The sequence below is a fragment of the Terrapene carolina genome, unplaced genomic scaffold (genome assembly GCF_002925995.2).
Source record: "Terrapene carolina triunguis isolate 2854851 unplaced genomic scaffold, T_m_triunguis-2.0 Scaffold84, whole genome shotgun sequence".
In the NCBI taxonomy this organism is placed as follows: domain Eukaryota; kingdom Metazoa; phylum Chordata; order Testudines; family Emydidae; genus Terrapene; species Terrapene triunguis.
The window spans coordinates 29,554,823-29,699,001 of record NW_020664435.1 but is presented as its reverse complement, the minus strand read 5'-3'; the positions used below and the strand labels follow the sequence as shown (position 1 = coordinate 29,699,001).

The 144,179-nt window shown below is 41.3% G+C and overlaps 2 protein-coding genes and 1 long non-coding RNA gene across 3 annotated transcripts; 2 read left to right on the top strand and 1 right to left on the bottom strand.

Moving 5' to 3' along the window:
• Positions 1-7,664: 7,664 nt before the first annotated feature.
• LOC112115708 lies at positions 7,665-12,008 on the bottom strand. Its single transcript, XR_003899784.1, has 3 exons — positions 11,747-12,008; positions 9,404-9,557; positions 7,665-7,812 (listed from the first exon to the last, which is right to left on the bottom strand). It is a non-coding gene; the product is annotated as an uncharacterized LOC112115708 (long non-coding RNA).
• On the top strand, positions 8,729-59,479 carry COL1A2 (collagen type I alpha 2 chain). The gene is made up of 52 exons (XM_026649450.2): positions 8,729-8,942; positions 11,653-11,660; positions 12,301-12,318; positions 13,026-13,061; positions 14,916-14,999; positions 16,656-16,712; positions 20,258-20,302; positions 20,412-20,465; positions 20,777-20,830; positions 21,210-21,263; positions 21,878-21,931; positions 22,232-22,285; positions 24,173-24,217; positions 24,530-24,583; positions 24,700-24,744; positions 26,935-26,988; positions 29,187-29,285; positions 29,388-29,432; positions 29,538-29,636; positions 30,237-30,290; positions 30,389-30,496; positions 31,451-31,504; positions 31,640-31,738; positions 33,113-33,166; positions 33,928-34,026; positions 34,862-34,915; positions 35,641-35,694; positions 35,835-35,888; positions 36,387-36,440; positions 37,185-37,229; positions 38,582-38,680; positions 39,729-39,836; positions 41,624-41,677; positions 43,609-43,662; positions 44,352-44,405; positions 44,516-44,569; positions 44,675-44,782; positions 46,253-46,306; positions 46,418-46,471; positions 47,588-47,749; positions 49,500-49,607; positions 50,747-50,854; positions 52,870-52,923; positions 53,030-53,137; positions 53,308-53,361; positions 53,731-53,838; positions 54,537-54,590; positions 54,737-54,844; positions 55,786-56,032; positions 56,655-56,845; positions 57,495-57,737; positions 58,533-59,479. The coding sequence occupies exons 1-52, from the start codon at positions 8,873-8,875 to the stop codon at positions 58,677-58,679; spliced, it is 4,089 nt and encodes a 1,362-aa protein (XP_026505235.1). The 5' UTR covers positions 8,729-8,872; the 3' UTR covers positions 58,680-59,479.
• A 24,757-nt stretch (positions 59,480-84,236) lies between these two features.
• CASD1 (CAS1 domain containing 1) lies at positions 84,237-143,566 on the top strand. The gene is made up of 18 exons (XM_024212881.2): positions 84,237-84,594; positions 103,489-103,585; positions 104,489-104,609; positions 108,983-109,027; positions 110,603-110,665; positions 112,098-112,142; positions 116,633-116,756; positions 119,960-120,174; positions 121,435-121,860; positions 122,336-122,425; positions 123,199-123,318; positions 127,089-127,245; positions 134,413-134,492; positions 136,957-137,058; positions 138,347-138,487; positions 139,063-139,140; positions 140,108-140,200; positions 142,165-143,566. Exons 1-18 carry the CDS (start codon positions 84,462-84,464, stop codon positions 142,429-142,431), a joined length of 2,397 nt encoding a protein of 798 aa, XP_024068649.1. The 5' UTR covers positions 84,237-84,461; the 3' UTR covers positions 142,432-143,566.
• The last annotated feature ends 613 nt before the right edge of the window (positions 143,567-144,179 follow it).

The following is a 144,179-nucleotide window of genomic DNA, read 5'->3' as shown; positions in this document are numbered from 1 at the left end:
GATGCTCTAACACTAAACTGAATGAATGAATAGTCTCATCTCAGTGTTTCCCCTCCACCTTCCAGCCTGAAAAACAGTTTCAGATTACAAGTAATGCACAAAACCCCAGTTTCACATTACAAGTAAGGGAGGGAGGGGCACAACAAATCCTGTGAATGGTAAGGGGGAGCACAATTGGAAAAGTTCTAATAGAAACTGCTTATTATTTCACACACTTGCCTGCCTTCTAAAGGACAGTTTGGGCCAGAATCTTATATGGATATTCAGTGCAGGGGAGAGTGGAAAGAGCCTTCACTTTGTGAGTGAAAGGGCCAGGCTAGCAGGAACAATTACAGTTCCTGTGTGCAAGGGCACATAAGCACTAGTCTTACGGTACTCCTACAGGCCCCCAGGGGCCCAAAGGGGTGGAGAGGAGATGTGTTCATGGCCCACACCAGTGCATAGAGCAGGATCAGTGCATAGGGAGAGTCTGCTGTATGCTGCAAAGGGACTCTCCCAGTGAATGCTGGAGTCTACATCCTGCTTTTGAGCTGGATTAATTCCTGGTGCTCCTCTGCGGGTAGGGTAGCTCTGCACCAACCACATCACAAAAGGCACATCTGCGCCTTAAATGGGAGTGATCTCCATTTCAGCAATCTGCTTATTGAAAGTGTTCACCAAGCAGACTGCACCAAAACAGACTGTAATATTAGAGACTTGTCAGTGCATTTAGCATTCAGCACTCATCATTACTGTGTGTCTTCTCACTGTCTTCATAAGTATAAAAGCGAGTACGCTCATCAGGATTGTTTGTGAGATGCAGTACACTACCTTCTTTCCTTCATAAAAGCACCTATATAAAACTTCAGTAGTAAAGGTGTAAAGCATTTTAAAAGAGCCATTGCCAACCTACTAAATGAAATCCGAAGAAGCATATTCTTCCCTGGTGTAACTCTATTGGCGTCTGATGTGCTATCATTTAACCTGGTTTTTCGACCAATTGTTTTTATTGTGGTTGTTTTGTTTTGTTTTTTGAAGTTGAGGATCCTTTTAAAAGTACTTTCTTAGTTTTTATGTCCTTTTTGCTTCTACTATAGATCATAATCCTGTCAATACTAAATTTGTCAGCCTGGTAAATAGAAAGGGCGAACAAAACTAACTTTATGTGGTGCTTAAAGTAGACAGAGAAGTAACTCTAAAATTCTGTCATGTGGCTTTTTCAAAAGAACTCTACATCAGCCTGTCTCCGCTACTATTGAAGTCAATGGGATTTCCCATTCAATTACTTCATTGGGAACAGAGTCAGACTAATGGTGAGAGCTCTTTTTAAATTCCAGTTGATGGTTTACAGCTAGAAAATGGTCTAGAGGTGAGGTGCATAGGGTTCCAAAAAACAGCTTGCTTCCTAATTTGCTGTTAGAAAAGTGAACCTTAAAAATTGCCACAAAAAAATTATCTGTCTCTGTATTAAAGTATGACCGTTGACCTAAACTAGAAACATTGGTTGATAGGGATCTTAAAAGTAGACAGCAGATGTTAGGACTGATGCATCTAGCAAAGGAATGACAAAATGGTTTAGTTAAAATAAGAACCAATCAGAGCCTTCAGTCAGGATTTGAACCAAACCTTGATTTTATTGGCATTCCAGGAAGCCTCTTGGCCCCTACACAATGTAGAGCATTTGAAGGATTAAGAGAAGATGGGAAATACTGTACGTACATTAACTAACAGCTACTACCATCCAGAAACCTGTTGATTGACTGTCATTGCTAGAATTTGTGTCACATTTCAGTAGGATGGCCAGTTTTAGTGGGGCAGTCCTGAACTATTCCATTGAAACTAAGATTTTGTCCTCGCTTCAGTATAATAATGGGAAGTTCTCCTTTTCGTCTGGTCCTTTTGTCCATACAATAGTCCTTTTCCCTGGGCTATCAGGTTGCAGCTGTCACCAACCTCCCCACTTTGTCATCTGTTCTCACTGGAACCAGCGGTGATACTTGCTCCTCCTGAGTACAAATGAATTCAGCACAATTATTATTTATTTATTTTTAAGTGCCAACACCCCATGATATTGGAGGGATGGAAGCCTTAAGACAGCAGTGACTGTAGCTCTGTTCTTTGTGCTAGTGGAGAACCTGTTAAGAAGGACCTCATTGGGCAACTTCTCCAAAGAAATTTGGGAGGAGAGAGACTAAGCTCAAAGCAACAACTTCCTAATAAAGGAACATATATATCCATTGTTGTTTCTTATCAAGAACATCAGACTGATTGGCCTTGTGTCCTCTTTTACCACTACCAGTTTTTTTACAGTTCTCCACAGAGTATCTTCCAGGAAGTGAAATAGGATCCAGCAATAAGAGGTGCAAGAAACAGTGCACACAGTTGAGGTGGGAAAAGGAAATAGACAGCACTGAATTCTTTCAATTAAAAAAAAATTCTCACACTCCTGCACTGCACTTAGTTTTAGTAGCATATGTGCTTTAGTTGAGAAAGGCATAAAACATAGTATAATTTAGGCATTGCCATCCATATTGTGGCAGGATACAATAAATATAGCAATCCACATTTATACTGGCTAAATTCTGAAGGTTTACCAAACTGTACTTTGCCTTAAAATTAACTATCGAAAAATGTGGCTGCATAGTGAAAAATAACTGCTGATTACTGATAAAGAACCAACCAGTAATTTCTAAAGTAAAATGGATACTGCCATCTAAATCCTAAATTATTAAAATATTAACAATTGCAGTTTTCCATATCTCTGTACAAAATCCTCTTTGCAAACACAAAACAATTTCTAGTCATAATAAAGAGAAAATAACTGGCTATTTAGAAAAAAATCTGCCCTATGTCATCTAGTGAGCACCTTCCCTTGGATATGGAGCCTTCATATTTGGATCCTGTTTGGCATGCACATCTACAGTCTAACATAGCCACCTGTACAGGTAAAGACATGTTGCATACTGCACATGTCATCTAAAACAAGACAGAGGTTTTTTTTATAGAAAGCAAATTAAAGTGAATTGAGCTTCTGAAGTGACTGAATTCCTGCAGGCAATGGGTAAAATTTTCAGAAGTGCTTAAGTCTCATGTTTAAAAGAGACGTAGGCACTCAAATCTCACCAGTGAGAATTAGGCTCCTACATTACTTTGACACTTCTGAAAATTTTACCCAATGAGAAAGTTCTTTCCTTCTGGGGCTGCTTTAATAAAAATTCCATGGCTACTGAATGAATAAGGCCTTTTCTTGCTCCTCTCTTCACTGTGAAACTAATGGAGGGAGATGTCTCTGTTATTAATATCTTCACTGTTTCAAAGCAGGAGAAATAGAAAGAATTGAGGAAATTAAATTACAAAGTAAAATACATAAAATGATGTAGGAAAGCTGAAATATAGCACCTAGATGACTTGTCAGTGACAATCTCATCATGTAGTGGGCCACGTTGATCTCTGATGTAACTTCATTGAAGTTATACTAAGAATGAATTTGACCTGATCTCCCTTGAGAAATATGCAATGTTTATAAAGGATAAAGTTGTTCATGGATGCCCTTGCATGGATGCACAGTGAGGAGGAAAGGCCCTTCATTTTGCATGCCCCATACAAGATCTAGGCAATTGCAGTCCTCACTACTCTCCCCGGGGCAGGGAGGGAGGGACTGGGAAAAGACCAGGCCTTGGCTCTTGCAGCACAATTATTTACAGAATGAGACCAGTGAAGCACAGGAATTCAGTTGCACCCCACCAAAAGGCTGCAATAGTGGTCTTGCCAACTGTTTCCTCCCCCCAACTCAAGTGCTGGAGATCATGTCCCTACTACTTCCGACACTCTGATATTAAATCCACTGCTGATTAATTAAGCTAGCAACCAATAGCAATCAGTCCCCAGCTAGCTCAGGAAATAAATGTGTTTTTGTATTGATCCTAAAGGACCAATTTTGACTTTTCCATTGCGAATGAGTACTAGAGATGAATTGTCCTCCTCCAAGAAGGTCTTGTTGTCCCCAAATAGCTCAATCCTGGCGACAGACAGCAAGGACCTCCTATTGACTTCAGTGAGCATTCTCCAAGAGCATTCCAACCAGTCATAAAGTCCATCTCTGTATACAGGGGTTGTGGTTTCAGAGATGTAGACTCTTTCTTCTCAGTATACAATAGCTCTGTAATGGTATATTTTCTAGGAACAAAGGATTTGCCATCCTGGATTAAACTACTGGACTGGACTGCTATTTCAGATTGAAGTAGAAATTCAGTAATGGCCTGTGGATTAGTTTATAGTTCTTTGAAGAAATAAGTAGGGAAAAATTACTCTTTCCATGAGTGAATCCTCCCACTGGAACTTATTGCAAAGAACTCTATCTTTCTGACCATTTACATGAGCTTTTTTAATAGATATGCTACAGGATAGAAAATTGTAAGAAATAAATCTCATTTGGCTTCCTCTGGAAGCTCCTATCTTTCTAAGATTGCTTTTGTAGCAGAGTTGTCACAGGATATTTTGTATTATTAGCAATTTCAGTTTGAATTTTGCCTAGGGCATTGCTGGCTACAGTGTGTTTAGACAAGATAATTTCTTCAAATGCTGAATAAGATGTAATGCAAAAATGAATCCCAAGAGTGGAATGGCTGATACTATATTTTTCTCCGTTTTCTCTTTTTTTGGTTAGGGCTGGTTGGTCAAGACATTTCTGTTATACTAAAGGCTGCAAGGGATGTCATGTTACTCTTTCCAATGAATTTCAATGTGCCTGTGCTAGCAAAAGTGTTTACAAAATAAGAACTTTGCTATAGCCATTATTTTCTGCCAGAAATGCATATAATTTTCCACTTCACAGTGTGGTTCCAAAATGAGAGAGAATTCACTGAAGACCCAGTGTTCTTTAGAAACACTTTGATCTTTCCAAGCATCCGAGTTGGTCTTAGCATTCTTAAATAGATTTGCTAAGCGACATTGGCCATCTTCTCCTGAGCATACCCAACTGCTGTATCCCATGATCACACCACTATGAATGAAACCAGCCTGAAGATTTTGGGGGAGGAGGATCAGATTCTCCTTTAAGGAGAATAAGAATGATGATTCTTTTGGACACACCCCAAAATGAATGAATTTTGCTTAACTTAGAATGTGTGTGTGGTGGAAGAGAAGAAGAGATTTCTCTAACCCTTCTCCCCTTTCACCAGCCCAAGAAAGAAAAAAGCTGGAGATTCACTTTAGTAAAAAACAGAAAGCTGAGCTTCTCCCTTACATGTCTACCTCCCCCAAATCAGGATGGCCCAAGGCTTCATAGGCGCCAAAGGCCACCTCTGAGTCATGAAAAATCCCAAAGTCACCAAAGCAAGGGCAGGCTGGTGTAGATGTTTTTTGAATGGTGGTGGAAATGGACAGGCCAACCTTCTCCCACACCATGGAGGAGCCCTACAAATCAGACAATAATTTATGTAAATATAGATTCTGCTTTTTTTTTTTACTCCACAAGATGCTGGCTGATATGGAATTTGGCATTTTAATCCCAGTCCTGCAAGCTGCTCCATGTGACTGGACTTCTGCACCAGCACAGAACCCCATGTTGGATGTGTTCTCCTAGGCCTTTAATACACTAAACTAGACAGGCCACCTTTATCTGAAATAATTCAGATGGATTAGAAATTACTTTATTTGAACAGATTCAGCCCACCTGTTCGGTGTATAGTGATTTATGCTCCCACTGAAGTCATTTAGAGTCAAAATTATATTTTTAATGCAGCAAAGAGACACTACCAGGGCACAGAGTCAGATAATTGATTTCAGTGGGACTATCCCAAGCATAAAGTACTATTTATTGTTAATAATAGTGTCAGGAATATCCTTATTATTTTCTTTCTTGACATGAGCCTCACTGAATGAGTTTGATACAGCTTAAGAAATTTAAATATAATGGAATGAAATATGTTAGCTAGGTTCTCTTTTTTGTCATATTGTATTTCAGTCACTATCACACATGAAATACACAGACTGCAGATAGTATTTAAGGTTTTATGCTAAGTGTCATTGTTTTATTACTGTATTATATTCTGTTTGTCTGGTATAAGTGCTGGAACTAGGAGTGTTGGGGGCCTGAAGTCTATTCCATCATCTAGGGTTTACACTTAAGTTAAATAGCACTCAGCACCTCCTCTGGACTAATTGTTCCAGCACCCCTGCTGTTGTGTGGTAGGGTGTATTTTGTCAAATGAATACATGATTTAAAGCTATCCTTTAGCCAGAATAGGTATAATTAGATGTTTTAGGTAAGAGTATGAAGGTTTGTTTGTGATGCATATTTTTAGCGTCAGTGTTCTTGTTTGTTAGAGCAAGTCCCATGCCATGACTGAGTATTGGTCTGGATATAAAGACACTTCCACAGCGATGAGCGAGGGGTCACTAATTTCTCCTTTGACCGGTTCTGGTAACACTACTGGCATAGAGCATTTCAAATAAAACAACGTGGCATTAGCTGCTGAGTCAATGTGGCGTGCCGGTTAAACTTCCGATGCTGCTGGATCCAGTACAAAGTGAGGTGCTTTCTGCCAATGTCCAGTGGCTGCAGCAGCTCCCATTTTCCCACTTCCCAGCAGCACCTGGCCGAACACAGTGGCGCTTCAGGGTACACCTAAAATCTGACCGGAAACATTTCAGCAAGGGAAGGAAAACAAGAGCTCAAAGAGCAGAGGTGCATCTCCAGTGCGCAGAGTTAGCATCTCCAAAGAACAGCTGCTTTCCTCTGCCATGGGCTCCTCTGAGCCGCCCTGCCCCATGTACACGGCAGCCTTTTGGAAAAGCGGGGACCTGTTGCTGCTAGTTCGTGTGTCTGAGCAGGAATGTCTCTGCCTTGGAACAACAACAACAAAAAAGGGGGGGGGGGGGAGTTATGAGCAACTGCAGCCCGCAGGCCCCTTTCTCGCCCCTTCCGCTGCTGAGAGCTGGGGCAGGCTTGGATCCCAGCCCCCGGAGGCTAGTTGCCTTTGCAATTAACCGCGTCTGTTCGGCTCTTGGCTCCTTTTAATGAAGCTTCGGGTTTTGAGGAAGGGAAGCAATTTACTGGAGGGGGGTTGGGAACTGCTCCGCGGGAGGCAGATCGGGCTGCACCTGAGCTACCTACAGCTGTCTCGGGCCAGGGCAAAGGGGGCAGGCAGACCTGAGCTGTTGGAAACCCAATCTTGGCACTTGGGAATGACCACGTCAGCTTCGCTTTCAGCCACCGCAGATCACAGCGAGCGAGGCCGCCTGCTGCAGGGGAAGAGGCAAGCGAGCCGTGAGATGCTGATGCTGGAGACAGATTTAACCCCAAGTGCCTCTGGCTGAGGCCATGGCATAGAAAATCTGGCACTGTAAGAGACTGGGAAAAGCTCATCTCCTAGCGTCCCGCGCCCTGCTTGTGTTGCACTGGGAGCCAGCCAGAGCCCGAAAGCTGGCAGAGGTGGAAAGGAACGGGGGGGACTAGGAGGTGAGGGAGCAAGGATGTCCGGGACCCAGACTCAGGGCGCTTAATTGTAACGGGACGTAAATATGTGGCATCTTTGATCAGTTGGATTTCTGTTCCAGATGAAAGGGGGCACACGGGGGTGGGGAGGAAGGGGGAGACCAGGTAGCACAGACAGGGATGATGGAGCACTATATATATATATATATATCATCTGTTAATATCGTTAGCGTCTATATAGCTCACTGCAGAGGACGTTAAAAGAGCTGCATTTTGCTGGCTAGGCGCTGCTAACGAACAGCTGGGACCATTGCTCGGAGTGTGTTTCTTCTTTGGTAACCGCTCAGACTGTGCACCCACACAAACTCCCACTCCTCTCCGTGCTCTCCGTGGGGCTGAGGGTGGCAGAGACATTGTCAGTGGGGTGGGAATTTGGCAGGACCCGTTACTGAACCCCAGCGCCCCTGCCTGTCCCGCTGCAAAACCCATTGCAAAAACCGAGGGAGGAGAACACACTGGAAGCCCGAGTCCTGGCTGGCGTTACTGCCTGAGACAGAAGCAGGCTCATCTGGAAACGAATTCTGCTTTGAACAGATGCAGGCGAGGTGCTGCTGGGGCTGGTTGCCAGCCTGTGCCAGGCGGCGGGAAGCAGGGCACCTACCCCAGTGGTTTATTGGTGGGGGGGCTGGGCTGGCTGCCGGTGGCGGATCAGGGGTCTGAGGTGCGGTAGTGCGGGCACGCATGGGGATCTGGATCTGATGGGGTCGGTAGGAGCGTCCGGCTTGTGCTGCTACAGTGTGGGATCCTGGGGAGCAAACCCACACCAGGCTCCAGGCCGATCCAGCTCTTCCCTGTCGCACTCGCTGCTTCCCCTTCCCCACCCACCGTGAGCCGGGCAGGGCACGAGGTATCGCAGGACCTGGACAGCTCCTGCTTTGAAAGCAGCTTCCCGGCGGCAGCTCGAAAGCTCCCGAGCAGGTTGGCAGCTCCCCGCACCCCCCACCCCAACGTGGAAGCCAAACCAGACAGCGAGTCAGATTTTCCTTTTTAAAGCCTCAAAGTGGCCACGTCCTCACGAAGAATGGAACCAATTTGCCCCCCCCCCCCCCCCCCCCAGCCCTCTGCCCCGCCCTCGCTCCAGCCCGCCAGCTGCTGCCAAAGCTGCCGGGGCAGGTCGGAGATAAGGAGCACGTGACGGCCTGGGAGCCTCGCGGGGCCCCCAGGGCTGCTGCTCCGCCATTGGCTGCGAGGCGTTCGGGGACCCGCCAGCCCAGGGAACCTCCTGCCGTATAAATACGGCCGAGCGGGGCTTTATTATTTTAGCATCCCGGGCAGCAGGTTTCTGCTAAGTTTGGAGTTACTCGCCACGACTGTATGCCTGCGTCCCATAGGTAATATCTAACCACCGACCAGGGGCTCTGCAACACAAGGAGTCTGCATGTCTAGCAACTAGACATGCTCAGCTTTGTGGATACACGGATTTTGTTGCTGCTCGCAGTAACTTCATACCTAGCAACATGTCAATGTAAGTGCTTTCAGCTTGTTTGCGGTGTGGGGAGGTCTGTTTGGGGGGAGGGGTGTCCTAGACTCCCCACTCGCCCTAGACTTCTTGTCCTTTGAGGGTGAGGAGGGGGTCGGGGGTCTGTCAGTGTGGAGCTATACAGCCAGCATCTAATGTCATTGCCACTGAGCCAGTTCGGATTTTAACTTTTTTTAAAAGCCCCCCCCAAAAAAACCCCGCTCTTTTTCTGTCTGAGGATGGCAGGAGGCCAAGGAGCTCCCCCTTTCTTCCTAAAGAGGATGGGTTGTTTTCCATGGAGAATTGAAAGTCTTCATTTGTGAGCAGATGCTTCAACTCCTAGCAGGGGGATATTTATAGGAGGCAGAGCTATCTTCCTAGCTGCAGTATAATTATACTTGTGTAGCACTTCAGACTAACTTTTTAAAAGGTCCGTGAGGGGGAGGGATTGGAAAGCAACAGCTTACCCTCTCCTTGCAAGAACAGTAACGTTTAGGGCGTTGTACATCTTTGTCTGGGCTGCTGCTGCTGGCTTCTGTCCAAGTGGCGCCCTCTGGAGGGAGGAAACGAGTAGTGCAGGGCACCCCGTCTCAAAGTCTGTGGAGTGGGGATGGATTTACTCTGGAAAAGAATGGAGAATGTCTCGGTTGATTAGATACAGCCCCAAAAGGAGAAGTTATTAAAGTTCAGATCTCTCGGGGGTTGGCTGGTTGTTTTCTAGAAAAGTTAAAATCATACATTTGGAGAGAGAAAGAAAACAATTGTTTGGAAAAAAAAATCTGACAATGTGAAAAAATGTTTCTTGAGCTCATCTGTAAAAAGTGAACTAATATTCCTAGTATTGCCTTATGGAGACGCTGAGCTCTTCTCTTGCACACTCACTTAGCTCAGGAATAGTGACCCCTTCCGGTAAACTTTCAAACCAGACGTTAGAGGTCTTCACAAGTCTTGTCTCTTAACTGAATGAGAAATTCAAGAGTCCCTTTGCTTTAATGCAACATTTGAAATTCATTTGCACACCTAACACTTGTTTCTTTAAATGACTTTCTATAAAAATGAGCTGCGCATAGAGCCCATGTGGAAGCATCTCTAGACAAGTGATCTAACTGGCTAAATACATCTGTGCCAGCTGTATTCCTTCAAATGGCACATGGGTGCCATAAGTAAGCTTTTGAACACAATATTCCCATAAATTTCCCCTAAAATATCCAATATGTTACACACAAGCAAACTCTGTTCTACAGATGATGCTTTTACTCAATGACATCCTTTCTGACAGATGGTTGATCTGTCAAGATCATTAAGTCAGCAATGACTTTGCGATGATGACCAGTGTTGAATAACTGATTGTCCAGAGCACAGAAAGGGATCTAAAGATGTAAAAAGTTATCATTGTAGTATCTTTATGACCATACTGGCTTCCTCTCTTCCACTATCTACTTATTATCAATTTGACCCTTCCAATTCCCTGGTTGAGGCTAAACATAGACATTTTTCTCCCTCTGGTGGTAAGAAGAAATAGCAACACATTTTGCAAATCCAGTAACATTTTAAGAGAGAAAGAGACCTTCCAAAAACAAAGGGGATTCATGGGGGGATCCCGTTATGTCAGTCAACCCTAAACTTAAGAACATATGACCTTTTCCAAAAGGATAATAAGGAGAGAATTTATCTTGAAATAATTATCATTTAACACCCAAAATTTTACATTTTTAGAATTCAGTTTGGTATTTGGGAGCACACCAAACTGATGTTTTAGTAATATGTTTTACATATCAATATTCTGTATATTGGATTATACCAGTCATCTTTCTGTTAAACTGTATCAACCACTGGCATTGGTCTTGATCCTAATAAATTGCCAAACTGAAAATTTAAGAGATGCAAACCCAATTTTTAAACATATCAATTCAGTGCTGTCAAAATATAGTGTAAAATACAGATTAACGTGCTCAATTTTGAGCCAGAATAGACACTTTTTGACTGAATTGCTTGCAGATTGTAAAAATTAAATAAAATGAGAAAAACATAATTTTCTAGATTTTTTTATTTTGGGGATTTAAAGCACTAAAAAGCAGTGAGAACCCTTTGAACAATTTGTTATGTAGTACTAAATATCAAAAGTGTCCATAAAGAGAGTTATTTATCATTTAATGGCTAATCTAATTACTTTCCTATACAATGTATCTGTAGTCATTGTGCTTAGAATTCTCATATCAGAAATATTGGTGAGTTGAAGTAGCCCCCTCCCCCAACTTCATAAAAATGAGCTTGGAGCCATTTACAAGAAAATGGAAAATTATTCCTTTCAATCAAGATCTTTGCATGCATCAGTGTTGCTGGATTTGTCCCTCTGTCTGTCTCTATGTCTCTCTCACACACACAGAGACTTGCTCTCCTCTCCTTCTCCTCCTCTCCCCCTCACCGCCCTCCCCTAGGCCCAATCGTTATTTTGATGGGAGATTTTCCTGAGAAAGCGCTGCAGGATCAGGTCTACATAGTACATCCAAGTCTTACAATATAAAATATAGCTCTGTATTTAATTTCCTTAGTCAATCTGTTTCTCCACATAAAATCTCAATAATTACTACTGTAAACTAACATTTTAATAATATTAATTAAATGTTGGGGTATTTTACAAGCATTGAAATGTAAGCTTTTTAAAGTTATTGTAACCTACAATCGATTTTTTTCTTCTTTTTCCTTCTTTTTCCAGCAAATGAGGTCAGTATAATTTCATTCAATATACGATATTCACCCTTAACTAACTAGCTAGGCACCTTTTTTCTTCAGAATTGGCATTCACTTACCTTAATTCCCAAGATGATCATGGAAAAGCTAGCAATCATTAAGTGCTATAGGGACTGTCTAGAAATGTGCCCACCCCAATTTCCAAATGGGCAGGGCTTTTTTAAGAGACTGCCTTCGTAGGTGAAAATAATATAAAGAGGAAATAACATAGCGGTGACATTTGGATATTATACATGGCCCTTGGGTTGGAGATTATTATACTTTAAAGCTTAAGTATCTCTATAAACGTCATTTCATCAAAAGGATTATGAATGAATTCAGGTGTGCTTTTATTTATACCTTATTTGCATGCTGTGGTAAATATAAACTAGCCAATTTTATATGTAAGTTTTTAACAGATAGCTGTATGCATTAATAATCTAACATAATGTGTACTATATACATAATTCCTCCTAGACTTTAGAGCAATTTCACAAATATAGTCATTTATTTATATATATATATAACTTGATTTAAGAGGCTGAATCTCTGTGTTTGTACATTATAGTAATTTAATAGGATTTGGGATGGAACTGTTATTAATTTCAGTTTTGTTATAATTCATTCCTTTTAGGCAACTACACGGCGGAGGGTAAGCATTGTTATTATTATTTATTAATGTTTGTTTAAGTATTTTGATAACATGACATTTTCACAGGCAAACTAACATTTTGTTGGACATAGGTTGAAAGGAAACATATTTAAGCTGTTTTTCAGACACTTGACCAATTTAGCACTTAAATTATTAGACAGTAAAAAGACGAAAACAGCAGTTGGGCTATATTTACACCAGTGTAAACATGGATTCTGGATTTACACTGGTTTACCTGAGAGCAGAATTGTGCACACAGAGAACTAAGTTATATTTAGGAAAGCATTCTTGAGAACATTTCAAAAAGCAATTGATGACAAATACACATTTTACACAACAGTGATGCCTATTCAGGTCTATAATGACAGAGAAAATACATGTTGTTTTTAGAAATAAATAACATATTAGTGTTAATTATTCAGTGTGGAGTAAAACAAAAATCAACTTTACATGGATGTGTTTCCACAGACTAGTCTGTGCTTATCTAACTAAAATATTGTTGTAGTCTACTCCTCCTTCTCAATAATTTATAGTTACTTTGATAGATATAACTGATCTTTTCCCTACAAGTGACATATATAATATAGTAGTTTTGTCACACTTTCACAAATTGATTATTCTAAGCAATACAATTTGTTTATATGTGTTCATATATTTTGCTGGAGGACTGCACAGCAAATTGCATTGTTTTCTTTTTCTTCCTGCAGGGTCCCAGAGGAGACAAAGGGCCACCAGGAGAAAGGGTAAGGAACCACAATTGTTGTTCAACTATTTTTGTTATAACAATTGTCTTTGGAGGAACAATAGGAAAGAACCAACCATATTAAAGCACAAGTAATGAAATAAATTCACTTCTGAGAGTTTTGTGTACACACTTTTATAAAAAGATATACTGCATGGCAGACCAAATTTTGCCCTGGGTGACACTTGTGCAGCCTGGTTAAGGTGCCTCGGGCTGCCCAGGTGTGAGTTCAGAACTTGGCCTAGTACCTTTAGTCAATAGTCTGAAGAATAATTTCCAACTGTACACAGTGGAGGCAGGTGACATGAAAATGGAGAAGAAAAGCTGACATGGAAAGGTGCAGACTCAGAGCTGGTTCAAAGCATTGGATAAAGATAAAACTATGTAGAACACTAAGCAGAATAGACAAAGCCTGCCCTGAGAAGCTTTCACTTATTGTAAATCAAATATATATGGCTTGAAAAAACTTGTAGGCAAATGTATGCTGTGTATATTCTACTGGTCTACTGAGAAGGAGGTGTTCATTAGTGGATTTTGTTTATGTAACTGTAAATGAAGATAGTTACATATCTAATTACAACTTTCACATACTCATATTATTTACATTCATTTTCTTTTTCTGGCTTGCTTTGGTGTCACACAGCAGTTTTTTTGGGAGGCATATTTTTTATCTTCACAAGGTGCAGTAGTGATGGCTGTGATTTTGCATCATTTTATATCATGGAAATGCCATGATATGGTGTATATTTTGTGTAACGATCACTTACAAGCTTTAAAGCCTACACTGTAAACCATCAAGAAGAATACATATACTTGGGGCTGTATATTTGCTTTTCACTACTTATTTCTACCTAAATCCATTTAAAAATTATTTTCCCTATTGTAACAATATATAGATTGTGTGTGTGTACGGTGGTCCCAATCTTGCTCCAGCTGAAGTCAATGGGAGTTTTACCGCTGATTTCATTTGGAGAACGATTTGGGCCCAAAATACAGAGTAAGCTAAATGCTGTCCTCAATCACACCTGTGACTGAAGGCACAGTGTAGCGAGGTTGCATGGGTGTAACTGAGGACAGATTTGGCTCACAGTTTGGTTGTGTATATGCAGTTTCAAGCAATTATAGCAAATGAAGAGTATCATCAATTGCGGTAGAGGGACAGAACAGAAAATCTTTATAGCACTCTGTTTTGCTTCTGTTATCAGATTTGTTACTATATTGGGCCAGATCCACAGCTCATGTAAATTGGCCTCATTGCGTTGAGTGTAATGAAGCTATGCTGATTTACACTAGTGGAGGGTTCTGCCCAGCGAGCATCTGCTGACTTCCCCCCAGTTTTCAGAGGCAATTTTGTACACCCAGTCATTTGTGTCCACAGTTGTTGCATTCCCAGTTATTTGTACCTGCAGAAGACTTAATTTGTGACATTTGGGCACAAATGATTATGCCAGTATCTGCTGCCCATACTCACTTTGAATATCCCCTTAGTGCTACTTAGTATGAATAAGGATGGCAGAATCTGGCCTCGTGTGTGCAAATTGTGGGTACAAGATTTGACAGTACTTCAAAATTGAACACCCCAATTTAGCAGCCACTTTTGAGAGCATGGATCTAATAAAATCTCCAAAGAGCCTCAATGCTCTAAAACATAGTAAATGTACTGTTAGGGTGAAATAACATGGCAGTGGAAGTTCAGACTGTGCTAACTTTTTAGAAGTTAACAGTCAGCTGAAGTTGCATATATGGGAATGTTGGAGCGTACGTCCTAGCTTCTTTCTTACTTATGATTTCACAAGTTCAGAGTCTTCTTCAACTACTCCTAACATTCACTTCATTTTCATCTTTTTGACTCTAGGGTCTACCAGGTGTACCCGGCATAGATGGTGAAGATGGTCCACCAGGGCCACCAGGCCTCCCTGGTCCTCCAGGTCTTGGCGGAGTAAGACATCCAAATTTTCATTACTGAAACTGATCATCCATGCATTGTAGCATCTGATGATTAAATATACATATATCAGAAAATAAAGGCATTTCACTTTAGAATAGGATAAAACATTCTGTTGGGCTTGGAATGGGATGGGATTCTTCATTCCATTTCACTGAAATGTTCTTCAAGGGGTATATTTGGGATGATGAATTTGGGACCCATATAAATGTCAGTTGGGTGCTTAGCACATGCATGAAGGGGAGAATTAACTCCTTGATTCCCTAATGCTATTTTTTTTTCTTGTCTGAACATCTCAGAACTGTGCACCCATAACATATTTTTGTTATTCAGGAATTAACTAAATGAAATCCATACTGATTAAGCTCATGGGCAAACAAGACAGCACTTTTTGCTGTTGGCTTCAGATGAGGGGAAGTTAGTATTGAAACCAAGTGTAGTAATAATATAAAATATATAAAATATAAATAAAATAAAAATGTAGTAAACATACTGTTATGGTGAAACAACATGGCAATGGAAGTTCAGACTGTGCTAACTTTTTAGATGTTAACAGTCAGTGCTGAAGTTGCATATATGGGAATGTTGGAGAGTATGTCCTAGCTTCTTTCTTACTTACTAGCAAATAAACTACATCTTTCTTCCCTCTGAATTTTTCAGTATGAACAATATTACTGTCTCAGAGCTTAAATGGATCGTGTCTCCTCTAGCCTTCTTGCAGAAACAATGTGTGCTTCGCTTGTTCTCAGAAGGCCTTGATATGCCTGTTTAACCCTTTGAGTACCCTACATTAACGTCATGAGAGGCATAAGGTCTTAGAGATGACGTGTTAATGGGCAGGCACTGTAAATCCCTGGGGCACCAGGGAGATTAACCCACTTTCATCTTCACTGGAAAAAGAAATGGGTTTTTTTGTTTGTTGTTTTTTGTTTTTTCCCTTTTAGCAGACATAAAACTGAAATAAAAAGATTAAATTAAAATAATAGGAATTTAAAAGGAATCCAAAGCATGAAAGGAATATTTTCTACTTCATCTTGGTTTAAGAGTTGGACAGAGCATTTTCTCTCTAAAGATTTCAGTAAGGAAAACCTCTCCTTCTATAAAAATCTGCAAGGCTCATGTTGATGGAAATGCATAAAGTCCACTATAGTTTTCTTGAGAATGTAGGCACTTCAGATATTCTGAAAAGCTGCAGAGCCCTAGCTCACTTGCAGGCTCAAAGGGGTGGAACATTAAGTCCAGCTGGTTGGTGCAAGGATAAATGTACATAGCGTCTCAAATTGAGACTTGTCCAAAATGATTTAGGTGATTTAAGAATATTTACCTCTTCTAAATGGGCGTAAGTTTTATGTTCTGAATTTTCAACTCACATTATCAGTTTCTCTCAGCTACTGTTGAATAAATGTTGCTGAGAGAGTTGTGTGAAATGGCATAATTATTACTAAGGAAAATTTATTTTTTTGAATAAACACAAATGCACTCAATAAATGTTGCCATTATTATAGATTTTAAGGAAATTAAAATAAACCATTATCCAGAAAATATAACAAAAATCAGATAATCTGAGCATATAAAATAAATCTAAAAGCCTGATAGTATTAATGAAGTTCTTATGTGTAATATGAATTTCAAACATTTTCTCTCCTACAGAACTTCGCTGCTCAGTATGATCCATCTAAAGCAGCTGATTACGGCCATGGACCCATGGTAGGCAAACATTCTCCGTCATTCAACAACTTACATAGATATGTTTATTAAATGTTTCATTTGGATCCTTACTACATATCTTACATGTATCATAACTGACAACATAGTTTAAAATGTATGTGATGATCATATCAGAGTCTGAGTCAATATAAAGATTTTGCTGCCCTTTTGATGTAGGGCAATTGAAAATGTTTGCAGTACATTCTTAGATCTAGACCCTCTGCTGGTGTATCTCAGTGTAGTTCCTTTGACATCAGTGGAGCTATGCCGATATAGACCAGCTGACGATCCAACCCTTATTTTGTCAGGGAAGCTCATGTTCTGATCTTAGGTAATAATTTCGTTTTATTCACTATCCCTTTCCCCATAATGAGACATAAGAAAATTGTGTTTTGGGAATGAAGAAAGTTGACAGTGAAATTAATCTCAGTCATACCAAGATGGACCTGGTAAGAGCTACCTCAGCTAATTCATCTCAGCACCATTGATATGATGAACTTGTGGAAGCAAGTTCTGCCCCCATGACTGTACAACTCCGTTGACTTCATTGGGGTTGCATGGGTTTAATAAGGGCATAATTTGGTCCCTGGATTCTGTGTTGAGTCATTTACTCCCAATGCTTATCACATCTAAGAGTACTTAGGCAAAACAGACATATAAAATACGTCTCCCAATACAGAGTGAGTTGAGTAAAGATCAAATTGTATTTGATAAAAAACATATAGGCAAAACCCATTCTGAGGGAGAGCCTTTTCTACCTACTGCTGCTAAATCTGTAGAAAGGGACGTTTTAGAAGTATATTTGCTTCTCCATTTGGATCATGTTGCCTGTGTATGTGGATAGCAGAATATGGGCTAAATTCTGCCTTCAGTTACATCTGTGTAACCCTATTGTAGTCAGAGGTGTAAATTAAGGTAGAATTTGTCACTTGTCTCCAGGAACAGTGACTACACACAATATTAGTGTTGCCAATGTACCTAAAATGTAATCAGTGAGTTAAATTCTGCCCTATTTTACAGCTGTGCAACCCCCTATTCAAGTTACTAGTGGATGTATGGTTGTAATTCAGTGTAGAATTTGTCCCCAACATGTTCAGCTAAACTGTTCAGCATTGGGGCTGATCAATTAGTGTTTCCATTCCTGAAAACAGCTTAGATATGAAACTTTCATAAAAAGATGTTGGCACACCTGCGTGTCATAGCATTAGTCACACTCATTCCCTCAATAACCAATATGTATCATTTGTTCATATATATATGAACTCTGTTAATAGATCATAAAATTGTATTTGTACTTTGGCAATGTATAGCAAAACAAATAGCAGGGTGTCTCATAATGCTTCAGTGACAACTCTGGGGAAGGATAAAACAATTTACAACTGAGCATCTAGATGGAGGCTGTCTCTGTCCCTGGGAGGACGTGAGAAAATGTAGATGAGGATTCATTCACCTGTGACTGTCACTGTAGCAAAGTGCTAACTAAAGAATTTTCCACCACGAGTGAACAAATAGAGTATATCATCCCCCTACCAGCAACACCAATGGTGCTACATGCAGAAAGGTGAGCCTACGGCCCCTTGTTATTTAATACTTTTTTCTCCTGTGACAGCCCTAAATAAAAACGTAGTGCAGTGAAAATCAGTCTGCATTCAAAGCTTTCCTTATCTTCAATGGGAGTTTTGAGCGCAGAAGCACTGAAAGATTGGACAGAATGGAATTTATACATATTCAAAATGAATCTGAGCTATGCCCATGTTTACTGTACTCCTACCTCCCCCACATACCAATAATGTATATAACCAATCATGTGAGAGTAAATAACTATGGTCGCCATGAAAAAGTTAAGATTAGGATATTATTATGAGGTAACTATGGGTAAATGATTCATTTTCAATGGAAACTACTATATCTACAGGTACTGTATGAGTAAATTCTGTTAGCATGAATGCGAATAATGCACCCATATGGCAAGAAGAATGGACTCCTTAATCATATCCAAAACTTGTGTGATTTCATAGTGAGAAATCTCTTAGATCTTGAATTTTAGCAAAATCTGCTTGTAGGAAATATTTTATTCTTTATTTCTAAATGCCACAGAAAAAAAACATAGGGAAAAATATGGGTGTGGAATTCACCTTCATGCAGAGAGCCAGTGCAAGGCCTATGTATCACTCCAGTCCTACTTAGACCCTATTTGAGGGTTTAAGTGAGACAAGTAGTCCACAGGCCTTGTGCAGGGAGTCCACATAGCGGGAATTTTACTCCAAATCATTACATATTTTGGTAACCATATCATGTATTGTAAAATACAGGTTGCGCAGTCTCACCACCTACTAAGATTTCTCTTGATCCCATAGGGAAATGTCCTTCTTTCAATAGGCATATGTTGCTTTCATTAGTTTTAATGAGGACTGTTCACATTTTTAAGAGACCCTAATGTTACATAATCTAATGTATGTATTTTAGATTATTATAATCTGTTAATACTTAATTATTTCAGTTATGACATCAAGCACTCTAGATCCCATAAAATATGAATTTGTATGATGGAAGTTTAGATAGATGAGTTTGGGGTGGCTTATTTGTTTGTTTCTGTGTTTGCTCTGTAATATATAAAACAATTGTTAACAGATTGTGTGCTAGTCTATTAACAATCCTCTTTAAGGACATAATTTGGGTTCATAATATCCGTTTAGCAAAATAAACTTGTAACACTTTATGGATTGCTCTATGAAGTTCAAAAAAATGCAAAGTGGAGAATTTAAATGAAAATAATTTCTCTAGATCTGGCAAAGTATTACATATGCAATGTATACACAGAGTCACTTTCCAAAGTAGTACACTGACAGGGATTTTGCAGCATATAGTAATAGTAGCATATATAATCATTCATTATCGAGATTTTTTTTTCTCTTATTGCCCTGCCATGATATCAGTTTTCATTTTTCAATATCTCTTCCTTTCCTTTGAAGAGCCACTGACACAGTCGAGAGACCCTAAAATGTAACATTCTTTAACAATGGCTTTTTTGTTGTTTGTTTATGACTGTGGGGATGTGCATAGTTGTGACATCATCCTTTCACACTGCCTGTTTGCTCACAAGAATAGTGCAGGCAAGCCAAGAGGAGGAATGACCGTGTGCAAGGGCACTTGTATCATATCCTCACCTACAAGCCAAAAAGAAAGTAGGAAGTCTAATGACTTGTCAGCATTGGCAGTGTGTCTTTAATAGTTTCATTATATCCCATATATACTGGGGTGAGTTGGTGGTAAGCTAGTAGGCGAAGCAGAGTCAGGGAACTCCTAGGTTCTATTCCCAGCTCTGCCTTTGACTGGCTGTATGCTTGAGACAGATCACTTTAACCTCCTGTGCTTCAACTATTACACAATGGCAGCTATAATCCCTTCCTACCCCTCGGGAATGTTGTCAGACTTAATGAATTAATGTTTGTAACATATTTTGTGCTCCTCAAATGAAAGGTGCTAGATAATGGCCAAGTATTATTATTATTATGCTAACGGGTTTATTATATATTTTTTTCTAGGGTATAATGGGACCCAGAGGCCCACCTGGAACAAGTGGACCCCCTGTAAGTGTATTCATATTGCAGTCATTGGGGTGGGGAGAAGGAGTATATGCGTATAGAATATGAATGGTTTATTCTATAAGATGATATTAAGAAAACTTATTTCTTCTAGGGTGCTCAAGGTTTCCAAGGACCTGCTGGTGAGCCTGGTGAACCTGGTCAAACAGTAAGTAGATTTTCCTCCCCTTACTGTTAAATTGAAGTGGATCTGAACTCCGAATGTTTTATTTATGTGCATGTCCAGGGATATTTGAATTTGTTGTTTCTGTTTGCTCCTGTCACAGAGATAGGCCTGAGCAGTGAGGCTCAGACTTCCACAAGTCTAAAGTCAACTGGCTTCCACAAAACTTGGGATGGAAGGACTCAGAACCAGGGTCCCATGTCAGGCCCATCTCTAATTCAAATTGAACATCAAAGCAACTGAGCAGTCTCACTTCAATTGTCCGACTTCACATAATCCTTGTGCTTTTTTTATAGGGTCCCGTTGGTTCCCGTGGTCCAGCTGGTCCTCCTGGAAAGGCTGGTGAAGATGTAAGTAGTTATTAAACACCATTCATCTTCATTAGAGTCAGATGTTCCTGATTAAAATCTCTAAATTAAACTAATATTATTTAAATGGCACCCCTAGGTGCTCTGGTGACAATTACTTGAAAGTGTAAAACACACACCAAAAAATAAACCATAACTCCCCAAACCATTGATTTTATAGAAATGTTGCATTTTGCAAACATAATGTAAAACAGACAAATTTTAAATCTTTCCATATGTGACTTCAAGCCTCAAAAATAAAGGAAAAGTGAAATTAAAGCAAATGTAGCATCCATGTACTTAAGATAACCTCCATCAATTTTTAAAAAGTGGTTCCATTTCCTTAGTTACACAGCTAGTTTTCTTTTCTGTCACTTTTTAGGGTCACCCTGGAAAACCTGGAAGATCTGGTGAGAGGGGCGTTTCTGGTCCTCAGGTGAGAAATCACCTATCATATTTTAAACAGAATAATTGTCTTGTAGTTGATAAAACCTGGGGACATTTAGGAAAAGGAACATATTAGCAGACTAGTAATACTGGCCTGAATGGGCTACTCTGCTATTCTGCTGCCATTCCATACCCTAAGGGATTCTTCTGTATGTATATTCTTGTGTACGGAGCTAGAGATTCTGTGTATCAGAAACGTTTAGGGGCTCATATTAATTTTTTTTTTTGGTGGGGGGAGGATATTGCACAGGAAAAGGAGAGTAGATCCTTTAGTGTAGAAGACTACACTAGTATAGAACATATTTGATGTCCTAACAACAGCTATGATCTACACCCTATGCATCCCACACAAGAACTTGGCAATTGGCTGCTTATTGTTAATAATTTTGCTTAGTAGTTAAGGGCCTGACCCTGTGAAGGATGGAAATTGACAATGCTGAGTATTTCACAGGTTCAGGCTCCCAGCCTATAGCTAAAAGCTTTTTCCTAATTTATTAATCTGGTCAATACATGAGTATATTTTGTGAAAGTTATCGTTTTTCCCTTTAGCTATAATTGCTAATGTGAGAGACAGTCCTTCACTCTCCCTCTGTTTCCTTTAAGGGTGCTCGTGGTTTCCCTGGAACTCCTGGTCTGCCCGGCTTTAAAGGAATTAGGGTGAGCATATTTCTTACCTATGTGGTCAAGTCTGAAAATATCTCAGGATATTGAAGTCCCCATAAATCTTTCACAGATTAATGTATGTGAGAGACATTGTAAATATATGGACTAGCAAAATGAGTCTTATTAAACCCTTGAGTGTGTCCGTGATATAACAAAATGGAAGAAAAAACAACCATATGATTAGCATTGAGGGATAGTGGAAAGATGGACCTTCCACATGTGAATGACAGTTTGTAGGCATGAATAAAGATTTGCAACAAGATACATTTTAATGATTATTTTTATCCAATATAGGGACACAACGGTCTGGATGGTCAAAGGGGACAAGCCGGTGCTCCAGGTGTCAAGGTAAAAACTAAATCAGAATAATGGCGTTTAAAACATAGGGCACTTACAACTTCTTCCAGCAAAATACACATGCTATTATCTCCAATTCCTCTCCTACATTGTCACCTAAACATTTCTCAGGATGAAATAATTCCAACATCAGTTGACCCATGTAACAGAAACACATGTCATTTCTTAACAAGAGGGATCATGTCTGGGGCCTTGAGCTGTTACTCATGAGAGTAGTTCTACTGAGTAAGAGCTGCAGGATTGGACCCCTAATGATTAGCTTTCCAGCAGTATTAAAACAATCATGATTCTCCTGCCCCTACATCCTAAGTCCCACACAAGAACTTGGCAATTGGCTGCTGTAAGTCCATTACAATGAAAATCTCTCCCCTTCCTGAAAAATTTTGTTGCTTAGCCAGGTATTGTGGTGCTGCCTTCTGTTAGAACATTGACAGTTAGTGAAGTTGCTTTAGTTTAGATTGAGTTGGCCTTTCTGAGCTTTTTTCTTCACAGTGCCACACTTTAGCAACAGATTTAAAGAGCAGCCTTGCAAAACTGAATTTAAACATGGCAGAGAAATGCAGAATCACATAAACATAGACATTTTTAACAACTTATTAGGTTTCCCATCTAGTCATTCTTTCTTTCCTTCATACTTTTCCTTCCTTTTCATTTCAGTCCTTCATAGCAATGTTGATAGAAACAACCAATTGGGAGCAGGGATGCTTCTGCTTATTTCATACTAGAGGTTGGATTTTGACAGTTATTAAATCAGCAAACCACAAATTTCACACAAAATTCCTTTCTTCACTTTTTTCTGGGAGCCTGGTAATAAATGCTGTTGATTATAGTACAGAATTCTCATATCTCTATGCAGCATGCTATCTGATTGCTGACTTCTTTAATGGCAAGCTATTAGGCTATCAACATTTCTGTTAAATACTTGTAGGTGAAAATGAGACAAAAATAGTGAAATGAATGAGAGAGCAATTATTAACACATAATGACTGGAAATAGATTAAGCCAAATTCACTAATGGTGTATCTGTGCTGATTACAGGGAAGTTACACCAGGGTTAAATCTGGCCTTTTCACTTCTTTGCAGGACCCATGATTCGGGGAGAACAGATATATTCACAGGGACTAATTTACATGAATCCATGACATATAGAGTGCAAATTATAACACTGATTCATAAGGCTAAATGAGCCACTATTTAGGGAATTTTAGCTCTGCTACACATTATACCTATTTATACCTTTTTATTGTCACAAACCAAATACATCATATGGTATCACTGCATACAAATATATGTTACACTGTCAACCAGCAAAATTTATTTGTTCTCAAATTAGATTGCAACAGTTCTTGCAAAACCATATTGTAGCTTCATAATACTTCTACAGAACAAAATATTAGTGCTCTGGCACAGTGATTTATTCACCTATGGGACAGCATCCAGGGCAACATCTAGTGGTCAAAGGATAGAAAAAGGTGTGTTTAGTTGGATGACTCCCACACATATCTCTGATCACTTGCCTCAAGATACGAGGCACTGGGGGAATGACTTACTTCTGGCCATTAGATGGAGTGGGCTGACCCAACATTTGTAATCATGACCTAAGGCAAAAATAAGGGGGCGGGGGGGCAAAAAAAAACCTACTGAAAAATACTGATCAAATCTGGTCTTTTACTCACTGTATGAGTATGTTCTACATGTTAGATATGTAAAGTTAGGGACTTTAGGGGCAGATATACTCTTACTGAGGACAGTGGTATGATTCCCATTGAGATCAGTAAGAGTAAGATCAGGCCCTTAAAATCTCTGTAGGGCCATTGAGCAGTCCATTAGAAATGTAATGTAGGCCTAACTGATGAACGATTTTTTTATTGTTAATAGGGTGAACCTGGTGCCCATGGTGAAAATGGTAGCCCAGGACAAGCTGTGAGTATTTGTTATTGTTCATAATGTAGAAAATTACTAAATCTGTAGGATATTTCTCAGCTAACTCTTCTAATGCTTGCCAATCACTGTGATCAATTTTGTTAAAGTCAGTCATCCTAATATAACAGTGCATGTTTAACTGGAATGACATTCTTTGCCTGATCAGAATTAAAATCTGAAACCTATTCCTCTGAAGGATGTTAATACAGTGATGGAGGCAAAACTTGCTCAGTCAAAACTTGAAGTCATGTCTTGCTCAGTGAATGTTTTGCCACACATGTACAAAATAACTAATTAAATGTATTCTTCCAGGGTGCTCGTGGCCTCCCCGGTGAAAGAGGAAGAGTAGGTTCTCCTGGACCCACTGTAAGTGACTTCATATCTGTATATTTTACTTGCCATAAGTCATATTTACTGTGCCTTTTCAGTAGATATTCTTTAATCCTGTGTCAGAAGTTAATTCTCATATTTTTCTCCTGTAGGGTGCTCGTGGAAGTGATGGCAGCGCTGGCCCCACCGGTCCTGCTGTAAGTTACAACTTTGGTCATTTGGGGCAGAGGGGTGGTGTTATTTTAGGTCTTGTAGCCATCTCCTGAATTATGCAGAATTTTCTGTTTATGATTGTCTGTGAACCAGCAGGGAGTCAGTAAAATATGAAGTATAATGTCATTTTCAGTCACCACTTGCTGAGATTCTCAGACATTAACATTGGTAGAACATACCTGACATTTGAAAGGATCAAATTGTACTCTCATTTACTCATTTATATACCAAATGGACCAGGCAGCTGGGATTTTATTTTACTTTTCAAGGGCAAAACCAGACCATTTTAATTGTTTCAAAGGCAATTTTCTCACACTGAAACAAATTCAGACGAGTTACTACTGATGTAAAATCCTAATTGGTGGCTGACTTAAGTGAAATCACTCTGGATTTACACTGATGTACAATCCAAATCAGACCTCTGTGTGTGCAGAATTACTAACTTTGGCATACCAAATTTCAACGTGTAGGTGATTTAATGTCTGATCCTCCTCGAGACTTACTTTAAAAAAAACCCAAGTGCTTTTCCGCTTCCATTCTCCATGCTTCTCAGAATTAAAAACATTCCAAACATCAAGATGATGGAAGTTCAGCAAATGGCTACTTTTCATGCATATTACTTCTGATATGGATTTTTAGCATACATTTATTGCATATGTATCGTACAGGGTTTTTTTAATGTTAGCAGATACAACCATTGTGGTTATTACCTCTGGGTTAAAAATCATAGAAAAGCAGGATCACGGTGGTTCCTTCAGTTATATAGTACATTGGATAGAAATAATCTACCAAATTCTCCTCTCAGTTACACTGGGAAACCCCATTGACTTCATTTGGATCAATGGGGGTAGTTCCTGTTGATGAATTACCCCAGTGTAATTGAGAGAAGGTCTTAGCCCAATAGAAACAGAATGAGATGATGACAGTACCAATAATTGGTGAATCATAGTTATGCTTTCCCTTAATAATTTAAGAAAAAATAACACTTTTTTGTGTCGTTAAGAAGAGCAAAATAAATGAAGGCTATAAATCCACCAAAACAAAGAGATTTAGTGCTATCCCTAACTCATCCTGTTGTGTCTAGGTTCTGTCTGCCAGAATATTTGTCCCATAATAATTCCAAGCATCAAGTCTCACAGCAGCATCTAGATATGACAGGGCCAGTGGAACGGCAGGTTAATGCTGAAATATCTTTGCTTTTTCCATTTTTAAAAACAGAGCCACTTTAGTTGAATAAAGATGTTTATGTTAATATCATCCTGAGAGTCTACGTCACAAATATAATACAATTTGCCACCCGTAGGTCATACCCCAGTTCTGTATTGTACTTAGTGAAGTAGAGATTGAAACAGTTGAATGGCTAAGGTGCTGCATAACTGTTTAAGTAAGGCAACCCACAGTGACTAGTGCTTACTGTGGATTGCCACAGTTACAGAGCATAAGTTGTCTCCTATTCATCACAATGGAAGTGAAGTCGCCTTTTGTCTCATCCACCCACAAATCCTGGTTTCCTTTTGGAGGTAATCATGGTAACTATTGTACAATCCATTCACATCTTAGGGTCAAATCCTGCCCTTTGCTGCCCTATGGCCAGGTCCATCACCTATTGAAGTCAATGGAAGGACTCACATTGACTTCAGTGGGAGTTGCTTCAGGCACTAGAGTGCAAGGTAATGCAAAGAGTTGAGGGAACCTTTCCCTCTCCCATGCAAGCAGCTGGCCAGTTGCCCTACATAACACACATGCCTAGTGCAGTGGGATGTACAATTGATAAGCATCAGCAGCAAGGAGTAGCTGGTGCACTGCTCCTGGCCAGAATAACATGCTCCCCCTTTGTTTGTTGTGGTAGTTTGCTGTGAGTCATCCTGCCTGGCACTAGCAGATGGCTGCCTCTGCCCATCCTGTACTTTCCTGCCCTGGTCATGTGTTTTGGTTCTTAGACAGGAGTCTTCCCTCATTTATAAAGTCTTAACCCACAATGCAAATATTATTCAGCATCAATCCTATTTCTGATTGTTTATAGAAAGCTGATCTTGTCACTTCTGAGATTCAGAAGATGTATTGATAAGTAATTGATCAGATACATTCGTATTTTGCCATATATTTATTTCAGCAACTAAGGTGCCTGTGTTTTCAGTAATCTCTCTAAACACTTTGTCTCTTTCATTTTGTAGGGCCCCATTGGTACTGCTGGTCCTCCAGGTTTTCCAGGTGCTCCTGGTGCCAAGGTATGAATATCTTCTTTTAGAGGAAGGTGAAATGTACCATCTAATTCTTATGCACAGCAAAATGTGCACTCACATTTGACACTGCAGTGCTTTCAAACCAAACATTATTGTTACAGATCAGAATGAGGAAAAACCCTTACAATCTTTTGGAAATATTATTACATATATACATAAGTAACAATATTTTGAAATATGCCAGCTTTTCCGCACAGCTAGACTATTTTAATTTATTTTTTCCTAAAGAATCACAGGGAATGTTTGCCCCAAATGATCATAGGGAGCATGTGCCCAAAAGGATTACATAAAACATGTCAATTGCATACAGGATTGTAAAGTCCAGCTGAGGGCTCTTTGGTACAGATCTGTTCCTTATTCAGCACTCAAACTGATTGCCGCATTGGCATTGATATAAACTGAACTTCTCGGAGCAGAATGAATGCAGAATAATCTATAGAAGAAATGCCAGTAAGAGACTCATACTCTGGACCTGAGAGCAAGATTTCCTCTATAGTTAATAATAGATTAGATTAAATCTGAATCTAAGAAATGAACAGATAAAGACACTTATGGAGATATAGAGCCTGGTTCATCACTACTTCACACCTTGTGCAGTTATGTATACCTGTGACAAGTGGAGGTGAAACATGCCAAATCAGCATGGTAGCATTTTACACCCACTTGTCACAGGTATCAAAAACTACACAAGGTCCAGGTTGGTGGAGAATCAGGCTCCTTATTTCCTGAGTTCCAAAAATTACTATGAAGAATCTACAATTAAAAATAATTATAGCTTCACTTTAACCCTCAAGTAAATAACTTGTCCCCATTGCAGATTATAGGTTAGATAATCCATTTGCTGTAGGTCAGATCTTGGAGTTCTTATTGAGTTAAAACTCCCATTAAATAAAATGGGATTTTTTGATGGAGAAAGAATGGCAGGATTTAGGCCAGTAAGTCAAGTTATGCCCCATTTGGGAGCTGTATTGACAACTTGCCAAGAGGCCAAGGGCTACACTGATTTTGAATAAGCTAGAGTAGTTTGCTGGTGCTACCCTCCTCCTTAATACAGATGTGCTTCCCACAAAGATTACATGTGCCAGCAGACAAATCTATCTTGATTCATATTTAGATCAGAATGATGGAGAATTGTTTGCTGGGATCCTTAGTCTTTACAAACTGAAACTCTGTATTGAAGATGAGGACGCACGCAGGCAATAGCTTTAGAAACCAAAGAAAACCTTACCCAGAGTGTATCCAGTAACACCAGAGAGTTTGTGCAGTCAGTTTATGAATACATAAGTAATCAGAACAATTATGGGTCCAAGGGCTGAGTTTTAAAGATTCTGTCTCAGCTAAGATAGCCTCTAATTCTGATGTACCGTTGGAAAAAAAAAAAGGTAAGATCCCATAAAAAGGTGTAATTGATACCCTGCCAGTAGCTTATTATAAGTTCAGATGCAAAAAAATTAAATTGGCCATCCCTTGCTTGGAGGCACTTTGAGACCGATTCACGGTTGCCCTGCACCTTGTGTCATTATTTGCAGCCATGCAGAATGGTTCCATAATTGACTTGCTGTGTGATCTTGGATAATAATATATGGTCTCATTTTTCAGGGGTGCTGGGGACCCACAGCTCCCATGAAAGCCACTGACTTCCATGGGAACTACATAGGCTTCCAAGGCTCAGTGCCTCTGAAAACAGGTAAAAAGGCTATGTCTACACCATGACCTCAGAGTGTGATTCCCTGGATCGTGTACGTACACTCATGTTACTTCTCGTTGAGCTAGCACAAGTATAAATAGCAGTGTAGCTGCGGTAGCATGGGTAGAGGCAATGGAGGCACAGCTGAGCAGTACCAAGTGCACACCCACCCACCTAACACCAGTGGGTATGTATTTTGCACAGCTCAGCCATGCCTCTGCTGCCACTACTCGTGCTACCATGGCTACAGTGCTAGTTATACTCACGGTAGCTTTCATCGAGTACATGTACACGACTTGGGGAATCACACCACAGCTCATAGTGTAGACATAGCCTCAGTTTCTTCATATCTCACACAGCAATAACAAATGCTGACATTTATTATTAATCTCAGGTTGCAGTGGTATTAATAGTGTATACTGAAAGATACCATGCTGTGGTATATCTACTGCACTGTTCTTGTAAATGAAAGGTCTGATACCATTTTCTCAAATAGGGGGATATTGGAGCTGCTGGTGCTGTCGGTCCCAGTGGTCCTGCTGGTCCAAGAGGTGAGCCTGGACTTCCTGGTGCTTCTGGCCCCGTTGGCCCTGCAGTAAGTTAGCTTCAATCTTGCTATCAGCAAATGTGAATTCTTGGAGCTCGGGGGAGTAAGCAGAAGATTATATTAACCAATACCTTTTGTCTTCCTTATTAGGGCAACCCTGGTGCTAATGGCATTGCTGGTGCTAAAGGTGCAGCTGTAAGTATCTCTAAATTCAAGCTGAGTTGCTTCAGAAAGCATGTTTCAATTAAAGTGACAAAGAAGATAATGAGATTGTTACGTTCTTTCTTTTTTGCTTAACAGGGTCTTCCTGGTGTTGCTGGTGCTCCTGGTTTGCCTGGTCCTCGTGGTATTCCTGGACCTGCTGGCCCAGCTGGTGCAGCTGGTGCTAGAGGACTTGCTGTAAGTGGCATAGTCTATAGTATATCTCTATTTTATAATGGCCAAAGTATCCACACTTGTAAAACCTGCTGGATATATTTTATCTTTAATGACAAATGTTTTAGTTTTTCTTTCCAAGGCATTTCAAGTTACACATAGCAGCTCACTTCCATGTTTTGCCACCTCTTGGCTTGTTGTGACTTAAGAATTCATATGTTGCACATCCTTACGGTGTGATGACCATAAAGCTCAGTAGTTCTTGCACACTAATGCTATCCAAACTTGTGTAAGGCAGAAAGATCCAACAACCGTCTTAGTGCCAGGCCCTCGGCTGGTATAATGCCAACTGAGCAGCAGGCCCTGAATGCTTTAGGTCAATTGAGGTTATTTTAAATGATCTTTTAACATATTGTTTTCTATGAATTGTTCCATGTGTGTTAAACCAAAAACATCCATCAGACACATACCAGGAATGGCCCCTGATTGTCTATCAAAATAGAACGATGCAGGATACCCCCATTACATTATTGAATAGTTCTTTGCTGCATAGAAAGCTTGCACGGGTGGAAGAAAGTATTTTTTTAGGGTGTTTAATTCTGTGACCTCTTTGCTTGACTCTAGGGTGAGCCTGGCCCTGCTGGATCCAAGGGAGAAACTGGTAACAAGGGTGAACCTGTGAGTATGGTAGCACGTGAAACGTGTTTCAGTGAATGGATTTTACTGTAGCCTGTCGCGTAAGATTCTGATCTTTTTCTCTATTCACATTAAAACAGGGTGCTGCTGGTGCACCGGGTCCCGCTGGTCCAAATGGTGAGGAAGGCAAGAGAGGCTCTACTGGTGAAGCTGGTGCTACCGGTGCTCCTGGTCCAGCAGGTCTAAGAGTAGGTTCTCCTTGCACATTTCTGCCATAAGCAAAAAAGAAGGGAAATGACACAGCAAAGCTAGAACGACAAATACAAATAAAGAAATGAAGAGTCATTAATGCTGCTATCCGTACTATTCCGGCTAAGTCTAGCCCCCTTGGAATGTGCCCATTGAACAGATATTGTATCCAGTGATCTGAGCCATTTCCGCATAGTACATATTAATGCTGCAAATTATGCTTGTCCTCAAAGTATATGTTTATGGTTGGTTTAAATTATTGTTGTTTGTTAAATATTTATTGTTTTTAGAGGCCCATAAATGCACTTAGCCCTTTAAAAACACATTGATACACATAAATGTAATCGAAAGCAAGAGACTCGATCCTGCCAGGCTGGGAGTATCTCTGACAAGGTGCTGATAGCACCTCCAGCTGAAGGGGAGCAAGACCAGCTTCCTGCAGGAGGCACTCAGCCCCTCATAGGATCTGGTGCTCACCCGGAGAGGAAAGAAAAGGGAATGCTAATCCCACATGTGTTTCAGATGAAGATTAGTGATTAGCTATAGACAGAAAGGCCCCGATATTGCAATCTGAGCTGCATGGGCAGTTCCTTGTACTCATGTGGAATGTGCCAGGAGTCAGTAAGGCTCTGCATGGGTGCAAGGGCCCACCTGCATGGATCAGATTAGAGGATCATCCCCAAAATCTGGCCCCAGATCCAGAGTTGAATTTTACCAAACACTGAGGGTGCTCAGACCAAAAGTCCTGGTTCAACCCATTAGAGCTCTGGGAAAACACAAAGTTTGGATCTCTCTTGGGATCCAGATTTCCCCACAATTGAGGGTGCTCAGATTCAGACTCATCTGAGATACCAGCAGTTCTGGTTTGTATTCTGAGCTTTAGCAAACTCTGCCTTAGCAAGTGACTTAATCTCTTTTCCATTCTTAATCTGTTTTGTGTTTGTTATTCGTAGGGCGTTCCTGGGTCTCGTGGTCTCCCTGGATCTGATGGCAGAGCTGGTGGTATGGTGAGTTTTTATACAATTTGCTTCTAGTCAAGCAGTGTAATGCAGGATTTCTTTAGTTATATATATGGATGATGGCTAATTATCTCTGCCTTGGTTTTAATTTTTTTTTTTAATTTTTTTTTTTTTTTTTGGTAGGGACCTGCTGGAAGTCGCGGTGCTCCTGGTCCCGCTGGTGCTAGGGGTCCTAGCGGTGATTCTGGTCGCCCTGGTGAGCCTGGCCTCCTCGGTCCAAGAGTAAGTCTGAACTCAGTAGCTTTGCTGGAGAATTGCAAGAAGGGAAATGACTTACATTTTGTGGGAGAAAACTATTCAAAAATGAGAGGATATTTTTGTCCATTATCACAGAGGATAACTGGCAAATTTCCATCAGCCTGTCATTATACAGATCTCTTGGTATTATGAGTGCTTTCTTCAACAAAATGATTAAACAACATCAAAACATTTAATGAAATTAATTATTATTATATAGTGCTATCTTGGTAGCAACTAAGGGCCCCAATCATGGACCAGGACCCCATTGTGCTAGGCACGGTACAAACACAGAACAAAGGTGATTCCACTGATTATTACTAAGGCTACGTTTATGTCATGGAATACGGAATCCGTGACTTCCAGAGACCTCAGTGACATTTTCTGCTTCAGCCTCTGAGGCCATGGGACTGGAGCTGGCAGCCAGAGTGGCCCCGGCAGGGTTCCAGCGATGGGTGATAGCCTCCTCAGAGTCCCCGACAACCTCTTCAGGGGGCCTTCCTCAGGGTTCCAGTGACAGACAACAGCCTCATGCGCATGGGAGGGAGGGAGGGAAGAGAGGGAACCCTGCAGTTCTCAGCCACCATGGTGGCAGGAGACACTATGGAGCTCCAGCAGCAAAAGTCACAGACAGGTCACGGCTTCCGTCAATTTTTGTTTATTGCCCATGACTTATACTGTACGTGATTTATACTAAAAATAACCATGACAAAATCTTAGCCTTAATTATTACTTATACAATGTGGTAATTATGATCATAGTTCAAATGTGTGTGTCTGTTACAGTTTTCTCTAAGCCACATTGGCCCATATTGTTAGTCATGTTAACTGAAAAAACAATAAATCTTGTCCATAAATTCACATGAGTTGATAGGTTATCTAGAACTCTATACTGCTCCCATTAAAGTCAGTAGCAAAACTCCCATTGAGTTCAGTGGTGCAGGATCTGGCCCTAGTCTGTCACTGCCTTCATGGCATTGGTTTTATTCTCTCTAATTCACCCTCTGTAAAATTTGTCTCCATCAGCTTTCTAATGAATGTATAAACCATTAGCCCCCAATTCTTCAAACACTTATGCACATACTTACCTTTAAATTTGTGAATGTTTGCAGGATTAGGGCCTAAATGATTTTAACCAAGTGGCACACATATTATAAAATACAGTATACGGAATTAAAATGACTGTTTTCAATCTGTGTGGGAATATATTATTGAGTTCTGCTTTAATGTGTTTTTGGTGCAAACAATAGAAAATAAAGACTTATTTACTGCAACTTATTTAGATAGTATATAGAAAAAGCTGGGGGGGGGGGGTTATGATCTGAATGAATTTCATGACAATAAAACCTTTCTGTTTTAGGGTCTTCCAGGTCAACCTGGTAACCCAGGCCCTGCTGGCAAGGAAGGTCCCGTTGTAAGTATTCTTTTCTTTTCATTATATTTTCCAAATATATATTAAAACACCACTAATAGCTATATTTAGGAAGCTGAAATCACATTGCTCAGCTTTAGCACAACTATGTTTAAAGTCAATGAGATCTATTTTAAAGTATCCATTACAGTTATGTATTTTATTGCTCAAGAGACTGATCCAAAATCCATGGAGGTCAATGGGAGTCTTTCCATGGGCTTTGGATCAGGCCCATAATGCCAAAAAGTGAAGTAACAATAAAAATATGATTACCATTATCACAGAAAGGAGAAAACGTGTACTGAGAGTGACTGTATATTCAGATATGCTCTCCAATTTTTAAAAGTAAACCATATACACTAGGGCTAGGTCTACACTAAGGGGGGGGGTCGATTTAAGATACGCAAATTCAGCTACGCGAATAGCATCGCTGAATTCGGCGTATCCTATTCGACTTACCCCGCTGTGAGGACAGCGGCAAATGGACCGCCGCGGCTCCCCCGTCGACGGCGCTTACTCCTCCTGATGAGGTGGGAGTAAGCGCGTTGATTCGGGGATCGATTTATCCATCTAGATGAGACACGATAAATCGATCCCCGAGAGATTGATTTCTACCCGCCAATCCGGGCGGGTAGTGTAGACTAGCCCTGGGTGTTTGCTGTTTCCCCATACAAGTAACTCTTTTCTTTACGTCACAGAAAGAAACTGAACCATGGGCCAGCGATTAAAAAATAGGCATTCAAAAGTCTGATTGATTTTTCTAGGGTTTCCCTGGTGCCGATGGTAGAGTTGGCCCAACTGGTCCAGCTGGTGCAAGAGGCGAGCCTGGCAACATTGGATTCCCTGGACCAAAAGGTCCCAATGTAAGTACAATAGAGCAGAGCTTTATATAACTGTGAGCCTACTTCTTGGTAGAGAGTTATCTTCATAATAATTATAGTTAAGCACTTGAATCTGCTTGCATGCCATTTACATTGTTATTTATTGAGCATATTTATTGAGTATAGTATACTTAATGCTATCAGGACATTTTTGTCTCTCTAGTAATTTGTGCAGTAACCCAAAATAGAAACAATATTTTTTCAACCAACCAGTAGAAAATGTTTAAGGCTGTTATCAGATTAAGTGCATATTACAATATATGTTCATTTTAGTGCTGATCTCTATATTTAATTGTTCTACAAACATTGGTCCTCTGTATGCATTTCAACTATAGAGGAACTTCAGGGTCTGGCCCTTCAAAAGCTTTCTGAATATGTCTGAATATATACAGTCTGATCTAAAGCCCATTGAAGCCAGCAGAAATACTCCCATTGACTTTAGTGAGTTTTGGATCAATCCCGTAGGTGTGATAGGTAATTTTTACACTCAAACCCCTGGATTTATGGTGTTGTCTAGTGAAAGCCACCATGTACAGCATCTCAGAGAGCAGAACTGAGCCCTGCCAATATAGATGAATGGGGATTTGAAAAAAAGGATGAGGTAATTATTTCTATTGTATAGATGTTTTCTCCTACCTCTTCAACTATCCAGTGAAAAGGTTTGAAAATATAGGGATAAAGGAACATGATAATAGATTTTGTGGCATGGAAAATAACAATCTTTGATTGGCATTTTAACTGTTTCCAAAATGATGACTTGCTTAATTTGTTTGTGTTTCTCCCTCCCTTCCCCCACCCCACCCCCCATTTACTATAGGGTGAACCTGGCAAACCTGGTGACAGAGGCAATGTTGGTGTTGCTGGCTCACGGGTATGTGTATATTTTATCTAGTAACATATAGATAGGAGGTAGGAGAGCAATAACATATATTCAAGGCCCCCGCAAAGAGAAGATAGCATTAGTTTGTGCAAGTGAACCAAAGAATAACTGATGAAATAGGAGAACACTCTGTAAACATGTGTCTAACCTTCTATCAGTACACATTGGACTAATGTTAAATTTTAAATGTGAATTACTCTGCTTGGTTTGCCCCATACATCAGATCCCTTCCTATATAAATCAATTCTGAAAAGGAAAGCTTATTCATTTCCAATTTATCCCTCAAATCCTGTTTTCTTCATATTATTTATGAGATTTACTAAATCTCCAGTGGAAGGTATTGCTTATCATCCACATCCTGCCATCAAGAACTCTTTTCTTTTTCTAAGGCTGATGGATCAAATTCATTCATATAACTTCACTGAAGGAAGTTTCACCAGGGATGAATTTGACCCCATGACTTCAAGTTAGTTCTAGAACCATAGCCATCCCACAATGCAATTGTGAGCACTGTTGCTATCTTCTTACAATGCATCTATTAAGCACAAATGGATAGAAATCTGAGCAGGATAAAGACTTTTATTAACTAGACCAGTTGCAGGTACAAAATAAGCTATTATGGCCCTATACTTTCAGAGCAGGTGTGTAATTCAGAAAGACAGGAAAGCTGGTATTTATAAATGAGTCATCAAATCTTTCTCCAATACTGTGTTTAGGGTGCTCCTGGTCCTGATGGCAACAATGGTGCACAAGGTCCCCCTGGCATTGCTGTAAGTAACAGCTTCTACATCATAAACCTAGTTGCAGAACGTTCTTGGTTTAATGTTAAATTACAGGGCTTCCAATATGAAAAACCTTCTCTTGTATTTCCAGGTCCTAGTTAAGCATTTTTCTTTTTAATTCCTTCTAGGGCAATCCTGGTGCAAAAGGTGAACAAGGTCCAGCTGGCCCCCCTGGCTTCCAAGTAAGTAAATATTCACTTGCCAAATATTATCCCATATATTTTATCATTCATAGTAGCAAACACTATAGTGAATATTTAACTCTCCCGTTCTTTGTGAGCTCACCTTCGCCCATTCAGAACTTTCTTAGTAGATCTCTATATAGCCAGCTGAAATCTCAAATATTTAGACTTCTTCAGTGTAACTGTGTCAAAACACTCAATGTATGAATAAATGTCAAAAATATTTGGGCCCAGATATTTACTCCCATGCAGTAGGACTACATAATTGTTCTTATAGCTTAGGACCTGATCAAAAGCCCACTGAAATCATCTGAAGTCTTTCAGTGTGCTTTAAGTCAGGCCCTGAAAGCAAAACATGTCCCTTGTTCTTTCACGTTCTAAACTTGGCCTCTTACTGCTGCTTTACTGTAAGATGTGTAGGCTCTTCCGTAACAGTCTGAAATGCATTCAGTATTTCAGGTAATAACTTTATTCATATGTGTATTTCTTTTCATTTAGGGTCTCCCAGGCCCCTCAGGCCCTGCTGGTGAAGCTGGTAAACCAGGCGACAGAGTGAGTAACACAAGCAGTAGTTTGCAAGTAGTGGCGGTTGATGTGCTGTGATTAAACTCATACATAAGGTGAAGAAAAACGAAGTCTAGTTTAGATCCTCCATTTACCAAAATGAAAAGTGTTCCATATTGTATGCAAAGTTTCTATCTAATTCATTATTAAAGGCGGCAACAAATCAAGAGGCTCACTTAGCAATTGAGGAGTATTTCTTATTTCAGAGTTCTAGTATGAACAAAGCCAAACCCTGCTATGACATTTCAAGCCTGATCTGATTTACACTATGTATTCCAGGTTGAATATCTTTAAAAATAGACTGACAATAAATGGAAATTATTTGACAGAAAATTTCCATTCCAAAACTTCAGTGTCTGCTGTTCCTCCGGCATTTTTCTAGTTTTATGCCAGTGTAATTCCATTAAAATCTACTGAATTACATGGGCATAAAATTGGGGTAACTCAGTGGTGAAGCAGGCCTCCAGAGTCTGCATAAGTTTGAAAGCTAGACCTGCCAGTGCCATGGGATACTGTTTGACTGCATGTTTGGGGAGGAAAGGGTCTCTGCGCCCTTTCATCCTCACCCACCTTTGTGCACCAAAGACCAGGTGGTGGTGTGCCATATTTGTCATATGTTGTTGCACTGAAAAGTATTTCTAACTAGTATTTAAAAAAACAAATGTAAGACCACAGCAATCATGACAAGCCTGCTTTAGAAATCAGCTTAACCCATGTTTCTCTTTTGTCTAGGGTATTCAAGGTGAATTTGGCCTCCCCGGTCCTGCTGGCCTAAGAGTAAGTTACTCTTCATAGTACATTTTCAAACTCTGTCTTGATAAAGTTTTCTTTATTTATGTACATTTCTAATAAGACTCGATAAACTCATGAGGAATGAGAATTCTCAGCCCCAGAGCATGCATCAGGGCCTGCTAATCCTCCCATGTAGTGGGAAAATAATGGGAATGGCCTGCTGCTCCCTCCCATGTCATGTTTGACCTCTGCATATGCATAGAAGGTCTGGTCCAAAGCACAGTGAAAACAATAGATTTCTTTGTGCTATGGATTAGGTATGTTGTGCACTAAACTACAAGCCATGACCCCCCCCAACACACCTAGTCACTTCCAAACCTACCTTACCTCCAACCCCAGCATGATAGTGTAAAGAGATGCTGCAGAGGCTTCTCTGCATTGCACAAAGTAATGCAGAATCCCCCTGCTCATGCTCAGAAGTAGACAAAACACTATACTTCTGTGGTGGGCATAGACGGGTGCTCTGGCTTTGGACATTGGTTCTTTAAAACACCTGTTTAACTAGTTGCTTTTCAAAATTTGACCATATGGCTACTAGCAGAAGCAAAGAGTTCATGGCAGTTATGTTCTCCTGCCATGCAGGAAAAGCTCTGATTGGGAGACATAATTTACATTTTATTTATGTTGTCCGTAAACTGCTTATCAGAAAACTATCCGGTTGGCTTCAAAACACTTAGAAACTGGGAGATGCCTTTTTTCCTTTTAAAAACTGTATATATAAACACTTAATGTTCTTAGGGCTGATAATGAGCATTACTGAATTAAAACAGACAATAAAGATGGTTGTTTGATAATTGCAATGGCCCTAATCCTGAGAGCTGCTCCATATGGGTGGACCCCCATTAGAATCCTAATCCTGCCCCCAAATTGCCTGTGGGGCATCAGTTCACAATTGTGCACATGGATATTGTTAAGAGAAGTTGTGTGCACCCTGTCCAAAGGCAGAATTTGGTGCTTAGAAAATATTTGTATTTTAACTGGCAATCTCTCTCGATTAAAAGCTTTTGGGGTTTTATATTGGTAGGTATGTGTCAAAAACTATGGACCAGATTCTCTAATGCCTAGTGAAGTCATTTATACCAGTACAAAGTGGGTGTAAAACTGCCATTCTGGTGTGTTTGCATTTTGCACCCAGTTTGCACAGGTATAAGTGACTGCACAAGGTGCAAGGTCTTGGAAAACCAGGCCCTTTAGAAAGGGTACATGGAATATATTTTACACAATGTGAATGCCAATGTAATTTTTTTTCACATCAAATAAAGAGTTTGGTGCAATCAACCAACCCTTTAATGGCTCTGGTTTATAAAGGACAACTCAAACCAACCTGTCTCTTTCAGGGTGAACGTGGCGCTCCAGGTGAAAGCGGCGCTGCTGGTCCTGTAGGTTCCATAGGAAGCCGTGGTGCAACTGGCCCACCAGGCCCTGATGGTAACAAGGTAAGCCTTTGCAAACTGCTACTGCTATGACTACTGAAACCTTGATGATCAAGTGCATAACTCCACTTGATGCTGATGACAATTGCCTACATATATCCCTGAGACAATGGGCCAGATCCTCAGGTGGTGTCAAATGGCAAAGCTCCATTGAGGCCTAGTATGTACTAGTTTGTTATGCACTGAACATTTTCCCTTCACAGAGGATGGGAGTGAGATTCCAGCTAGTAATCACTGATACAATTTATGTTAGCTAAGTGTTCCATTCGCCTCTTTTGAACTGGATTTATACTGTGCCTGACTCTTTGTGCCAAACTTTCATCAATGCAAACATTAGCACCTACATTTCTATATCTTAATTACTGATATCTGTGACAACGTGTGAGCCCAATGATGAGCTGACACAAAACTGCCCCCACAAAAACAAAAGCCTGGTTGAAGCCCGGGTGAATCTGGTGCTTAAGTTTCACTTGACCCACAGATCAAGTTGCAAAAACTGGAAGCAAGAGCATCATTTAGTGACTGGGGATCACGGCTAAAGTCACAGAGAAACAAGGAAAGCCAGGCATTGTCTTATCTTTGCAAAATCTCATCAGTAAAGTTGAGTTTGGAATCCAACCTCCATTCTGTCAAGACCTCCAGATTCTAAAGAGTCAGGGAAATGGTTCTGATTTGGGCCTTTTCTCTAGTAGAAAATTGGGGTGACGCGGGAGAGGGGGGCAGGTTCCTGGGCAAAATGGAAGATTACTGTTGTTTTGGAAGATCAGGCTGTTCACCTGAAGCAAAATTCAGCCGTGGAGTGAACAAGCACTACTCCACTGCCTTCAGGGAACTCTATTGAAAGCAATGAAGTTGCACCCATTTACCACAGAGATAAATTTTAAAAAATCTTCTAAAATTTGAGGTGGACTATTTGAAGATAAGAATGATTTATTGAGTCAGTCCTTTCAAAAATTAGAAGAAAGATGGGGAATTCAATGCTAAGATAATTTTGCTGAGACCCTTACAGAACAAATCATTCCTTTCTTACATGTTCCCTTGTTACTGCTAGGGTGAACCTGGCAATGCTGGTGCCCCTGGTGGTCCAGGCCCAGCCGGCTCTGGTGGAATCCCAGGTGAGAGGGGTATTGCTGGTGTCCCAGGAGGCAAAGGTGAAAAGGTAAGTCACCAGTTTCAACCAGTTTCATTACAACTGAAACACATGTGCACAGGTTGCAGGGGAGAGGGGGGGGCTGTTTTAAAACAATTGAACATAGAGGTCACCTGAATATAACTTTCACCAAAGCTGAAAAGTTATGTGAAACTGTATTTCAGAGAAACCCACCACTAGCACATGAGTAAATGGGCTATTTTCTCAACAAAGTCATGATCTTGTGAGGTTCTGAAAGCCTCCTCTCTGATGCCGGCACCCTTGACTACCCTTGGGAATCAGTAGGAGTAGTGGTCACTTATCACTTTTCAGGACTGGGCCCCATGAGTTTACTGAGAGATATATTAAACTTGTCTTCAGTGAGTACTAATTACAGTCAGAATGGAGCTATGTAAAAAGGGCTCCGCCTACTTTGCTACAACTCGTTGAGGGCTGAGCACTAGTTACAGGACCTGTAATATTTATGACATGTAGTTAGCAAATGTAGAACGAATACACGTTGGCAGTTTCATACTTACGGCACGGTATTTTCCTTCATCTGGCTGATCCATTCACAATTTTATTCTTGGGAAATGGATTAAGAAACTCTGGTTTTAATTTTGGAATTAGGAATGCCCTTCAGTTTGCCTGAGCAACTCACCCCATTCATATTACTACTGTGTATAAAACTCAACAAAGAATTGCAAAATCTAGTATCATTTTGTCAGATACTCCCAATGTGAAGTGCCTAAGTTTTTGAGTAATCTGGGTATCCAAGGGGAATCAGAGAAATATCTCAGCAACCAAAGCCTTTCTCGGGGTGTGAGAGTATGAAATCTAGTGAATGACCTCTAAGCCTGAGGTTGGCAATATTGCTTCATTTGTTTTGACTAAAGGAATCAAAAGGCATTCAGCTAAAGATGCAGTCAAAAAGGGATGAGGCCTGGAATTGCCTGACACTCTTTATAAGATACAGTATCTAGGTAGCTGCCATGTGGATCAATGCAAAGCAATAGTACATATTTGAGAAGAACAATTAGGGCTGAATCGTATTCTGATTCCTTGAGGCTACAGAGATGGCCAATGACTATCCTTCTTGTGACCCTCGTTCACTATGTAACCATTTATATGCTCCCATTGTGTTCAACAATTATTTTTCCTGCTCTAAGCATAAAGTATAATGCGGATTCCCAGGAGAATTTGTACATACTGCTTTTATGGGCCAAAGGAAAAGGGGGAGGGAGCAGCCTGATTCATATCTCACATTGGTGCAAGCCAGATTGAGATCAGTAGCAAGCCCCTCAACTTTTTCACAGATTGTAATTTGTAATCGAATCCTTAATCCCATTCAAACATGCTGTGACCTGGGAGGAAGGTCTATGGCTATGGAGCAGGATTTCCACGTTGGGAGAAGGGGAACTGAGCTTGCAACTCTTTTAACCTTTCTTTTGTGCTTTTTGGGGTGGCCCTATGTCATTCCTCTTCCTCTGCAACTTCACTCCACAACTCACTGCTTAGCACAAGCAATGGCACACTGAGCAATGCATTTGCTATTAAACTCTCATTCAGGAGAGTCAGATTTCAGTCTGCATGTTAAAAAGAGAATGTGCCCCAAAATGAAGATTTCCTTCTGCACTCAAGATACACATACAATAACTGCACATAAAGAAGGAAGGAATTATGTCTCCATGTATGAATAAGAATTGAATGGGCACCATGATGATGCAGTTAGAATAGGGAGTTTAGATCTCTTTTTGTCTCTGGCCTTCATTAACAATATAACATGGTGGGGTTTGTTTGTTTTTTCCTGTTTCCAGGGTTTACCAGGCCTCAGAGGCGAAGCTGGGGCAACAGGAAGAGATGGCTCTCGGGTGAGTATATCAAGTCATTCTATTGTCACTGAATTTAGCTCCAGACACTTCAGAAATGCTTCTGTTGAAGGGGAATGAACAAGATTTACAGGAGCATGTTCAAGCCTTTCCCAGAGTCTAAGATCTGTTCAGGTCTTTTGCACAGTCAACAACAGGGCCGGCTCCAGGCACCAGCTAAGGAAGCAGGCCAATACAAAGGGGGGGCACTCCATCCGCTGTTGGGGCAGCCCGTCTGTGTCTTCGGCGGGAATTCGGCGACGGGTCCCTCAGTCCCTCTCTTTCTGTTTGAGCTGCCGCCGAACTGCCGCCAAAGAGGAAGAGAGGGAGTGAAGGATCCGCCACCGAACTGCCACTGAAGAATGGAGCGGCGCGATTGAGCTGCCGCCGAAGTGCCGCCGATCGGCTTTTTTTTTTTTTTCCGCCGCTTGGGGCGGCAGAAAACCTGGAGCCAGCCCTGGTCAACTACAAAATGGTGTTTAGACTTCATCTCTCCATATTTTAAAGAAAAGCTTTAAAATACACCAGCAAAGTAAAATAATTACTTTATTGAGTAGTACTAAGAAGGATTAATCCGGAGTCTCAGCTTTCTCTAGTGGAAGGGAAACAGAGATGTCTCAAGACACTAAATGTTTTGCATTAATGAACTCGAGGATCTCACACTTCATTGCTTCCATAGGCTGAGCTCCTTGAACACCCCAGGGACTCCTTGCATCCCTCCATTCCAACCTCCCACAAGCTCCCTGTGTGCCACCCTCCCATCCCCCTCTATTTCAAGACTCCCTGCAATTCTACCACTCCTTTCCCCCATGCCTGGGATCTGTGTGCCCTCCCATTCTTCCCTTCCCCCCCCATACCAGGGTTCCCCATTCTCCCCCCATGCCTGGGCTCTGTGTGCCCGCCATTCCTCCTTTCCCCCATCACCAGCACCATTAGTATTTCTTTTCTTTCTGCCTGGTGATAAGTCATTCAGGGTGTTTAAACTGTATTGGGAACATGGACAGGGCTGAGACGGTGTTGGAAAGTGTTGATGGCTGCCATCAACTGGTTTTTTGTTGTTGTTTTTTTATTGATCTATAGACAATTACAGACCTGACTGAAGCAGATGGTTCTGTTAACCAGATACCAGGGGCTTTGTGTGCCCCCCATCCGCTTTTCTGATTTTCACAAAAATCAATAGCGTTCTGCCCACTGATGTCTAGAACACTCCCTAAACTTTCGAAATTGATTGGATGCTGTGTTTTTGAGTTATCCCGTTGCATGCAGACAAATGCCATCGAGCTGAGTATAGGGCCTTGCTTTACTCAGACAGTTATGCAATGTGATATTACCCTTTAGTTACAAATATTCACACTATATGGGCCCGAAACTGCAAACCCATGAATCACAGGAGTAAAACTCATGTGAGCCAAGTAAGTCTTTCATTGAAGTCAATGGGTCTACTCAAGTAAGGTTCCAGGATCAGACCCTATATATCCTTTATACATTAGATGAAGTGGAAAAGGGGTATACAAATTAAGGGGCCAGCCCTGCAATTGTTCGGTGTGTGGACTCCAACAAAAGTCAATGACAGTTATGAGTGTAGATCAATGGCAGAAACAGTGAGGTAACAGTGAGCTCGTTTTTCATTTGTTCTAATTGAAGATCTCTTGTACCGCAAAGGCACATTAGTTTTTTAAAGAAGGCGCTCATTTTAATGCAAATGCTCAAAGAGGCTTTGGGAACTTGTACTCTGGGAGGAAGGGAGTAATGAAGCATTTTTTCCTCCCAATTTTGCATCATATAAATTCAAGCTAATAAAATAACATTGTCACACTGCTGTCTCCAGAAGGAAGAACAGAAAGGAAAGGCAGTGGAGCAGAGAGAATGGCCACTCTTGCTTGAGGGAATGTATGTAACCAGAAATCATGCCATGTTTCTGTCTTGCTCTTTAGGGTATTCCTGGTGCTGTTGGATCCCCTGGCCCTGCTGGTGGCCCTGGTGATCGGGTATGTCTCCGTTTGCTTTTTTGTTACCAATGTAACTTTTGCATGAACATTTAAAGGTTGCATGGGAAAACATAACCAGTCTCTGTTTAGAATAAAAAGAAATTCCATTCTAGCTAGCGTTGTAAATAGACGTTCTAAATCTTTCATATACTGCCCATATTGGGAGAGCTACCAGAGGCTATAAAACCTCCTTGGCAAGTGAAGAAGGATTGCCACAGCACTGCTCTGTCCTAGGCAAACGGGTCGGGGTGGGAAGAGTTGTAGGAGTATAGTGGGCCCAAACATAAAGAAGGTTCTGGATTGGGCCCTGCCTTTCTGATTGCACACTTAGCATTCTGGTGGGGTGGGGAGGGGAGAAGGCAGGGGTGATGGAGGAACACATATCAGCTCATCATTGTTTTGAAATACACCGGCATTTAATCCTTGGTGATAATTTCAGGAAATGTCCAAAAAACATGCGAAAAATGCAACTCAGTAGCATTAAATAGGTGAAAACTGGAGTATTTCTGATGAAGAGTAATATGTAGTGGTGATCTCTTCTCACTTGCAGGCATAGGGGAGATGAGTACATAATTCCCCCATTAATCAAAGAGAAGGCCATATTATCTAAAGTACATCCCCATTCTGATTATAGTCAGTGTGATTGCCAATGGCACATCATAGTGAAAATGTTCTTTGGTATATTTTAGGGTGAATCTGGTCCTGCTGGCTCTGCTGGCCCTGCTGGTGCTCGTGGTGCTCCTGTAAGTAGCAACTTAGAGAACATTTCCAGATGCAAAAATGATACATTCAGAAAACAACTACTCTTGAGTGCTGACAGCTTTATTCCTGGGTATTTCTTATCTCACTCTAGGGTGAACGTGGTGAGAGTGGTCCTGCTGGCCCTAACGGATTTGCTGGACCTCCGGTAAGTACCAAGTGTATGATTCACTGTCAAACGCTGCAACATTCTGTTGTTGTGTTCCTTTAAAATATATTTTAAACATTTTTTTATTCTTCTCTGTGTTTTTAGGGTGCCGCTGGCCAAACTGGTGCTAAAGGCGAGCGGGGTCAGAAAGGACCTAAGGGTGAACTTGGTCCACAGGGTGCTATTGGCCCAGCTGGCAATAGTGGACCAGCAGTAAGTAAACTGAATTTACTATTAAAATACACTGACCCTTGATTAAACTATGCAGCCAGTACAGCTAGCAAGTAGGCTTTGAACTTTAAACAGTTTTGTTTTGTTTGTTTTTCTCCAAGTTTCACAACTAAAGTTTTAAGCTGTGAGAAAGGTGGCGATTTTGGTTTGCAAGGGTTTGTGAGAACTTTGTCATCAGTTTATTTGGGAAACTCAAATGAATTCCCTTGCCTCCAATGACTCTGATCTTGATTCAAAACACTGAAACTTTGAGTTAAAAGCAAAACCATAAATGTGTCCAGGTTACTAAGAAGACCTGAGATCATCAATACACCTGCAGTCAAGTTTCTTGTTAACAAATTTTAATAATTGTGATAAAGGTTTTTATTCATTTCTCTTAACAAAAACTGTTATAATTTACACCGTCTGTTTATTTCCCATTTATAAAAATGCACCTAGCCAAGACTGTAGGCTCAAGTGTACAATTTAATTTTTTAGAAGTACATAGAACAAATTCAGGTTCAGACAGGATCAGTATTAAATTCCTCCTAACACAAGAACCAAAAATCCCCTTCACTTTGTTCATGTCCACTCAACTGACTCCTTCAGACAGAGGTTAGGAAAATAAATAAGTTTTGCAACATGCTATGAAGGTCAATATATCGAGGCTGTGTTGAGCCAAACAAAGAGATGTCTGTAGGTAAATTCCAAAGTTGAGGATCCCTCACTAATGGCATCCTATCAAAGATAAATATGTTCCTTAGGGTCTGGACTTTCAGACACATACTCCTTTTGTACATGTGCACCTACACATGTGGTTTTGATGGAACTGTCGTCACATCTAAGTGACGTAATGTAAGACGTGGGAACTATGTTGAAAAGATGCTGAAAGTCAGGACCTAGATCTTTAACTATTCCTATTTTGAAACTTTACAAGAGGAAATTTCTTTACGGGATTGTTTAGGGCTTTTACCCTTCTCCATATGCTTCCAGCTAGAGCAGTATCCTGCCTTGCCCTTATTCAATCTATATAGAGTTGTTGTAATATCCATACCACACATATGTAAGTGGTTTCTTCATGCCCTTTGCCAACTAAGCCATTGCTATTTTGTTTTGTTTCTGAGTTTGTGGGTGTGCATGTAACATTTGGAAGCCAGTTTAAATTGAAAAATCTTTCACTTAAAGCCTGAAGCCCTTGCTCAGTTTGTACCAAGTCCTTGGTATGCTGACTTCCATGAGTTCACCTGCATAAGGTTTGAGTGAAAGCTAAGCAAAGGAACTCATGATTTGTTCCCAGTATTCGAATATGTACTCTGATATTGGAGGGGGTGGAGCAATCCTGCTTCCATTAAAGTTGATGGCAAAACTCCCATTAACTTTAGTCAGAGTAGGATTGGGACCTTTTTCTATATCTGGAACTTTGGAAGTTTTTTGTTTGGTTCATCGTTTTCCGTTTCTCCTCCTCGCATGTAGGGTCCCGTTGGTGCTGCAGGTCCCGCTGGTGGTCGCGGTGACGGTGGTCCTCCTGTAAGTCTTTAAGCTTCTTACACATCCATTTTCTCTTGACTTTGAATCATTGTTCAATGATTCACCTTCCAATGATTCAGCCCTCACCTTCCCCTTGATTTTTATTTGTAGGGCATCACTGGTTTCCCTGGAGCAGCTGGCAGAACTGGTCCTCCCGGCCCTGCGGTAAGTAATTGGTGAAAGTACTTTGTCAGATGACAGACAGGCTGAGCCACATTATGGACAAATCCCAATATCAGTTCCATCTATATAAATCATTGACGTGAGAGGAGTTAATCCTGAATTACACAGGTGTAACTAAGATCAGAGACAGGCCCTTAAATACTTAGCACCAGGTGTTTAAACGTGCTCACGTTCATAGAGTTGCAGATGGGTGCCTAGTGGGAATTTCAAAACCTCCCCCATTGGGAGTTAGGTGCCTAGGCACTTTTGAAAATCCCACTAGGCATCTGTCTGCATTTCTAGGTGCCTAAATACCTTTGTAAATTGTGTCTTTTGTGCTAGTTTCTGCCACCTGTCTTCACACTGAGTAGCAACTTACTCTGGGAGCAGTTCCATTAACTTCAGTGGGAGTGTTCCTAGGGTAAGGCTTGGGAAAGAGTGGCAGAAAGTCACTTTTTGCCCACATTTTCAAAACTGAAATTCTGCCCTCTTTAAAGTTCCCTAAATTGAGCACCCAAAATGAAGGGACCCAAAATCACTAGTTCCTTTTGAAAATGTGGACCCTTAAACTTTGGGTGGGAAAAAAATTTCTTTAAGATCCAGTATGTAATCTAATGACACATGCAAAGGCTGGCACATTCACCATGAAGGTGCTTCCATTCATTTGAAAAAGACCTTTTTTTTCCTTATCTGACATTCCTGTATTTAATTATGTTGGATATCACCGCATGTCTGACAAAGCTAAAAGCTGCTATAAAGGGTCCAGCCAGACTGGAAGAAGAAAATACCCTGTTATAAAATTGATTACAATAATGTTAATAATTACAGCCAGTAGGCACAGAACCAAGACTATAGTTTATTCTGGGCCAAATTGTACCACTCTTATTCACACTGCTCCTTGGGTAGTTCCATTGATTTCAGATATACATGGTGAGTAAGGGAGGGAGAGGTTGGAACTTCTAACTTTCTAATGGAAGTTAGACCCCACTAAATACCTTTGAGGATCTAGGCCTAAATCTCTAATAAACTGTTGCTGAGTGCCTTTTTTGTTTCATTGAGAAATGATGAATAATCTCTGTCTCTGCAGGATAGTGAACTAATGTTTATATTTAATCCTAGGGTATCACTGGTCCCCCTGGTCCTCCTGGCCAATCTGGCAAAGATGGTCCTAGAGGCCCACGTGGTGATACTGGTCCAGTTGGTCGTCCTGGTGAACAAGGTACCGTTGGCCCAGCTGGCTTCACTGGTGAGAAAGGTCCATCTGGAGAGCCTGGTGCAGCTGTAAGTCATACAACATCTCTTCTCATTCCTAAATGTTGCTTTTAATGTAAATATTACAAATTCCAGTACAGGTCTTGTGCTTCGGCAGCTTTCTCTTTTAGCCCCATCTGGCAAAGTATGTAAACTCATGCTTCCCTCTGAGTATGTCCCTAAATCCCACTGAAGTCAATGAGATTTAAGCACGTGCTTGAAGTGAAGTACATGCTTAAGTGCTCAGTTGAATTGGGGCTGTGAAGGGCAAAGTGTGTTCTAAGCTCTCTGAGTCACCTTCTGCTGCCTTTACTCCTGCTGAGTAGCATATTAGTCTGAGAACACTCTTCTGAGACCAGTGGGGCTATTTGCAGAGGAACATACTATTCGGTCTGAGTAAGGGTGGCAGAATTTGGCTTTCTGCCATTAAACTGTGGGGCAAGCATGCTGCTTTTCCACACAATAAAAGACCAAATATGATGCTAAGGAAGGAATTTGTAAGTGTATGTTTTAGACAATTTCAGGTCACTTATGCATCAGAATCCCTAATAAGTGGATGGAGGGCTAAGTGATCTAAACTGTAGGTTTAAAATTGTGCAACAACAACAAAATTGATCAGCGCTCTTCAACTTGCACTCTCAGAATTACTAGCCCTGCTAAGGCCAAAATGATATTTTGAGGTCCTAGAGTATAGGCTATCTTGGGTTATCACTGTCTACTTCTCTATCAGTTATTCTTTCCATGATCTATTTTATTTATAGCAAACAGTTAATTCTGTTGTGCCACACAAATGATTTGTGCATGCAACTGACAATAATGCTAATGAAAGCTGTGCAGTTAAATCTTTATGCATCACACTTAAAAATTTCCCCCTAATATCCAGTGTAAACCTTTGTAGAACATTTCTGAACAAGAAAATCTAATTCTGTATTGGAAATATTGGATAATGGAGTTAATAGGCCTGATTCCCCACTACTTTACACCCAGCATAGTCATTTGCACCTGACTTAATAACATTTTACACTCACATTGCATAGGCATAAATGAATATGGACCCTAGCTGGCTATTCTTGGACCAAACTAGCTCACCCCTTCACAATTTCAGCAAAATAGAAGAGTACAGCAAAGGACCCTCAACAGCAGAGTGTATGTTCACATTCAGAGGGGTAGCCGTGTTAGTCTGAATTTGTAAAAAGCAACAGAGGGTCCTGTGCACCTTTAAGACTAACAGAAGTATTGGGAGCGAAAGCTTATGCCACAGGACCCTCTGTTGCTATGTTCACATTGGTATCTTTAAATCCTTCCAAAGATTAGAGGATCAGTTTTTGTACTATAGCATCTAATTAAATAGGATAAAACTATCACTGTACTAAAAAATACCACATTCTTTATGCACAGCCCTCCCTCTATGGCATGCCAAAGGCATGGGATATTACAAGGGCTCAGCAGAACATGGAGAAAAATAAATTTTTCACCAACAAAACTTTTCATTGGAAAATATTTTTGTTGGAAGAGTTTTGAGCAACTATATTTATTAGAGACTTTAACTTTGAAATGTAATGCAAAATACAGAATGTCTAACATCTCTTGTATGGGAATTATTGCTGAAAACTATGTAGTGAGATTCCTCTGAAAGCACTTGGTGCAATTATGGGATCAAATCAAATTGCAAAAATTTAGTGTTGGTAAAAAATCCATTCAGATTTGCAATGCCACTGCAAAGCTCCTTTTTCTGTTCACGAGGACCATAACATTCGATGTTCTCTTCCTCCTTCCTCAGGGTCCTCCTGGTACCTCAGGACCTCAGGGTATTCTTGGTGCTCCTGGTATCCTTGGTCTGCCTGGCTCTCGGGGAGAACGTGGTCTTCCTGGTATTTCTGGAGGAAATGTGAGTCCATGACATCCGTTATATTACTTTTATCAGCCAACTTCAGAGATAAAATTGACATTTTCTTTAACATTTAATCTAGGATATATAGAACCAGATTCTGATCAGTGGAGTCAGAACAATTTAAAATTGGTGTGAGATCAAAGAGTGGCTCACTATATTTAATGCTTGCTTCAAAGACACAGTAAGACTGCTTCTGAGATTTGAGATTTAAAGTATAGTAGAACCTCACTAATTCTGACTAATATGCTAATCTGTACATCCCATCCCTTAATTTGCACCCCAAAAAAAATCCCTTCTTACATTTTGGTATGCCTTATCCCCTGTTCTTTTTAATTTTGTGTGTTTACTTTCCCACTAATTGCAATGCACAGTAATTGGTAATGGATCTCTCCGTCATTAAAGTCAATTAATGAGGTTCTCTTTTACTTTGTATCCCATGGGCTAAATCAAGTCAGTTATACACTTATGAATTAAAATGTTCTTTAGATGACACACAGATGCTCATGTCACAAATTTGCCTTCATCGAGATCTTAGAGAGACAAGGTGGGTGAGGTAATATCTTTTATTGGACCAGCTTCTGTTTGGGGGAGAGACAGGTTTTCAAGCATATGCCACGATTTTCCAAATGGCAGCAGTCTAGGACTGCATGCAAAAATCCAGTTGCAACTTTGTGTCTAACTCGCATGTCAAATTACCACAATCACACACACACACTCACGGATATTGTGCATGTCCTGTTGGGCATTTCAACAGCCATTTTCAACTGTAACCACCTTATTTGTGTCTGGAAATGAGGACATCGATTAGGCATGCATTTATAGCTAACCCTCAGCACTTCCCCTTTTGAAAACCTGTTCCAGGATGTGTAATATTAATCTTTCACTATAAAGCTTTTGTTTCCCACATTGGCTGGGGGAGGGAGAAGGCACAAAGCACCAAGTAAAGAAGATTGCTTTTTTGTAATCAGATGCATATGTTAGTTTCTCCAAATTCTGTTTTACTTCTGGAACTCCTTAAAGAGATATTTCTTCTATGGGTGCAGTTCATGGGCAGAAATAAATATTCAGAAAAGTGTTGCTCGATAAAGCCAGTATGTGAAATGCAATACCATGTCCTACTCTTTTTCCCTTGCTAGGGTGAGACAGGACCTGCTGGTATTGCCGGTCCTCCCGGTTCACGTGGTCCCTCTGGACCCTCGGGTGCTCCTGGTATGAACGGTTCCCCTGGTGAAGCTGGCCGTGATGTAAGCTACATTTTATATCGTTTTGGGGAAGGGAGGTAGTTGAGAATAATGGGAAACATGTGAAAAAACAGGACATTGCTGGAGAAAGTTCTGCTAGCAAAATTACATCCTACAGAGTTTTAGGGGAAGATTAAAGCAGGATCCTTGGGAATCCAGGCCCCACATCAGTGGGGTGCTAGATGGAGCAGTGAGTCCAAGTCATAGTGGGAAGGCAGTCAGCTTCCCTCACTTCCTATGCTGCAAGCTCTTCCGGGCAGGAATGGTATCAGAATAGGGCCTCGAACGTGATTGGGGCTTCTGGGCACTATGGCAATATAAGTCAAATCAAGGACTCAGGAGTGGGAGGAAGATAAGAGTCCATTAGAGGAGCTGAGAAAGATAATCTATCCTGGGGGTAGAGGACTGGGCTAGAAGGAAGAATTTATCTGGGAGGCTGGTTATCCCATAATTTTTAAAGTACTCAAAGCCAAACATCATTTAGACATAATTCACCTCTGCAGCGTTTGTATCTCTTGTAGTGAGTTAGTGAAATGTAAAAATAACATTGAATGAGGAATGCAATACACATAATCCTAGAAACAAAGTCTTACCTTTGAATTCAAAGCCAATGTTAAGGGACAGAAATTAAGCACATACCTCGAGCCTTCAGAATGTAAGCTGTTAATGATCGCACAACACCTAGCATATTTTAAGCACTACCAGAGAAACAATGGGAGTTAACTGCATAATATCTCCCTGTGTGCTTGAATTGATGGGAAAGAGCCCAGAAAAGGTAAGGGTTTCAAAATCTGAAAAGACATATGCAGTCTAAAAACATTAAGGAGCAGATTATGGCTTTTAAGCCACACTTCTATGCAGTGGATAACATGAAGCCATCTGTCCAGGAGGAGCACCAGAGAGGCACAATCAGTGCTGAAGCTGCTTCTTGTGCATTAGAAAGAGAGCGGGGGAGCCATCTGCTCCCCCTGATGTACTAGCCTTGCTCTGCAAGCTGGAAGGGAGGGCTATTGTTCCACCTCCTCTCTGCCCTCTTCCCCTTCCCTGGGGGGGAAACGAATACTTGAGAGAGGAAACCCTTTGCCCAACCATGCTGTGAGGAAGGCATCTTGCCCAGCCATACAGCAGCCATGCATAATCTAATCCTCTGGGGAGTAAAAATAAAGTATAAATAAATTATTCTTCCCCATATAACTGTAGAATAATCCCCTCGATTGGTACACATTGGTTAAACTTAATTGATAAGTTTAAGCGATGCCTCAGATTATTAGATGCTCACAGGATCACAGTATGATCAGAGAACATTCACTTTATTTCATGAATTTCTTAAAACATAAATAACTTCCATGCTCTGTGATGTTCACATCAAGAGAACACTAGTTAAACGTCCATAACATCAGGGAAGCAGCTGAAATCAACCAAATGGTCACAGAGGAAGAAATTTATGCTTTCTAACATGAGTTGGCACTAATGAAGTACCACAAATAGAGTAATTGGGCCATGAATCTACTGTTTGAAGTCTGTGTAATGCATTACATTGATTTCACCACTCCCTTGCCAGCCCCCACCACTGGCACTTTTTTCAAGTAAGCAGAGTGCCCTTTGCTAGGATGCCTGTTAAGTGAAGGCTACTGCTGTATTGATATAAAGATCATTTTAAAGGATGGAGGTGAAAAACAATTTTCTTCTTCTACTGAATCTGGCCCCTGCCTTCTAAAATATTTGAATTCCATCCGGTCTTTTATACGACTTGAACAGATTTGAAATGTTTGAGGATGGCCTTTATACGGCACATAAAATTGTACAACCTGTCAGTATCCATCCAGAAAGTAGGTAGTAAATATAATATGTGAAGTTTGGCTTTGGTTGGTTGATTGGTTGTTTTTGTTTGTCAAGATTTGTGCTGTCTTTTTTTTTTTTTAAATGTCTGATAAGTTTCATATTCACAAGGAACTGCAATGGGATGCACAGCTCTCTGTTGATATTAGGGTGACTGGTTTCTTATGCTGTTTTAACAGGGCAATCCTGGTAATGATGGTCCTCCAGGCCGTGATGGCGCTCCTGGTTTCAAGGTAAGCTTTCTTCTTTGTTTCATACTTGTGACAGATATGTGTCGATCCTTATAAGAAGCCAGTCTTGATACACTGTCTGCTTCCTCTCACCTTCCCTTGTCTTTAGGGTGAGCGTGGTTATCCTGGCAGCAATGGTCCTGCTGGTGCCGCTGGTGCTCCTGGTCCTCATGGTTCAGTTGGTCCTTCTGGAAAGCCTGGAAATCGTGGTGAACATGTAAGATAAGACTTTAATTTCTCATATTACTTAAAACACTTGCTAGACCATAAAACAGATCTTAACCATGGAACACTTACTGCTCACATGTCCTTGTAGATACACAGGGCACTGAGCTTTTCCATTAATATGATGTTATAGCTTACATGTATTTTATGTGCGTGTTTCAGGGTCCCGTTGGTGTTACTGGTCCTGTTGGTCCTGCTGGTGCAAGAGGTCTTGCTGTATGTAATTTTTTTTTAATCTCTCAGCAAAAATGTTTAAGTAAGAAATGAAAATGTATGCTTCATTGCTCATTAAGGACCCAATCTTTTGCGATAGAGTCCTGAGAGGAGTATTAGGATTTGAAAATATTTATATACCTAGAATTGTTCAAATCTAGATCTGTATCTCCCTCCCCTGGGACTGATCCACACTCCCTTGAGCAGATTCCATGTGTTAACAGAATCTGTGTGCAAGTTTCACAACGAGAATATGACATACTGTAGACTACTTATGATTCATTTTCATGTTGGCTAACTATGTCTAGAAAATGTTTCAAAACATTTCATTTTATGTTTCTTTTTTTCTTTTGATGTGTTTTTCTTCTCCAGGGCCCACAAGGCCCACGTGGTGAGAAAGGTGTACCAGGTGATAAAGGACCTAGAGGCATGCCTGGTTTTAAGGGACACAATGGATTGCAGGGTCTGCCCGGTCTTGCTGTGAGTAAACATTTGTAATCATTTAGAATGGGGAGCACAACGGAAATAAATAAAATTACCACAATGTATAAAGATTCATATGTGCAACTCTGTAGGCTGACACCACCCCGCAAATCTTTCAAAGGCTGTGAAATATGCCTAGATAGTTTAGTGTTTGTTGCCATCCACATAAAATATCAATTTTTTAAAAGGCCTCTAAAACTATTCGTATGAATGTTATACGGCCCACTTGAAACATAGAGACACAATTTTAGAGATTGGTTTTGAAATGTGGCCATTATATTTAAAACCATATTCATTTATTATAATACAATATTTTGCCATTTCTGTTATAATGTTGTAATACTTTAGCACAGAAAAATGCAAGATCCTCGTATAGATTGTATTCTCTTTAAAAATGTGACATTCTTTTTAAAAATTTTGACCTTTAAATAAAAACCTCTTTTATTTATATAGAGGAATGTTATTGTCTTAAAACATCTTCCTTAGATTCCAGTTGATTGTATGGTGCCTTTCCCTCCCCATGGCCCCAAGAACAGCTACTTTAACTCTGACTGTACTTCACCAAGGAGGCAGGGTCAACACCAGCTTCCCATTCTCAGAGCTCCAAGCCTTGGGGCATGGCTGACCAGTGTCATATTAATACAACTGTGTATCAGTGTTTTTAATCCTGGTGTGATTTTTCTTTTTTCCAATAGGGCCACCACGGAGATCAAGGTGCTCCTGGTTCCACTGGCCCTGCTGGTCCAAGGGTATGGGAATTTAAGTGAATACTCTCTATTCATTTGGAATATGGAAAGGGCAAGTAACCCTTTCCAATGCCTCTGACTTTTGAAAAATATATTCCTATTTCTCTTGTATTGTTTACGTTCATTAAGAAGTTGTTGTTCTGTTGTAGGGTCCTGCTGGTCCTACTGGTCCTCATGGTAAAGATGGTCGCAATGGACATCCTGGTGCTATTGGACCTGCTGGTGTGCGTGGTTCTCAGGGTAGCCAAGGTCCTAGTGTAAGTTTGATTTTTTTTTGGTGATAAATTAAGGGCACAAGCTGAAACCATCACTTAATAGCCCCAGTGGTTGGGGGGGGGGCAGTGGGAGTTAAGAAGAGGAAATGGAAGCGATTTCTACGTTACTTTTTTCTCAAACAGGAGCAGACTTTTTATTTCACATTCTAACATGTTTCCCTACAAAATTAAGATTTGTTGCAGGATAGCATTAAAGACAGCTACAGTACAACTACTTATGGGGGCCTATGGATGAAAGCACAGAACTAGGATTCTGGAGAGCTGAGTCCTAGTCTTGGTTCTGCCATTGACATGTTTTGTGACTTTGGGCAAGTCACTTAATCTTTTTGTGCCTCGGTTTCCCCAGCTGTAAAATAGGGATAACTATATTGGTCTTAATTTGGAAAGCACTTTGAAACCCTCAGATTAAGAGCACTGTATACATGAAAAGTGATATCACGATTATTATTATTATTATTATTCCTATTCCATAGTCTGACTATATGACTGATCCTGGCCCTAACATTTCTGGTGTGCCATTCAAACATTTAAAGTAAATACGCATGTAAATTAAATATGGGCCTAAGATGGGAAGACTGAACCAGCTGTTCATTTAAGTTCTCTCTCTTTATACAAGAATACCAACCTTAGACCTAATTGCAGAGTCCTTATTGAAGTTGATGAGCGCTTACTGCTTGTAGCCAGTGAGTACATACACAAAGAAGATGCAATGGCCCTAAATCTTGCATCTGTTACCCTTTTACCCAGCAATACCCATCACAAAGCAGCTCCCTACCAGCTATTTGAGACTAGAGCTGCGGATCCTGTGCCTTAGAGTAGGGCTATTCATGCAAGTAAGTAATTGGGTGTAGTGTGCATATCAATGCAGTGCCCAGACTTATATAATGAGATAGTCTTTGTCTTCTGACATTGAACCTCTTTAGGGTCCACCCGGTCCACCTGGTCACCCTGGCCCACCTGGCCCCAATGGTGGTGGATATGAGTTTGGCTATGAAGCTGAATACTACCGAGCTGATCAGCCATCTCTCAGACCTAAGGACTATGAAGTTGATGCCACTCTGAAATCATTGAACAACCAAATTGAGACCCTCCTGACCCCAGAAGGCTCCAGGAAGAACCCAGCCCGCACCTGTCGTGACTTAAGACTCAGCCACCCAGAATGGACCAGTGGTAGGTTAATGCTACATGGATGCCTCTTCTGGTTCGCTGGTTGTATTCAGCTTAGTAGCATTCTTTCAGTGTGGTTTCCTGATTGACTATGGCCTGATGTCAGCAGTTTTATTCTTTAAGGGTGAAATTTACCCCTGTGCTGAGAGCCAGCACAAGGCATATACACTTTAAGTCTTCTTAAGCCCAATTAGTGGTATTGAAGTGGTGTATAGTACTTGTGCTGGCCATTGGCCAGAGGGTAAATTTAACTCTTAACATTCTGGACAGGCAGTAGATATTATTAAACTAATAAATCACCAATGAAACAATAACTCCTACCTCTACTGACAGCACAATTACACAAGCTCACCCTGAAGAGTTTCCCTTCATTTTCACTGTGGTGCAATCCTCACCACAAAATCAATATGATAATGATGTATGCTCAGCATTCGAAAGTAATGCAGTGGCACACATTAGCAATATTCAAATACAGATTTCTTGCGGTTTGCAGGTTGCCACTGTAGTATCTATGATATCCCTCTGGGTATTTATGCCATGTCCATTACCATAATAGCTGAGTGCCTGCATGAGGCTGAATGCATTATTAGTGACCAGTTTTTTTTGTTTTGTTTTTTTATGACAGGTTTCTACTGGATTGATCCCAACCAGGGGTGCATCATGGATGCCATCAGAGTGTACTGTGACTTCTCCACTGGTGAGACTTGCATCAATGCTAATCCAGAAACCATCCCCACTAAGAACTGGTATGTCAACAAGAACCCCAGGGACAAGAAGCATGTGTGGTTTGGCGAAACTATCAATGGTGGTACACAGGTGAGTGGCCAAACAGTGCAAACTCGAGTGAATTTGTTTCCTACAGAGCTGTCTAAAGGGTTGCCTGCACAGTAACCCTTTGCAAAAGCACAGACTAATGAAAACTCTCTCCTAGTGGAGGGACAGGAGGGAATGCACTAGCCTTTCATCTTTGGAGAGCAGAATTCAAAGTTTGGTTTTGGTCACAATTGCAAAATGGGTTTGTTGGAATCATCCTAGTTTCCCTTTGAGAACATTATAGAATCAGAACACAGTTTATCACAACTTAACATGTTTACTAGTCACTGCTCAAAGGAAGCCTGGGATTGCCATAATTAAAAGAAGAGAGATGCCCACCAGCGTGTGGATGTTTACATTTGTAATTTCCAGTAATATAATGGAAAAAAACAGACACACAACCCCCAACTGTAAATAATTCCGTTTGTTCAGTTACATAGATCTAATTAGGTTATTTTTTTAACTGAGTAGTTTTGGTCTTGTGGTGAAATCACAAAGTGCTCAAGATCACAACCCCCTGAATTCCATGATTTTCACATTCATGTAGCATCCCTGTTCACTTCAGACACATGCACACACATCCTGTGAGCATATTATATCCCATTACAGTTCAACAAATATTTGATTTAGAGTTCTTCCCTCCTGTTTTTAGTTTGAATACAACGAGGAAGGCGTGACCTCCAAGGACATGGCCACCCAACTTGCCTTCATGCGTCTGCTGGCCAACCATGCCTCCCAGAACATCACCTACCACTGCAAGAACAGCATTGCATACGTGGATGAGGAAACTGGCAACCTTAAGAAGGCTGTTATACTGCAGGGATCCAATGATGTTGAACTACGAGCTGAAGGCAACAGCAGGTTCACTTTCAGTGTTCTTGAGGATGGCTGCTCTGTAAGTACTACTGGAAGCATGGTTTCCTGTTTACTGTAGTGGTAGAGTTGGATATTGATATAGAGCTAGATTACCAATCTCCTGTGCAGGACATTAGTCATTAAAGTTCATATTGTGTCAAAGATAGTTAGTCTCTAGTGTTGAATCCTACCGCCCTCTCAATAGGTGTGCACAGGCCAAAACACCAAAATATCCCACTTTCACCGTACAGGGGAGCCGGAAGGTGGAGAGCACATTATAGGCATTTCACTCCTCTACATACCAAAGAGAAAGCTGCATGCAGCTGTCTAACCCAGAGCACAGAGGGAATGATGTGCAAACGGGAGAAGTGGTAAAAGTCCACACATGCAGCATATCCAGTAGTCCAAAATCCTACACCTGCTACTCCTCCATATCCTGCCTAGCCACTGGAAAGCATCTCCATACTATCTGCTTCAGGCAGAAGCTGAGAATCCTGTTCTTCAGCCCTGCATTCAGTTCTTGGAGCTCAATGACCAATGACTGTGGCAGTGTCCTCTCTCTGAGGATTTGATCTCTAGTGCATATATTACTATATTAAAGACAGAACACAGAATCTGCTACTCTGGGTGATCAGATAGCTGATACATTAAGTTAAAAGATTAAAATAAATATGTTTCTTTATATGAAAGATCTGTAGTTCGGCATCTAACTGATGAGTTGTGCTAGCAAAATTAGTTGTAACAGATTTCAGAAGAGATTAAATTCACTGGAAGAAATGTTGGTACCATAAACAGCACAATAACTCTTCTAACTATCACTATTATTATCTTACAGAGAAAGACCAATGAATGGGGCAAAACAATCATTGAATACAGAACGAATAAGCCATCTCGCTTGCCCATCCTTGACATTGCACCTTTGGACATTGGTGGCGCTGACCAAGAATTCGGTTTGGACATTGGCCCAGTCTGTTTCAAATGAATGAACTCAAACTAACTTAAAACCAAAAAAAAAAAAAATCTCTCTTTGCCATTTCTTTTTTTATACTGAAAGCTGACTCCTTCCATTTCTTCTGTTCATCTACTTGCTTAAACTCTGGGCAAAAGAGAAGGAGAAGGATTGATTGGAGCGTTGTGCAATGCAATTTAATACAGCCCCAAAAGGACTCAGAAGTCTTTCAAGATTTTAACACCTTGTTTTGGGAAATGTCAGCCTTTGTAAAAAAACAAAATAAAAAATCATGAAAGTTTGCACCACTTGTGGCCTTTGAATATCTTCCACAGAGGAAGTTTAAAACCACAACTTCCAAAGGTTTAAACTACCTCATACACTTAAAGCCAAGTGTGATCCACATCCACAGTAGGTACTTCTCCATATGATCTGAGGTGCTTTTAGTCCCATTCGTAATACAAAGGTGCTAATTTCAGTATGATAGAGGATCTTTCCAATACTTGAACTTTGATGGTGCTAGCAGCATTTGAAATACCACTTTTCTGTATTAAGTTGTATTGTTTCTTTGAAATCTGTCTCAAAATTTTAGTCAGAATGTCCCATCTCACCCCCAGATTAAGCATGTGGATCATTTCTCTCCCCCTGCCCCATCTTCATCCTCTCCTCCAAATTCAGGTGCTCATGCTTTTAAATCTCATATTCATCCTCTACGATGGGTAAAAAGAAAGCATCATTTCTCAAAAAAAATTGTACCTATTTTGTATATGTGAGATGTTTAAATAAGTTGTGAAAAAATTGAAATAAAGCATGTCCAGTGTTCCAAAAGAAAACATTGAATGAGTAAAGTTCCTTGCTTAAGTGCATCAATAGATATTTGTACCCAGTATATGCATTGTTAATTACCTGGCTTCTTAAAGCAAAAAAATAAAAATTAAAAAAAAAATAGCAAGATACAGCACTTCTGCTAAAATATCTGGCTACATCCAGGCCCATATTTGGTTGTTCTGAATTATCTATTTGCTAAATACACTAAAACATTCATTGAAAGCCTGCTTGAGTACAGTTAATGGTGTAGCAATAACACAATGTAATGCATTAAGCGTCAATTAATGCTCACCTTTTTCTATAAACTATAAATGTGATATAACCCAGGGTCTGTCCTTCTTTGCTAATTCTTGGATTAAATTAGTTATACAAGAATGGGAATATGCAATCAGATCCAACATTAGATCTAGAAAAAAAATCTTATTTTCTTTACTCCATATAGCAAAATACGTAATTGTTTGATCATGCATACCCCACCCAACTGTGAAATGAAATGGCATTTTAAATTATCTTATTTTATCTCTGCGCGTGCACACACACACACACACACACACACGGTCTTTTCTGCTCTTTCTGGCATTTAGTCTAAGCAGTGAAGAAGTTGTCTTTCTCTTTCTGAACTAAGCATGCAATACATTTGCATAGTTTCATTTGTCTGTCTTTGCCTGTTTGTTGCAATGAGATATTTATTTGCTGTATTCCAAGACCATAGGGAAATAGCTTATTGATACGTTTGCCTATTCAACTCTTCAGTTCAACATCTCTGTTTTGTAAAGTCTACAGACAATTCGGCAGCACTAGGCATCCTGGTGTGACACTATTGATAACAAGCAATAATCGATTGTTGCTTTTTGTTAAAATATTAAAGCGATTCATGGCCAAATGCCACCTGGGGTAGAGTGAGTGCACAAAGTAGGGAGGGAGCACAAGGATCTGCATCTCGCCCACTCTCTGTATCCAACAGCAGCAGCAAGATAGGATTCTTGCTTAGCACTGATGAAGGAAAAAGACAGAGGACCCAGTTTCCCTGGTTTCAAAGGGCCATTGTTTCCTGGCTGGTGACAAGCTGTTGAATCTGTTATTGGTAGGAGCTTTGACTTTCTTGAATACATATGCAGAAGTCAAACCAGGGAACTATTTAAAAAAATGTTCTCTAGATTATTAGGAGGAGGATGTTTTGGTAAGCACTAACAGTACCCTCAGCACCATATAAGACACAGGAGATGCTACAGTCCCTACTAGGGTGACCAGACAGCAAATGTGAAAAATCGGGACGGGGGTGGAGGGTAATAGGAGCCTATATAAGAAAAAGACTCAAAAATTGGGACTGTCCCTATAAAATCAGGACATCTGGTCACCCTAGTCCCTACCCCAAGGAATTTACTGTCTTTGGTGGATGGCGATACTTTCCTGACATAGCTGGACTGAAATTCTGATTGGATTAGCATTTCTGGGTGTCTGAGATTAGGACGGAGTTTCAGAGACAGACAGCAGCATAGAACACATAAGGACAACCAGAGGAGACAAAGCAAGAGATGGGCTTTGCTAACAGATACTGTGTGAAGGTAGATTTGCAGAAGGTTTACAGAACAAAGCTCTCTGTAACTAGAGTGGAAGTACTATTGGAGAGGTGAGACCTCTCTGAACAATGTGGAATCCAAAGAGAGAGATCAAACTAGAGTGGGGTGAGGAGGGAGAAGGGTGGAGGGGTGTAACCCCACAGTCTGATACCAAAAAAATGAACCCCTTTCCAGCCTTGTTTCTGGAAAGCTGAATAAGACTAAAGGCCCAAGTTTCAAAATGTGTTCTTTATTTGTCCATATGGACCTTTTACATGTCAACAAATGGAGTCCAAGTTCAGGCTGCTGAAATTATGGCCCTTTGAGTCTAAGGATCTGAATAAACTGACTAAAGGGTCATTGCCAGCTTAAACGCTAATCAGTTTTAAAAATAAGTGAGAAGTAGTTTCAGGTACTAATCCCGCCCCACAACCCACCAACCATTTTCTTATTTTAGTTCTACAATCATATTTTCCTATTTTAAAAAATATCCCCCTCCCGCCCCTCGCTGCTGTATGAAATACAGTGTTTAAAACTGCAAATGTTTTGGTGCTCACCTGGATCAGCTAGAGGCCAATTAGTTTCTACAAAGCTAGACATGAAAGGATCTCAATAGGGTATAAAAATTTCCCCATGTTCGAGTGCCCCTAGGTGCATCTAAGTACCTCTAGCATATCTGCAGACTTTAGGATGGCTGCAAAGGTGTCTGGTAGAATTGGGCACTGGCCCTATTCATCTCATTAGTGTTTTGGGGAAGAGACAGACACTAGCTCAGCCATCATTTATGTGCTTAAAATATAAGTGATTAAGGCTTGGATTTTCAAAGTGGCCTAAGGGAGTTGGGCACCCAATTCATATCTGTGAAATTATATTCTAGGCATATAATTGTTGAGCTGGTTCAGGACGGGATTAGTTTCTTGCTACTCCCCAGACATTAAGGAGCTGGATCGCATTAGTGCCTACCCCTACCAGGGGTCCTTGCAGACTCCCTAAAGTGGAGTTTCTAAAACCTAATCTAGTTATTTCTTAGCTACTCAGACAGCTCCTGTAGTGTGGGTGAGAGCGCCTCACCCACATCCATGTTCCTGTAGTCTTATAAAGTAAAACCTTGAATGCACCCATAATGCAACCCTTTAGCACCTTTGCACTTCTCCTTGTCACGGACTTTTGCAGAAGTGAAATGTGACGTTGGCAGGGGATTCTGCCGCAGATAACCTCAGACAAAAAAAAATTAGAAAACTAAAGGAAGAGGGAAATGGTGACCCCTATATATTTTAGACTCCGGATTGGGGCCATGAGTGGGGGAGTAGTCTTATAGGGGAGTTGGACAGGGTTGAGGCAAGAATCAGGATGAGGGTGGGCTGAAGAGGGTTGGTAGGGAGTCTGGGTTATTCCTGGGTTGAGGAAGTGTTGTGACTAGGTGTAGGCTGGAAACAGGAAGGGTAAAGGAAAGTCTCAGGCCCTGGGCAAATTGGGGAAGGTTTGCACGAGTTGGTGCCATTAGGTTGGTGAGAGATGATTAGAGATCATGGGAGGGAATCTTAGGTGCAATCCAGGGTAGGGGAGAGGCAGGACAATGGAGGCATCCAGGAGCAAGAAGACAGTGCTTAGCCCTGTTTAAGATAAGGAACTGAAGATACCACCAGAGGCTGAGAGAGCTAATGGTTAGAGTGACTGGCTATCCCTCTTCTCCTCCCATGGAGCTCAATGCTCCGTAGGAGAAAGCTGGAAAAGGAAGATGTGTTTAGTTTTCTTCATCTGGCTTTTCTGGCTTATATAACCCAGTACTTTTATGTTGATTAGGTGGAGACCTCAACTTCCTCCCCTCTTCCCCAAAAGAGAATTTAAAGCCCTTCTTCATTCCATGCTCAGTGAATCCAAACATTTCATGCAGATGACAGAAGAAGAGAAAAGAAGGCCCTTTTCCCCTTTATTTCTGTTTGAAATAGCTCACATAACTTGCAGAGTAGGAAAGGAACTACAAAAGACAGCTGCTACCCACTCAGCTGCCTTCTGGCTTCTCGCCTATTCCAAGTAACCTATCACATTGCACCCTCTGCTGCTTGTATGCTAGAACACATAAAACTTTCATTTAGCCCATCCTGTGATGCACCAATGGTAACCTCTAAACTAAAAACTTATTTTGAGATTGTGTGCATTACACATGGAAATAGCGTTAGGGAACATATTTACAAAACAGACTCTATGAGGTATAGCCCCATCCCCTTCCCTGAGGCCCCGCCCCTGCCCTGGCCACTTCCTTGAGGCCACATCCCCATTCTCTCCATCCCCCCTCCCTCCGTCGCTCGCTCTCCCCCACCCTCACTCACTTTCACCGGGCTGGGGCAGGGGATTGGGGTGCAGGAGGGGGTGCTGGCTCTGGGTGTGGGTGTGGGTGTGGGTGCAGAGGGATGTGCTGGCAGCTTCTGGGAACTGCGCAGACCCAGGGTCCCCGCTCCTACCCTTCCCTCCCAGTGCCTCCTTCATGCCGGGGAATAGCTGTTCCCCAGCATGAAGGAGGCACTGGGAGGGATGGGTGAGGAGTTGATCAGTGGGGCCTGCAGACCCCCTGGACTACTCTTGGAGATTCCCAGGGGTCTGCGGACCCCAGTTTGAGAAACACTGAGTTAGGGGATCAAATTCTGCTATTGTTACCAAGCATGGCATCCAAGTTATTGGCCCAATGGCAGGGGCCTTTCAAAGGTGCTGTGAAGTGTAGGCCCCATCAATTATGAGGTATGACATCCCGAGAAGAGAAAGGGCACCCAAATCTACCATGACAACTAAAGGCCTGGTGTGACAGGGAAGCCTTCCTGATCACTTCTCTTGCCACCAACTCTGAACTAGGACTCGAGATTTCGACGGCACAGATGGATAACACTGCCAAGTTGAGGGAGATGTTTGGGGTTGAACAAAAGGCCCGAATGGAGCAGCTGATACAAATGTTCCCTCAAATATTCTCCCATCCTTCCTGGGCATACATACCTAACATACTCCACATTGAGGCCAACCCTGGGCAGATGGTGAAAGAGAGCCTTTGGCCCCTACCCAAGAAGATGTTGAACACTGTCAGGACCGAACTAAGCCATGATGGACCTGGATGTGGTGGTGGAGTCCCACGGTGAATGGCAAAGCCTCATCCCAAAGCACAATGGCACAACAAGGTTTTGCAATGACGTCCTCAAGGTCAATGAGATCTCCAAGTTTGATGCATACCCCACACCACAGGTGGACAAGTTACTGTAACGGCTTGGGACAGCCAGTACCCGTCTACAATTGACCTTACAAAAGGGTATTGGCAGATCCCCTCAAGTCCAGAAACCAAGGAAAAGACCACATTTTCCACACCCTTTAGACTGTACCATTTTCTAACAATGCCATCTGTGCTGCATGTGGGGAATGGCAACCTTTCAATGGATTGGGTGCGCCTTCCACTTGGACACTATGCCACGGCTTATTTGTATGATATAGTCATATATAGCCCAGACTGGGGCAGTCACATCACCATGATGCTACAGTCAATTGGGGAAGCCGGCCTGACTGCCAACCCAGCCAAGTTTAGATCTGGAAATATTGAAACCATGTACCTAGGATATACGGTGGGAGGTGGGCGTATACACCCACTTGTGAACAAACTATAAGCCCTGACCAACTACCCCTGGCCAAAAAAAGTGAGACAATTTTGGGAGCTGGCTGGATACTACAGATGCTTCGTGCCTAACTTCATCATCCTTGCAGCCCCCCTTACGAACTTGACAAGAGATGAGAAAACTCGGAAAGTTCAGTGGTCGGATGAGTATGATGCGGTCTTTAAAATGCTGAAAGTGCCGTAACCCGGTGCTCTTCAACCTAGAATTCTCAAAGGCGTTTGTACTTCAGACAGATGCATCAGACATGGGAGGTGGGGCAGGGCTCTCCCAGACCTTTAAGGGAGAGGAACACCTCATACAGTACTTAAGTTGACAGTTATTCCTGCATGCAAGAGCCTAATCCATAATAGAAAAAAAAAGCCATGGCTGTGAAATGGACCATAGACGCCTTGTACTACTACCTGCTAGGGAGCCCCTTTTCTCTCATTACTGACCAGGCATCCCTCAGATGGCTACACACATGAAGGACATGAGCGTAAGGATCATGCATTGGTACCTGGCCCTCCAGCCATACCAATTCCAGGTGCTTCTTTGGGCGGGCCAGGCTCATGCTAATGCCGATTTCTTTTCTCAGAGTACGGAGCTATAACGGATGAAGAGAACAGGCACACCTTGGATAAATGAGCAGCAACTATATTATGCTTCTTGTATGGAATCATTTCTTCTAAAATTAAGTAGTTGGATCTTATTGTATTAGACAGCCATAGATAATCCACAAAACAGGCCACATCTCCCAAACAGATACAATTTACAATTATGATAAACATTTAATAAAATAATGCTTATGTATATGAGGTCTTACATCGGAAGCCTCCAATTTAAGACATCATATAACTAAGCACTACAGTAATTCATTAGTTAAAATGCATTGCACCTTTCTGAAGTAGGAAAGAAATGTGTTTCCTCATTTTATAAATAAGGAAACTAAGTCACAGAGAAGTTAATGCAATGCCTAAAGATAGGCAGGCATCCAAATTCATATTGAGGCAAATAAGTGAGGTGCAGAGGTGAAAGTAAGAGCCGGTGCACCGTAATAGGACGGCCCAGCTTCCCCAGGTGGCAATTTAAAGGGCCTGGGGCTCCCAGCAGCGGCTGGAGCCCCAGGCCCTTTAAATTGCCACTAGAGCCCCGCTGCTGGAGCCCTGGGGTAGCGGCAGCGGGGCTCCGGGGGTTATTTAAAGGGCCCAGGACTCCCCTGCTTCTTCCGCCCTGGGCCCTTTAAATAGCCGCCGGAGCCCCGCCGCCACTACCCCAGGGCTCTGGGGGCTATTTAAAGGGCCGGGGCAGTAGAAGCAGGGGAATCCTGGGCCCTTTAAATAGCCCCCAGAGCCCAGGGGTAGCAGTGGCAGCTGGGGGCTCTGGCAGCAGTTTAAAGGGCCCGGGGCGGTAGCGGCAGCTGGTTGGAACATATTTAACGAAGCTGAAATTTTTTCATGGAAACATGTCAGTTCAGATGAAAAATTGTGCTTGATTCAGAGTGACCTGGGATGAAAAACTGTGAGAGCAAGGACTAAACCTGGATCTCCTCCACTCCAGGTGAGGACCTTAACTATTGGGGGGGTCAGGAGGGGGAAAGAACGGACAGACTGACACATGTGTGCACACACACACAAACACAACCCTCCATCTCTCCCTGATTCAAAAACGGAAACAGACATTTTGACATAATTCTGTTTTTGTGAAAATGTTCTAAGAGTTTTGTTTTCACTCCAGTGTGGAAAAACTACAAATATAAAAACCTCGGAAGTTGCCGCAAAATGGAATTACCATCTTCTAGTGAAAAGTAAGTCACAATCCCCTCACAATTACTTTAAATGTATGTAATTGTCCATTTAAAAACAAACTTTCAGAGACCATTGATTGGCAAATTTTCCTTTCATTCAGATAGTGGAGAAAGCAACAGTCCTGGCAATACAAACACACTTCCACATAGTGCACTGAAAAGTACTATTATTATTTTTAAATTTTGCTTTGCTGTAGAGCTTAGCCGTCAGGATCCTATAGAAGTCATTTTTCATAGCAGCTATCTAATCCAATTTACATTATTAAGGGCTGACATTTGAAATGAAATTGTAAGGACTGTATACAGAATTAGGACAATGAAATAGAAATAAATATCCTCTTAATATAGAATAAACTAGTTCCCCTGGAAATGTTTAATGATCAAAAGTGAGCCATAAGTCACATCTTGAATTTTAATAGAAACATAGAATTCATTTTGAACTTAGATGACTGATACTTGTGCCAGCAAATGACCATAGATTTTATGTAATATTCCTTCATAAATCACAAATACAATCTATGTTGCAATCTCATGCAGAAAAATCCTCCACAGAAACAGGATTAAGTAAACTTTGTATAGGGTTGTCATAAATTACTCCTGTTGCTAGGAAATTGCTAATTTTAGGCAATCAGTCACTATAGTGGCAATAGAAAAAAAAAAATCCTGTACACTACTCCTGGTTTCAAACTCTACAATTAAATTCTTAATAAGATAGATCTTATTAGCCAACACACAATCACAGAAATGCAACAATATAACAAATGTTAACATCTAAATTCACTTCCAGATACAAGGGTTTGCATTCCCACAGTTACTCTAGGGTCCTTATGTTAACTTTTAAACATATATGTTACTCATCCCACCACACTCCTGTTATTTTTCAGGCTATAGAAATTGTTTTCTTGGCTTGAAATGAAACATATAAATCTTGTATATAGCTTATTTTGCATAATTAGTAAAACAGAGCTGCTTTATTACATCACTGTAGATCAGTGGCTCTCAACCTGCAGCCCAATTAGCACAGAGCTGTGGCCCAGCTGCGTGCTAAAAAAAAATAGAGTTTTGCCAGGATACTGCAGCACACCCAGGTTTTAGATGGAGCTCCACTCCTGGGGTCAGGTCCGGCTGCCCGGCCCCACACGGTGGGGTCCAGGTCCGGCTGCCTGGCTCTGCGCAGCTGGGTCCCGGGGTCCAGCATCTAGCCCCACACTGCAGGGTCCAGGATCCGGCCGCCCGGATCCGCACGGGGGAGTTTGGGGTCCAGCATCTGGCCCTGCTGCAGGGTCAGGATCCCGGCTGCTCGGCCCAGCATCCAGGGCTCTGCTCCTGGCCCCCTTGTGGGCGAGGACGCTGGGCATAGGGGACTGTGGGGGGTTTTCGGGGGGCACTGGTTCTCAATCTGCAGCCCAATGTAACACATTGTGGGCTACCGCCCTGTACGGGGCCAGGCGGCTGGACCCTGGACCGTGCAGCACAGGACCAGGCAGCCGGCAGCTAGACCCCTGGACCCCGCCATGTGGGGCCGGGCAGCCAGACCCGACCCTAGCAGCAGAGCCCCACTTAAAATCAGGGGGTGCTGCAACACCATGGCAAAACTCTAGTTCCCAGTGCCCTCCACTCCCTCACTGCCCAGAGCTAATGCTAATTGGGCCACAGGCTGAGAACCACTGCTGCAGATGAATAGCTACAGTGCACCACCTATTGGCTTAAAAAGTAATTACTGGGCATTGGAGATTATGTAGCTTTGCTTGAATTCAGATGAACCATTTTTCACTGTCATGACTACTAGATGCCTGACTGTATCCTCAGCCTTCTGAGTTACTTGTGGCCAAGAATACCACAAATACTAATTCTGCAGTAGGTCAGCTCTTTTAGAAGAAATGGTTTGCTGCAGGTACTGTAAACATCTATTCAGCTAACATGTAGGATGCTGCTATGTAACAACCCCCATCTTATTTTAAGTTGACAACACATGCTGTAATCAGTGTTGTGGAGCAGGTAACAGCACAAGTATTAGAAACTCTCTTCAAACTAGAGTTATGGCAAACGGGTGTTTTTTATTTACAAACATTCAAGCAAATCATTTTGAGTCTGATCCAGCAAACCCTGATATGTATAACGAGGGGATACCTGTTAACAGTCTTCAGATATCTGAAGAGCTGTTATAAAGAGAACAGTGATCAATTGTTCCCCGTGTCCACTCAAGGTAGGATGAGAAGCAACTGGCTCAATCTGCAGCAAGGGAGATTTAGGTTAGTGTGACGGGGCATGCAAACCCCACACTGGAAGACAAGGAGTTAAGGAGTAGCTCTGGGCTCTACCAGCCACACCTGCAAAACCTGCACAAGCTGTAGACAGTTTAAAAAGGGAAGCAGAGCTGCTTAGAGGAAGGGGGGAAGTAGGCCTCTGTTCTGGGAAAGTGCTGTGTAAGTGCTCTTGTTGCCTGAGACTTGTCAACACAGATAAAGCCTGCAAAGGAGAGACTGGTGACTGATTGTGATGGTCAGAAACTTTATTTGTGGTTCTTTAATTTACCCCATGGGAGAAAAAGGGGACTTAGGTAGGAAGTGATCCAGGGAGGCAGTTGCTTACCACCCTGAAATGCAGGACTTAGCTGCCCACTACTGGGCTCTGGATTGGAGCCTGGAGCTAGGCTCCCCTGCCAACTCCAGAAGGTGTGATAACAATGGGAGCCTTTGCTGGGGGAGACCCAGAGTGTATGTCTATGCAGCAAAGAAAAACCCACGGCTGGCCCCTGCCAGCTGACTCGGGCTCAGGCTGTGGGGCTGTTTCAGTGCTGTGTAGACTTCTGGGCTCTAGGACCTTATGAGGTGGGAGGGTCCTAGAGCCTGGACTCCAGCGCAAGGCTGAGCCCCATGAACCCACGTTTGGGTTTTCCTTTGCTGTGTAGATATACCCTGAATGTTCAAGGACCCAGACCAAAGTCCCCTAACTTAAGGTGAAAGCCCTGAAGCCCTTGGAGGTGCTGAAAGACTTCTATGTGATAGTACCAAGTTAGCAAGGGACTTCAGCCAACCAAGTTTTTCCCTACTAGACATGGCTTTATTTACTTCCTGTTCTAAACTGTTGTGTAGAGTTGGTATATGCCACAAGGGGTGGACTGGAACATTTGTCCTGGCTGGAGGGCTGAGTCACAAAAGAAGGGACCAGAATTGTAACTGATAAGGGGGGATGTTAGGGAGGGAGACAACCTGCTGCACCCCTGTTCACTAGGTAGCATTGGAGGTGTGTTCCCTTTTACAGTTAGATATTAAAAAACCCTTTCTGACTATAAAGATAGTTAAACCCTAGAATAGCTTATAAGGGAGGTTGTGGGATCTCTATCTTTGGAGGTTTAAGTTTAGGTATACTTGGTCCTGCCTCAGCACAGGGGGCTGAACCCAGTGATCTCATGAGGACCATTCCAGCCTTGCATTTCTATGATTCTATATGAATCTCACATTGATGTTAATGGCAGTTCCAAGCACAGTAACAGTGGGCTTCCAGGCTCAGGCCTTTTCTCTATTTCACATCTCATGGATTCCCAGACCTTGTGATTCACTTGAAGTTCCAGGTATGAACAAATTCAAACTCTGCTGAAACCACTATATTTTACCCAATTTTTGGTGAACCCCACTGATTTCTCATGTTTACCATGCTAACATATATGCTCCACTGAGGTCTATTCTCAAACCTCTGTGAACCTTTCCATGACCCTGGCCTGATTTGGTAACAACTCAGTTAAAAACTGACCAATTAAAAATTTCTCTCTCCACCAGGGGGTGGCAGCTTTTACAAGTGCTTGCTGACTTTTTATCAAACTCAGCTGAGTTGGATATTTGTGTTGAAAGTAGTCCAGATCCTGGCTTTCTGGACCGGTTTGGAAAAGTCCTATACAATACTTTATGAAACTATAGATTCTAATGATATCCCAGCTATAGAAGTCTATAGCCTGGCTAAATCAACCCTCTAAAAAGACTAATTTATATTAAATTTTGTGAAGCAGAGCCTTGGCCCTACTAGGATACACAAATGAGCTGCAAAGCTAACTTCACTGGTTATGTGGGGTTTCTTTTGTGTAAGGGGAATCCCAAAGTGAAAAAGAGCGGCTCTCTACTAACCCCATCCAAGTCTAATAACCCCAACTGTTAGGAGCTATAGTGGGAAGTAAGCTGTATGGACAAAGCATCCCTATGCTCCAGTAGTCTTCATTCATCAAAATGGTCATCTGGGAGTCACAGAACAGCCCTAAACTGCATTGGCTTCAAGACTGGAGAGCCCTAAAAGTAGCAGAGGATTCAGGGGGCCTGGGGCAAAGCAATTTCGGGGGCCCCTTCCATAAAAAAAAGTTGCAATACTATAGTAACATGTATTTGGAAATGTAAAAAATAACCAGTGAAATACATTCAAAAATTAATTTTTAATAATTTGAAAATACGTGAAATACATTATTTAAAAACATTAAATGCTTTAATGGTATATATACATTTGCAATTACATAATGAGCTGTCGCTGGGTGATGGTGATGGTTGGTGCCAATGGGCTGTCGCTGCCTGGGGGTGGCGCTACTGTTGCCCAGGGCTGGGTGGGGAGCTGGGCTCTGGGTCAGGGGGTGCCCGGCTCAGAGGGGGTGGGCTCGGAGATGGGGGTCAGGGCTGGGGGGGGGATGGGGTCGGGGGGTGTCTGACTCAGAGGGGCTGGGCTCACAGCTAGGGGTCAGGGCTGTGGGGGGATGGGGTCAGGGGGTGCCCGGTTCACAGGGGCTGGGCTCGGAGCTGGGGGTCAGGGCTGTGGGGGGGATGGGGTCGGGGGGTGTCCGGCTCAGAAGGGCTGGGCTCGGAGCTGGGGGTCGGGGGGTGCCCGGCTCAGAGGGGCTTACCATGCTGCTTACCCCCGCCTCTCCCAGACCTCAGCGAGCCGCGTCCAGGAGCTCCTGCCGCTTGGCCCGCCGGAGCTCGCAGCCCCACCCCCTTACCATGCGGCTCCGAGTGGGAAGACCTCAGGCCCCGCCTGAGCCACGCCACTGCAGCGCTGTCCAGGGCTGCTCCTGGACGCGGCACGCTGAGGCGCCGGGGGATGGGGGAAGGCGAAGGCGGGCGGGGGAGCCTATGACATTCTTGGAGGGGTCCCTGTGGGGCCCAGGGCCTGGGGCAAATTGCCCCACTTGCCCCCCCCGGGCGGCCGTGGCAAAGCCACCTTTGCTCCCATCCTCTCCTCTTCCCCCACAAAAGTCATTCAGATTCAAGTATCCAACCCAAAAGGATTTGATTAATTTTTGTAGAATCCCTTTGCTTTCATCCCTATTAGAGGACTTTTCCATAAAGAACTAGGAACATAATATGGACACTTGGATCCATAAAATAAAGATGTGAATTGTTGTGCCAAACTACATTTGAATGTTATTTATCAGATATCTAAACAGTAAATGAAGTTATTCTGATGTGCAAACAAAAAAAAGTTAGGTTAGCTCTAACTAAACAAGAAGCAGCTATTTTACAGAGCTGCACAAAGCTTATATGCTTTACCTACTAGGCCTGTAGTACATTGATTCTGTTTCTTAAAATTCCACAAACTCAAGAGCTTCATGTGTTGTGCAGCCAGTGTTGCCAACTACCATGTCTTACCATGTTTGGTGGTTTTTGTTAATGATCCAGCTCCTGGAGTCATGTGATTATATTAAAATCTCACTTTTCATTTAAAAAAGAAGTATCTAGCCCTGAAATGAAAAAGTGAACCCTTAAAGCTCAAAAAACCAGAAAAATAAAAAGAACCCCCAATTTATTATTTTTTAAAAATGTCAGGATTTAAGTCGATCTCATGATTTTTGACAGCCTGAGTCCTCTTTTTTTGTTGTTGTTGTTGAATGCTTGGGATTGGCAATACTGAGTCAAAGTGTCCACTCTAATAACAATATTAATAAAAGCATAGATATTACAGTGGCATTATCTTACAAAGGATGAGACCCACTTACTGTTCCATTAAAACATGTATTTAAAATGTACAATATGTAGCAGATTGAGTGATGGAAAACAACAATAACCACTGCCCTGCAAAGTCCACTTACCATGCTTTTTAACAAATCTAGGCAAATCCATAGCTGTACAACCATCCATGAATGCGAGAGTGACAGATCTTGGCAAGGCTTGAGAGATGCTTGAAAGGCCTAAAATCTTTTTAAAAGATCATCACAAGGCCTAGCTTCATCAGCACTTACAGCAATCCAAAGCAGTACCACATTGTCACAGTGACAGATCAATATCAACCCTAGTGATTGATGTGTGAATACTAAATGAAATGATTACAAGTCTAATCTATAATAATTGATGCAAAGAAATATTTTGGATTATTATTCACTGATGGTGTTGGAGGAGAATAATGCTTAAATGAGTTTGTGGTTAACATGCCACGATACAAGACTCCTTATATAAACAAGAAAAAAAGTTCAATAACTCCAACTTTATCCTACAGAACAAAGCTTTCTATCAAGCAGCCCCATCCCTTATAGCAGTTCTGTAGTGAGTGCTGACTCTCTGGTATCCATACTTGTGGTCTTGCACCAAGTATTATGGAGTATCTTTCCTGCATTGTATCCTACCTAATTCTCTATTTTAGTAACAAAATATAAATTACACTTTGTATTTAATGTGCCGTAGTGCTTTCTGCATAAGAAAGTGCAAATAAAACAAAGTTATGAACGCTCCATCAATAATTTTGTACTTTATATAGCACCTTTCATACTGAAGGATGCCAAAGCACTTTAGAAAAGGATATACATATTGCACACAGAAATCTCTTCACACACTGCTGCAATGCATATGCCTATAGGATTAAATGCAGTAGCTGTTCAGCAGTATGCAGCAACTCAACACAAAAATTTAGAACAGGAAATAAATAAAGCCATCTTTAGTAGGGAAAAACTTGGTTGGCTGAAGTCCCTTGCTAATTTGGTACTATCTCTGTAAAGGCCACGTCCTGCACCTTTGGAGTCAATGGGTGTTTTCCTACTGACTTCAATAAGAGTTCAGAACCAAGCCCTAAACAAGTTAAACAAGGAAGAGTTAGTTCTAACCTGCCCTACCTCACCAGATTCCAAAGCTCATATAAAGTTCCAGGAAGTTGGCCATAACTCTAAATTGACCCTCTGTAGATAGCATATCTTTATAATGTTGACTTCTTCCACTTCTGACTTAGCTATGTTTTTCTACATGTTTTCATTAGATATAATTATACAATGAATCATAAGTCCAAGTGCATAAACATCACTTGGGCGGAAAAATCTGTGATGACAAGAAATGTTATAAAGATATGTGTGCCTTCAGTCATAAATAAACCATCTTACAATTCTTTTTGTTTTTTCCATTCTGGTTTTTGTCCCATATGTTTGCCCTGCTTTGTCATTTTGATCTTTATGTTTGAATGACAAGTTCTGCATTGAATAGGAGTCAATTTTACAAAAGCACAATTTCACTGCCTGAAATATTGTCAAAACAAATCAGTAGCATTTGAGGATGGCAAAGGAAAAGATTGTAAATAGAATACTGCTAGAAAGCTGCAATGCGAAACTGGAGTGTTCTGAGCTGCCAGTCCAGGCGCTTTTGTATGCCGTTTTCCCCTGCAGTATTTGTGGTGTTTCTAAAGCATTAAAATGTATACAAATGGGAAGATTCAACTGAAATTAAAAAAACCTGTGATCAGTGTTGGCCTTAAACTCTTGTTGAAAATTCTATCTGGTGGTCATCTGCAGTAGATGTTGCCACTTGAATCAACAGTGCCCTCAAGAGTGCTGCTAGGCAAGTGTCATTTGTGACATTGTGACAGGGATCTGGGCACGAACTGCTGCGCCAGCCCTCTGTCACACCAGCTCCAATTAAGGGAGGCAGACAGAAAGGGGGAAACCAGAGAGTGGAAGGAGAGTGGGAGCTCTTTTTTCTCCTGGCTGCAGAGGCTGGGAAGTCCTTCAAACTGAACCCCCCATTCTGTATATGGTGAGAAGGTGGTGGAATTGCACCCTGTAAATAAACTGAACCAGTGATTGCTGAACCTGAAGGTCTCTGAGTGGTTTTTGGAGCAGAGCAGAGGCAGGACCAAGGGGGGCCCTGCTATGCCCTGTGACAGACTTTGAAGCTTGTTTGCATAAAGCAAAAATAATTGGAGGGAAAATGGTTTTTGAGGCCAGTGATGCAGATTGTGCATGAATAAGTTCTGGCTGAAAACCTCAGAGCATTGCCTCTCTTCTTGTGGAATGCTGCGGTAGCTAAAATCAACAAAGTTTATGGAGCTAATAACCAATCACTTTAAAAGGGAGGGTGCTGGGTGCTAGACAACTCACCCCTTGGTATGACAGCCTGAAGATGTTGGTCTTTAGGGTATATCTCAAGGCAGGTTCTATTCTCAGGGTTTTTTAAGGTTGGAAGCAGAATAGGTGTGTGTGCAGTGGGTTGTGGAGAAAGGCAGTTCAGATCTAGTGCATTCAGAGGGTTGACATAGATTCTGATAAATCTGTCTATTTATAAAAATGAAACTGGTACAGGTGCTTGCTACATTTTTATAAACTGAATGAAAACAGAAAATATTAATAAATAAAAACTGTTATTTTGGGGAAGTGCTACGGCCTGTTATTCGGGAGGTCAGATTAGATGATCACAGTGAACCCTTCTGGCCTTGGAATCTATGAATCTATGTGCTCATTACCAACTGACTGCTGTATTATATTTATACACTGTGAGAAATACTACTATCAAATTCTAGAATAATATTTTTGGCTTTTACCATCAAAGACCACAGATGCTCCAACAGGCTTTTCTGAAAATGAGTTGAGTTAAGTAAAAATTATTCTTTTTTCTTTTTAAAATAGAAATGAGAAGCCGTATTTTTAGGGTTACATTCTTATTCATAGTCACTGTAATAGAAACTAATTTGAAGTGCACTTTTTTTATACCAATTTTACTAACATTTACCAGCTGTGACACTATATTTATGTTAAATCTCCCCAAAACTAATTGCAGCTTCATGAAAGCACATAATCCCACAGACAAGAGGGCAAACAATCTTGGCTGGGATTTCCAAAGGGGCCTAAAAGGAATCAAGTACTCAACCCCCATTCCCTTAAGGTCCTCTGAAAATCCAAGCCCTTATGCACATGACTCAAGATAAAGATATTCAACATTCCAGCCTGATATCAACTAGTATGTCTTTAAATGGTTTCATTTTTTTAAGATTCCTAGAGAGACTATTGCAAGAAAGTTTTCTGCGGGGTGTTGCAGAACCTGAAAAGAGGTTCTCACAGTCTTTCCAAAGCAACACGTGACTACTATGAATCATTCCTTTTGCTGAGTAACCATCTCAGATGGCTGATTTAAAGCTGGGCACCAATGGCACCAAATGCAAGGTGTGTTCTTACTGGGAGTGAGTTTGAGGAAGAGCTGGAATGGCCTGAAGAGCTTTAGGAAAAGTTGAAGTTTTAATCAATACATCACCTTCCTAAAACTACTTGTCAACAACAAAAAAGTGAGCTTTGTGATTTCCCTAACATCATCCAAGCAGACACCCAAACAATATGAGAGACCGTGTTAAAGTTTTTTTTTATAGAAACATGTTCAGCTCAGGACCATTACACACCTTTTGTATATGAGCTCTTTTAAAATGACTTTCCTGTATGTAAATATTTTTCCTTTTGTTAAAAAACACCAACTACTATATAGTTCTACTCCTATTTAATTACTCCCTAGTGGTCTTTTTAATTGTCTAATCTTGTTAAGTATTAGAAATAAGAATAAATGTCTTCTAAATTCTCTAATTTGACTGCTGTTTATAAATTTAGGTCTTGTTTGCATGAGCAAGTTGCACCAGTTTAACTAGAGGCTTGATTTTAAACCAGTGGAGTTAAATTGATTCAAACCCTTGTGGAGAAATTCTTAGTTCAGTTTAACAGTGATTATTTCAGTTGTCTAAATTCAATTAAGAATAGACTTAAACTAAATAGAAATGAGCCACATCTTCTCTGAAATAAGAGTGTCTAAAGAAGAATCTTATTGTTTTCACTAAATAAGTTTTAAAATTATTTAAGTTAAACTGGTGCAACTTTCTCATATAGGCAAGACTTGAGGAACAGGAAAATGTGGACTGAAGGAGCCAACATGAATATCCACCTATGCTGAGGGTTCAAAGTACACATCACATAGCCCAAAATAAGGAGGGTTTTCTAGTATTGTGCACAAAATCAAATGTGTCCTTTAAAAGAAACCACCTATACTTGAAATCAAAGGAAATCTTGTTATAGACTTAATTGGGGGGTGAGATCAGGCCCTCAAGGAATAGGAGGAGCTAGCTGTGACATAGGACATAGGTGCTGAAGAATCCGAGGTGCAAGCTAAAATACTGACATATCTGTCTAATCTAGCATGTATTTTATCCATTTTGAAGAAAATTAATCATACTGTCTCTCTTTGCTCTGCCATTCATTCTGATCTTGGCCATTCCCCTGTTTATCTTTCTGCTACCTGGTGACTTTCTCTTATTGTACATATTTTACTGACGCTGAGTTCTCTTCTTCCTTGCTGCCCTTGATGTGCCACTTGATTCCCTTCTGCCTGCGATTGACCTCTCCTATTGACAACTCCTAACAGTGCCTCCTGTTCAATGAGATTACTCCTCCTCCCTTTTTTTTGTATATATGTGTGTGTGTGTGTGTGTGTGTGTGGTAGTATTAATTTAATGTGGAGGCAGGGAGACTGTTTTATCTGTCTTGTTTCCAGATCCTTTTATAAGGATCTTCTTTGAAAGCCTGGTGTCTGTAGAAACAGGTGGAGACAAGAGGGAGGAGCCAGAATTACATAACTTAGCTCTGTACTGACCAAAAAGTGCTTCATGGCCCACACTTTGGCAACTGCTTATCTAAAAGAACAGTCTGAGATGCCATGTTAACAGTCAGAGCAAGAGTAACATTTTGTTTAAAGTAGACCTGTATAGTATTGATGATCCCGAAAGCTTGTTGAGGCTGAACATATTACTTGGTCAGACAATTAATATATTGTCAGAATAATGGTTCTTTGACAGACCTGGACAAAGACAATCTGTAAAGTCTTTGAGTTCAAGGAAGTGTAGGGGGCCTCAGAAAATCAATAATTGCCTGCAGTGTTTTTCACCACTTTCATCTAGTTAGTAGAGGAGAAGCAATGCTAAGAACAAGCATTTACAAACCAAAAGCTCAGTTTTGATTTACTAGAGGGTCTGTCATACTCCTCAGTATTGGTAAGTTTACTAGCAAATAGAGAAATAAGGTACTAAGCTTATAGAAATTGCAGTGTTTCTTCTAATCAATAGTAATTCACTTCTGGAGTCAGTCTCTTGGTGTATCTGGCAGATAGTTTCCATCCTGCTTGATATGAGTTATAACTTTTTATATCATGTTTGTGACTCTAATTCTTAGGTGTGGTATAGTGATGCTACATGACAGTAAGACTGGCTGCAACAAAGAGCTACCTGTTGTAAATGAGATGTTATGCAAACTTACAACTACTCACTGGTGGCAGCTCTTAGATCAAAAGTATAAGATGGAAGCAGTGGAAACTTTCTTTTATAAAATGCCAACCAGTATCCCTATAAAAACAGGAACAGATATTTTTCTTCAATCCATATAATATTTCAATCCTAGACATACAAATTATCCTAATGAAGTTACTTAGACTGTAAGATCTTCTGCTCAGAAACTACCATTTTGTTCTGTGTTTGTACAATGCTTAGCTAGTCTGTGACTGAGTCCCCTAGGCACTACTACAGGACAAATAATAAATAACTGGTTTGCGTGACAGGAAGACAACAATTGTATATTGCCTCAATAAATAAGTCACCCCAAAATGATATACTGAGCTGGGTAAACCCCTCATCTGCACATGAACAGACAGAAGAACACTTAAAGATTTTCCTCTGAATACTCATGCATGGTTTCCTGGGGGACTTCCAGGATGGCCTGCTGAGACAGTGAACTGAAACAGCCCTTGATCTGTGAGATAAATAAGCGCTTTCTGCTATGCCAGAATTACAATGTATAGCAATAATAACTTCATATTCTTATTGTCCACCCAGTGATATTTAGTAAGAAGGTGTAACTCTGTTTAGCTATCTCTTTATTTTGGACTACAAGCCGTCAGGAACAGTATCCCCGATAATGTGACGGCAAACCTGGTGGCTGAACTTTGTGACTCTGTCCTCACCCACAACTATTTCACATTTGGGGACAATGTATACCTTCAAGTCAGCGGCACTGCTATGGGTACCCGCATGGCCCCACAGTATGCCAACATTTTTATGGCTGACTTAGAACAACACTTCCTCAGCTCTCATCCCCTAACGCCCCTACTCTACTTGCGCTACATTGATGACATCTTCATCATCTGGACCCACGGGAAGGAGGCCTTTGAGGAATTCCACCATGATTTCCACAATTTCCATCCCACCATCAACCTCAGCCTGGACCAGTCCACACAAGAGATCCACTTCCTGGACACTACAGTGCTAATAAGCGATGGTCACATAAACACCGCCCTATATCGGAAACCTACTGACCGCTATACTTACCTACATGCCTCCAGCTTTCATCCAGACCACATCACACAATCCATTGTCTACAGCCAAGCTCTAAGATACAACCGCATTTGCTCCAATCCCTCAGACAGAGACAAACACCTACAAGATCTCTATCAAGCGTTCTTAAAACTACCATACCCACCTGCTGAATTGAAGAAACAGATTGACAGAGCCAGAAGAATACCCAGAAGTCACCTACTCCAGGACAGGCCCAACAAAGAAAGTAACAGAACGCCACTAGCCGTCACCTTCAGCCCCCAACTAAAACCTCTCCAGCGCATCATCAAGGATCTACAACCTATCCTGAAGGACGATCCCTCACTCCCACAGATCTTGGGAGACAGGCCAGTCCTCGCTTACAGACAGCCCCCAAATCTGAAGCAAATACTCACCAGCAACCACACACCATACAACAAAAACACTAACCCAGGAACCTATCGTTGCAACAAAGCCCGTTGCCAACTGTCCACATATCTATTCAAGGGACACCATCATAGAACCTAATCACATCGGCCACACCATCAGAGGCTCGTTCACCTGCACATCTACTAATGTGATATATGCCATCATGTGCCAGCAATGCCCCTCTACCATGTACATTGGCCAAACCGGACAGTCTCTATGCAAAAGAATAAATGGACACAAATCAGACGTCAAGAATTATAACATTCAAAAGCCAGTCGGAGAACACTTCAACCTCCCTGGTCACTCAATTACAGACCTAAAAGTCGCAATTCTCCAACAAAAAAACTTCAAAAACAGACTCCAACGAAAAACTGCAGAATTGGAATTAATTTGCAAACTGGACACCATTAAATTAAGCTTGAATAAAAACTAGGAGTGGATGGGTCATTACACGAAGTAAAAACTATTTCCACATGCTAATTTTCCCCCTCCTGTTACAATGGGCCATCCTGATTATCACTACAAAAGTTTTTTTTCTCCTGCTGATAATAGCCCACCTTAATTGATTAGTCTCATTATAGTTGGTAAGGCAACACCGAATTTTTCATGTTCTCTGTGTATATGTATCTTCCTAATGTATTTTCCACTGCATGCATCCCATTAAGTGGGTTTTAGCCCACGAAAGCTTATGCCTAAATAAATTTGTTAGTCTCTAAGGCCTGGTCTACACTGGGGGGGGATCGATCTAAGATACGTCGATTTCAGCTACGCTATTCTCGTAGCTGAAGTTGCGTATCTTAGATCGACTTAGAATCACTTACTTTGCATCCTCGCGGTGCGGGATCAATGGCCGCTGCTCCCCGTCGACTTTGCTTCCGCGTCTCGCCGAGCTGGAGTTCAGCAGTCGATGGGAGAGTGATCAGAAATCAATCCCCAATAGATCGATTGCTACCCGCCGATCCGGTACCCTAAGGTGCCACAAGTACTCCTTGTTCTTTTTGCTGATACAGACTAACAGGGCTACCACTCTAAAATCTTTATTTTCTGCCTTTCTCTCTGTTATCTACAGCATGACAGTGTTATCTGATTTCATTTAAGATAACTGGAATTAGCTGTTGAGACTGTTAAGCAGGGTAGTTGCTACTGGGACATATCAGAGAAAAGGACTGTGATCTCTTTTTATTTCAGAGGAGTTACGAGTAGAGTAATTGCTTCAGTATCTGGATCTCAAGCCAACTCCCACTGAAGCCCATGGAAATATTCCCATTCAGCGGGAGTTAGACTGGCTCTCTGGTAGGGACACAGGGATTTCAATTCCTCCCTTTTCCCAAACCCAAAGAGTGCCTAACAGGGGCTGGTGATTGCCAATGGGGGGACAGAGAGCCAAGTGCCCAGAATATTGCTAAGTCTTGTTAGAGTGTGAGTGATTAGAGTCTGAAGAGTATGCATCAATGGCCTTCGGAACAAGGTTTATAATGGCCTACTATTGTTACTGATGCTTAGCAATACTGAACAGGTAAGCTCTCTAAAATATTCCAAAACACATTGACCAGATCCTCAGCCTGTGTAAATCACTGTAGCACTATTGAAGTCAATGGAAGTAGGTATATTTACACCAGAGGAGGATCTAACCCCCTCTCCAGAGTTAAGCAAATAGAGGAAGCTGCTACTGAGGAAGGCACTTGTTTCTGTTTTAACAAATGTGAAGAATGTCCGATTCCTGAGAACTGCTGTTTAGTAATGAAATAGCTGCTCCCCTTTGAGCTTTGTAACCATCTCACACTGCAACAGGCAATTTACTGAAAAACAACTATCCTTGACTTTATACATAATGACACTTACCTTCTCAGAGGGAAATGTTTCAGCTGTCTTAGGCTACGTCCTCACTATGGGGGAGGAGGAAAGGGGGAGTTAAGATACGCAAATTCAGCTACGCGAATAGCGTAGCTGAATTCGACGTATCGGAGCCGACTTATCCCGCTGTGAGGATGGCGGCAAATCGACCTCGGCAGCTCCCCCGTCGACGGCGCTTACTCCTACCTCCGCTGGTGGAGTACAAGCGTCGATTCGGGGATCGAATGTCGCGTCCCGACGAGACGCGGTAATTCGATCCCCGAGAGATCGATTTCTACCCGCCGATTCAGGCGGGTAGTGTAGACGTAGCCTTAGCTATAGACTTTGATCCAGCATAACTACAAGCCATTATTCTTTCACATTATTCAACATTGCCTATCCCTTTCCACTGAATTCATACCCAACACACAAGTCAAGATAGTTAAACTGCATGACACCGTTCTGCATTTTCTAGTAATAAGATTTTGATTTCTGGGATCCCAGAAACATAAATTTTCCTGGAGACCTTTTTAAGAGAGAGAAGTTAGGTTTTTCCAAAACTAAGCAACGCTTTCAGGCTTGTAGTTAATTTCTAATTGCATGCCTTGGGTATGTGTGAAAGCCCATATTGTTATTGATGATGACTAAGGCTGCGAGTCTGTCTCGGAGGTCACGGATTCCATGACTTTCCAGGACTTCTGCATCAGCCGCTGCTGGGGCAGTCTCGGACCACCGTGCCCCTCCCCTGCAGAAGCAGCAGGAGTTTGGGTGTTGGAAGGGGCTCAGGGCTGAGGCAGAGGATCGGGGTGCAGGAGGGGATGGGGGCTCTGGGCAGTACAGTGTTTGTAGGACTGGAGCCTTGGATTGTAAACTCTTTGGGACAGAGTGTTTTCCTATATGCAGTGCTTAGCACAATGGGCACCTGATGCTGACAAGAGAGTCTCATAATACAAATTAAACAGGTTTAGCAGAATTTAATTTTTTTTATAACTTTCAGGGATAATAGTGATGGGGTTTAAAGCTGTTTTTTAGATTTTTATCCATTTAATTTTTCACAGTACAAAATTATGGGGGAGTGTCAGACAATAATTAGTGTGACTCAAAAAGTTAAAGCTTTATAACCAAACACAAATTGTCAACATCCTATGTCACAAGATACAAAGTAAATATCTTTAAATCAGACTCTGAGTTCTCAAGCAGCATTTTTCTTATTGTGCCTATCTGTAAATTTTGATTGTTATCGATGAATTTTTTTTTTTTTTTGGTCAGTTTGTGTGCGTAGGATGAAAGCAACACTTACTGACAAAAATCTAATCTGCCAAACCTAAAATTAACCAATACACTTAGGCCACACACACCTCTTAGTTTCACTGCACAAGGTCTTTTTTTCAGCTATCTGTGCCTCTAGATCTCTTTATGAATTTCAGCAAAATGCATTGACAGGAGGTGAGGAAAGGGTTCTTGCTCTGTTTATTGAGTGTGCGTGACTGAATGCACCCCTGTATTCACATCCTACACAATATTCTAATAAGTTTTGTACAAAATATGCTTTTTTTTTTAAAGTTTATGAAGTATCATTTGAAAACTAATAACTCACTGGTCGATAGTATCATGGTGAAATGTTTGTAGCAACATTATATGTAAAGGTATAAACATAAGCTAAAATTAGATCTGAAATGTGTTTACCAGACAAGTCTGGATAAACCAGTTTCTGAAAGACAAAGGACAAGCTGATTCCTCTAACCAGCTGTCATCAAAGTTAGATGAACAATCACCTGTCAAATGGCCATTCTTTGGCAAGGAAGTGGGGCAAGAACAAACATCAGTATTTTAGCAAGAAACATGGAAACTCTTCCACCAGGAGACTCCTTGTTTACTCCCCAGGAAAATGTATTTGAAAGGGAGACTAGTTTATAAAGCGAGGGGCAAAAACACCCCAAGGTATCCTCCCCTAAGAAAACAAAGGAAGCAGCTACTTGATTTTGGGAGAGAGACTGACCTGAAATGTGGTCAGCCCTATTGCTGGGAGCATGTGGTAGGAATTTTATCTTGAACCAAGTTTAGTTTAAGTGATAGGACTAGAAAGCGTTTGATCTTTTTCTCTCATAATCATTTTTTACTTTAATGCCTTGTACTTGTACTGACTTAAGTTAAATAAACTTATTTTAGTCTTTAATCAAACTATGCCATTCAACTTTGGGTAACTTCAATTAAAGCAGCAAACAGCTGAATATTGTTCCCTTACAGGGGCAATGGACCTAAACTACATGAACTGCCCAGGAGAGGGCTGCACACTGCAGAACACACGGTTTTTGGGGGGGAAATGTAGGACTGAGAGTGTGTTGGGAGCACCCTGCACCTGGTAACCAGGAGTGGTGGAAGCCACCTCTGGCTGCAGCTATCTGCAGACACTCAGAGTGTGATGGGCATGCTGTTTGGGAGGGGCCCAGGCCTAGCCCAGGTTAGGTGCTCCAGCGTGAGGAACCCGACGTTGCAGGGAAGAAGGTGGTGACACAACCCCTCACTGGCCCCACTTGCACGAGGGGATGTCCTAGTGTGTGTACATGACTAATATGAGCGACTCCCCAGGGTTCCCGAAGGGCTTCAGTAGCTGCGCCCCAGCGTGCCTGCCACAGGGCAGAGGATGTTAGCGCCCCCCAATCCCAGGTGCGGTGCCTGCCTCGCTGCTGGGCAGGTGTCGAGGGCAGGAAGGGCCGCTTGGCCACCACCGAGCCCCGGGGAAGGGGTCGGGTTATAACATCAGCCCAGGAAAACTGTCCCCAGCCGCCAGCAGCAGCCACACGCCTGCCCGACGCGAGCCCCGGGCCCCGCCCCTGGCCTATGCTCCGGAGCAGCTGCAGGGCCCCGCGGCCAGGGCGGAGGCGCGCTGGGGGAGGCAACAGGCGGCGCAGCGCGGGGCGGGGAAGGAAGGGACGGCCCACTGCTGGCGGCTGAAGTGAAGCGGCGCTGCCAGGGGCAGAGGGCTGCGCCGCTGGGCTGGGCGGGGGGCGTCCTCTCGCCGTCCGCGGGGGTGTCGGGCACCGCTCCGCGGCGCTACTGGCGCCGGCGGCAGCAGCGGAGACTCCTTTCCCCTTCGCCGCCGCCGGAGACCCAGTGCTGCCCCGCTGCGCCCGCCCGCTCCATCGCACGCTGTTGTCATGGAGGAGCCAAGATGGCGGCCCTGGCCTACACCCTAGGCAAGCGGGAGATCAACCACTACTTCAGCGTGAGGAGCGCCAAGGCGCTGGCGCTGGGCGCCGTCCTGCTGCTCGCCGCCTGCCACGCCGCCTTCCGCCGCTACCGAGGTGAGGGGAGGACACGGCGCTAGGAGCCCCGCGGGGGAGGAGCCCCGGGACACTGGGGAGCCGGGCTAAGGTCCGCGGGGGGAGCCGGCACCCGCCGCAGCGCCGGGGGAGGCATCCTGTGGGTCGCTCTTCCCCCGCGCCTCCTGCCTTGCAGGGGCACCTGGGTGCTGTCCCCGGCGTAAGGCGCTGCGGCTCCCGGCACCCGCCGCGGGACGGACCCGAGCCCCCCTGCGCAGAACGGGCGCTCCAGGGTCCGGGCAGGGTGGCTGGGTGCCCCGCGGCTGATGCCCGCAAGCTGGTGTCGCACGGAGGGGCCGCACCGCTTTGAGGGATGGGGACGGGGGTGGCTCCTAAACTTCGCCATAGTTGAGCATCATCTTCCTCCCCCCGTTACTTGTTATCGGAGCCGAGCTGTTCGCACGGACTGTACCTACTAGGGCAGCGCACGACGGGGACACCTTTTGCCTGGGGAGGGGCTGGCAGGAGGTAATTGAAATTGGCTGGTGTGTTTAGTCAGGGCCCCGCCCTGAGGACCTGGCAGTCTAGGACGCTCCAGTGCAAACAGTTAAGAGGTGGGGGAGTGAAAATAGAAAGCCCTAGCTGAGCCGGCACTGGGAGGCGTGGGGAGGAGAGGAACGAGTTTTGGAGGACAGGGAATGAATCCTAACTCCCATGGATGCTATTTAAAATGGTGGATGGCACCAGCGTGCTATACACCAGCCCCTGGCTTTGTTCAGATTGGACTAGACAGTCAACAGAAATGTGCCTTGGTCTCAAACACCTTGCAGATTTCTTCTCCTCTCCCCCCCGCCCTCCCTTACAAAACCTGCATAGGTTGCTAGGGTTGCAAGGGATTTACAGTTATGTGTGGTGGTGTTCACCTCTAGGCCGCTGGTTGGGACCCAAAGTCAACAACTTTGAGTAAGCACACAAGTTGTACTTTTTTAACTACACTGGTATAGTTTAAGTGGTACAGTCCCCCTTCCAGTGGATGCAGTTGTCCATCGGTAAAAATACATTACTTATACCAATATTGTTTGTTCCCATACTGGAAGGGGAATAGCCTATACTGTATAACTACTTTCAGACCTGTATATGTGCATCCATAATATCCATATAATTATTTTGGCTTGGAAAAAAATCAGGTCCTTGATTGAAATAGTAATAATGGTGTAAAATCTTAATTGTTTGATATATGCCCTTGTTCCATGTGAACAATTGACCTAAACCCCAAAATCACTGTCATAAATGCCCAATTTGATGAAAGCAAATAACGTACTAGTGTCACTGTGTCTCTGTGGGTCACAATTGAGAATACCAAATTCAGGACAAGCTGATGGAAAAAGGGCAGATGCCCCAAAACCGGTGGTTATTCTTCCATGAGATATACCAATCCAGCAACAAAAGTAAACTTCTGTCTCACCATACTGGCTAACAAGAAGTCAGAAATGCAGCCTCCTTAGGTATTCCAGTCATGGATTCAACACCCAGGCCTGGTCTACACTAACCCCCCCACTTCGGACTAAGGTACGCAAATTCAGCTATGTTAATAACGTAGCTGAATTCGAAGTACCTTAGTCCGAAGTTACCGCGGTCCAGACGCGGCAGGAAGGCTCCCCCGTCGATGCTGCGTACTCCGCTCGCCGAGCTGGAGTACCAGCGTCGACGGCGAGCACTTCCGGGATCGATCCGGGGCACTTCCGGGATCGATTTATCGCGTCTTAACCAGACGCGATAAATCGAACTCAGAAAACCGATTGCTTACATCCGGACCCGGATGTAAGTGAAGACGTACCCCCAGACACCTAGACTTAATGATGAGTGGTTCTTTAAAACCAATTTCATCAAACAAAAGGGTTCTTCTGATCCCAAAGGACCAGCCGCATACCCAGGTCAATATATAACTCAGATCTTTACCCAATAATCATACTGTTGCCAATCCTTTAGTATCTAGTATCTAAAGGTTTATTTATAAAAAAGAAAAGTGAGAGTTAAAATTGGTTAAAGGAATCAAATACATATAATAAATGCAAAGTTCTTGGATCAGGCTTGTAGCAGTGATGAAATAAACTGCTGAGTTGTCTCTGGTTGCTTCCAAATCATTGGAAGGTCCTCAGTCCCTTGGTTAGAATGCTCCCATTAGTACAAGTCCAGAGTTTTGAGGAGGACAAAATGGAGATGTTTCCAGGGCCTTTTATAACTTCTGCCAAGTGAAGGGGAACCCATTGTTCTACTTTGTGGACAATTACAGGTAACAAGATGGTGTTTGGAGTCAGCTAGGCAAGTCACATGTCCATGAACTCTTTGCTTAGTCAAGGCTATTACCCATACTCTAGTCAGAATATTCACATGAAAGTTCATCAGGTGTGGATGGGTGTCTTCCATGGTGCATTGTGAGTTAAGTGTACCTTGGTGGGTCATTTAACTTGAATAGTCCCTTCAAGATGTGCAGGCTAAATACCTTGTGCGTGTTACCACAGGAACAAACATTTGAAATACAGATACATAGTTAATATTCAGAACTTCAGATAAAAAAATAATACATGCATACAAATAGCATAATCATATTCAGCAAATCATAAGCTTTCCATAGACACTTACTTGACATACTTTGTACAAGATTTGTTGCAATTATATAACAGTGGTAGCAACAATGATCTACATGGTCATATTTTAATCAGATAACGTCACAACTAGATAGGTAGATTTTTTTTTAGTGGAAGAGCCAAGGGATGAGAAAGTACAAACATAGGTCAGCTTCTGTATCATTTGAAATGACCCATTTTAAGGTTGAGGTAATTTGGCAGGACAGTACAGAGAAACTTGCACCGGTGCCTGTTCAGTGGATAATTAGAACATTTCAGTTCCAGTGTTGCAAATCCAACATATTCCATAAACAGCAATGAAAAATTTAAAGGGATCTCATCACCTATTTCTAGTTTACACACACAGTCCTGTGGGTAAAGTAGGAAGTTTATCCACAATACAGCACAGTAGGCCTTGTCTACAGTAGGAAAATTGGACATGTAAAAATTGAACTCAGTGCACGGTTAGCTAAGAATGGTAAAAATGCTTGTGTCCTATTATGCTACCACTTTCACTCTTGTACTGCCAGTGAAGCTGTTCTAACGGTGTAGTACACATCCACATTTTTCCAGTATAGGCTCAGTCTGTTTCAGAGATGTCAAGGAATGTAATGAACACCCTGTGTGGGTAGAGGCGGGGTAGGGATAGGGTGTGGCGAGGGGGGTCTGTGTACAAATCAAAACCAGCAAATGTCTGCTGTTTTCCAAAAGGTTGATGAATAATCACTGTGTTGGGTTGGATCACAGAAACCCCCTTTGGGCTGCCAACTGATGTGCCAAGACTACTTCTGCCCCTGCTTTCCCTGCCCGCTTGGGACTCCAGCACCCTGTCTTGTTGAGCCAGACACGCCAGTCTGCTCCAACACAGACAGACCGAGGGTCTGAACCACGTGCCCCAAAGCTGCAGACTTAACTGAAAGCCACTTAAGAAGTGTTCCTGTCTTTAACACTCAGATACTCAACTCCCAATGGGGTCCAAACCCCAAATAAATCCGTTTCCCCCTGTATAAAGCTTATACAGGGTAAACTCATAAATTGTTCGCCCTCTATAACACTGATAGAGAGAGATGCACAGCTATTTGCACCCCCCTTCCCCGGTATTAATACATACTCTGGGTTAATTAATAAGTAAAAAGTGATTTTTATTAAATACAGAAAGTAGGATTTAAGTGGTTTCAAGTAATAGCAGACAGAACAAAGTGAATTACCAAGTAAAATAAAATAAAACCTGCAAGTCTATTCCTAATACAGTAATAAAACTGAATACAGATAAAATCTCACCCTCAGAGATGTTTCAAAAAGTTTCTTTCAGAGACTGGATGCCTTCCTTATCCGGGCACAATCCTTTCCCCTGGTATAGCCCTTGTTCCAGCTCAGGTGGTAGCTAGGGGATTTCTCATGATGGCCGCCCCCTTTGTTCTCTTCTACCCACTTATATAGCTTTTGCATAAGACAGGAATCCTTTGTCCCTCTCTGGGTTCCCACCCCTCCTTCTAAATGGAAAAACACCAGGTTAAAGATGGATTCCAGTTCAGGTGACATGATAACATGTCACTGTAAGACTTCATTACCCACTTGCCAGCACACAGGTATACAGGAAGACTTGCAAGTAAAACAGAGCCATCTACAGACAATTGTCCTGGTTAATGGGAGCCATCAAGATTCCAAACCACCATTAATGGCCCACACTTTGCATAACTACAATAGGACCTCAGTGTTATGTTTCATATTTCTAGTTTCAGATACAAGAGTGATACATTTATACAGATAGGACGACACCACTCAGTAGATTATAAACTTTGTAATGATACCTTACAAGAGACCTTTTGCATGAAGCATATTCCAGTTACATTATATTCACACTCATTAGCATATTTTTATAAAATCATATAGAGTGCAACGTCACAATCACTCTTTGCTAATTTCTCAAGTTTTCGCATAAAGTGAAATTGAAACTGTATGAGGAAGAGAGAACCCTGTCACAGGATTGGATATGAGTTTCTTAGATAACACCAAGCACTGCTGATCATATAAAACCTTAAAAGATTAAGAAGATTGCATGTGTTTTTTTGAGAGAAATCAGAAGATTGTGCATTAATAATTTGCTATAGCCAGTAAAAATGTGTTTTATTCCTCTTCTATGCTAATTAAAAACAAACAAACTTTTAATTAATTATGTACTTAAAAGAGCATCGGACTAGATCAGGGGCGGGCAAACTTTTTGGCCTGAGGGCAGCATCGGGTTTTATAAATTGTATGGAGGGCCGGTTAGGAGAGGGGGTCGTGGCCCGGCCCCCACCTCCTATATGCCTCCCACCCTCCCCGGGACTCCTGCCCATCCAACCCCCCTGTTCCCTGACGGCCCCTCTGGGACCCCTGCCCCATCCACACACACCCCGCTCCCTGTCCTCTGACTGCCCCCAGACCCCAGCTGCCCCATCCAACCTCTCCTCTCATTCCTGACGCCCTCCCCGGGACTCCTGCCCCATCCAACCCCCCTCCTTCCTGACTGCCCCCCGGAACCCCTGCTCCCATTCAACCCCCTGTTCCCCCCCGACTACCATCCACACCCCCGCCCCCTGACCACCACCCCGAACTCCCCTGCCCTCTATCCAACCCCCCCTGCTCCCTTACCGCGCTGCCTGGAGCACTAGTGGCTGGCGGCACTACAGCCGCGCTGCCCGGCTGGAGCTGGGCCATGCTGCCGCCACCACACAGCACAGAGCACCAGGTCAGGCCGGACTCTGCAGCTGCGCTGCCCCAGGAGCTCACAGCCCCGCCACCCAGAGCATTGCACTGGCGGCAGAGTGAGCAAGCTGAGGCTGCGGGGGAGGGGGAACAGCAGGGGAGGGGCCGGGGCTAGCCTCCTGGGCCAGGAGCTCGGGGGCCAGGCAGGACGGTCCCGCAGGCCGGATGTGGCCCGCGGGCTGTAGTTTGCCCACCCCTGGACTAGATTGTTGGATCAGACTTCTTGTATGTTGAGGCTTGCTTCCTAAATCAAGTAATGGGTCATTACCTGATCCTTTAGATAAGGGACAAAAACCTTTATGATTTGCTTAGTCACATGTGCAGTGCTAAGGGTGGAGACAATTAGTCAATAACATACTTTTTCTCTGTGATGGTAAAGACTAGTATTGTGGACTGTTAAAACAGTGAACATTAGAGCGGGACAAGAAAGGCAATAGCCAGTCACTAGAAAAGCATATGAAAAAGTGGGCAATCCTAAAAATGGGTAAAGACATATGAAGATGGGGGAAATTATAATGTATAATGATCACTACTACTAAACAATATCATGTTCTCCAAATAGGCAGGGGAATGGAGGTTAGTATAATTTTAATGTTTTTTAACTAGTAATTGGATACTATGTAACTTTTTGGTGGCTAACCTGTCCTTTCACCCTTGTCCCTTAGTCCAGAGGCTCTCAATCTTTCCAGACTACTGTACCCCTTTCAGGAGTCTGATTTGTCTTGTGTACCCCAAGTTTCACCCCACTTAAAAACTACTTGCTTGCAAAATCAGACATACAAAAGTATCACAGCACACTATTACTGAAAAATCGCGTACTTTCTCAGTTTTACCATAGAATTATAAAATATATCAATTGGAATATAAATATTGTACTTACATTTAAGTGTATAGTATGTAGAGCAATATAAAAAGCCATTGTCTGTATGAAATTTTAGTTTGTACTGACTTTGCTAGTGCTTTTTATGCAACCTGTTGTAAAACTAGACAAATGTCTAGATGAGTTGATGTACCCCCTGGAAGACTTCTGTTTACCACCACGGGTACGCATACCCCTGATTAAGAACCACTGCCTTAGTCTGCAGAAATACGTGACTACTCACATGAGTAAAGCATGTGTGTAAATGTTTGCTTTAGCTTTTATTGCCTCAATGGTCTTTTTCTGCTTTTGACTGAGGAGATGTTGTACTTGCTAAATGTTTTTGATTAGATTTTGTTTTCTATTGAAACATGGTAAAATTGCTCTTATTGCATGTTTGGAAGAAAAGTTAGTAGGAGAATGATGGGAAATTGTAGGTCTTACTGGCTAATTTTGGCCCTAATCCTGCAACTGCACATGGGAGGAATCTTAGGGTACATCTACACTACAGGGGGGAGTTGATTTAAGATACGCAAATTCAGCTACGTGAATAGCGTAGCTGAATTCGACGTATCACAGCCGACTTACCCCGTTGTGAGGACGGCGGCAAAATCGACTTCTGCGGCTTTTTGTCGGCGGCGCTTACTACCACCTCCCCTGGTGGAGTTAGAGCGCCGATTCGGGGATCGATTGTCGCGTCCCAACGGGACGCGATTAATCGATCCCCGAGAGGTCGATTTCTACCCGCCGATTCAGGCGGGTAGTATAGACCAGACCTTACAGATGTAAGGGCTTGTCTACATTGGCACTTTACAGCACTGCAACTTTCTCGCTCAGGGGTGTGAAAAAACATACCCCTGAGCGCTGCAAATTTCAGCGCTGTAAAGTGCCAGTGTAGACAGTGCACTAGCGCTGGGAGCTGCGCTCATAGGGTACCAGCGCTGGGAGCTACACCCCTTGTGGAGCTCTCTCCCAGCACTATGCCACGACTACACAAGCCGCGGCAGCGCTTTAACGTGGCCAGTGAAGACGTGCCCTAAGTAATCTATTACATTCAGTGAGACTATCCACTAGTGTAAAAATGATCATGTAAGTGCAGGACTGTGGCCTGTACGTGGAGGCAAGGGAAGCTTTCCTACTTATAAAGAGACAAACTAAAATTTGATACAGCTTTCAAATTAACTGCTAATGATGAGAGATGTGGATACATAGAACTTAGTTATAAGCTTTGATATAGAAACTGTCTTTATGCAAAATTGTATGAAAACTAGCTTTAACCTATCTATACATCCTCCAGAGTATTCACTTGCCTAATTGTTTATAAAATGTCACAAATCTTAGCATTAGTATTGTGTATTTTGTCATCTTAGTAATATATATGTCAAAGCTATGGTGTTGAAATCCTATTGGGGATAGGATTTTATTTATAATTTTGCATTTTTTCTTTATTAAATGGATCACCAAATATTCTGCAGTTAAGTACTATTTAAAGTTATTTTACATTTAACAAAATATTTATCACGGTTGTAATTCATATATCTGAAAATAAGGAAGATACTTTGTCCATTCGGATTCAGAGTTTGTTTATTATGAGATTGTGTTGTTTTTGTCATTGGATGGAGACTGTTATTCCATGAATTCAGTAGAAAGCTATATAGAAGGAATAACTAACAAAATAGAATTAAATTATGTTCTCTATCAATTACTACAGTATGTGTGTTTGACATTTCATGAATATTAAACTTAATTTATTGTTTTTGCTATTTCAAATAAAACATGAGGGGAACAAAGAATAATAACTTCCTACATTTTAGCTATACTGGGGCACTTTTTAGGGTTCTTCTCATTATCACGTAAAAGGAATTGCTCTCAATAATGGTCAGAGATAGGGTAGGTTTTTTTGTTTTTGTTTTTTTTTTAAGAAAGTATCATGGCCTGTTTGTTTTGTTAGTCAAGTGATTCATCCGTCTTCTGTTGTTCCTAGCGCTTCCTAATGCCTATATTGACTTTTCTTGGAGACACAATTTATGGTGGTCTGACTGCTTATTTTCTCTCCTCATTTTGATCCATGTTCTTTCCTTTTCTACCCTATTCATACCCTTTCCTTCACTAATATGTCACTTTTTGCTTCCTCACTTATCACTCTCTCCCCGCCCCCCCACTCCAAACTCTCCCATCTCTCCAAAAGATCTTCTATTGTTACATGTTAACAGAAGTTCTTATGTCTAATGATAGAAGATAGACATCAGATGTTGGGAACACTTCTAGTGATCCCGTGGAACATGCTGTCTTGCTGACCTAAGGAGCTAAAACATCCAAACCCAGCTGTTGCTAGTGTATGTTGAAGGTGTAATCCCATGGTCTGAAATTATCCGTGTGTTAAAAGGATTATTTTTTGTGTGGATGTACTCTTGGGATTGATGAGTATTTGAGATTCATCCTATTGGTGATGCATGGTGTGTGAGAGCGGAGATTGTTACAGTTGCTCATAATAATAGTGGAGTCTCAGCTTTGTTATAGTTAAGGCTCAGGGCAGGTCTACACTTAAAAAGCTGCAGCTGCACTGCTGTAGTGCTTTAGTGAAGACTCTACTATGCCAGTGGGAGAGCTTCTCTTGTTGGCATAGTTAATCCACCTCTGCCAGAGGCGACAGCTGTGTCAACAGGAGACGCTCTCCTGTCGACGTAGCGCTGTCTACAGTGGGGATTATGTCAATATAACTAGGTCACTCGGGTGTGGATTTTTCACACCCCCGAGCAATGTAATGACACCAATGTAAGTTTGTATTATAGACCTGGCCTTAGAATCGCCTACTGTTCAGTGCTCTATGGGTAGGTCTACTCTGCAGTCAGGAGGTGTGATCGTAGCATGTATAGGCATAGGCAACCTAGTCGTGATCTAGTTAGCTCACTAAAAATAGCAGTGTAGTCTAGCCATTCAAGTCTAATTCCACCTGGGACCCTGGGTGTGTACTCAGGGGGATAACCCATGCTGCTGCCTGTTCTGTTGTGGCTACACTGCTATTCTTAGCCCTGGTCTACACTACACGTTCAGGTCGAATTTAGCAGTGTTAGATCGATTTAACCCTGCACCCGTCCACACAACGAAGCCATTTTTGTCGACTTAAAGTGCTCTTAAAATCAATTTCTGTACTCCTCCCCAACAAGGGGATTAGCGCAGAAATCGATCCTGCTGGGTCGGATTTGGGGGTAGTGTGGACGCAATTCGACAGTATTGGCCTCTGGGAGCTATCCCAGAGTGCTCCATTGTGACCGCTCTGGACAGCACTCTCACCTCAGATGTACTGGCCAGGTAGACAGGAAAAGGCCTGCGAACTTTTGAATTTAATTTCCTGTTTGGCAAGCGTAGAGAGCTGATCAACAGGACAGGTGACCATGCAGAGCTCATTAGCACAGGGGACCATGGAGTCCCAGAATTGCAAAAAAGCTCCAGCATGGACCAAACGGGAGGTACTGCATCTGATCGCTGTATGGGGAGACGAATCCGTGCTATCCGAACTCCATTCCAAAAGACGAAATGCCAGAATATTTGAAAAAATCTCCAAGGGCATGAAGGAAAGAGGTTATAACAGGGACCCACAGCAGTGCCGCGTGAAACTTAAGGAGCTCAGGCAAGCCTACCAAAGAACCAGAGAGGCAAACGACTGCTCCGGTCAGAGCCCCAGACATGCCGCTTCTATGATGAGCTGTGTGCCATTCTAGGGGGTGCCCCTACAACTACCCCACCCCTGTTCTTCCCTCTTCCCTTACCCCTCCCGGGCAACCTTGGCAGTTATCGCCCCATTTGTGTGACGAATTAATAAAGAATGCATGAATTTGAAGCAACAATGACTTTATTGCCTCTGCAAGCAGAGATCAAAGGGAAGGGGGAAGGCGGTTGGCTTACAGGGAAGTAAGGTGAACCAAGGGGGCGGGATTTCATCAAGGAGAAACAAACAGAACTTTCACACCGTTGCCTGGCCAGTCATGAAACTGGTTTTCAAAGCTTCTCTGATGCGCAGTGCGCCCTGATGTGCTCTTCTAACCGCCCTGGTGTCTGGCTGCACGTAATCAGCGGCCAGGCGATTTGCCTCAACCTCCCACCCTGCCATAAACGTCTTCCCCTTACTCTCACAGATATTGTGGAACACACAGCAAGCAGTAATAACAATGGGAATATTGGTTTCGCTGAGGTTTAACTGAGTCAGTAAACTGCACCAGCGAGCTTTTAAACGTCCAAAGGCACATTCTACCACCATTCTGCACTTGCTCAGCCTATAGTTGAACTGCTCCTTACTACTGTCCAGGCTTCATGAGCCATGGGAGCAAGGGATAGGCTGGGGTAGGTGCGACCGCGCAGTGCTGCCGACTGGGAGAGCAGCCTGAGGTAGAAGCCTCCAGCTGGCATGATATTCCAGGCAGGACTGAATCTCCATTAGACGAAACTTAAAGAAGAGAATGACCTGGAGTTATTCCCATTTTTGTCCATGCGTCCCCGACCGACCTCACCGAGGCTGGCCAGGAGCACCCATGTCTGCCCAGGCGCCCCCGACCAACCTAATCAAGGTCGGCCAGGAGCACCCACGGGGGGGACGATGACGGCTAGCAGTTGTATTGCACCGTCTGCCGTCCTCAAGGCAAGGCAAGGGGATACTGCTCTGTAGCACTGCAGTACCGCATCTGCCAGCAGCACCCAGGAGACATACTGTGACAGTGAGCTGAGCGGGTTCCATGCTTGCCGTGGTATGTCGTCTGCAGGGGTAACCCAGGAAAAAAGGCGAGAAACGTTTTTTTGCCGTTGCTTTCACGGAGGGAGGGGGGCCTGATGACATGCACCCAGAGCCACCCGTGACAATGTTTTTGCTCCATCAGGCATTGGGGGCTCAACTCAGAATTCCAGTGGGCGGCAGAGACTGCGGGAACTGTGGGATAGCTACCACAGTGCAATGCTCCGAAAGTCGACGCTAGCCTCGGTACTGTGTACGCACACCGCTGACTTAATGCGCTTAGTGGGGACACACACAATCGACTGTATCAAATCGATTTCTAAAAAATCGACTTCTGTTAAATCGACCTAATTTCGTAGTGTAGACATACCCTTAGTGAGCTAGTCTGCTTATGCCTACGCATGCTGCAATCACACTTCCTGATTGCAGTGTAGACATGTCCTAAAATCCAGGTGCTGACTCAATTGCCTTAAAAATCGTTGTTCATTTTGGGGTTGTGAGGCAGGGGTAGTGGTCCAAATTTGGAGTCATTTGAGCAAGGGATTGCACAAATACTGTCCCTCCTTCTCTCTTTCTCCCCCCCCCCCCCCCCCCCCATATCACATGTTTACAAAATCACTTGGTTCTTAAAACATTTACTTGTCAACACCTGGAGCTCAAACTATGGATCTTATCTTCCCTGAACTGATCTTACATGCTCAGGATTTATCTCAGCACTGTACGGTAACCACTGTCCCTCTTTCCCCCTCCCCCCTTCTGGGGGGGAGCAAAATTAAAGAAGTTATTGGAAAATTAAGTTTACTACTCCAGATTGGGTTGACCCTAACTAATGAACCAAAGAGAGTGAATTGTATTTGTGTAGCAAGTCTAGGCATCTGTTGAAGCTAGGGCTCTGTTGTCATAGTAACTGGGTAGCTCAAGGTGACATGCTCTGGTCATTGAACCTGAGCCAGATGCATACATTCTGAGTTTCAGCCCTACCCTGAGCAGTTTTCAAAGAAATTTGTGTTATGCACATTAGCTGCTTTCTTCCTGCATTCTGCTGGGGCTGTTTTTGGAAGTTTTGCCCCTAGACCAAAGCTTCTGGTTTTAGAGCCGACGTTTTTAAGTGCTCTAAAGTAGAAATACATACTGTGAAGGAAACGAGCATTAATTAAATAGAGGGAAGATGAAAGGCTAATAAGCACTTAGGATATGGCATTTTGGTCTTTGGCTGTTTCCTGAACAATAGGAGTGATTGTGAACAAAGAAAAGCTAGTTGGGTTATTTTTCAAGGGGCTAGGGATGTTGTGCATCAGTTAACATGAGTTGCTCATAACATTTTCAGATTTTTATATCTTTTGTGTGTGTGTGCGCGCAAATCTAAGGAATATGGGGTATTGGAGCAGTGCAGGGAGTGTGGGGGGTTGGGAGAGCTCTTGCCTGTTGCCATGCTTCATCCTTTAGGGTTGCACTGTGGCACAACTGCTGAGGGTCCAGCACACCTCTAAACAACTCTAACTGGCTTAAACCACCCACATCCATACCCTGCATTTCTGTCTCCACTTTAAAACATGCCCCACTGACTCTTAGTCCCTACACTGTTTCTGCATCCTCTGTCCAGTTCCTCAATCAGTAGGGCCTCCACTGATGCCTACCCCTCCATGGGGAGCAGGGTTCGGGAGGGAGGACTGGGCTGTGCTGTACCAGCAGAGAGATGAGGGATGAACAGATGATACAGGGACTCATTGAAAGGACTAACATCCATCCAGTGCCTTCTGTGACCAGTTTAATCATTGCCCAGGAGTGAGAGTCAGTGAATGGAAATAGCTGATCTGTGGAACATGGAAGTGCTGAGTTGTTTTTTTTTAAAAACATGCATTATTAACTGCCCCAAACCTTTTTTTATGGAGAGTTAATGTTGTGAATCTGACTCATGCTTTTCTGGGCCTGTTCTGCCAGCCTACATCAGACGCTTGGTTACATTTTCAAACAAATGCCTCTGTGCTTTCTCCCATGCTATTCCTCACGCTTGGGAAGTACTCCCCATAAATATCTGCACAACTAATTCATTATTCTCCTTCCAAAACCTTCTCAGAACTCTCCTTTGCCACAGTGCCTACAAAAAACACATGACATTGGTTAGGGTGCCAGTGTGCTGTCATGTTAACCAAATATTGTCTCGTGTCCTTTTACTCATCTGCCTATATGTATCCATGTGTTGTCTCTTGTCTCATGCTTAGAATGTAAGCTTTTTATGTAAGGGACTATCTTTTTGTTCTGTATTTGTACAGTGCCTAGCAGAATGAGCTCCTGGTCCATGACTAGGGCTTCTAGGTGCTATGTTAATACAAATAATAAATACAAATAATAGAATGTTGAGTTCAGCTGCATTCAAACCTCTGAAAACCAGGAAATATAGAGTTAAGATACATACCACTAAACTAGGTGTAAATCAGGTGGATCAATAGTGAGTGATGAAAGACTATGACCGCAAGGATTTGTGGCTGGATTCCTCAATGTCACAAGCTCATGCATTTATCTGTGAATGCACTCTGCTGGGGGATGTTGAGTTTTACTGAATCAGTGGTGCAGGTGGTTTATCTGAACCACCTACATCTGATAAACTATAGGAACCTTAGGAGCAGCCACGCCTTGAAAGAAGGCATGAGTTGAGCTTTTTACCTTGTGTTTAAATTTCTGTTTAATAAAACCAAATGCTATAAAGTGTGTGCGTGTATGGACTGTGTTTAGAGCAGGCTGGAAAAAATGCACACACTTAGTAATACAAAAGCAGAAAAACTTTAACAATTGTTTTTTTACATATTCATGATGTATCTCCCATTAGTTTTCAGTGTCTACAAAGTTCAATTCTTTGTAGGAATATTTATGATAATTGCAATGTACACTGCTCCGAAATCCACCCTAAACGCATTGCCAAACTCATCCATTTCATCCTCTGCCACAACAACTTCACATTTAATAACAAATGCTTTGCCCAAACTATGGGAACAAGCATGGGTGTTAGGATGGCTCCCCAGTGTGTCAGTCTCTTCAGGGGCCACCTTGAGGAAGAATTTCTGGAAAAATGCACCACAGAATCAATGATATACTTGAGATACATAGACAATATTTTCGTCTTTTGGACAGATGACCTAAGCTCCCTTACAGATTTCCACCACAAATTTTAAACAACTACAACCCCTCTCTGACTCTCTAGAATATACCCATAGCAGCATCCATTCCGTGGACACCGTAATCAGTTTAAAAAATGGTGTGCCACTGCACCCCATATTCTTCATAGTGATGATATGATATGGTTATAGCATAATTACGATGAAATTTTATGCAAGATAAGTCATGTGAGGTGTCATTGGAAAAGTTATGATTAGCTTAATATGATTATCCTATCTATGCATGTATCATTTTTGTATCTGAATATATGAATATTGACTGTGTATATGTATTTCAAATGTAGTTACACCTGGGTAACACCCACTAGACAGATGCTTTCAGTCTAGGTAAGTGGTTGTGAAGGGCCTATTCAGGGCAGTGAGCCATTAGGGAGAACAATAGGCCATAGGAGAAGCTTATCTACCACCTGGTGAGCCTTCCTGAGAACACTACAGGCAGCCCGTGAGTGATGGCTACTATGACTCTACAAGGACATGTGACCAGGCCACATGATGCTGGACTCCATCTTGTAGGGTTACCATATTTCCACAATTAAAAAAGAGGACACGGGGGAGCCCCGCCCTAGCCCTGTCCCCATCCACTCCCTCCCACTTCCCACTCCCTGACTGCTCCCCTCAGAACCCTAACCCCCCCGCTTCTTGTCCCCTGACTGCCCCGACCCTTATCCACTCGCATGGGTGGCAGGGTTGTAGAAATTTTGGTGTTGCCCAGAACCCACCCCCCCCACACACACCTGCGTAAGGCTCTGGGAGGGGGGTTGGGTGGGGGGAGGAGGTCTGGGGTGCAGGTCCTGGGCTGGGGATTAGGGTGCAGGAGGGGTGCAGGGTTCTGGGATAGAGTTTGGGTGCTGGGTGCAGGCTCCGGGCTGGGGCAGGGGGTGGGTGTGCAGGAGTGGGTGAGGGGTGCAGGCTCTGGGATGGAGTTTGGGGGTGGGAGGCGGTGCAAAGGGAGGGGGTGCAGGCTTTGGGAGGGAGTTTGAGGGCAGGAGGGGGGTGTGGGGAGGGGGTTTGGGGATAGGAGGGGATGCAGGGGTGAGGGCTGTGGGTCTGAGGATGAGGGGTTCATGATGCAGGAGGGGGGCTCAGGGATGGAGCAGAGGATTAGGGTGTGGGGGGATGAGGGCTGGGGCTGAGGGGTTTGGGGCGTTGGAGAGGCTCAGGGCTAGGATGGAAGGGCAGGGTAAGGGCAGCCTGTCTTCCCATTAGTAGATGGGGGACACAAGGACCTGGGGGCAGCAGACAAGGGAGAGGCAGGTGGGGGGGGTTCCACGGGGGGACGGGACGCAAGGAGGGGGACTGGCAGGTGGAGGCCGGGGACCCATCCAACACTCCCCCGCTCCCTGACTGCCCCCCCCCTTACCATTCTGGCTCCATGTGTTTGCAAAATACTCTGCCTGGTGGGTCGGTTTGTGTGTTACACAGGGCTGCAGACAGAGGGAGGGGGGAGCAGGGGAGGGCTCTGGCTGCTGGAGGCCAATGGGAGCAGCTCAATCAGCCAAGCCGCCCAATCAGCAGCCGCACTCTGCATGGAAGGGTGGGAGGGAGGCGAGGGAGAAAAAAACCCCGGACATTTTAACCTTGTTACCAATTCCTCCCGGACGGCTATTTAGAGACGCAAAAGCCGGACATGTCCGGGGAAATACGGACGGATGGTAACCGTACCATCTTGGGATGTCAGTATTTTTCCACAGACTGGTCTGGGAACCAAGCTTTGGAACAAAGGGTTCCTGCCATATGCAAAAGCTATATAAGGCAGGGAGTGACATCATCTGTGGTTCTTCACTCCCCACATAAGAAGGCTCCTGGAAACACCTGAGATCTGAAGGAGAGCCCTGTGAAGCTCAAAAGCTTGTCCCTTCCACCAGCAGAATAAATTGGTCCAATAAACAGTTACCTCACCAACCTTTTCTTTTTCTCCCTCTTTCTCTCTTATTCTGGGACCAATGTTGCTATACTGCAAAAAAAGCATATTAGTGACATTTGTAGATTTCACATTTTGCAGGAAATATTGTGATATTCATGACAGAGTATATAGCAAAATGTTTGGGACTGAGCTATTGTGTGATATTTATGTGATTTTCCCATCTAAAGCAAGTAGGCATGAATTCATTTTGTTACCTATTTAATATTGTGAATAGGTATGTGGGAGCTTATGATTTGAACTCATGGTACAAGAAAATAATTTTCCATTTGTATCTGAATTCGCCCATATGAGCTTTTTCTTTGATACTTTAAATTTTGTTTTTCCTTTCATAGGAATTCACTTATTTTGTCATGGCTGTACTAACGTGAGAGTGCATATACTGAGAATTTTATTAGTTAATCAATGTAATTTAATAAATGTTTTTGTTCAATCAAAAGGTTTCTCTGTCCTTTTGTATTCCTTTATTCTGCATCTTAAATATGTTTTTTACAATTTGTCATATAGCCTTTACATATTTATAGATATATCAAGAGTATCATTAATACTAAGTTTAAAAAAAAAAATTTTTTTTTTTTTAATTAGAAGACCAGTAAGGTTGAAAATATCTCATGTTTTCCCAACAACTAGGAAATATAATGCAAAAGTGTTTTTTTGTTTTGTTTTTTAGCTTTAATTAAGTGGCATATTATTTTTCCGAAGAATATCCAGCAGTATATTATTTCAGAACAAAAGGGGGCATAGTTTAGATTGGGTGGGAGATATAACTTGCATAGGATAAGAGAAGAAATGAGTCATCATTTGACTGCATGCCTTAACTATTCATTTTTGAGGTAGAAGAGCTATTCTGTGAAAACCCTACTGTATTTTCAGGGTGGCGGGATGTAAGTTAGACTCCTTTCATATACACTGTCCATTTTAATTATTTATTCATTTTTTTAATTAATATATCTTCACCCAACTCTGAAATACATGCAGCTATTCTGTGATAGCAACACTACCCTATATTGGTACCAATGCGTTGTTGTCTCGAAGTTATACTTAGAAAACTGAAGATAGAGGTTGGGGAAGGTATATCAAATTAAAAACAAACCCTGAGCAATTCTGTCTAATGAAAATTAGTCAGGGGAGGAAAAGGAAATGCGTCCATTCTGTATGCCACCACAGCTACATCATAGCCATGTGAATCTGCTGCTATCTGAGTAAAATACTCTGACAAGAAAATAGCCTTTCTTTATTCAGTGTGCTTATTTCTTCCTTCCTCTTCCACTGCCTCTTGTCAGTGCAGATCCTCAAGTGATCTGTGTTTAAGATCATATTAAGCAATTTCAGCACACTGTATCTCTTTCCTACAGATTTTCCTGTAACTTAGTTATAGAAAATTACTGTAATAAATATCCCCTCTAGTTTTCTTCTCTCTAGTGCCATGCTATAAGAAACTAGTGTTCAGTTTGCTTTGCTGAAACTCTGCTCTCCACATAAAAATTCTATATGATTTTTCCATACTGTGAACCCAAGTCTAAGGTTTAAGCTATTAGAACAAAGTGTGGTGTACATATGTGAGAATTTTGTTAGTTACTGCAGAGGCTGCGATCTTGTCATACTTTTCAAGCTAAGCAGGATTTGGCTGGGTCAGTACTTAGAACACCTCCAAAGAAATCCTAGGTTCTTCATGAAATGGTGGTGATTCATTAGGTAGCCTTCTCTTTGTGTTTGGGGACACTGTACAGTTGGTGTCCTCTTTTGGATCAGATGCACAATTGAGGTTTAGGCTAATGATAACCAAAAATCTCGTTGTAGTCTTCTCAAGACTAAGATAGCTAATCCTGATGTCCAGAACAAATTTCAGTTCAGATAACTACATTTTTCTACTGTATAATGTTGCTGTGAACCGCTAAACAGCGGGTGCATTTTACCTTATAGATGACTATAAACCAGTGATTTCTAAATAGTTTGTAAAAGCACTTTGGAATCCTTCTGGTTGAAGGTCTAGTGCCCATGAATATCATTTATTTTTTCTTTTTGGGGAGAAAGTTCAGAACTACGTGTAACTTTTTCAATATTGATTCATTGGAAAAATATCTTGGCAACAGCAGCAAAATCTTTCCCTTTTCTTCAGGCCCAGGTATTCATAACAATTTTAAAGAGGCCTTATTTATTGGTTTCATACCTAAGATGTTCATTTACTTGAACTTGAAGAAAAAAATCACCATCTCTGTAGCTGACCCTTAGTTTGCAACTTTTAGACTGAAGGAGCTGACTGCATGCAGAATCAGAGGCTACAGAGAATTCCTATGCAAACCTCTTTCTGCTGAAACACTGAGATATAATTCCACCTGCTTTAAGGTGGTACAGTAATTACATTTTAAGCAAGCAGATACGAACAGATAATCCTTCACATTTCTTTTTTAGACTTAGATTCTATATAAAATGCTTAAAGTATATGCTAAATCTTTACAGAAGAGCATTACATTAGGGTACTAGTATGTTAATCACTTCACCTTCTGTTATTATAATTGTAGGATGATAGGTGGCGCAGTAGATTGATGCTCTGTTCTTTTAACTCTGGAGGCCCAAGTATTATTCTAGTTCAGGTCACAACCTGCTCCTTAGTAGAAATTATGCAATCATCACCATTTGGCTGCGGACAGAGGAAGGTTTTCAGACAGAAGTTAGGTGCAATAAATGGCAAAATTACATGGAGAAGTTTGTGCGGGACCTCCTTACAGTATACTTGGCTCTAGTTAGTGCTAATGATTTCTTATCTTTTTGTGGTTCAAACTTCAATTATTTATTTTTTAAAAAAATAAAGTAGTTGGTGGTTAAGATATTGCATGATACATTTTGTAGTTGGATTCTAATTCTAATGTAATTTTTTTAAGGTGATGATACATGTGAATATCTTCTCTCCAGTGGGAGATTTCTTGGGGAAAAAGTATGGCAGCCCCACAGTTGTATGATGCATAAATATAAAAATAGGTAAGGATATCACCTTACATTCTTTTATTTTTATTCTGTTCTCTACAGGGGAAGGTAGTAAGAAATCTGTTTACTGGACTGCAGTCTTTTCAGTCCCTATAGCCTCTTCTCTTTTGACTGTCTTCATGCTTGCATCTGATTGTTTTTAAATGGGTTACAGTGAAATACATAATTTATCAGAGATCAGAAAAGGGCCCTTAGTATAAGTCCTTTGTGGCAGATATTCTTTTCATTATATGTCTAGAGTGCTAAGCATAATAGGATTGTGCTACTAAATATAAATAGATAAAGAGTGGTAGTAATAATTTATACTGCACATTTTGTTTATTATGAAGAATTTAAAGATAGTTCAAGGTGTATCATGTTTTTTATATGGTTTCAAATTGTGATTTAAAGGTAAAATATGATTCTTAGTTATAATATCCCAAATAGTTAATGTATATTCCTTTTTTAGAGTTTTTTAATAAGAAAATGTACTAACTGTTGAGAAATAAAAGTACCTATCACTTTTCTCTTCATTCACTTAATATAGAAACCATGACAGATACCTTTATCACTCTAAATTATTCTGTTACTTAATAAAGTTATACAACTTCTCAGTCTTTTTGATTTTTTTTTTTTAGCACAACCCAATGGGAAAGAGAGTCCTTTCATGCCTACAGTAATTTGTGTAATCAAATGATCAGGGTGGCTCCTTATTTCATACTTATCCCTTGTTATATGTAATGCATTCAGTATTTAAAAAAAACAAAACAATTTACCCTTCTTAAGAGTTAGATGTAATGTTTAGAATTTTCTGTATAACATTCAAGATTTCCTTTAAGGAATTGTCAATATCCTTCATTAAATTGATTCCTTAAATAATGTAATATGTTAATTTTGTAATGCTGTTTCTTTTTGCAGTGAAGCAAAAAACTGCCTCCTAGACAAACATATTGCATTTATAGGAGATTCCAGAATTCGCCAGTTGTTTTATTCTTTTGTAAAACTCATAAACCCTCAAGTCAAGGAAGAAGGAAATAAGGTAAGACTGTCTTTTTCCCCACCAATTTGTCACTTAACTGTTAAAACTTTACTTAATTTCCAGGTTGAAAACACCTGAAACTGGGTTTTTTCTAAGGACTTTGATGTCTGGAATGAGCATTTGTTGGGAAATAATACTACTTGCTATCCTAACATTCAGGAAAGGGAACCATGTAGCATAGTTCTGCAGAGAAACAAATCAAGCACTTGATAGGGAGATTGGGCCCAAGCAATTGTCAGAGGGTGATAACAGGAATGTTTGGCATCCTGAGAAGTGAAGTGGGAAGTTTGCAGGGGGAGGGTTCAGCAGATGATAGTTTTCTTTCCTAGGCTGTTCAACTAAAGTGGCTTGTCCAGTGGCAACTAAGTGAGATTTGTTTTTCTGATGAGAAAATATGGCTGTCACAGTGTGTGATGACTTGGAAATCTGTACAGTCTGTACAATTTATGAATTCTCTGTCCGATTATGAACTCTCTCTATGTATCTTTACCAAGCTGCAAACTCTGTTTTGATTGTGGGGACAAGGTGCCTTCTCAGTGATCTCTTTACCTCCATATTGGACTGAAATGCCAAGGCATAGTGATGCAGGATTGACAATAGACAGTTGTTAAATTGGTATGGTCCTCTATTCAAGTACAAACATCCTAGACAGTAAGATAATGTCTACCCCAAGAATTGGCTAGATGGGGAGGGGTCACTTGGTAACAAAGTCATCTAGTATTGGGCTCTGGTCACCTGAGGAGGCTGATCAGGAGATCACCTGACAGAGGGACTGGAAGGTTACAAAAGCTGCTCTGTTGGGAGTTCTTTGGTAATGTTTCACCAGTTTAAGATGCGGGAGACCGCTGCAAGAACTGGATGAGGTTGAGGCAGGTTCCTTCTGTCCATCTACCTATCTGAACATAGATGGTCCTCCAAGGGAAGAGTGAGCTACAGTGAGGGGCATTGTGTTCAGGATGTGTGTTGTTTTCTATATGATCTATACCAGGGGTTGGCAATGTTTGGCACGCGGCTCGCCAGGGTAAGCACCCTGGTGGGCCGGGCCAGTTTATTTACCTGCTGATGTGGCAGGTTCGGCCGATCGCTGCCCCCACTGGCCACGGTTCGCCATCCCGGGCCAATGGGAGCGGCGGGAAACCACGGCGAGCACATCCCTCGCCCGTGCCACTTCTCGCCGCCCCCATTGGCCCGGGACGGCGAACCGCGGCGAGTGGGGGCCGCGATCGGCCGAACCTGCCACGTCAGCAGGTAAATAAACTAGCCCGGCCCTGGCAAGCTTACCCTGGCGAGCCGTGTGCCAAACGTTGCCGACCCCTGATCTATCCCCTCTATGTATTTGTCATTTTTAAGTAAAGAGCAATAACATGGTAGTATCTGTGTTATATGTTACACCTACCATGTGGCCCTTTGAAGAGGGGAAATTAGAATGCTTACACCTTTGGAGTTCTGGGAAAGGTGTGTTTAAGCTTGGGGGCAGGGGGAGCTCAGGAGTCAGCAGTGAGACAAGAGGGGCTAGGAAGCTGGGCCACATGGTTGCAGCCTAGACAGAAGATCTGTGCTCCAGAGATGTCCCTAGGGACCCAAAGACAGGGACAGTGGGCTTTGTTCAGACTTCAGAGCCTTAAAACACCCAGGGAACTAATAGCAGGGTCTCCTCATAGCAAGCTGATGAGCCACCAGTAGAGGGAGCCAATCTGATCTATGCCAGTGTTTTGTTTTGTTCTTTTAGCCAGTATTAATTCAAGTCTTGTTGTAAGTCACTTCTTGAAAGGTTAATTGCTGATTTAATCTGCACTGAAATCCTAGATGCATTGACTGATATACAAGTCTGATTGGGGCTGAAATTAAAAATAGCTTTCTGCCTTGCTTTTCTTGTAAATTCCACTGAAAAACAGTTGTGTGTTCATTTTCTAAAGATAAGCGTGAAGCACAGCTTGCTAAGTGGAGCCAGAGATAGACTATAGTTATATAGTCTATCAGACAGCCAAATCATTAACTTCGTCTGCTGTTCAGGGTTTGTATTCAGCTTCAGGTCAGACTTGTTGTCAAGGCTGATTCCCCATTCTGGCACTTCGAGTGCAGAAGGTGGGGGCCATCAAGGACTCTAAAAATTAATACACCTCTACCCCGATATAACGCGACCCGATATAACATGAATTCGGATATAACACGGAAAAACAGCGCTCTGGGGGGCAGGGCTGCACGCTCCGGCAGATCAAAGCAAGTTCGATATAACGCAGTTTCACCTATAACGCGGCAAGATTTTTTTGGCTCCCAAGGACAGTGTTATATCGGGGTAGAGGTGTACTTACCACTCCAGGCTTGTATTAAACTTCCAAGGTTACAGCTTTTCTCTGACCTTGGAGTGGTAGATGCTGCCACCACCCAAGTGTAGAATCCCTTTGAGAACCCAGAAAGGCGCACTTGGGAATTCCTTCCTGTGAGGTACCCTCAAGCCCTTTCACCCCCCCACCCTTCTGGGGAAGAGCTGAGAGAGGGGAAAAAAGGAAATCAGTTGTTGCCACCAGCTAATTAAACAACATGTTCACAAACCTCTTAAGACACAAAAATCCAGTTCTGTTCTTAAAAAAGGTAAACTTTATTAATAAAAAAAAAAAGAAAGAAAATACATCTGGGAATTTAAGCTTTTGCTAAAATAAAAAAAAAAAAAAACTACGAGGATTAAGCATCAAGAATAGCTTTCTTGAGGTCCAGCTTAAAGATTACAAGCAAAAGAAAAACACTTGTGGACTCCTCTGTGCTAACCCTAAGCCATAAATAAATAAAAACAGAGAAACCTAATTGCGTCTTCCTGGACATTTCCTGATCTACTTACATACCTGGGGTTCAAATGAGTAGTTTCTAGGTATGATATTGAGGATTTTTCATACCTGGCCCCAAGCTTCTTACAGCATAACTGCAGCTCTGTCTGCCTCTCCCCGGAGAGCAACCACAGACTGACAAAGGGGAGTCGTTTTTCAATTTTAGAAAGTTCTAGCCTTCCCATTGGCTCTTTTGGCCAGGTGTCCACTCACTTTCTTTTACCTATGCATAGCAGTTAGACTTTTTAACCCTTTACAGGTAGAGCAATTAGAGAACAGCTACTAAGAGGGATTTTATAGCTGCTGGCTAGCTGGGTGTCCATAAAAGAGAGATCCCCCCTCCCCTTCATTTATCACACTTGTCAATTATTTAAAACAACCAGGGTATTTAAATGCACGATAGCAGTCTATCTGGCAGGCAGCATGTAATTAAATTTCACTTGTCAAAGCCAGATGTTTGGCTGATTGGATAACCGGAGTTTTCCTAGCCTGGGGGTTGGTGTTGGATTACTTGCCAGAGGTGGGGAGTGGTTTGGCAATTTATGAGAGTTTGGTGGGGAGGAGTAGTTAGGTTGGTTCTGAGCTGGAAGACCTTTGTGTCAAATGCTTATGAAACTGCTGGGGTTGACAGTGCATTTAACAGACATTGGAAGATATCTGAAGTTTCAGGATGGCTGAGTAGGGGGAATCACTGGCTTATGGAGAAAGAATGGGTATATTTGTCTACAGTACCTCAGCTCAGTTTGTGGAGGGAAATTGTACTTGTCCTTTTTGTTTCAGGGATTGAAACTGAAATAATACAACTCAGTTTAATGTTAAAGGAGTATTTGTGTCTACTGTAATTAAGGATGCCTAACTTATTCCATTCTAATCTCCTGTTTTCAGTCAGTAAGTTATGAATTACATATTCCAGGCTTGATTTCTGCCTGTGGTGATTTTATTTTTTTCTGGAAACTTTGAGCAAAATTGGTTCAGCTGTTAGAGTACAGGGGGAGCATGAAAGTAGGCATACTAGTGGTATAGACCAGGGAAGTGTGAGAGGAAAATGTTTTGTTTCTATTTCAGTCCTTTGAGAGGAATATTAAGGAAAATAGTGATGTCTAGAAAGGAAAGATTTCAGACTTTTTGAATCATTTGGTAATAGAAAGCTGTGGTGTTCCCAGGGCTACATTTCAAAGTTTTACCAGCATAGCTAGATCAGTTAGGAGCATGAAAAAATCAGTTACACCAGCAACAAAAAAACAACTTTTGCTAGTATATCTTATTTCCTCTGGGAAGTGGTATAAGCTGTACAGATAAAACAACTATTTTTCTGGTATAAACTGTCTCCTCTAGGAGCTGTACTAGCAAACACTTTTTAGTGTAGATGAGGCCTTAGATGGGAGATGAGTAGAGCCCTGTGTGGATACAAAACTTGTATCCGCACTCGATCCACAAAAATGGTCCAAGGATAGCTGCAGATTTGCAGGGCTCTAGAGATGAGAGGGATCGGTATTTGAACATACGCTACCTTCCAGTAGAACAGGTTTAACTTGCTTTTTATTTTGGCAGCATGGAAACATTCTTTTTGAAGACAAATCTGCATCAATTAAAGTGGTAAGTTTTTTGTGGTATAAGCTCCAAGCTATAATAATCAATGTATACTTTTGTATGCTCCCCCTATACTTCTGGTGAAAACAATTAAGGACCTCTTTTCAGAGATACTGATCAGTCACAAATTAAACAGAAGTCAATCAGGATTGAAGGTGCTCAGCACCATTTATGATCGGATTCCCCCCCCCCCCGAAGATTTGTATCTTAAAGTTTAGTGAAATCTGAGTAAGGTCCTTTGAGGAGTGTGTTTTTCCCCAATCATTTCCATTATCTTACAGGACCTTTGGACTCAATAGTAGTGACATACAATATTAGTCCTTTCATCAGATCTCATAATTGGCCCTTCCAATGGAAGGAGCTTGTGATACTTGGAGCAAGGAATGTGGTAAATGCAGATGAGCTTTCTGTGCCGCCGCAACCAATTCTCTGCCCCGGGTCCACTTTGATTGCAGTAACAGAGTGAGCCAGATGCATCACCAGTGTAGAAGGTTTTTAAAAACACACATACACACACAAAAACTTGGGGGTTGTGGGTAGGGTTTGAGGAGAACTCTGTTCTCCTTCCGCATCCCCAGTGGTCTGGGAGTGGGGTCTTCCTCCTACAAAGACCTCAGTAGCATTACTTTCTTCCCACTCCTTTCCATATAATTCATCAAGAGAGTGCATGTTGAGTGGATTACTTAGGTCTTTGGAGGGAGTTATGATTTAAAAAGGATGGTCGGTGTTGTGTTCAGGAGAGGAGAACTTTGTGCTAGGCCAGTCTGTCTGCCTTCATTGTAACGTTTTCTTACAATTCTTCGTTTTGTATTTTCCCTTTGATCTGACACCGTCTCCACTGTACATTTTTAGGAGACCTCTTGATTGTGGAAGCAGAAACTACTTATGCTGTCAAGTAGCAGCTTGGGCCTTAAATGGAGAGGGAATAACATTAGCTGAAGTACAAATAAAGTTTTACATAAATCTTTTGGAATTAATTGAGAGATTTTATTTTTATTGAGGAGAATGATTTTAATAAAGTGCAAGTCATTAGCCCTTTTTGTTTCCCTCTGCTCTGTTTTTAGAAGCCAGAAACGTGAAATGCTAGGGCCAAATGTTAGGACTCAACATAGTTTGAAATCTGGAATATTAAGCTTTCAGAAAATTGGTTTTCTGGTTCAGAGATTTGCAAGATAGCTGTTGCTAAAAGTTGTGGAGAACGAAGCTAAAAGTTAACTAGAATACCCTGATGTGATCCTTTGTAAACCTTAAAACATTTGTTTCTGTCCTTGATATTATTGGAAAACTGAGACTCTTCACTTCCAACTGGTTTAAAGGTTTAGATTCTATGTGAAATCTTGGCTCCATTGAAGTAAATGACAAAACTCCCATTTATTTTATCCTTTGTTCCTGGCTGATTAAGATATCAGATCTTTCATCTATGATTGGTCCATGAATCTAGTAAAGAAATGAAGCAAAATTTGGAGCAGTGTAATTTTCTGTGTATGAAATGCATTGCTTGCAGTTGATATACACATGCATTTTCTGAATGATGAGCTATTCTTAAATTTACTCAGAGGTATTAATACATTCTTTTTACAGGATTTCCTGTGGTATCCAGAAATTAATGGATCTATGAAGCAACGTATCAAATCTTGGACTGAGGTGTGTTCTAAAAATATACCGACTTTAGAAAATACCAACAGATTGAGGGACCTAGTCTCCTATTGTTCCATGTGCTTAACTCATATTGTGTACAAGTTCTGGATGTAGATAAAGGAGAATAATCATTTAAAAAATTGAGATCAAGTTATACACTAAGACCTCTGAAAAGATATAGTGTTACATCTATTATATCAACAGGATGTATTCACACAGAACAAGCTAACACAAACTGCAGAAATTCACAATGTGGACTCAGGAGTTTAGAGCTCAAATGAAAGTCTCCAAAGAATCCCACAGCTCTGTAATATCTGGTGAACTCTTGCAAACTTGGAGGGGTGCACTGGATCGTATAATTATGCACTAGTTATACTTACTGTCTAATATGATTCTTGTTTTTATTCTATCCAGCATGTCAGGTGTTCTTTAAAATTGCTGGTTAACAAATTACTATACTTAACAAGTATAACAACTTGAGCATGTATCTCTCTTGATAATTAGTCAAGTTGTTCACAAATTGACTTTTACTAAAGACTAGTTGCCATTTCTGGGTTTCTTCCTTTGATGATTCTATAATGGCTCATTATGCCAGTCTCCACTGCCCACATGTTAAATTTTCAAACAAACATCTCTGCGCTTTTTCCCCTGCTGCCCTTCAGGTTTGGGAGGAACTCCCTGTAAACATCTGTGAAGCTACCTCTCTATCCTCCTCCAAAACCTTCTTTAAAATTGTCCTTTTCCATGATGGCTACAAAACGCTTGACAGCAGTTAGGCTGCTGGTGTGCAGAGACCACTACCCATCATGCTGACTAATATTGTCTCATTGTTTTTCTTGCAACCCCCTCTGCCTCTACCTGTATCTTGTGTTAAATTTAGATTGTAAACGCTTTGGGGGCAGGGATTGTCTTTGTTCTGTGTTAGTACAGCACCTAGCATAGTGGGGTCCTGTCCATGTATAGGACTCTTAGGCACAACAATATTACAAATAATAATAATAATATGATTATCACTTAATTATTTAGACAAATTTCTTTTTTTTATGGACAAATATCTTCAGTCATTGGCCACTTCATAACAATAAACATGTCTAGAATATTTATTTCAGCTGCTATAATGCATGTTTGTGTGATTTAGCAATGCATAGCATCTCATGAGTAGATGCCTGGATACCTTTTAAAGAGCAAACTTAAATATTGCCTAACTCAATAATTGATTTGGAACATCTGGAAACATAATGATACTTTGCACTTACATAGAACCTTACATCTGAGGATCTCACTGCTTTACAAATTCTTTAGCCTCACAAGACAGCTGAGATGTGATAAAATCGAGGCACAGATGTTAAATAACTTGTGCAATAAATTGAATAATCGCTTTTAGTGATTTGTGAAAATATTTAGAAGACTAATCACTCTTTTTTACTTTGTGTTTTAGGGTTCTATTGCAAAACCTCATGTAATTGTAGCAGGAGCTGCTACGGTAAGCTTTTCATGCAGTAGACATTCTGGTGTGAATTTACAGGAGAATACGTATGCTTCTAGAAAAGTGACAAGAGGAAGTAGTTACTTTTAATTTCAAAAGGGAAAACATACACTGATCATCAATCTTGTATTCCAATTGTCTTGTTCTTGTTATAACCAATACTTTTTAAAATATCAGAGTAATATTTGCTCACCGTTTCATTGTTAAAGATTGTGTTTTGGCTTGATGCATGGATGAAATGTAGAACAAATCCTATGAGAAGATAGCCAAGGTACTTCTTAAACGTTTTAAATATTTGTATTAATAATTTGGCCAACTGAATATCAACTTTTTAATGAATATTATTTTCAAAAAAATATTGACCTTGATAATGGTCCTGTCTGCAAGGTTTTCCTTCCAGGAATCCATTCTTCTTACTTAATTTAAACTCTTCTGTGCTCTGTCGACTTGTTGAATACCCCCTTCTGCTGCTGCCAGGAGCCACCTAAGTATCTGTGCTTCCTGAGACTGTGAGTTTTGACATCCTGATTCAGGAATCTGAACGTCAGGGCAAGTCTACACTAGAGTGCTACATCATCACAGCAGCACCGATGCAGCTGCGCCATTGTAGTGCATCTGGTGAAGATGCGCTATGCCGATGGGAGAGTGTCTGGCACCGACATAGTGTGGGTGTGTACAGTGCTTAGGTCACTGTAACTTGTCACTCAGGGGGGTGGCTTTTTCACACCCCTGAGCAACGTAAGTTGCATCATTTTACTTGGTAGTGTAGACTAATCCTCATTCTCTCCCCACTTCCAGTAGGAAGAGGAGTAGGGCCCTTCCCCCAATGCCAGGTATCAGCACCACTTCAGGAAATGGACTAGTCTTCCTACTATCTCCCACCTTTAATGACATCATCCCGGTTAGCAAAAATACCCCAATTTAATATAAAGGCTATACTTAGTTGCAATTCACCATGTTTTAATGATTACCAACTAAGAAGAATCAGCCTTTCTTTAGGAAAATAACTGAAAAGTACAAATGCAAAACATGATTTAAATCATCAATTTCAATCAAGGTTTCCTGTTTGCAGATTTAAATCATGATTAAATTTGTCAATTTAAATAGTTTGGTTTAAATCAGTGCACCCTGGCTCAAATGCAGGAGTAGCACACTGGAAACAAAATCTTTTGAGTGCTGCTATTTGATCTGTGAATTTGGAGACGATACCTGTCTAGGAGTCCTGCTAATCTATAAACCTCTGGACACCAAAAGTTTCCAAGAAGAGGTGATATATACATGTAGTCCAATGTAGTCAAGAAGTTCACAAGAGCCATATGTCAGCTGTCTGGAGTGGCTGACAAACGTGAATACCAGCATCAGGACTGACTGTTACAAACTAGGGCACAAACCCCAAACTGATTGTGATTCTATGATTAAATTTCACCAACTAAGTAAGTATCCAGCATGAACTGCTCAAAAACTATAACAGCCTTGATGTGGAGTCACAGACAGTCCCCTTGTTATTCCAGTCTATCTTACCACCCCAGGCAAGCTTTCCTTTGTGACAGATGGTGCCTTACACCAAAAATCAAAATGATATTCAGGCTACTCCCAGGTCCAAATGACCAGTCACTTTCCTTAAGTCAGTTGCATCTCAGAGCTCAAACCAAAAACAATGCTTGTAGCCAATGCTATAATAAACTAACTGAAGTTTTATTAACTATTTATTAATAAATGATTTATTAATTATTATTCACTAAAGAAAATAAATGAGTTATTTAAAAAAATAAAGCAGGTATACATATACACACAAATGAGTTATAATCTGGTTTCAGAAGATGATAGAAACTGTTGTAATATGCAAGCTCTATATGTCCTTTAGGGCTAACCCAAGCTAAACAGTTCGGGGGCCCTTGCTTATGCTTAGAAATCTTTGCCCTTCAGAGTTCAAGCAGCATAGGGATAACAGTTTCTTCCTGACAGGAATTTTTATTCCCTTCTCCCCAAAACTCAAGCTGATGGGATGAGTGTTTGTGCACTGTTTCCTCTTCATGGGTGTGGGGGGAGCAATCATCAAAGTCTTTTGTCCCCTGATGTTGCACAATAGCTTGTCTGATGTCTATGGGCCTTGTTTCATTGGGCAGGAGATGACACTTCTTGTGGTAAACTAGTATTTCACACTTGTTAATGCATCTCTCCTGACTGTGGGGCTTTATAGTTTCAGAGCAAACACCTAAATATTACCTTATATCATGGGACACAGATATTATGTGTGAGATTAATCCACACAACAACTTCCAAGAATTTCATACAGTCTAAACACATATTTATAAATCTAATACCTGTTTTAATAATACTAACACACAGATGAGCCAGACTGGTTTCCAGCTATGCATTTGTCAATGTTCCGTGAGGCCTGTGGGTCTTGGCATGAGCTAGTACCTGGTCTGCCAGCATCACACCATCTTGGGAGACTTCAGCATCCACACAGATGATAGCCTAAAACTCCTATCTGAACTCTGTGCTTTTTGTTTCTCATAAGTTTTCTTAGAAGTCTCTCTTTCACACACAGACACCAATACCCCAGACAAAATAGTAAGGCCTGGTCTACACTTAAAATTTAGATTGACATAACTATGTTGCTGAGGGGTGTGAAAAAATCACACCCCTGAGAACCATGGCTGTGCTGACCTAACTCCTGGTGTAGAAGCAACCAGGGAAGAAAGCTTCCATTGACCTAGTTACTGCTGCTTGGGGAGATGGATTACCTACAGCGACGGAAAAACCCCTTCCATCATTTTAGGAAACAGTTATGCTGCGGTACTGAAACAGCATAGCTACAGTGCTGTAGGTGAGCCTTTATAGCACCTGTATTGTAGACATGGCCTAAGGCTGGACACTAACTTAAGAAACTCAAGAATAGTCCCCCAGTCCTGATTGCACCATGTCCTACCCCATATAGAAATGAAAACTCCCTGATATAAGATGAAAAAATCACCACCATAGTCTATCCTGAAAATCAAATTCCAAAATGTATTTACAGAAAACTCTACCCAGTCAAGAACTAGAAGAACCAGTGAAGCACAACTATTGTTCCCTGACTACTGCTTATAGATAGTCCAGTACCAAAATGCCCCCTTCTAGGTAACTGCAATCAAGTGCATCACCTTTGACTTCAAACTTTGCCTTTGTGGATATGAAAGAGAAAAATGAGCCAGCAATACACAGATGACACTCCGTTCTCTATGTCCTTTATCTCATACTAAACAACACCATCTTCAAGTTGGTCAAAGTTGAACTTGTACAAGACTGAAGTAATACTCATAGGTTTCTGAAGCACTTTCCTATTTCTGCTGCCTATGCCCCCCCACCCCCGCCACTACCAAGCATGTCTGCCCTCAGATTAAGTTGTTCTGCAGCCTTTGGGTCCATGGGATTCCTCAGCACTATTTGATGCTGAAGTACTGATGGTAGCAGAAATTCCCATTTCTGTCTTTGACTGGCCGGAATACTGTGCCCCTTCTTGGGCTTAGCAAAAGTATCTGTTTTGATATTCAGGGTTCTCTATGGGATTGGGCAAGCTTCTGAATAAATTTGTTTCTCCCTCCAAGATTATGACCTCTCACAATAGCTATTTTCCACTGAAATAATGAAATAATAAAGAAAGACCTTTCATAGGAGATGGACCTAGATCATGTAATTCACTCCCACAAAACATTACAATGGCTACAGGCCTCACCACGTTCAGGCTAATACAAAACTCATCTTTTCGTCTCTGCGTTCCCTCTGTAATGTCAACACAGACACACACAGAACAATAATTTAAATAATTTCCTAAACTATTTCTATTACAGGCTGGGAAGGAAGACAGAAAGATTGTTATTGTAATTTCTTTATTTAAATATTTGGGAGGCACTTGGATACATAAATGTTCCCCTTCACCATAGTACTTAAATAGATACCACCACAAATCTTCATAGCTGTTTCTGGTATAGTACTGTTTTTCAGGTACTTTCTTTTTCAGATACTGTCCATTAAATGAATGAATACACTAAAGAACTTAAAACCCGATAGGCTTTGCTCATACAAACCTCTGCTTCAAGTCAATGAGAGTTTTGCTTGAATAAAGTCCACAGATTTGACCCTAAATCTTGTCTCTATATGTTACTGCTGCCTTAATACTATTCCATCAAGTCAGTGAGGTTTCTAATCAAATTTGTATCAGAACAGTTTTTGAGCAGACAAATGCCACCCTTACGTTAAACAGTTGCAACGTATATCTTGGTACTCTTTATGATAATAGTTTATTCTTCTGTTATGCGCCTAGCCTGTCAAACCAAAAAATGTTTTTAATGCTATAAAAATTATTAAAATATTTAAGAAATAAACAGGTTCTATAATAGTATTGAAAATAGCTGCTAATGATGGTGTGGAATCAGTAAAGTTTTATGGTTGTATATACTTTAGAGAGAAAAAATCTGATTTTTTTTTATTTAATCTTCTAGTGGTCTATCAAGATTCACAATGGCAGCAATGAAGCACTCACGCAATATAAAATCAATATCACTTCAATAGCACCTCTTTTGGAAAAATTAGCAGAGAGTAGTGATGTATACTGGGTCTTACAAGGTAAAATACAGTAGATAACTATAATTTGTGCTGTAATTGTCTGATTTGAATCACAATTTTGCAGGCTGTGGAGTACTAAACCATCTTTCACTGCCTTGCTTTGCTCCGAGGTTGTTCATAAGTAGTCTAGTGTATGCATAAATATTCAGAAAATTTTGATATAAAATCTGGAAGACTTGGATCTTTGTCAATATTGGTATGCTAGATTTCACCCATTTCCTCTTGACTGTACATTCCATGTGTTTGACCAGTTCCTACCTTCATGAGTTACAGCTATCTGAAATTACATGTGTTGACATTTATATCTAGACATAAGCAGTTGATTTCTTTTTCCTGGGGGAGGGAGGGAATCTTAATCCCCCCTAAACACTGACTTCTTGTTGAAAGATTCCTGTAATAAAACTTCTTCAAATTGCTTGAGTTATACAACCCATGATAAAGCTTAAGAGAAAATGCTCCTTTCAAGTTTTTTTATGTTATGGAGTTAGCTGTTAGCCAGAAAGGGATACATTTTCCAAAGAGGAGCACTAAGGCTGGGCATACCCACACCCAATAAGCAACCATGACTACAGTTAATTACATACATCAAATAGACTGTTGGTGTAAAATATTTTCAAACTTTAATAACTGAATTTTAACTTAAATAAAAAAACAGCAGAGAAATTTAAGAAAACGTTAAGCTTGCTTAGTTAGTGGTTTACAAGTCAAGTTTTGCCAAAGTCCAGGTTACACATGCGGTCTCAACTCTTTCACCTATGTATTGTATTCGTTTTTAATTATATGATCACATACAATTTCTCAAATAATACAATATATGTAATATACATTCTACAACTTTATGACCTTATTTTGTGCATACTTATTAAATGTAGTGCTTACTACTCTAACTAGCCCCATAGCCATCAGTATCTGTGTCTGAAACCTGGGAGGGACTGCTCATGGTAGGAAGCACTGTGCACATTAGTGTTTTGCAGGATTAAGCCCTCAGATACACATGTGGGGCATGTGATAGTGTTTGGTACTATTCTGTACATCAATCCATTAAAGTCATCAGTGTGAAACTACTCCTGGGGGAATTCTGTGCTACTGCATGCACATAATTAATGAGCCGTGCATATTTTTAATTTTTTGCACAGAAAGAAGCTTCTGCTGAAATGTTGCTGCAGTTCCGCCTTTTGCCCACCAGAGGGCGCTGTGGCACAAGAACAGCAGCAGCTCCCAGCAGAAAATAACTTCTGCAGTTCTGCCTTTTGCCCACCAGAGGGCGCTGTGGCAATAGACCATAGCAGCAGCTCCCAGCCAGCTAGGGAAGACAAAGAGCCTGCCTTCTTCGCAGCGCCTGTCCGGCCAGGTCAGGAGACGGGCTATGGGGAGACAGATGGTGTCGGGTGCTGGGGGTCACAGAGGAGCTCATAAGGGGTAATCGGGGAGAACAGACTGGGGCAGGGGCTGAATGGGGGAGTGGAGGCACAGGCCCATGGGAGGGAAGTGCAGGGCCACATGGTGATGGGGGAGGGTGTGCAGAGCTACATAGCAACAGAGGGTGTCTGAGTGAGGGCATAGAGACACATCGGGGGAGGGGGTACAGGGACACAGAGACAGGGGAGTGGCTGGGTGGGAGCACAGAGACACATGGGGAAGGGGTCAGAGCCACGTAGGGATGGGGTGGGGGTGGAGGGACACATGGACGGGGGTCTGCAAGGACACTTGGGGGTGCAGGAACACAAAGGGACAGGAGTAGATGTGCCTGACTGAATGGAAGAGGCTAGGGGTCAGCCATAGCCTGCATAGGGGAAGATCCCTAACAATCCCTCCCCGCTCGCCCCAAAAAAACCTGTTCCAAACTTTTCCCTTCCATACCCAACAACCTTCCAAATTCACACCCAGGCTCCTTCCCAGCAATTTATTTCCCCCTCCCTCAGCTCCTTTGTTATCCCTGACTCCCCCAAGCCTTTGCACTGCTTCTGAGGGATGCAGGAAATACAGTCCTGTATTGTAGTTTAAATGAATTATTACTCAGAATTCTGTATTAATATGCCTAATAAGGAATCTATTTGTCAAAAAACATTTCCTGAATCTTTTTTTGTTGTCTGTATTGTTACAGATATACTTGCTAACAGGTATTTTTAAATAAATGACCAAAAATAATTGAAACTGGTGTGATTATATTGTTATTTTGACAAATAAAATGTTCAGAATTCTGCAGAATTTTAAACTATTGTGCACAGAATTGTTAATTTTTTGTTGCAGAATTTTAAATTTTTTGTTGGAGAATTCCCCCAGGAGGAGTATGAAACATACAAAATAACCAATTCTTGCACAACATAACCAATTCTTGCACAACGTTTTACAGTTTCATGTCATAAAGTAATAGTGAAAATTATGCGGAAACACAGAGGCCATCTACATTAGTTCAGTTAAGTGCCTCATATCCTGAACTCCATCCAGCTGTGCTGCTGATTGGGGAAAAAAGTGATATATTACATTAAAATATATACTTGGAGAACATGTATAAAAATTCAATGTCATTAAAGGTAAACTGGACTATGAAAATAGCACAAGTATAGAGATATGAAAAATATAAGTGTTTTAATGTGTTTTTAAGGCTATAGGAAAAATAGTGCGATGTATTGAATTATTTGAGAACTAGTGTTTGATCATGAATTTAAAGATTGTGATGTAATGAATATGAGGGGACAGAATTAAGGTAGCTAATCCTGTTTTAATTTTGATGTTTCTTGATTTTTAGATTAGAATGTAAACACTTATGTAACCTTAACTGTATTGATGGCTGATGTACCCATTTTAATGTTCAATTGACATATTCAACATTATGAATTCTGAACAAGCAGAGTTAGACTTAAAAAAAATAAAAAATCCCAAACTATTGATGTGGATTCATTGAAATGTGCAGGAGCATTTGAGACGAGAAAATCTCTTTTTTACTAGATGACTAAATACATGTTCTGAGAGGTTTTAGGAAAACTTGCTCCCAAACTAAATTCTTGCATGCCAGATTGAAGATTACAGTGAACTATTGGTCTTAAACCTCATAAAAAAACAAGGACTATAATACAAATGGTAAAATGTTAATTTTACCATCCAGCGTAGTGCTGAAAAATTAGGATTAATCTTATAGTCTATAGAATTTGAGTTATGATGATTGGTTTTTTTAATAAAGCTTAACATTCTTTTAAATTCAGATCCTGTTTATGAAGATATGTTGAGTGACAGTAGGAAAATGATCACTAATGAGAAAATAGATGCTTACAATGAAGCTGCAATCAGTATTCTGAACAGCAGCTCCAGAAATTCCAAAGCTAAAGTTAAAGTGTTCAGCGTTTCTAAACTCATAGCACAAGAAACTATCATTCAATCTTCAGATGGCCTGCATCTCCCAGAATCAAGCAGAGAAACAGTGAGTACTTTCATTGTTAGTCAACATAACAAAAAATTAATAATGGAGCAAGATTTTAATTGAACATGTTGTACTCATAATGGCAGATAGTATGGACTTTGGTGTCCCTTGATGATTGTAGTCTTAAAAATGACATGCAAGAGTTTTCCAGGAAATTGTTTGCAAGACCCCAGCAGATGAAAGGGTATCTTTTGGGATCTTGCAAACAAATTTTACAAGATGCTACTTGCCATTTTGTAAGTAACTATGTAGCTGTTTAAAAAACGTAGTTTTTTTCTATATGTTAAACACTATTGAGACCATCACTAAATCCTTCACATCCCGAGGAATCCAAGCTGCAAATTTGTTGCTTTCCTCTGTATGAATGAATGACAATCACAACTTTTTGGAGAGCTGCTCTCAGGGCTAAATCCTAAATCTCGCCTTTTGTGAGTGTGCAGGATCCTCCGCATATTAGTAGTAATTCTGTTGTGGCGGAGGCTGGGGGGATGTGGGGAACCCATTCAGGGGATCATCATCCCATATAAATCTCAGTAAAGGCTCCCTGCAGCACAACATGGAGGAAGTTTGTGGTTGTGGGGGTGGGCTAATAGATAGATAGGCAGAAGGTGGGTTATTGGATCCATGTCTGTGCAGGTCAGCTGGCAAGCTGCATGAGTTACTTCAATACTGAGTCTGCAGTAATGTTTGCAAAGCAGTTTTGCTGCCATTCCGCAGTTTGAGGTAGAAGAATTACATTTCCACACCCTCCATAGCAGACCTTCCCAGGTCTACTTATTTGGGTTGTGCTCCCGCCCGTGACTTTGGTTCTTGTTGCTTTTTCAAAATCAATAATAAAAATTAAAACTGTTTGTTTACATCAGGACACTTAAAAATATGCGGTCCTGTGGCACCTTTAAGACTAACAGATGTATTGAAGCATAAGCTTTCGTGGGTGAATGCCCACTTCGTCGGATGCATGCATTCACCCACGAAAGCTTATGCTTCAATACATCTGTTAGTCTTAAAGGTGCCACAGGACACTCTGTTGCTTTTTACAGATCCAGACTAACACAGCTACCCCTCTGATACTTAAAAATATGGGTTATTTTAATCCTGGAATTTGTGTGTAACTAGCTGTGTGCGCATATATGAAGTGCTTAAATATAAAATGATAGGGGAAAATGCCTCTTTACTAATGTGAAATATTAGTAAATATATTTGAAAAAAAATCTCCTATGCTGAGAATGTTTGATAGCTAGTTACTTGTTTCTTTGACAGAGTGCAATGATTCTTATGAACGTCTACTGCAATAAGATTCTGAAGCCCATCGATGGTTCCTGTTGCCAGCCTCAGCCTCCTCTCACTCTGATACAGAAGCTAGCTTTTTGCTTTTTTGCTTTGTCCATTATTGGATATTTAATTCTCAGTTTTATTTATCGTAATCATCATCGAAAAAACAAGCCATGCACTGATATGGAAAGTGGAGAGGAGAAAAAACCTGTCACCAATACATCTCCTGTTTCTACTCTAGAGACACTGTTATACTCCTTCTTCAAGCTGGGTCTAATCATGGCCTATTTCTATCTGTGTGACAGAGCAAATCTATTCATGAAGGAAAACAAATTTTATACACATTCATCTTTCTTCATACCAATAATCTACATCCTGGTTTTAGGGGTATTTTATACCGAAAACACCAAAGAGGTAAAGATCATGCTGGTGTCATTTCCCAGTTCAGAATTGTAATTGAATTCATTTTTATTCACGAAAATATTACAAGTCAAATTTTCAGAAAGATATCGCTGATGCACTCACAAAATATATAGTTGCATATGGTAATTCATTAATTGTACACAAACTGGTAATTAGGTCCAAAAGGACGTTTTTGCAAGTGCATTGGGTAAAGTATTTTTGTGGGTGCAGCTGTTGGTAGGGTTCATCCATCAACTGGCCACAATGCATCAGAGTCAAATCCTAGTTCAAACTAGTAGATGAGCATTGATTTATGGGGCAACATCTAATACACACTGAACTTTATATAATGTCATTAGTGTAGATGTTTTTCTTCTTAGCTCCAACTGCCCATAAACTAGTTTATTGTTTTGAACTTTTTCTCCTCATTTTGTAGATGTTCGTTGTACTTGTTGGAATAGCAACACTCTTGTTTTGTTTTGCATAGACTAAGATGTTAAATAGAGAGCAGACAGATGAATGGAAAGGCTGGATGCAGCTTGTTATTTTGATTTATCATATCTCTGGAGCAAGCACTGTAAGTGATTTGAATTGAATTATTTTTTTAAAAAAGTAATGTGATTTGGATTCAATGCTTTAAAGGAAAAATAAGCTTCTGGCTTTTACCGCCAAGATACAGAAGTTAAAATAGCCAAGCATTTATTAGACTTGAGTATCATAAACAGTTCACATTATGCTCCTCGTTTAACCTTTAATTTTGAAAACATAATTTTTGTGAGGCCTCATTTATATTATTTCCTTCAATAAGTGAAGATATCAATGGGGCTATACTGTTTTGGGTTTTTTGTCATCTTTCCTCCCTCCCCTCCCCCGCCCCAATATATCCAGTGAAGGGGAATTATTTTCTCATTGTGGAAGACTGTATTAACTTAGTTACAAAAACTTGCTGGAGACAGCTTTTTTGTGTTTTAGGAGTTGAAACTGTTAAAGGGCAAACTTTCAATAACACTTTTTTCCCCCTTTAATCCAGTTTTAGACCCACAAGAAAGTAGAGCTGTTGATACAGTTGTAAGAAGTTTATTCAGATTTTACAATTTGAGAGAGGCTAGGTCGAAATAATTGCTTTACGTAGTAGTAAGTAGGTCATAATATTTCTTTCCTTTGTTACAGTTGGTTTACAATGACAGAAAGTTTTATGAAACAGAAACACAACAAGCCTAAAATACAGAAGAACTTTCTCCTCTTTGTCCCTGAACTTATTTACAATTAATAGTGTTTTTTAAAAAAAAAAGAGAGAGAGAGAGCACTTCTGTGGCCCTCTGTAAAAGGGTAAATTATTTTTCTCAACAGTTTTTGCCTGTGTATATGCACGTTCGGGTTCTGGTTGCTGCATATCTGTTCCAAACAGGTTATGGGCATTTTTCATACTTTTGGATCAAAGGAGACTTTGGATTGTATAGAGTGTGTCAGGTAAGAATAAATCTTTCACTGATTTATATAAAAATATTCCCAAATTAGATCTCTCTCTGCTTGCTAAATTATCTGAGATTAAAATTATTTTGGTTGATACAGGTCTGTCTCATCTTACGCTGGGGTTACGTTCCACAGTCAGTGCCTAAAGCGAAAATCGCGTATAGTCAAAATTACATTGAGTGTAATGGCGGGCGGAATCGCCCGCACTACAGAAACAGTATTTAAATTGTTATTTTTCTCTTTTTTTTGTTTTGTTTTTTTGCCGACCGTGTAAAGCTGAAATCGCACATGTTAAATGCGCCTAAGATGCGACAGACCTGTATTCATAACAAACTGATCATTGTCCTTGTCTCTCTCTCATCTGGTCTATTTAATGTAGTCTGATCAATCTAGTCTATCTAATACAAACATAATAAAAAGCTGAGGTGAAAAATAATCATTCTTAATATTTTCATCAGAAATTGGGCACAATAAATAGAGGTGAACATAAACCAATGTAATATTATGAAAAGGCAAGACTGAAACAAATTATCTAAATTATCCATTTTGGATCTTTCTTTCCCCAACCCATCCCCCCATCTTGTCTGTTTAATGTGGATATTCTATTTTACATACCACTAGAGCATTTTTCTGTTGGCTGTTATACAAATAGATAAATATTTGGTGAATCCAGGATGCTACCACTGGAAACAAAATCAAAATTTTCTCACTGTGAAGAGTGTGATGCTTCTTAGGGCAGCCAGGGCTGTGAGCCACCACGTTGCCACCTCCCTCCAGCACGAGGAAGTCTTGCCTGTGCAAGCTGAGTGTTAGCTCCCTCACACAAACAGCCTGTCAGCCACTCAAGTACTCTCCTTTGGGCTATACTAGCCCTGCATTTGCCCTGCAGGCTGACAATAGATGTACCCCAGGCCCTGGGTCCTTTCAAAGTGTCCCCCTATGGTATCCAGTCCCTGATCACTAGATACCCACAGAATCCCAGATCCTCTGTTCCCAAAGGAAGAGTGTACCCCAGTTTAACAGTTTTACCTTAGACCAACACTCCTGTGTCACACATATCACTTGAGTTTGATTATAGTAAACCAAAATAAGATTTATTTAAGAATAAAATTCAAATAGAATGGTTGCATATAAAATAAAATTGTAAAATACAAACTAGGGCCTACACTCATTATTAGATAGGAAAGTTCACTATTAAAGTTCAGTCTTTTGCAGCACTTGATAGCCCCAAGGAGCTAGGACCCAGTCTTTCATGAAGCTCCCTCGCTTTACCTCCTCAGTGAATGGATCCACCCTGAGATATACCAAATACGTTTTTTGTCTTTATTCACAGACAGGGCAATCCCCTCACTGTCATGTTGTTCCTTTTCATTTCCAAGTGGTTTCAATGTTTATAGCGAGTCTTGTATGGTTTTCCATTGACTTGTCTATGTTGGTCCAAAGTTACTCTGTTGAGCAATACGTTACATAATCAGCTAGCCAGGGAGGGTGATCACCCAGACATATTTCCTGCTGACTCATTTTCACTCCAAAACCAGAAGGGAATAATTTTTTATATATTTATATTATTTCTTAAATATCACCCTGTGATGGGTTTCCCGGTGTGCAACTTGGAAATGGGGTACCACTGAGCCCTTGGCCTCTGTCTCACCAACCTGGGATCCCTATCCCACTGTGATGCTGTGACAAGCTGCAAGCCCTCCAGGAACTGCATTTACACAGACATCCACAGGCAGGGACACACCCTGCTGAGTTACATGAACGCTTTTGCCAGCCACTTGTGAATCAACAACAGAGAGGCTCCAGCGAATTCCCCACAGCTCTCCAGACCCAGGACCCCAGAATTGTACTATCTTGCCTTGGTCAGAAGCCTGACCAGTGTAAGTTTATTACCCAGTCCACCCCTCCCTAAATGTGGAGAGGACATGTACCAGCTCTTGTTCCTGAGCAGATTTCCCATGCATTTCAAGCACAACCCACTGTTTTAGGTAAAATATAAAACAGATTTATTAACTACAGAAAGGTAGATTTTAAGTGATTGTAAGTAGTAAGCAATATAGATCAAATGTGGTTACCTAAGAAATAAAACATTAAATCACAATCTGAGTTCCATAAACTAGACAGGATTTAAATCAAGCAGTGTCTCACCCTGATGGTATAGATCCTTAATACACAAGCTGGGATTCTCCTTTTCAGCCTGGGACCATCTCCCCAGATCAGACTTTGTTCTCCAGATATGTTTCCAGGTGTTGAGGGGGAGAGAGAGGCCAAATGATAATGTCACTTCCCCTCCTTTATAAGTTCCTCCAGCTTGCTGGAAAGATCTTTTGCTATGACGTGAGTCAAACAGTCTCCATTGTTTACATGCTCTCTCTGAGAGGTCTCTAATGTATACAATTCCCGGGGTAGTCCTTGTGAATGTGTATTCCCCTTAATGGGCCATTATCAGTGTCTGGCTGCTCCATTGTTGTACCTGAAGGGCTGGTTGCGAGTGTTCCCAACCTTACAATTTATTACAGTAACACACATAGTAAAACTTCATAACTTCCCATACAATTATAGCATGTACAATCTAATAGGATATTAATGTTCAACAGATCAAGACTTTTAAAATGATACATCACACGACATACTTTGTATAAAACATATAATTATATCACCATGGTAAATATGGGGGTGCCAAAGTGTTGCTTTGGGGTACCGAGTGACACACACCCGTACACAGATCTCACAATGATTGAGTATTGGTACATTACAAGCTTGTAGTAGAGACCTCACATGCTACTCTATGGATAATTACCATGAAGGTGGAGTATTAGGTGTAGTGAGTTTGTGGGGTCTGAGACAGTTGTTGTTTGTAAAGAACAGTGTGAAGCCTTTGCCAATTGGCACCAATGGGCCTTTATGTCTTAAGGAGTTTTTCTTTCTCTGTGGATAAGAGCAATTGAATTCAGCACTCCAGCACATTGGATTGCCTGCTTCCAAGACTGCAGGTCTTGCTTTGGATGGCACAAACTACTGTCATCTCTGGTTTGAACTACAGCCATTTTCATTCAATTAAGTTCTAGAAGCTTTAAGCTGCTGTATGCATGTTGGACTCATGACCTCCCTTGTCATTAGTAAAATAAAATAAAAAGGTATTGGGTGTTTTAGTGGAGATCATTCATGCTCCCCTAAAAGATGGTGGAATGGCTGCTTCACTCAAATGAGTGCTTATTAGGCCCTGTCACAGCTTCAGAGTAATTGCACCTTTAACCCTCTCCCCTCCATGGTCTGGTACAGGAATGTCCATTCAGGTCTCACCCCTCTAGCTATCACCCCCTGCCAGGTCTTCTACCAGATCTATTAATTATTCTCTTTTGAAAGGATGATTGGATATCTCAAAGTCCCCTCTTGTTCATAACAATCAGTTGTTCCAATACAAGGATGACTGGAGAAAACATTGTGTTGTAGGGTTTTTTTGCCCAGTTAATGTGAGGGAGTACACTATACATTTTTAAAATATGTGACTGGCTTACCCTGTTGGTATCAAATGGTATCTTGATTCAAACAACAAACTACAACCCTTCAGTTCTACTTCTTTGCTAAAGTTCGAACTGCTTATTGAGACAGCCATTCAAATTTCAAGAAAGGTAATATTGTAGGTGTTTAAATTGATATGCATAATATTTATATAATTTTTATAGTGTTAAAGAAAAACCCAGTTTGATGGTAATCCTAAATGAAAAAAACTCTTCTCTCTTCCTTCTCATCCCAACCATCCACAGGTTTTATTTCGTCTCAATTTCCTGGTTGTGGTGTTATGTATAGTGATGGATCGACCTTACCAATTTTACTACTTTGTTCCACTAGTCACTGTCTGGTTTATGATCATCTATGCTACATTAGCTGTATGGCCTCAGATAGTCCAGAAGAAAGCAAATGGTAAAATAAATTTTGTTTCTTTCTTTTTACTGTAAAGGTGTTTACATGATAATGTACACAATTACAATCATACACAAAACTTAATAGGTAGTGTGTTTGTCTTTATTTGGATATGTGAATAATGTAGAAGTAAATTCTGTAAATATGTTAAACCACTGTCCACCAAACTTGGAGAGAGAGTTTTCACTTGCTGTAGTTCTCAACAGAACACAATCAAGTGTTTGTTGAACTGTATTCTTGCTTAAATTTGTTGGAATATGAATTATATTTCTGAGGTTTTGAAAATTATGTTTGGTGAACACTGCAAGAAACAAACAATTGCTGAATGCAAGCTAAAAACCTCACATTAACTTGTTCCTAGATTGCTATACCTGTATTCATTGAACTCAGAGTTTTAATGTTATCTATGGCTTTCCCTTTTATTTACAAAAGCTCACTTTTTAAAAAGTAGAATGAAATTCAGAACTATATATTCCCAACCATTCTTCATTGTGGAACTTTGAGAGGGAATGGCATAGTGTATTTTCTACCTTACAAACTAAAGTTAGTGTTCTAGAAAAATACTTTGTCCGCAGAAAACGGACAGCATGAGCAACAGTATTGCAAACTTCCCCTAGTCTGTGCTGCCAATGTACCTCAACCCTCTTCTTGAGGGACCAATTTTGTTATCTCTTACCTAGTAGGGGTCTCCTTGCTGCTACAGTGTCTGACCCCTTTGCTGAGATTGTCAAGGTGGTGCTAAATGCATTATTTCTTGTAACGTGGATGCTTGTTCTTTAGAAAGTTGAAGTGAGACCACCAGCTTGTTTCACATACTATAGCGCAGTGAACATCTGTCATGTGGTAACTGTTTTTTGAGATCATTTACCTCACCTAGATTAGAACCAGTGACCTGGAGAGTAAAGACTCTATATACTATCACAACATAGATCCCCATCCCTTCTTCTTCGAGTAGTGTCACTATGGTGTTGCTCCATTGTAGATGTATGTGCATCCCTCACTTCTGACTGGAGATCTTTGGTAGCAGTGTTCGTTCAGCCATGTACATGCGCTCTCTCTTCCTCATGCGTTGCCTTGAGGCTAATTAGCTCTGCATGGGCGAACCACCCTCAGTTCCTTCTCAACCATCCCTGGCTAGAGACAGAGCAATTAGGAGTCTGTTCACAGATACTTTACTCTTTAGAAATTCGTTCTTAGCTAGTTTGTGTTTTTGTAACCTCACTTTTGTCAATAAAACTATGTAGGGTAGATGTAGACAAGGCCAAAGAGGTTGGCAGATACCTTACAGATATTTCTCAAGGAGGTAAAAGACACTCACCATAAGTTGCTGGATATTTTACATTCCTCCTCCTCCTCCTCTTCCTCCTCCTCCTCCTCCAGAATAATGCTCCCCATCAACAAGGCGCTTTTGGACCCAGCTAAGTTTATATGGCAGATGCCAGCATCGGCCACACCAACATGCAAATTGGATGATAAAAAATATATTATGTACCTCCCAGTGTTATCTGGGGTCTTTAGAACTTTTACCTGGGGCAACTTAATTTATTCCTAACACTGCCTAAAATAAAATAATTAATAGGAACACAGCAATTTTGTTTGATAAGATTTATGCAAGTAAACTTGCTTTCTTTAAAACAGCAGTTTATTAGATATAAGCACATATAAACATAAGCAATAGATTTAGAATGTTTTAGATATTAAGTAAATAAAAGCAGGTTTGCTGTGGCCAGTTGTTTACCCTGTGGCCAGTTGTTTACCCATCAGGGAGAAAGGGTGTCAGGAAAAATGTTTTTTAAGATGGCTTTCGAGGATCATAGAATATGATTCTTTAAAATACATTTTATTAGCTAATTTTTTGTAACTAATTTTTATAAAACATAGGTTATGATGATTTTTACTAGTTTTTTTTTTAATTAAGAAATTTTTAATAGTAGAGGTGTTTAGATTTGATTTTTTTTAATTATTAAGATTTTTAGTTTTAGTTGTTTACTTGTCTATTCCCTTTTTTTATTCTGATTAGCAGAAACTGCCAGCTAGATATGACCTTGCTTCTAAAAGCCTGTCTTCAAATTAACCCTTAACTATGTGGTGTTTTATTTCATTAATTCAGGGTGGCTGAATGCACATAATATGGCTGCAATTAACTTGATTACATTCTGGGGTATACACACCCCTTAAATTCAAGGCAACACCAGGGATACAGAATTTTTTCCCCCCACCCTCATCCTAATTCCATTGTGATAGATGCAATGAACTCCCGCGGCCAGCAACAGCATTCAGAGTCCACCCCTTATGATAGGGATTGGAAGCACCTGGACTTATCTGGATGAAAGGCCTACTCGTCTGCTACTCTGCAATTTAGAATTGAAAACTACCAGACCTTAACAGCAAAATATGATTACATGAACTATACCAAACTTAACCTCTTTATTGACCATCTCACTGAATCATAATAGGAACAATTTCGAGCCATTAACAATGAAGGGCAGTTGGTGGTCAAAACAGCACTCCAGGCAGTGCTTGATGCAACTGATACAATGACCCAGTCCATCTCAACAGCAGTTGTGATGCAAAGAGCGTTGTAGTTGCAGCTTTCAGGTTTCCCAAAGGAGGTGCAAACAACTATTGAAGACCTCTCCTTCCATGGCTCTGAGTTGTCTGCTGAGAAGACCAATGCATTGCTCCACACACTTGGGGATACCAGAGCCAAACTTCAGTCACTGGAGATCCATACAACCAGACAAAAGAGAAAATTTAGTCCTCAGTCTTCTTGCAAACTGCATGCACCACTGTTCCCCCCACAACACTACTAAAAGCCACGGAGAAAGAAATCCAAATTCCAGAGAGACAAACTATCAGGCCCTCTAACTTCAACATCGCAGTCTGTCACTTCAAAACATCAGTTTTGACATCCTGTTCAAGGCCACTCCCTTCAAAATCAGCTGCCACTTCCCAACCCATTGCATCCCTTCTGTAGTGTTTTGTTCCACCACAACTGGGAACACAGGACATCTGACAGATGGGTTTTGGAGGCTATTTCCAATGGGTATTCAATCCACTCTATCTCCATCCCCCTTCCCCATCCCTCTTCAGGGACCCTTCTCATGAGAGATTGTTGCAACAGGAGATAGATCATCTCCTCCACCTAGGAGCCATAGAACTTGTCCATCTACATCTCCATGCCAGAGGGTTTTACTCTATTTCCTGATCCCCAAGAAAAAGGGAGTTTGGAGACCCATATTGGACCTCAAGGCATTGAACAAATACTTCAAGGCCCAAAAATCCAAGATGGTCACACTAGCAGTGATTATTCTATCTCTGGAACAGGGAGATTGGTTCTCAGCTCTGAACCACCAAGACGCGTATTTCCATGAATCATCTGTGAGATGGTAGGGTCGATATCTCAGATTTACTCTGAGTCAGGACCAGTACAGAGTGCTCCTCTTTGGCCTCTCGTGGGCTCCCAGAGTATTGTCCAAGATCCTTTCTGTAGTGGCGGCTCACCTACATACCCAGGAGATCATGATCTACCCATACTTGGACAACTGCCTCCTGAGGGCCCACTTCTTTGAAGAAGTTCTACGTGCCACCCATGGAACTATGGATGTATTCACAAACCTGAGCCTGCAAATCAACATCCAAACATTGACCATAACTCCGGTACAACGCCTGGAGTTTATGGGAGCCGACCTTGACTCACTGCAAGGAGAGCGCTCTTTCCACAACACAGATTTCACAGCCTGTCCATGCTTATAGAGACAGTTCAAGCCAGCCTTCAGAGTTCTGCCAGACATTGCTTCCTGCTTCTGGGGCACATAGCCGCCAGTATGTTCATAATATCTCATGCCAGACTGCACATGAGGTATCTGCAGACATGGTTCAGCTCAGTTTACAGGCCACACAGAGACAGGTTAGATGCCTTCCAGGGTCAAACACTTCCTGGATTGGTGGAAAGATGCAGGAAATGTTTGCCTGGGGGTCCTGTTCACTCAGCCTCTCCTCCCCTCCCCTGACATCAGTTCTCACTATGGACACATCCCTCATGGGTTGAGGTGCACACCTCAACAACCTCAGAACTCAGGGCAAATGGTCGCTCATAGAGATGACTCTCCACATCAACCTCTTCAAACTCAGGGTGGTCAGGAATGCTTTCTCCCACTGATCAGAAGTACACACACGAAGGTCATGACCAATAACATTGCATGCATGTACTACATAAATCATCAGGGAGGTGCCAGATCATCCTCTCTCTGCACAGAAGCACTAAAGCTATGGAACTGGTGCATTTGCCACAATGTTCTAACATCAACAGCCTACCTATTGGGACTGCAGAACACAACAGCGGACAGTCTCAATTGCATGTTCTCATACAATCACGAGTGGGAACTGAACCCAGCAGTACATCACAGCATATTCAATCAATGGGGGACACCATCAATACACTTGTTCGCTCCTTACCTGAACAGGAAATGCCCACACTGCTGCTTCAGGACCGGCCTCGGACAGCACTCATTAGGGGCCATTTTCCTTCTTCCATGGGATGAGGGTCTTCTTTATGCTTTTCCCCTGTTCCCTCTGATGGTGATGGTCCTGTTGAAAATAAAAAGAGAAAAACCAAACGTTCTACTGATTATTCTCATCTGGCCAGGACAGACTTGGTATTCGTACCTGTCACAGCTGGTGATGCGTCCACCCATCTCTCTTCAACCCACTACTTACTTCCTCTCACAGAACAAAGGAGACACTCTCCATCCCAACCTGCGGATACTCCGGTTCAAGGCTTGGCTCTTTCTTGGTTCCAACGCAGAGAGAGCACCTGATCTGAGGCGGTACAGAAAGTGTTACTACACAGTCGGTAATCGGCTACCCATCATACTTACCTGCAGAAGTTGTCCAGGTTTCAGGTTTGCTGTGGTTCCAGGCAAATTATCCTGACATGCTACTCTCCCTGTGGTGTTAGATTACATACTAGCTCTTAAGAAAACAAGGCTATCCCTCAGTTTGCTCAAGGTACACCTGGCAGCCATAGTGACTTTCCATCCACAAGAGTTTTCTCACACCCAACCACAAAGAGATTCCTCAAGGGCATAACGAACCTTTTTCCCCAGCCCAGATGCCGCACTCCAACATGGGACCTAAATCTAGTTTTAAAGAGCCTTGAACCTATGGCCAGTTGTTCACTTACACACCTGTCAATGAAGACCGCATTTCTCGTGGCCATCACGTCAGCTAGGAGAATAGGGGAAATAGCTGCTCTTATGACGCACCCCCCTTTACAGAATTCTTTCACAACAAGATTATTCTCAGACCACACTCAAAGGTTATTCCTCATTTTTTTCACGTGAACCAATTAATCTCCCAACGTCTTATCCTAAGCCTCACTGTTATAACAGAGAGGCCATAGTCCACATGCTAGATGTTAGGAGAGTTCTGGCCTTCTACCTGGACAGGATGAAGACTTTTAGGAAATCTCCCAAGCTCTTCCTTTCCATTGCGGAAAGGTCTAAAGGCACAGCAATATCACCCCAAAGGCTCTCTAAGTGAGGCTCGAACTATATGAAGCTCTGCTATCATGTTCGCAACATAGTGTTTCCATCTGGAATTCTCACACACAATATGAGGTCCGTTTCTTCCTCTGTTGCTTTCTTCAAGAATGTCCCTATCTCAGAAATCTGCAGAGCACCCACCTGGGCGTCTGTACATACCTTCGCAGAATACTGTATGATTATTGGGGACTCTGTTTCTGATGCTAGCTTCAGCGCAGCAGTATTATCCGTAACAGACTCAACTTCAAAGCCCGAACCTCCCATTAGGGATACTGCTCGGGAGTCACCTACAGTGGAGCACCCATAGGGACACTACTTGAAGAAGAAGAAGTAGTTACTCACCTTGTGCAGTAACGATGGTTCTTCAAGATGTGTCCCACTTTTGGTGCTCCGGAACCCACCCTCCTCTCCTCTACTTGATAGGGACTCTGCGGTAGAGAAGGAACTGAGGGTGGTTGGCCTGCGCAGCATTAATTAGCCTCGAAGTAGAGCACGAGGAGAGAGAGCACGTGCAGGCCAAATGGACACTGCTACCAAAGATTTCTGATCAGAAGCGCAGGGACGCACATATACCTACAGTGGAGCACCCATAGGGGGGACACATCTCGAAAAAACATAGTTACTGCACAAGGTGAGTAACTTCTTCCCTGATGTATTAATGGTGTAATATTCCAATTGTGTAGATTACATTTTTGATAGTGAAGCACTTTAAACGTGTATCTGGAATACATACTTCAGAACTGGTAATTGGCCTGTACTTTGACATGATGTCCAGAATATTTACTGTTAATTTTAAAGCACTGACAACCAGCTCACGAGGTTATTTGTAACACCCTGATATTTCTCTTACAACAGCTCCTCCTTCCTCATGTGCACTGTGCAACAGAAGTCCCACTGTGGACCTCACAGCACTACTTCCTGAAAGCTCCTTTCACTGACCACTTTCCTTCAGCTCTGTGCCTGTTGCCGCTTCCAATCTTTGAATCAGGAGTGAGAGCCATTCTCCGCTGCACAGCTGAGTTGTGGGATCAAAACAGTGTCTGCCAGCAGCCTGAGGGAGCTGTTCCTTTTGGCTAGCCTTGGCAAGATACTGCTCCTCAACTGACCAGTTCAGCTTATGAGGAGCAAAATTAGATGTGCCTCATAATACCTCACTCCTGACTCACAGTTTAAATATACACTCATTTTACGTAACTGCTCTTAGATTTTTCATGTGTAACTAAAATTAAAAATTCCCATGCTGAGTGTCTGGCAAAACTGAGTCTTTAAAGCATTGTTTGCTTTTGTAGGGTTAAATTGTGCTCTTGGATATGTGCACATCAGTTTCATTCAAGCCAGAAGGGGTTGTACTTGTGCATCTGAGGATAGAATAATGTGTGAATTTATGATTGTGAATGTTTGTGGTGTGGATTTTACTTTATATGAAAGAAAGCAAAATCACCAAATTAAAATGTTTGGATAATGGCAGATTGTGACTGGCTAATACCTGGACAATATACATATTAAATTATAAAGAATATCTGTGTGACACTGCTACTGACTTCTTATTAAATGTATCATTTGTTTTTGTTTTGAAAAATAACAGCCAGATACTCATTGATTTTTTTCAATTCTCCCACAGGGAACTGCTTCTGGCACTTTGGCTTACTGCTGAAACTAATTTCCTTACTTATGTGTATATATTTTCTAGCAAATTCTCAGGTTTGTAAATTATATTTATTGTATCCTTAGAGAATTAATAGTAGCCTGTGTATTCAGTTTGGAAAGCCACTCTGAATAGAACATTATGACCAGTTTTCTGTTACTATATAGGAGAATATGGGGGGGAAAATTGAATATTTAAATGCCTCCTTTTCATATCTGATTTTATCTGGGAGGCTGGAATTTTCAGTATCCTACATTTTGTTTGTTTCTCACAACACTTTTAAAATTCATTGTTCTTTCCTACAATGTTATGTAAATTGAGAGATCAGCTTTATATTTATCTTTCAGGGCCTGTCTGGCTAATTTATTGGGGGTGAGTGGAAGGTTGTGCTGTTAGCGCTTATGGCCCGTATAGTTGCAGAGCAAGCTGCATTCTCTTTTCTCATGCATCTCAACAAAATTGTCAGCTAAATCCTGAGGGCAGAAATTTTGTCAGTTATGAGTGATGTACAAATCAAAGAACAGTTTGACTTTCAGATGCCAGGTTGAGCTGAAGTACCAGGAGTTAGAAAGATTTCATTTTTCTTCACTACATTTCCTATGATTGAAAATAGAGAAAAATCTAAATTTAAAAAGACAGATCTCACTTTGACATAGAAACCAAGCAAATGTGGCACAAAAGTCATTGGAAAATTGACACCAACGTATATAACTTCTGTTAGGATTTTTCCCCAGCCCCTTTGATCCTACCTGGAGGGCCTAATTTTGGCTGCCGTTTGTCTATTGAAAACTTTGGAAACAGGAAGGTCTGCACTCTTTGGAGGATGTCAGTTGCTCATGGGTGAAATTCATGCCTACACAGATTTCCAGGACAAGGTTTATGTACCACTTAAGATCTATTGTTGAAGATTTAAGTGGCACATGAGTAGTGCATAGGCTTTGTGTAGATCTTCTGTATCGTTGTGAATTTCATGCCAAATGCATGACTTACCACGTACTATATCATGTACAGGGTACAGAATGAAGGGCAGAATTTGCCCCTTACTAAGTAAACAAAAACAAAAAAACACCAACTCTCATTAGTATTGGTACTGAAGTTTTCTGTAAAGTTTTCATTTACGTCTCCCAACACATAAATTATTGTCTCCATTTAAGCCCACAGTGCAAAATTGAGTAGTGAGAGGAAAGATTGTAGATGTTTTTATCAATGGGAAATTAGAGGGAAATGTCAGATGCCTTTCAGAGCACTTCTATCATGGTGCATAGAGAATAACATCTATCTGCAGAAATACTCAAATTATTATTTATTTGTATTAACAGAGCACCTAAGTCATGGACCAGGATCCCACTGATCTAGGTTCTATGGAAACACAGAACAAAATTACAGTCTCTTCTCCAAAGAGCTTGCAATGTAACACAATATGTCATACTTCGGACACATTTATAATAGGGCCCAATAACGTTGGAATAATGTTAAAACTCCAGCTCCTCAGAATGATTGAAAAGATTATTCACCGGTACAGCTGATTGAAAAATGTGGGGAAAATGTTTAATACATTTTTTAGTTGAAACTTGGAATTTTCAGAAAACTTCAACTACCCTTGAAGTTGATCAGAAAAATAAAACAAATTCAGGAATAGTTTCAGGTAATTCTGTTCCTTTTCAACCACTTCTAGTCATTAGTAAAGATTTTAATCTCCTGGAGGAATGGTAGACTGGCCGCCTTCTTCCCTACAATTGGAGGAACACTTTCTGCGAGCTAATTCATGGAGGGGTATGAACAATGATCTGTAAGAAGGAGACCATGAATTCATTCCATCTGGCTGCTGAGAACTGCACTGACTACAGATAGGGAGGGAGGATTAGGAAATACTGTACAGTATATCATGATACATTCAGAGGCCCACAGAATAACAAGGTGTGTGTTTCCAATTTGTGTTTAAGGGAGAGGGGGTCAGGCAGCAACTTGGAGATATTGTCTAGTGAGTATTAGATGTGTATATCTAACACTTTTATTAAAATAGGTTCATTCAATTAGATAATTTGAAACAAACAACACATTTTTACTTCTTCCATATCTGAGAATATGCAGTGTTTAAATTAAATGTAGGGAATGGGAAGCATGCTGCAGCTTAACTGTACATCTGTAGTGTTTTGCCGTTCAAAAATTTATCTGCACTCATTTCAGGGTTGTTGTTTTTTTAAGGAAGGAATTTGTTTCAGGCTCAGGCCTGTGTTTGGTAGAACATGACACAGGCAGTGTAGACAAATGTCCTAGCTGCTTTAAAATTAATTGATGTGAAAATTGAACTATTAAACCAACATTAACTGACATAAGTATTCTGGGCCTTATCTTGAGAGGGCAGTGTGTGCACAAGTCCTGTTGACTTTATTTTTAGGTGAGGCCAATTAAACTGATTTAGTACTGGTACGATGGTATTAAAATATAATGAAATGAATTAAATTTATTAAATGGGGTTGAAGTCAATGTTAACATTCTTGCCATGTTTGTATTTTGCAGGGTGTATTTGAGAAGATTTTTTCTCTTTGGCCATTGTCCACATGTTTTGAGCTGAATGGAAATGTCTATGAATGGTGGTTTAGGTGGAAGTTAGACCGCTATGTATGTAATCCTTTTATAAATTAATTGTGGTCTTGTGTTTTAAGAAGTATTCCTGAATATATTTTAACTTTTAGAATCTACTTCTCCCTCTTCCCATGGAAAAAATAAATTTGAAGTTCCAGGCAATGGTTTGTTGTAGGGCCAGGGAGAATCCTCTTTTACTTCAAGTATTTGTCAAAGCCATGCAGAAAAGATGGAAGCTGACTTGTTTATATCCTGAGCCTATAAAGTGTCCATAATCAGAGCTCTGCATATTCTGTCTTGTCCCAGACTTAAATTTAGCTGGGAGACAACTGACTTCTTTGGTTGGCACTTCGAGGCTAAATTCTGCAGGAAATTGAAATTGTAAATGGTAAATCTTTTTTTAAAAACCCAAAGGAACCTCCAAAGAAACTTTTAATTATATAAACAACATAATTTATAAATTAATGACATTTCCATGGGGTCAAGTATCAGAGGGGTAGCCGTGTTAGTCTAGATCTGTAAAAAGCAACAGAGTCCTGTGGCACCTTATAGACTAACAAATGTTTTGGAGCATAAGCTTTCGTGGGTGAATACCCACTTCATCAGACTTTGTTGCCATTTCCATGGGAGTGTTCTTTTTGAATATTCTGTGCTGCTAAAATCAGAAGGTCTTGATATAAAATTTATTTCACCTTTTATGTAGAGATGCTATTTTTATCTTATTGTTTATAAATATATTTTAAATACTGTGTTTTAAAATAGCTTTTCGAGAGGGCATTCTTCTTCCCCCACAGTGTGGTGTGCTGGCAGAGAGAGAAATTTCTGCCTGTTCTCTCCTGTATGTTGTTTGGGTAGTGGGAGGATGTGAGACCAGAGCGTATTTTTCCTCTGACCTCTTCTGGAAGGCATTGTCTTGCCTGCTGTGGTTGGGGGCAGCAGTCTTCAAATTCTTCTTTCCACTCCACAGAGTGGGTGGTCTGGGACCAATCAATGGCACACATTCTCCCTCTGCTGCCAATTTTAATAACTGCCTAAATGTTTTGTATGCCCCAGGGAGAGCTGTGTACTTAACAAAACTCCAAATCTCACAAGTGTTGCAGTTTGTGAAGCATACATTGCATTCTGGGGAGGTGCTAAAGTGCCAGAACACCAAAAAATGTAAAACAGGCGGCGGCAGCAGCGCTCTGAACCATAGCCTGATGTTAATGGAGGAGTCTGGAGTAACATCCTAGACCAAATATCTTAACAACCCTGTTACCTTGGTGTTTTTACCTGTGTTTATTAAATGCCACGAGTGAGTAGTTACCCTGTTTTTCTTTTGCAGGTAGTCTTTCATGGGATGATGTTCGCTTTTATTTATCTGGCATTACAAAAACGTCAGGTGCTTTCAGAAGGGAAAGGAGAGCCTCTCTTCTCCAACAAAATTTCAAATGTTTTACTATTTATTTCTGTAGTTTGCTTTTTGGTAAGTCCACAATATGAATTGAAATTTTGTAAATTTAAAACAGTCATCCTGAGGATGGTCAGCTTTCTGGAGAAGTTCCTGTGTAGCAATGAGTCGACATTTCATAAGAGATGGTCTTGGGTTGCAGAAGTTTATTTCAGCTATATTTTATAAATAGCTACTACCCATCTTAAACCTTCACTGGACTCTTTTTTTTTTTTTTTTTAGTCTATTGTAGATTTAAATATTACAGTTTCTCCAGTTGATTATCTTGGATGATCTTAGTAAGAATAGAGTGGTAGATGACTTGTATAAACAATCAAGAAATGACCTAATGTCTAAGTGTGATTAACAAAATTGTCAGCAGTGAGTTTTTTTGTATTTTCGAGTACAAATGATTATTGCATTCATCAGCTGCAAAACAGTGTTTAAGAAATGCATAACTAACTAGAAAGTGTAAAGAATCTACTCCTCCCTCCCTACACCACACTGCTGCTGTTTTAACATATTTTAAAATGTTTTATCCTGTTGTAACATTTTAAAATCTCTTAAGCACAGTCATCAAACAGACTGATATGTATATTTATATCTTGTAGACCTACTCTATCTGGGCTAGTAGCTGTAAAAACAAAACTGAGTGCAATGAACTGCATCCTTCTGTTTCTGTGGTGCAGGTAATTATGCTCCTTTTCCTTAGTGACAGAATCTATATTCTATTAAAAAAAATAATATAGTCTGTCTCTGATGTCTTAGCACTTAACATCAGTTGATGAACATTATTTTCATGTATGAATGTGAAAAAGGGCTTGTTGCATTGCTGGTTATTTTTCTTTGACCTGTATAATATAAAGTTTAAAATTTAGCATTTTATTTACATATTGTGACACCACATTTTCATTCTATTCTGTGTATAAATGTAAGAGTATAGCTATATCAGTATGTGTGTACAATTTATATACATACTAATATACTGATATAATATATATAGGAATATGTATTTTAATTTTTATATATAAAGATATCTATATATTTATTTTACACAAGGGTATATTTGTGTGTGTGTGTGTATATATGTACGCACTACATATATATCCTTGTGTAAAATAAATATAGATATCTTTATATATAAAAATTAAAATATGCATTCATGGCCGTACACCGTACCTGAATACTAATTCATATACAGTAGAATCTCAGAGTTACAAACTGACCAGTCAACCCCACACTTCATTTGGAACCAGAAGTATGCAATCAGGTAGCAGCAGAGACAAAAAAAAAAAAAAGCAAATATAGTACAGTACTGTGTTAAATGTAAACTACTAAAAAAAGCGGGGGGAAGCAGCATTTTTCTTCTGCATAGTAAAGTTTCAAAGCTGTATTAAGTCAATGTTCAGTTCTAAACTTTTGAAAGAACAATCATAACATTTTGTTCAGAGTTCAAACAACCTCCATTCCTGAGGTGTTCGTACTCTGAGGTTCTACTGCATATAGTGTAGCTCTGATCCTGCAAACATTTGTGCACATGCTTATATTACATATATACTGTATGTATTTTTTAACTTTTTAATATGTACATATATAGCAAAAATATCTGATTACATTAATTTTCTTACTTAGTTATAATGCATAATCTCTTTTTAGATTTTAGCTTTCATCCTCATCAGGAACATTCCTGGATATGCCCGTTCTGTATACAGTTCATTTTTTGCCTGGTTTGGCAGAATTTCTTTAGAGGTAAGTAGAGTGATCACAAATGCAATAATAGGGTGTTTCATTTTAGGAATCTATAAATGGTGGATTTATAATGTACACTGTAGTGTAACTGATAAATAGTAAAAACATATCAAAGCAAGTGAACCAAAAATATCCAACTGTGGCTGTTTATATTCTTCATTGAGAGAGACAAGATGGATGAGGTAATATCTCTTAGTGGATTGGCTTCTGTTGGTGGAAGAGACAAATTTTTGAGCTTCACAGAGCTCTTCTTCAGGTCTGGCAAAGGTAACCAGAGTATCACAGCTAAATACTAGGGACACATTGTTAAATGTAAGCATTTAACATGTTGCAAGAAACCACTTACAATGAAGTGGGCAGTCAATACCTCTTCAGTCATAGGTCAAAGGAGGGTTGTAGGTTACAAATTGTTGTAATGAGCCATAAACCAGTGTCTCTGAGACTGATTTTTTGGGCTTGTCTACACTGGCACTTTACAGCGCTGCAACTTTCTCGCTCAAGGGTGTGAAAAACCACCTCCCTGAGTACTGCAAGTTTCAGCACTGTAACATGCCAGTATAGACAGTGCACCAGCACTAGGAGAAATGCCCCTCGTGGAGTGGTTTTTTTAGAGCCCTGGGAGAGCTCTCTCTCAGCACTATGCCACGGACTCGTGGCAGCACTTTAACGTTGCCAGTGAAGACGTGCCCTTAATGTCTATCAGAGTTACGAATTTAAGTTCCCAACAATTTGTAACCTACTAACCATCCTGTGTCCTATGACTGCAGAGGTGTTAATTGCCTACTTCATTTTGAGTAGTTTCTTACATCATGTTTTAACCCCTTATGCTTAATAATCTGTCCCACCTTATATTTAGTTGATACTCATAAGAATGTAAGAATGGCCTTATCGGGTCAGACCAATGGTCCATCTAGCCCACTATCCTGTCTTCCGACAGTGGCCAGTGCCAGATGCTTCAGAGGGAATGAACAGAACAGGATGGTTGAGTGATCCATCCCCTGTCATCCAGTCCCAGCTTTTGACAGTCAGAGGCTTAGGAATATCCAAAGCATGTGATTACATCCCTGATTATCTTGGCTAATAGCCATCCCTGGACCTATCCTCCATGGACTTATCTAATCCTTTTTTTAGCTCAGTTATACTTTTGGCCTTCACAGCATTCTTTGGCAACAAGTTCTACAGGTTGACTGTAAGAAGTACTTCATAGGTTTTAAATCTGCTGCCAATTAATTTCATTGGATGACCCCTGGTTCTTGTGTTATGTGAAGGGGTAAAACACTCATTTATTCACTTTCTCCAAACCATTCATGATTTTATAGCCCTCTATCATATCTTCCCTTAGTTATCTCTTTTCTAAGATGAACAGTCCCAGTCTTCTTAATCTCTCCTCATATGGAAGCTGTTTCATACCCTTAATCATTTTTGTTGCCCTTCTCTGTACTTTTTCCAGCCAGAACTGCATGCAGTATTCAAGGTGTGGGTGTTCCAGGGATTTATATAGTGGCATTGTGATATTGCCTATCTTACTTTCTATCTCTTTCTTAATGGTACCGAACATTTGGTTAGCTTTTTTACGGCCATTGCACATTAAGCAGATGTTTTCAGAGAACCATCCACAGTGACTCAAGATCTCTTTGTTGAGTGGTAATAGCTAATTTAGATTCCAACATTTTGTATGTACAGTTGGGATGATGTTTTCCAGTGTGCAGTACTTTGCATTTATCAACACTGAATTTCATCTGCCATTGTCTTGCCCGGTCACTCAGTTTTGTGAGATTGCTTTGTAGCTTTTCGCAGTCTGCTTTGGCCTTACCTATCTTAAGTAATTTTGTATCATCTGCAAACTTTGCCACCTCACTGTTTACCCCTTTAACAGGAGTAAGCCCTGTATCAGCTAATGTAGTAGTAATGATTATACTCTTATTTATATATAAATTTGTAAACTGAATCTCTTTTCCTTCTAGCTGTTCATCTGCCAATACCACATCTGGCTAGCAGCAGATACAAAGGGGATCTTGGTGCTCATTCCTGGAAATCCAATGCTCAACATAATTGTCAGCACTTTTATATTTGTGTGTGTGGCACATGAAATTTCTCAGATCACTAATGATCTAGCACAGATGGTTGTTCCTAAAGATAATGCGACTCTGCTTAGAAGGCTGCTATGTATAGCTGGGTTTTTTTCTGGACTCCTCTTTTTGGCAGCAATTCAAGATCAATCAAGGCATTAACTTCAAGAAGTCCTTAAAACTTACTTCAGGCTTACTTTGTGTCTGCCTGACGAAAAATATTTAACTGGAGATACAAAAAACGTGTACAGTGCTCAGCAGCAGCAGAAGGACATCTAAATGAAGTCTATTGAATGTGTATATAATGGAAATGTACATATTTTGTGTGGAAATATCCTTCTCAAAGGAACCTGAGAAACAAGAATGCACTGTACAGAATTGCATGTGAAAAACAAGTCTTTTTTTCTACTGGATATATATTTCTGTTTACATATCTGTTTAAATGTAACATGAAGAAGATAAATGGGTGGCTTGGCAGCATAATTTGGAGATTACTGAATTAACTTTACCTTGATACACCTAACGCGCAGATATTTACTAGCATACTACAGTATACAAGAGACACGCTTTAATTGTTCTCCTCAAGAAACTTTTTGTAACAACAAAGCAGACCTGATGTATGATCTTTAGCTAATGGTCATTTTTTGCTAATTTTCAAAATGAAGTTATCTTACTGGTAATCAGGGTCATTTTTCTAAACTAAGTGTTAACTCATTGTTTAGAGATCAATGTTTTGGGAGTAGCTAGTATGTAGTATATGAAACCCTTTATGCATTGAACAAAAGCCCCTCAATTTAAAGTGATTCCATGTAACCTTCTAGCCAGGTTTACACAGTACTTCATAGGTGTTTTGTATTTTTTTTTTTTCCCCTGAAGACAGTTTTCAGGAAATATTTTTCAGTTCTGGAAATGTGGGATTTGTTAAGAATGCATAAGTAATTTTATTTTAAATTTTCTACAAGTATGTTTGGTTTTTCATCAGCATTTTCCAATTATTGCTCTTTCAAACTCTCTGTAGTTCACAATATTAATACAGCCCCACTGATAAAACAATGATAAGCAATATTTCAGCTGAATATTGAAAAGTTGGGGAAATTCCCACCCTTTTCCAGTCATACATCTACTGTATTCAGATATTACAGAGAAGGGCATAGCAGGGGCACAACAACCTCAGAACCCCCATATCGTGTATGACTTGAAGATATGGAAAGCAAGCCTGCATGGGAAAAATTGGTTGACTAGCAGTCTGGCCAGCTGTAGACAATGGGTCCCTTTTTAAAATAACAATGAAATAAGGTTGAGGTTCATTGTTCAGAAGAGCCAATTCTTCCATTCCTATTTAGCAGTATCTTTCCTTTGTTGCTGTGATTCAAACTCAGAATCAAAGGCTTTTTCTTTATCATGTAACCTTCTTTTGCATACAGCATAGAACTGAAAGAAATACCACTTCAAATTAGAACTGATAGGTTGTAATTTTAAATTCTGCAAATTCAGTGAACTACGGTGATACTTTGTTCCGTTGAACCATAATAGTCTTCACAGATTTTTTTGAGTTTGGCTTACGTAATGCTTGGAGGTTCATGTGCATCTTCGTTCTGTCCTCCTTTTGGTGGCTACTGTTTAGCATTCAAAGAATGAATACGACATTGTTTTCTCAGCATATGTGCAATTGTATGTAATGATAAACTATATGAATCTTAATTTATACAGTAAGTGGTCTGATATTTATGTATTTTCTGATGTTATCTCAGTTGAACTGTGGAGTCCGAACTTGCAAAGCCACCTGTGTCTGTAGGAAAACGTTCCTGACAGTGAAAGAATAGCTGCAAAATTTTGTTCCAGTAAAGAAAACAATTTCTGTAAGAATGATGGAGCCAGTAATGAGAGGAAGATAGCAAGATAAAAGATAA

Bases quoted from the DNA above. Each gene is read 5' to 3' on its own strand.
- COL1A2 (XM_026649450.2), top strand. From the start codon at position 8,873: ATGCTCAGCTTTGTGGATACACGGATTTTGTTGCTGCTCGCAGTAACT. The intron at 33,167-33,927 runs GTAAGTATTCTT...TGATTTTTCTAG, and splicing joins CTGGCAAGGAAGGTCCCGTT to GGTTTCCCTGGTGCCGATGG. The intron at 49,608-50,746 runs GTGAGTCCATGA...TTCCCTTGCTAG, and splicing joins CTGGTATTTCTGGAGGAAAT to GGTGAGACAGGACCTGCTGG.
- CASD1 (XM_024212881.2), top strand. From the start codon at position 84,462: ATGGCGGCCCTGGCCTACACCCTAGGCAAGCGGGAGATCAACCACTAC. The intron at 112,143-116,632 runs GTAAGCTTTTCA...TTAATCTTCTAG, and splicing joins TTGTAGCAGGAGCTGCTACG to TGGTCTATCAAGATTCACAA. The intron at 137,059-138,346 runs GTATGTAATCCT...TTTCTTTTGCAG, and splicing joins GGTGGAAGTTAGACCGCTAT to GTAGTCTTTCATGGGATGAT.